General features: G+C 35.0%; 18 protein-coding genes, 1 long non-coding RNA gene and 1 pseudogene across 28 annotated transcripts in view; 13 read left to right on the forward strand and 7 right to left on the reverse strand.

The window, feature by feature from the left end:
* LOC18603968 (protein MODIFIER OF SNC1 1) overlaps window positions 1-7622 on the reverse strand; it is a 9790-nt gene extending 2168 nt beyond the window's left edge. Inside the window, exons 1-10 of the mRNA XM_018117867.1 lie at window positions 7355-7622; window positions 5296-5372; window positions 4453-4533; window positions 4301-4345; window positions 3785-4154; window positions 3185-3287; window positions 2592-2669; window positions 1168-2476; window positions 814-1081; window positions 1-740 (exon numbers count right to left, since the gene is read on the reverse strand). The exon at window positions 1-740 is cut by the window's left edge and continues 1882 nt beyond it. Coding sequence (XP_017973356.1) covers window positions 1-740; window positions 814-1081; window positions 1168-2476; window positions 2592-2669; window positions 3185-3287; window positions 3785-4154; window positions 4301-4345; window positions 4453-4533; window positions 5296-5327 — 3026 coding nt within the window. The 5' untranslated portion in view covers window positions 5328-5372; window positions 7355-7622. The remainder of the gene's footprint in view (window positions 741-813; window positions 1082-1167; window positions 2477-2591; window positions 2670-3184; window positions 3288-3784; window positions 4155-4300; window positions 4346-4452; window positions 4534-5295; window positions 5373-7354) is intronic.
* On the forward strand, window positions 10395-13726 carry LOC18603969 (probable apyrase 7). The gene is made up of 2 exons (XM_018116727.1): window positions 10395-11900; window positions 12892-13726. The coding sequence occupies exons 1-2, from the start codon at window positions 10754-10756 to the stop codon at window positions 13422-13424; spliced, it is 1680 nt and encodes a 559-aa protein (XP_017972216.1). The 5' UTR covers window positions 10395-10753; the 3' UTR covers window positions 13425-13726.
* On the reverse strand, window positions 13923-14942 carry LOC18603970 (heme-binding protein 2). Its single transcript, XM_007036245.2, has 2 exons — window positions 14646-14942; window positions 13923-14566 (listed from the first exon to the last, which is right to left on the reverse strand). Exons 1-2 carry the CDS (start codon window positions 14846-14848, stop codon window positions 14125-14127), a joined length of 645 nt encoding a protein of 214 aa, XP_007036307.2. The 5' UTR covers window positions 14849-14942; the 3' UTR covers window positions 13923-14124.
* LOC18603971 (motile sperm domain-containing protein 2) lies at window positions 15623-19266 on the reverse strand. 6 transcript variants are annotated; one of them, XR_001927260.1, is made up of 7 exons: window positions 18995-19266; window positions 18397-18549; window positions 17904-18050; window positions 17172-17324; window positions 16450-16572; window positions 16172-16313; window positions 15623-15889 (listed from the first exon to the last, which is right to left on the reverse strand). XR_001927260.1 is itself a non-coding variant. In XM_018118361.1 (7 exons), exons 1-6 carry the CDS (start codon window positions 19130-19132, stop codon window positions 16236-16238), a joined length of 792 nt encoding a protein of 263 aa, XP_017973850.1. In that variant the 5' UTR covers window positions 19133-19266; the 3' UTR covers window positions 15623-15889; window positions 16205-16235. The 6 variants fall into 6 exon arrangements, 4 of the variants coding, with proteins under 4 accessions (XP_017973850.1, XP_017973849.1, XP_007036310.2 ...); XR_001927259.1 differs by having other exon boundaries at window positions 15623-15932; XM_018118361.1 differs by having other exon boundaries at window positions 16205-16313.
* Window positions 21734-24574, reverse strand: LOC18603973 (plant UBX domain-containing protein 10). 2 transcript variants are annotated; one of them, XM_018116867.1, is made up of 4 exons: window positions 23283-24574; window positions 22745-22945; window positions 22446-22634; window positions 21734-22348 (listed from the first exon to the last, which is right to left on the reverse strand). In XM_018116867.1, exons 1-4 carry the CDS (start codon window positions 23820-23822, stop codon window positions 22121-22123), a joined length of 1158 nt encoding a protein of 385 aa, XP_017972356.1. In that variant the 5' UTR covers window positions 23823-24574; the 3' UTR covers window positions 21734-22120. The 2 variants fall into 2 exon arrangements, with proteins under 2 accessions (XP_017972356.1, XP_017972355.1); XM_018116866.1 differs by having other exon boundaries at window positions 22745-22951.
* Window positions 29035-32941, forward strand: LOC18603974. Its single transcript, XM_007036253.2, has 7 exons — window positions 29035-29726; window positions 29859-29945; window positions 30071-30277; window positions 30894-31058; window positions 31379-31432; window positions 31544-31690; window positions 32330-32941. Exons 1-7 carry the CDS (start codon window positions 29355-29357, stop codon window positions 32705-32707), a joined length of 1410 nt encoding a protein of 469 aa, XP_007036315.1. The 5' UTR covers window positions 29035-29354; the 3' UTR covers window positions 32708-32941.
* Window positions 35508-42038, reverse strand: LOC18603975 (annotated as a pseudogene).
* Window positions 41733-44211, forward strand: LOC18603978 (L-type lectin-domain containing receptor kinase S.1). Its single transcript, XM_007036258.2, has one exon. The coding sequence runs from the start codon at window positions 42037-42039 to the stop codon at window positions 44053-44055; it is 2019 nt and encodes a 672-aa protein (XP_007036320.2). The 5' UTR covers window positions 41733-42036; the 3' UTR covers window positions 44056-44211.
* On the reverse strand, window positions 45054-48315 carry LOC18603979 (ferric reduction oxidase 8, mitochondrial). Its single transcript, XM_007036259.2, has 8 exons — window positions 48106-48315; window positions 47837-47930; window positions 47568-47753; window positions 47244-47481; window positions 46789-47116; window positions 46450-46708; window positions 45613-46331; window positions 45054-45528 (listed from the first exon to the last, which is right to left on the reverse strand). The coding sequence occupies exons 1-8, from the start codon at window positions 48260-48262 to the stop codon at window positions 45347-45349; spliced, it is 2163 nt and encodes a 720-aa protein (XP_007036321.2). The 5' UTR covers window positions 48263-48315; the 3' UTR covers window positions 45054-45346.
* LOC18603980 (U-box domain-containing protein 33) lies at window positions 52087-53675 on the forward strand. Its single transcript, XM_018116893.1, has 4 exons — window positions 52087-52703; window positions 52859-52977; window positions 53062-53180; window positions 53255-53675. Exons 1-4 carry the CDS (start codon window positions 52445-52447, stop codon window positions 53469-53471), a joined length of 714 nt encoding a protein of 237 aa, XP_017972382.1. The 5' UTR covers window positions 52087-52444; the 3' UTR covers window positions 53472-53675.
* LOC18603982 (DEAD-box ATP-dependent RNA helicase 20) lies at window positions 55795-60666 on the forward strand. The gene is made up of 10 exons (XM_007036264.2): window positions 55795-56242; window positions 56350-56933; window positions 57014-57193; window positions 57289-57450; window positions 57537-57691; window positions 58244-58336; window positions 58435-58520; window positions 58597-58823; window positions 59857-60090; window positions 60194-60666. Exons 1-10 carry the CDS (start codon window positions 56187-56189, stop codon window positions 60295-60297), a joined length of 1881 nt encoding a protein of 626 aa, XP_007036326.2. The 5' UTR covers window positions 55795-56186; the 3' UTR covers window positions 60298-60666.
* Window positions 61233-61943, forward strand: LOC18603983 (60S ribosomal protein L27a-3). The gene has a single exon (XM_007036266.2). The coding sequence runs from the start codon at window positions 61314-61316 to the stop codon at window positions 61758-61760; it is 447 nt and encodes a 148-aa protein (XP_007036328.1). The 5' UTR covers window positions 61233-61313; the 3' UTR covers window positions 61761-61943.
* Window positions 73287-79271, forward strand: LOC18603984 (copper methylamine oxidase). Its single transcript, XM_007036267.2, has 12 exons — window positions 73287-73854; window positions 74507-74616; window positions 74755-75060; window positions 75210-75322; window positions 75429-75759; window positions 75848-76063; window positions 76172-76408; window positions 76714-76899; window positions 76989-77129; window positions 78111-78379; window positions 78696-78777; window positions 78870-79271. Exons 1-12 carry the CDS (start codon window positions 73587-73589, stop codon window positions 79002-79004), a joined length of 2394 nt encoding a protein of 797 aa, XP_007036329.2. The 5' UTR covers window positions 73287-73586; the 3' UTR covers window positions 79005-79271.
* LOC18603985 (zinc finger BED domain-containing protein RICESLEEPER 2) lies at window positions 80260-82521 on the forward strand. 3 transcript variants are annotated; one of them, XM_018116918.1, is made up of 3 exons: window positions 80260-80779; window positions 80869-82136; window positions 82228-82521. In XM_018116918.1, the coding sequence occupies exons 1-2, from the start codon at window positions 80370-80372 to the stop codon at window positions 81479-81481; spliced, it is 1023 nt and encodes a 340-aa protein (XP_017972407.1). In that variant the 5' UTR covers window positions 80260-80369; the 3' UTR covers window positions 81482-82136; window positions 82228-82521. The 3 variants fall into 3 exon arrangements, with proteins under 3 accessions (XP_017972407.1, XP_017972408.1, XP_017972406.1); XM_018116919.1 differs by having other exon boundaries at window positions 82243-82521; XM_018116917.1 differs by having other exon boundaries at window positions 82246-82521.
* Window positions 83448-85387, forward strand: LOC18603986 (probable ribosome biogenesis protein RLP24). 2 transcript variants are annotated; one of them, XM_018116731.1, is made up of 5 exons: window positions 83448-83598; window positions 84005-84118; window positions 84488-84601; window positions 84707-84843; window positions 84924-85387. In XM_018116731.1, exons 2-5 carry the CDS (start codon window positions 84038-84040, stop codon window positions 85096-85098), a joined length of 507 nt encoding a protein of 168 aa, XP_017972220.1. In that variant the 5' UTR covers window positions 83448-83598; window positions 84005-84037; the 3' UTR covers window positions 85099-85387. The 2 variants fall into 2 exon arrangements, with proteins under 2 accessions (XP_017972220.1, XP_007036332.1); XM_007036270.2 differs by having other exon boundaries at window positions 83448-83577.
* LOC18603987 (ARM REPEAT PROTEIN INTERACTING WITH ABF2) lies at window positions 87171-89468 on the forward strand. Its single transcript, XM_018118436.1, has one exon. It carries the CDS (start codon window positions 87357-87359, stop codon window positions 89193-89195), a length of 1839 nt encoding a protein of 612 aa, XP_017973925.1. The 5' UTR covers window positions 87171-87356; the 3' UTR covers window positions 89196-89468.
* LOC18603988 (transcription factor MYB86) lies at window positions 97719-99800 on the reverse strand. The gene is made up of 3 exons (XM_007036272.2): window positions 99292-99800; window positions 99051-99180; window positions 97719-98920 (listed from the first exon to the last, which is right to left on the reverse strand). Exons 1-3 carry the CDS (start codon window positions 99422-99424, stop codon window positions 98068-98070), a joined length of 1116 nt encoding a protein of 371 aa, XP_007036334.1. The 5' UTR covers window positions 99425-99800; the 3' UTR covers window positions 97719-98067.
* On the forward strand, window positions 114565-117092 carry LOC108661099. The gene is made up of 2 exons (XR_001926929.1): window positions 114565-115093; window positions 115167-117092. It is a non-coding gene; the product is annotated as an uncharacterized LOC108661099 (long non-coding RNA).
* LOC18603991 (histone deacetylase 6) lies at window positions 118842-122213 on the forward strand. The gene is made up of 6 exons (XM_018118481.1): window positions 118842-119482; window positions 120095-120535; window positions 120620-120762; window positions 120916-121006; window positions 121109-121251; window positions 121887-122213. Exons 1-6 carry the CDS (start codon window positions 118943-118945, stop codon window positions 121939-121941), a joined length of 1413 nt encoding a protein of 470 aa, XP_017973970.1. The 5' UTR covers window positions 118842-118942; the 3' UTR covers window positions 121942-122213.
* LOC18603994 lies at window positions 122330-128580 on the forward strand. The gene is given in 3 exon segments (XM_018118592.1): window positions 122330-122432; window positions 126122-127028; window positions 128076-128580. Coding segments are annotated over 2 exon segments (999 nt in total). The 5' UTR covers window positions 122330-122336; the 3' UTR covers window positions 127025-127028; window positions 128076-128580.

Raw genomic sequence — 129886 nt, forward strand, 5'->3', positions numbered from 1 at the left:
TCCATTTTGTGCTTATTCTTGCCACTCCTGTTATTTTTCCTTCTCTGGTGTACTGGCGGCTCATTCACAACATTTTGTGTGGAAATAGTCTCAGAGCCTGAGGTAAATTCATTTGCGACAGCCTCAGCAGATGGACCAACATCAACTGCTGCATCACTATGAACTTTTGGCAATTCAGTTGTACTTGTAGAAATAGATTTCTCACTGGAACTCTTATCCAATGAGCTATTATCCCTTTTTCTATAGCCCACACGCTTCTGCTTTGATGTGCTGCTATCACTAACCTGTGAGAGATTATGGAGAGCAGCATCAGCATTACTGACTCTCTGCTGCAAGGGCAAAGACTGGTTATGCATATCTGCAGTTGTCTTATGGACATTCTTTGTTGACACCGGAGGTTGTTGATTGGAAAAAACAGTGGGCTTTTCAACTCCACCAGTGTTACTTTGACTAACAAGTGCAACTACAGTTGGGTTAGAAACTGAAGCTAAGCTTGTTGCTTCAGATCTGCTAGCAAGGATAGTTTCTTCAGCGAGAGTTTGGGAATCTTCTTGCTTACTCTGGACAACACTATCAGGAACAGATTCCAACTTCTGAGTAAAACCTTCAGCTGTTTGTGTACGCCTGTTCAACTCTTCCAATTTAGCAAGAGCCTTAGCCTTCTGGTCTCTAGCCCTCTCTTCCTCTTCTTTTTGTCGTTGTTTAACACGCTGCTTCGCCAGTTCCCTCATCATGGCACGCTGAAAAATGTTCAAATACATATTACATTTTCAGGTGTAGAAAACAACCAGGCATATATTAAAAGAAAATTACCTGTGCTTGGCTATCACTTGGATCATATACAGGTGGCATGGACTCTCCCTCATCTCTTACTTGAGGATACAACCCAGACTTCTCTGAAGCCTCCAATGACATAGAGTCTTGAATATTCACATTAGAAGGATTTTCAGAATCTTTGGTAGGTTTTACATTTGATGAGTCTGTAAATAGAGGTTTCTTTCGCCATCCATCAGCATCTTGAGGATTGAATCTTCCCCTGCCTCGATGATCAGTTCTACCACGAATACTATGGGTAGATCTCCTGTAAATCTGTATGTAAGTATTTTCTTCAACGTAGAAAACAACAGAGACACAATTATCAAATAAAAGCAGCTAGAAAAGAGTAACCTGTTGATGCCTGCCCCACCAACTGCTGGCAGATCAAGGCTCTTATCTCCATCAGAAACAGCTACTTCATTACAGGTAGGTTCAGTCATTCCAGAAGCAGGCATTTTATCAGGAAATACAGCACAAGAACCACTTGCAACTTCATTTGCAAAGTGCTTAGCCTTTGCATTAACTACTTGTGATTTATTTTTCTGCTCCTCCCTATTGCTACCAGATATAGACTCATGGCGTCCATCAGAGGCCCGAGCCTTTGCATTTAAACCCTCTATTTTCTGAATCAAACTGGCATCTTTTGTGGCAGCCGGGACTTCTGGATGTGCCACTTCCTTTACTGAAATGTCATCATATGCCTTTGCATTTTCCATGCCTTCAGATGACTTTAATTTGCCCAAGATAGAATCTCCTCCATGGTGGTCAGTAATCTGAAAGGAAGCTTCTTCAACAACTGTCCTTATACTCACTTCCTCCTTTTTCTGATTTGCTTTCCCGTCATTTTCCCATGCTGCTGTTCTCCGTTGATCACTCTTCTCCAGACCTGCTGTTGCATTATCCTCCCACCTGTGCTCCTCATCTTTTCCTTCCCAACCATCATGCTGCTTCAGAAGAACCTTGTACGGTCCTCGTGTTTCATGAGGATGGCCAGATTCCGCATGCTCTGCAGCCAATGTTTTTCCTGGGGGACCATAGACGCTGGGTCTGGCATGGGAACCACCAGGATCAGGAGCATTTTGACTTGGATATCTGTTGTGGGCAGCAGGGCCGGCTGGTATTCCCATAAATGGTATATCTCGTTCATTTGAATTACAATACCCCATGGGAGGACCATAGTAGCCCTCATAGGCCACAGGACCAGGGTAAAAAGGAGGCCTAATTGGCATACCTGGGCGGACAAAAGCATCAGGCATAGGGCCTCTGTACATATCTCCATTTTTAGGGTGAGGTCCCATTGGTCCTGCTCCTGGAGGAGGAACTGGCTGTGGATTAGCAAGAGCAGCACCTGGAATCTGAGGTCGATAATAAGGAAATGGTTCCATAGGAAAGCCACCAGGAGCAACTGGTGGCCCATATGGAGGCCCTCCTGGAGGTCCTCTATACCAAACACCACCTGGATGATTGTTTATTGGTGGGCCACGCCAAGCATCATAATGCTGAGGCGGAATACCAGTATTAGGGTATGGATGGGATCCCTGAGGATCTGCATGCCACTTCTCCATGCTTGGCCGGACTCCATCTTCAGTGTATGGAGGATTATCTCTTCTCCAGGAATTTGTATTTCCAGTCTTTACATTTGCATTAACAGAAATGTCAACTGCAATAAAGAAAAGAAAAACATGCAAAAACATTCTAATCTTATCAGAGTGCTAAAATCAAGTATGACAAAAGTTGATGCCAAATAAGATGGGAATAGAAAGTTGCACACAAACCAACAATAGAAGTTCCAGGCCTCTCTTTCGGTGGTGCAACTCCAGAGGATGAGCCAGGACGACTTTGAGAACCATGCTCTGCAATCAAAGTTACTCAAGCTGTAAAGGAACTGTATAGAATAGCCCACTAAAGGACATAAATTAAATATCCTGTAATTTATCCTATCTTGACTCCACCAAAGTACAAAAGACATAACTAATAACTAACTTCACTACCAGCCTGGACAGGGGGGCAGGAAATGTCATCCAAAAAACTCCCCCAATTACAAATATAACAACCGTCTCAGCACACTTTCATATTACCTTGTTAGATCCAACATGAGATGAAATCAGTTCCATAATAAAAAGATGTCATAAAAAAATCTACTTTTCGATATATACTTCATGCCATACAAGAGATTAAGCTACAAATATTTGAACCTGGAAGTTCAAATTTGATGCAGCAAGTTTTCTCAAGAAGAAAAGCTCACTTCAGAACAGAACAAACACATATAATAACTGCTCAAGCACCATTTTGAAAGACAACCAAACTTTAAACCACAAGGATAAATTTACACTTAGGAAATTACTAACAAAATAAGAAAGCAAGAAACCTTGCAACTCAGCATTCTTTCCGGAGGTATCTTTCTCAGACCCAAGAGTAGGAAAGTCTCCAGAAGTGAGAGAAAAGCCATCATTCTTGGATGATGTCATTCCCTGCAAAGGACAATGGTAACTCGCACATTTAGACATAATAAAGCAAACAGCAAGAGCGACTAATAACATACAATTCCATAGATGGAAAACTTGGAAGCAGTAGAAACAATCTGGGTAATTCATGTCAGTCAAAGCCCTAAAATATTGAAACAATCTCAACCTTAGTCCATCTCAACCCTCATAATCTCATAAAACACCTTAAGCCATTCCAACAAACCATGTAGCAAGAACCTCTCAACATCATATAATGACAAAGTTATGTTGTATCAAGCTGGGAAAATCATAACCAAATATAAAAAGATGTGTTTGGACAGTGGAGTAGTTGTGTTCACATATCCAAATCAAAATTGATTAAATTGAACCTTTAGCCTATTATTAAAGAACTGATTATGAACTGAAGCAAATATATAATAGCAATAAGCCGAAATTTTCCTCATAAACAACTTCTGTTAATATATCATTATTGAACAATAAAGTCATTAACAACTTGACCATACCAACTTTTCTGCCGTCCCAGCTGCACCCCATGCCCCTGAATTCTCAGGCACAGGTTCAGCAAACCGGGATAATTGAGAGCTACCAGGTCTTGTTTCTGCACTGCGAGGACGCAAAGATGTAAGTGATGTCTGATTTGAAGCCAATGCCCCAGAAGCTGATGATGGTCTAGAATTTGAACCCCATGCATTAGCAGGTTCATGTGCTCTGTCACTACCTGCAGTTGAAGGTCGGGTGCCACTTCCACCAGAGGAAGGGCAGGCACTAAGATGGCCAGGTGAACTGCTACCACCATCAGCATTTGGAGACAATGTTGAGGAGCCCCATGCATTTGATGAAGAAGATGATTTACTGCCCCAACTAAGCGTGCCCCTATACATATAGAACAATCCAAGCTACTGGTAAGCATTCATAACATCCAAACAAATTGAACCTACAGAAAGATTTTTCTCAAATGCCTAGTAATCATACTAGGGGAGGAAAATAAAAACAGGAAATTTAGATATGATGCTACTCACTTGGGAACTATTTCCACATTAGGGTCCAGGCCATGATTTTCTAACCTTGAAACAACAGAAAGAAAGGCAGAAGGGTTTAAAGAAAAGAACACAAGGACCTCAATATCCTCAACCTTGACAAAAAAAAGTAAATGTGAAATGGAAATAAGTACCTTTGGCTGGGTAAGTTTATTGGTTTTGGAACAGCAACTTTTCCCAAAACAGTCATGCCACTTCGTCTTGCAGAAGCCCATCTGCAGAAACATTAGCATCTTTATATAGAAAGCAATTCACATTACAACACATAATCTCCAAACCATTCATTAGTATCAACTATAGTGACGCAGGAAATGCAGAAATTGATGCTGATTGCATCAACAATAAAGAATTCCCTTTCTTTGGGAAAAGGGAGGAGAGCCCAATATAGTTTACTTCAAACTACAAAAAGGTAAAAGGAGATACCTTCACAAAAATATTCTGCGTTCATTCTAAAAATCATTTCTAAAACATCACAAAGACTGTCCTCCAATCTCATGTGAAAGTATTAATACATTAAAAGCAACCCTCTCAAAACTTTAACTTATATTTGGCATTTAAAGTACTGAAAGATAAAAGATAAGAGGTGCCCAACTTCCTTTTTTTCTATCTTATGCAGCTAACAACACCAAAAGCAAAAGATGAAGGAAATTAAGATAGCTTTCCAACAAAGGTACAATAATCATAATTATTTCCTCAGCTTCTTTAATTAGTTGAACACAAATAAGATCACTTAATTAGACCCTCTACAATTAGATTAAAAACATTTTTAATTTGTTAGAACCGGATTGTGTCCCAGTTTGCCCATGAAAAAAAGCCTAGGGGACAAATTTTGCTTCAATTTTCCAATAGTCTCTATCAATATACCAACACTCTGATGCCAAGTAGGAGGGTATACATGATCAAGATTTAAAAGGGTAGCATCATTGTTGATTATAAAAATATCTGGGCAAAGAACAATGATTTAAGGGCCAAAGTACCTCCGTTCTCCAGAGAGCATACTTGATGTCATGATTCAGATTTTGTTGCAAGGTCATTCAATCAGATTGAACAAAATCTGTCAACAAAGAACAAGTAAAACTCCATCAATTGGACACTCTGAAATCAGTTAAAAAATTTTCAAAAAGAGAACCATATAATGTTGTAAACAAGCAGAATATGCAATAGTTAGATAATACTTGTATGCACATCTCCATAGTCCAAAATGCATAAGTGTTAATCTAGGAACCTAAAATATTTGCAAGCAGAAAGTCATCACCAATCCCTTGAAATCCAGTTATTCATAGTCAAGATCCCACAGAGCACTCATGCATAAATCAATGGCACATAAAAAACACATCAATCAACACTTAATGAGGTATTTCATGCATGGAAGTTGGAAAACATATACAACACAATAAACTGTAGGTAAATTGTTGTGTAAAATATGTTCACAGGTTTGAAATATCATGACAGTTATTATGGAATGTAGCATAAGAATTTCAGGTGTTAAAAAAGAACCAAAAAAGGAAAGAAAACATAGTTTGGAAACATTACAAACATGGAGGTAGTAATAAACGAAACAAACCAACTTATTACATAAAAACTCCTTCATTATCATTCTACTCCTTCATTATCATTCTAGCCTTCACAACTATCCATGCCAATAAACCATATTTTACAAAGGAAAACAAGTACCCAAGCTGGACCTCCTTTTTTTACTTATGCAGCATCAAATCAAATTAAAAGGTAACTGTATCACTTATCTCTAATTCTTCTCTCAAAAATACCACAGAGGTGTCATAAGTAGGACATTACCATGTATTCATGACTCAAATACAAACTTTTATAACCTATTTTCCAACATTCTTAATCCTATCAGCAGGAATGAAAGCAAATTACCAATTAAGCTACAAGCTCCACTAGTAGCACAACATACTCTTCACAAGAAACAAAATTAACAAAGTTAACAAACAGATTCTCAGAAATGTAAGGTTTATGGCCAAGCAAACACCTCAAACCTCAAGACCTGATGGTCGAAAATTAAACCTTACTCTTAAACTCCTTGTGCCGCTCACAAATATGTTATGCATCAAAAGTCTATCCAAGTTCTCTTCAATGGCCATTTCCAAAATTTTAACTCAGCATGTAAAGTAAAATATTTCAACTGAATCCACCAAAGTATATAATCTTTCACCCATCCAAAACTGAATATAATACCGATGATTTTGCTCCTATCTTTGCCCTAACCTCTCTGCTTTATTAGTAACACTCAAAAGAAACCTAATATCCAACATTTTCAAGCTCCTGTTGAGTAGGGAAAATGCTCTCCCACTTATACTGGATTAGTTATTGTTTCTCTTTCCTTGCAATATTCCATTTTCCAAGTGAGCCAGCATACACCTACACCCCCAAACACAGACTTAGGGTAAACCCATGTCCAGTAACTTTCCATTCTCTTCACTGCTAAAACATAACCATGTCGTCATATATCTCACCCCTCTCAACGTTCATAATTCAACTCCGTCCACCCTTTCATAGACATGGAAAAACCCCGATTTCTCAACACTCTACTTGTCTCATAAACTGCTTCTTCACTACTCGAAACCACAACCTTCTTCACCATCACTAGTAGCTACTCGCTGACACTCCCCTTACATCCGTTTCTACTCTACCTATTAGCAGAAAACTTCTTTACTTCTTTCCTATTATACCCCAAAAAATTAAAAGATATAAAAAAAGAAATGAAGAAAAAAAATACTACACGCAATCAAAGTATCTCCATTCAAAATAAAACGCAAAACAAATTATTTAAGACCTAAAAAGGAAAGTTCAAAAAAAGAAAAAGCCTTCCAGTTATTTTTGTTCCCCCCGAAGATCAAGTCATCCTCCCCGATTAAAAGAAACTTAAATCAGACACCGCACAAATATGGAAAACCATAGTTTCTCTCTTATTATCATTCTGGACTATTTTCATATCTATCCCATGATTATTTCTCGGGAAACAAACACAAACTCCAGAAATTATTAAATAGAATCTAAAACAAGGGAATAACTTGCCTGAGACAAGATGGAATAGTAAGGGAGTTGGTTCCTTAAGGAAACCCTAGAGAGAGGAAAAAAATCAGAAACAGCTGTGTCCTTAATTTATAAAAAAATTAAAAAAAAAAGGATAGAGAGAGAAAGAGAAAGAGATCGAAAGGTCACGGGTTTCGTGAGATCGCGAGAAGTGATTGGAGGAAAGATGGGAGATCGACGGGGCTGTGAAAGCAACGTATGGGGTTTTTCAGATCGGAGGAAAAGGGAAAAAGAGCTGAAGAAGAAAGAAGCGAGTTCGGGGTCTCCTGCTTTTAATATCAAAGCGAAAAAAAATTATTTATTTTTAGTTTTATTTTTAAGGAAAAAATTTAAAAGGAATAAAGAAAGTTAATTTTTCCTATTTTAAAATTTTTTTCATTTTTTAATTCATTAACATGACATCTGATTTACGACATAAAATAATAAGAAAATATCTATTTCCAAATTTGATTGAATAAATACGTTTGTTTATGAATACCAAAAATGAAAATAGAAATTAAGAGAACATTTTTTTTATTTTAAATTAAGAAAAAGTGACCAAATAAAAGGAATATGAGAGAATTTGAAAATGATTTCAACTTTAACGGATCTCGCATCAATAAAAAATAATATGAGCTTTTGAGTTAAACATATGAATTCGTGATTTATAACCTTATTTAAATTTTATTTTCATAATTTAAAGTCGCATAAGATTGTTCACGACATTTAGTATCAGAACATACTCTAATCTTTCTTTATGTGAATCTTATGACACATGGTATCAAAACAAATTCAGATCATGATATTTGATATCAGAATAAACACAAATGATCTTACGAGAGATACAAAAGTTAAGATAAATCCGAACTAATGTAAGAGTCTTTCTCCTTTATAGGTAAAGTGTCAGTGTAACGAGGACATTACATATTTAAATGTAATAAAATGTCATAAATCTCACGTCAATAAAACTCAAACTACTGTAAAAATTTCTCTCCTCTATGAATAAAGAGTTAATGCAACAAAGATGTTACACAATTGAATAAAATAAAATATAATGAATCCCACATCAGAAGGTGTGGGTGGATTTTCGTATAAAAATAAATGTCTTCCATCACTTATCAAGTATATTTTTTGGATTAGGTACGTAGGCTTGTGATTTATAAACTTACTTAAACTCTATTTTTAAAATAATTTATACGCTTACTTAAGCTCTATTTTTAAAATTTAAAGTTAAACTCAAGTTATTACCCATGACATCAACTGTTAAATTTTTAATCTATACATATATATCAGAAAAAGATTCAAAATTAGTTTACAAATTCACTCTTGACTAAATTTTTACCATTACTATTCATATTTTCCAAAAACTAATATATTTTAGAAAATTTACAAGATTTATTTTTTCCATTGGTTAACAGGGTAATCCCCTTCAATAATTAATTTTCAAAATAAAAGATTTCACGATAATAATATATTGTTTTAATGGTAAAATAAAATATTCTTGAAAATTTGAGGTATCGAGTTTAAGTCTATGAGTTTAATTTAATTTTATATTAGTTTGTTTAATTAATTGTATGAAATTTTTTTGATTGTAATTAATTTTTTTTGTAATTGTAATTACATAAAAAAAAAGTCTTTGGATATCTTCAAAATGCCATTGTGATCTAACTAAACATGTATTTGTCTTAGTTTATTTTATTTTCTTTCTGCATGTTAATTATTAATTTAATAATGAAAATTTTTAAAAAATAAGGACCAATTTGAACTGTTTTTTAGTTTTTGAGAAAGTTAAAAAGAAAAACCAAACTTCCAAAGAGGGCATAAAGCAAATGTTTAATTTGAATTGCAATGGGTTGGTATATATATTGCAATTAAAGCAACCTTCAAGGGAACCAACAAATTAATTTTTTATTATTTTTAAATTTATTGAGTAAAAGAATTTTCAAAAAAATTACGAGGGACTTCAATCTTCGACCCTTTGGTCCCCTTAGTGAACTTTTTAGCTCTCCAATCATGAAAGATTTAGAAGCAAAAATAATTAAAAAGAAAAAAAGGTTCACAGTGAAATCCCCATATGAGTTTCTGAAACTTTGTTGGAGTGCAGCTGAAGTCTGACACTGTCAAGCTGCAGTAGCAGTAGGACTACCGCATGTACTAATGCATTCAAGTTGGAGGGGGCCATGGTCTCCCAAAATTTGGTAACATTTTTTCATTGTTCCTTATATTTCAAGATATTATATTTTTAATTTTTAAAATTATTATAATTTAAAAATTATAAGAATTTTACCAAACATATTTTTTAAAAACAAAAGGTTTATTCATTTCTTAAATATTAATTTTAATCATTGGAAAATAAATTTAAACATAAATAAAATATAAAATAAACATGTCTTAAGAGAAAATACCCAAAAAAAAGTCCAAAAACCTTGGCCCGACAGTTTTGCCCATGAAACAGCCACCAGCAACCCAAAATAAAACTCAACTTCAAATTTAATATTAATTTTTAATAATTTAATTGTTAAAATTTTAAATTATAAATAATTTTAAAATTATGTATATTTCATTTTTGGTACTAATATTCTTTTTCTTTAAAGCAAATATTCTTACTTTTATTTAATATTAATATCTTATATTCATTATATATATATATATTACTTTTTATTATTATAAATTCAAATAATCAATCTATTTATTCTTTACGAAAATTTTTTATTATCAAATTTTGATATTTTTAACCAAATATATAAATGATATTAAATTTGTATCATTCGTATATTAATAAATCGTAAATTAATTTATTTTTTAAAGTAATGTGGTAGATTTAAATTTATAAAAAAAGCTTATAAAATATAATATAATAAAACCAATCATGTTTTGCTAGATTCTCTGCTAAGCAAACTATATAATGACCAAAATATTTCTTAAAAGTAAAATTAAATACTAGGATGAATCAGTTCATTCTCTGCGCCGACTTACCACAAACAGAAATGGAGTGATGGGTCGGGTTCTTTAGAAAATCCGACAATGATTAAGGTACATTTATTTTGGTCTTTCAGATTTTCTTTTCCTGATCCGTGATTCTTTGTATAAGATTCCATAGCTCTGATATTCTTCAATTAAATATGGAACTTCTGGTTGCTATTTTTTAAAGTGAAAATTCCTCCAAATCTGTTCAAAGTTTGAGATTTTTCCCATGTTTTGAGACAGAAAAGGGAATTAAAAGTTGTGGGATTTGGCAGTGAACTATGATTATGATCTGGGTAATTGACCAGCTGCTGTTGAGTTCCATTTATTCTGCAGATTTTGTAAGCTTGTATGTGTTTGTATTATGATTGGTGTATTTCAAAGGGGCAGTAGAGAAGATTGTTAGAATTTGGAAATTTTGATGATGATAGTTCACAAATGGAACCCAAATCGCCTTCAAAGGTTAAGCTCTCAGTCATGGGATTCAAACGATGGAAACGGGTCTTGAAAGTTTTCACTTTCGGCTTTCTCATTCTGTTATCCTGTATTGGTGTTTACTTAGCATTTAATTTTGTGAAGGCTTGGAATGTATTAGAGAGTTCATATTATACTGTTGTGGTGGACTGTGGAAGCACTGGAACACGAGTGAATGTATTTGAGTGGGAAAAAGGAGGTTTGGTTAATCAGGGCCTGCCTTATTTGGTGCATTCTTATCCAGATTATTCGACCAAGAGTCCACTTTGGAGAAATTCTTGCCACTACCATTGTATGCAGACTGAGCCTGGTTTAGATAAATTTGTTGGTAATGCTTCAGGAGTGAGGGCATCTTTAGAACCATTGATTGCATGGGCAGAACAGATGGTACCTCATGAAAGGCATGGAGATACTCCTATAATTGTTTTAGCTACTGCTGGGCTGAGGAGGTTGGCTGCCGAGGATGCTAGGCAGGTTTTGGATGATGTGGAGATTGTTGTAAGGGGACATTCTTTTGTGTATAGTAAGAACTGGATAAGGGTTTTGACTGGGAAAGAAGAGGCATACTATGGTTGGGTTGCTCTGAACTATAAACTGGGTAGCCTTGGAAATTCATTGAAAGCATCTACCTTTGGACTTCTTGATCTAGGAGGTTCATCATTGCAGGTTGTGGTTGAAGTAGCTGAAGAGAACGGCAATGAAAATGTCATGACATCAAATATTGGTTCAACAGATCATAACATTTTAGCATATTCATTACCAGCATTTGGTTTGACTGAGGCATTTGATCGGACAGTGGTCATGCTCAGTCAAAATCAAACAGACAGGGGAAATACCACTAACAGATTTGAACTCAGACACCCTTGTCTAAGTTCTGATTTTGTGCAAAATTATACTTGCTCTGGTTGCGCTATGCCAAATGTAACTGATCTTGAAAATTCTGAAAGTCTGATGTATAAATCTCAATTTTCTTTGACATATTTAGTTGGAGACCCAAATTGGGAGCAATGCAAGGAACTTGTGAGGGCGGCTGCAATGAACTACAGCGGTTCAGATTGGTCACATCAAATAGTTGGTAGAAACTGTGAAGCAAATTCATCTCCTTATGGTGGTAAGTTAGAAACAATCCTGCTCTTTTTCTGTATGAAATGTTGAAACATATACATACCGACATTTATCTTTTGTTTCTACTGCATTCATATAAAAACAGCTTTTAATTCAGTGATAACTGATAAAATATTAAGGGTTAGGCACTTCGGCTAAATATTTGTTTCCATTGGTCCAACTTAATGGTTATGCTTTTCAGTATAAAGCAGGACTATTGATTAAGGGTTTTTTTTTCTTTGAAGGATGATATGTTAATTTCATATAACATGTGAATTAAACTCGGAATCCATGTTCATCTTATGAAGTGAACTTGTTAGTTGGAAATACTTGGTGGTTATTCATCAGGTAATGCTCATTGAGTTTCTGGCATAGCGTACTTGAATCATTTCTTGCAATGGCCATTATCTAACAATGGCCATTTGATTAAACTGTTTCTCTGTGTGACATAGAGAAGGGCACTGATTTCTTGTAGATGTAGATAGACATATGCACTCCCCAACTTCTGAATCATGAGAATTGGACAGCAGCAGATATAATATTTGTCCTTTGCCCTATATCAAAAACAGTTAGTACTATGCAATGATAATATCATGTTCACAATTCAGTGCTCTGCTAATGAGATAGTAATTGCCACTGCATTTTAGGTAAACTCACTGGCATATAGATTGTTCACTGACCATTCTATTTATGCTTTGGGTTATTTTCATGTGAGTATACTATGACTTTATCTCACTGTTTATCTTTTGAAAGCTCTTTAACATACTCTCAGACGTTGTTCAGAAATCTAATAAAGATACGCCTTTTGAGGCTTTCATGCTTTAACCAGGCAATTCTTGTCTATTTACTTAAGTATGCTTATTAGATGTTTTCCTTGGTTCAGTTTCACTTTTTTCCACGTAATAGATTTTGATAAACTTTGCTCTTTCTTTGAGATATCTTGCCCTATTCTTGGATTGGACTTTATACACCTGTAACAATCTTTACATATTCTGCAGGTAGCAATATGCTAAATTTGACGGCTGTTGCCCATCACAGTGGACGCTTTCATGCTTTATCTGGGTTTTTTGTTGTTAACGACATGTTACACTTGAGCCCAAGGGCCAGTGTGACTGAGATTTGGGAGAAAGGTGAGCAGTTATGTTCAAGATCTTCGACTGAGTTGAGCAGCATTTCCCAAAGACAAACTTATGCTGGACAATCGTGTTTCCGGGTGCCTTATGTGGCATCACTTATTGAAGATTCTCTGTGCCTCGGCAATGGAGAGATAGTGTTTGGCCCAGGGGATGTTTCTTGGACATTGGGAGCTGCACTAATCCATGGGCTAGATAGTATTGAAACTCCTGCCAGCATTTCAACTACAAAAGACATGGATATCTTCTCATCCCCTGTTTTCCTTTTTGTTCTACTTCTCTTCCTTTTGTTTGTTGTTTATTGCAGCCAAATCACGCTACCTATGCTGGGCAGGAAAGTTGCAGATGTTGGTGTATCTTTGCCATCTTATGTTCATCCAAGACGCCGACAAACTTGATCTTTGGCACAGAAGTTAAGTAATTGGTCTAGTTAGTTTGGTTGTACAACCAAAATTCATTCATTCATTAGTTAGGTTAGAAAATTCTTTGAACAAACTGCTCTATAAGTTGGAAAAGATTCTGACATGATAAATCAAATTTGTTTAATAGGTTTGGGTTCCAAAAATGCCCATTATATTGCTATAATTTTGAGGTTCAGGTTCCTTTGCCCTCCTTTTCTTGCTTTAGCTATTTTTACCATCTTGAGTTGTAATCTTGTATTGAACTTTTTCTTGGCAAGCTTATTATTATGTTAAACTAATACCCTGTGTCTTAGACTTCTCCTAAACTTCACTTCCAACTAGGTAAAAGAATAGGGTATACTAGACACGTCATATTGTGTAACATTTTAATAAATATATCTATACGTGTGCTTAAGATCTTAACACATTTAATTAATCACATGTTTATCAATCTTGAACACGAATTGTCAAAGTCTAGTTAGTCAGAGCTGATCATGAGGATGAGAATGATTATTGTAAAATTTACTACTAAAACATATTGTTCTTGTATAATTCTATCATATATTTACATAGAACCTTTAGACATAAGAAAAACTAGAACACAACATGATTAAGCCTTATTTTACCTCCATATAGTATACAACCAGAAAATCTCCCCAAGTCCCAAGACCCAAACCTTGTGATTCTCCAATATCTTTCAAGCCGTAGCTTTTCCAGGGCCAACAAACACAGAAGCATCAACATCCACCCACAATTCGTTAACCCTACCAATAAACCTGAACGGTGGGTCATACTGGGCAATCGAATAACTGTACTCAGAATCAATAGTAGAGTTAGCCCATGGCGACAAGCTCAAACTTGTAGCAAGCCTGGCAGCCTCCTTGAGCACGCTATCATCCGTAGCAAACCCTGAAAACTTCCTGACAGCGACGTAATGGCTTTCCCAGGCGAAAGGTTCCAGGTTCAGTTCCGGGAGTGGCGTCGGTGGGCAGTCCTGGAACTTAGCAGGCAAGTAAAATCGGACCGCGTAGGCTGAGGAGTGAAGAGGCCCAGCTCCGGGGACTAGGCTTGTCACCACGGGTGATGTCATGGCTACCCGAGACCAATTTAGATTCGCACCTTCTATAAACTGGAACAATCTGTACCAATAATCAAAAAGAAAAACTAAGTAACAATTCTGGTTAAGTCGAATCGGGGAGGTGTTGCTGTTACTTATACCTGTGGAAGCCAAACAAGGTGGCCTTTTGGAAGGAAAGGTCGTTCACAGTTGCGGACATCCACGTGGCGTTTCGGTAGTGTCTGATTTCGAAGTCGGATTCCACGTGTAACACCTCGTACGGCGGGGATTCGGTTGAACGGCAGAGTACCAGCAACCACAGCAGGGTTACCACCGCGATGATCAACCTTGGTGCTCTCGCCATTTCTGTGTTCGCCGTTTTTACCGTTTTGCTTGCCCTGCTCGGTATTTGAAGAAAGGCATTGGGGATCGGGTTTTTACGGTTCTGTCCCTGATTGCTGATTTGACATTTTTACCAGCGCAATGAGTTAAATTTGGGATCAAATGTTATTAAGAAGTCCAAAATTTAATTTATTAATATTTTTATTTAAATTTAATTAAAAATTAAAATTTAATATTAAAATCTGATTATTAATATTTTAAAAAATATGAATTGGAGTGCAAGATAAAAATAAATTTAAAATTAATTTATATATTAATAAAAATTAAATTTAACTCATTAAAAAAATTAAAATGTAAAACCTTTATTTAAAATAATTAATAATTTTTTTTTATATATATCTCATTTTCTTACGCATACCTCTCGAGAACCTAAGTCTGTCTCTTGTGCTTCCCCTTATAAATTATAATAGTAATAGTTAAACTCTAAATCGCTCCAGTCAATGCCACAAATGAATAAACATACGGCTGGAACTTTGAATCATTAATGCTAATTAGGTTTTTCTTTATAGTTGAGCAATGGTAAATATAAGATTTTGAATAAAAAGTGATTAAAAAATAATTATAAAAATAATCATATTACATATATTAAATTTTATACATATAATAATAGAAAAATTAAAAACTGAGGAGTGACGGCCGCTGCCACCAGCCACCCTTTGGCTTCGCCCTTGCAGTTAAGGTCAAGCAATTTGACAAATTGAAATGAATTCGAAAGTAAGGTGTCTGATCCATGGTTAAGAACTCGATACTGTAGACATTCTCTTCCAACTCTGTAGAATGAGCTACCATTTATATGGTATAATGCAAATTGCATGTAGGTACAGTATACAGATTTGTAACTACAGGGAAAAGAAATGGTACCCCTATTTGTTTCAGTTTCTGCAACTTGTGGAGCAGTTTGTTCTTCTATAAGCTGGAGAACTCATCAATGTCCTTCCTAGAGAGCAGACTTGGACCATTTTCAAACCCCTTTTTGATCTTTGCAAGTTCTGGTATATCACAACTGCAAACACAGAACTCTACGCTGAGCTCAGCACTTGAAAATCCTGCAATTGTTGGCGTGAGTAAGAAAGGAATAGTTCTAGAATTTTCATTAAAAGCTTAACAATACTAAACTCTTTTCATGCTTTTATCGACTGCTGTGGAGAGCTACTATAGGTCAGTCAATTTTCTAATCTTAAGACAAACGAAATCCAGCTAATGGCAATAAATTAAATAGGGCAAAATGAGGTAAATCTTAATTGACAGAAATATTAAACTTGCGAAAAGTTAATTCCTATATTACATATTAATGCATTGCCAAAGTTTATAAACATATCCTTGTCTTAAGGATGCATATGGTAATTGCATTAGTCTCTGAAGTTGACCGGTATGGTTGCTTCTGTGAAATATTCCTTCCGGACAGTTTCCATGGAGCAAAATTTCACCTTCAAAACACATGAGACGATGTGAAATGTGTGTCGCATGAACCTGCTTTCTCAAAGTAAAGAATATTAACTTTAAACTTAAATTTAGATACAATTATATGCTTGCCAGAAAGAAGTTCATAGGTAGGGTGCATACCATAGAAGCGTATGATTTTAACAAGGGCTTTACTAGCTGCCAAATAGGCTTAAAGGCAAAAGGAGCTTCCACAAAGAGAACTTCACCCAACCGCTTTGGATAATAATAGTAAAATACATTAAACTGCCAAAGAAAGACGAATATAAATCAATTCTTTTTATCCTTAATAACATCATCTAGCAACTAGACTTATGAATTGAGCGTATGTGATGTCAGTTAATGTGACAACTGAACCTTGGTATCCAATAGAAGAAAAAGGTTAACAATGAGTTCTCTCTCTCTCTCTCTCTCTCTCTCTCTCTCTCTACACACACACACATATATCAAAACTTAGCATAAAATAACTCAATACCAATGAATAAGCCTCAAAAGAGGCTTTTAATTTATATATTTGAGAAACAGAAGAACCAATGACAGTATGAATTGCTTGGGGGACTAATGTTAAGGGTTAGAGGTACTCTTATGATTATATTCTATTAAGGGGGAAAAGACTATGCCTGCAAAACCCAAACCATAGACATACCTACACATGTATACACCAATTGTAAGATATCTATTTAATCATAGCAAGAAACTCAGATGTTAACATTGATAACATTTTATTTTCTTTATCTTTAACCAGCCAAACGCATATCTTTGAAAAGTTTAATGCCGATGTAGTGGTAACAAAACAAATAGTTATTGAAGTTCCACTAATATTCTGCAACTAATTTGTAAATTACCAAGAAAGTTAAAAAACTGAGATCTGCATTTTTGGTGTCGAAGCCCCGGAGATCAAAGATTCCTAGTATTTGTTCTTTCCCAGCTGGAAGCTTGCTCAATGCCTTCTCAATCAAAAATACACAGAGTTTCTCATCCTCATGCTGATCGTGCACCTGTGGCCATGAAAATTAATGACTTCTGTTGGAAGCTTAATCATCTCAGAAGCATATTTAAAGCATACTAAACTCTGTTTTGACTTATTCTATACAGAACATGAACCTTAAAACAACAAAATTTTGTCTGTCATATATCTAGAGGAGAGCAGGGCAATTTTTACTTGAGGACAGAAGAGCTGTGCCTGGACCCAAGAAGCTGCAAAAAAAATTAGAAAGTAGAAACTGGTTCATGAAGCAGAGATACGTGTCTCACTTCTCTTTTAGTCTCCAATTCCATGGTCTAATTAGGGGATCACTAATTTGAACAATGGTCCCATATGCAGTAATGCAAGGGAAATAGAGCACAGATGTCAAGAATCACCATAATCAGGGTCAAAGCATCCTAGTTCCTATATTTGATAATTATCCACATTCATGTAAGAAAACATTTTCCTTTCTTTTTTCTCCAGAAATACACCCACAAAACCTTTTGTAGCATGTGTATTAAAAGGTATCAAACAAGACAAAAGTATCCTTCTAGGCCAAAAAATCTGCACAAAGATACATTGCATATGGTCAGTGACTTTTGAAACTTACTGCAGGAAAGTGCTTGGATGCCACCACGATGAGCACTGGTCTGTCATTAACGTCAAGAAAGTCATGCACATAGGCTTTTCCAGTCTCAGCCATACTTTTCACCGCATCTTCAGATAAATCAGACACTCCAAACTCTTGACGCCATCTCTAGAAAAGAGTTTTTAAGGACAACTGGATAAGGGTTTCAGGTATAGAATAAAATTTCAGATGTAAACCAAGGAAGCCATTGTTTCTCCAAATATCTCTACTCTATTTCAACAAAACTTGCAACTGAAAAGCATCGTTTAACAGTTTGCTGCGAGTTATGAACCATTCTTGACCAAAAAAGGAATGGACTTTTGAAATTATACACAAGCAGTCTTGGTCCGCATTAGCTTCCATGAACTTTATATTTTCGTAAACTAAATTGAAGATTGTTATTAGGGCATGCCTTAAAATGTGCACAATTAAAGTTCTAGAGCCATAAGAGTATGAATGCATTGGTTAAGGATACAATAGCTTTTGTCAACTTAGCGACAGCTTCTTCAACAGAAAATCTCCGGTCCTTTAGATACCAGAGAATCATGTCTTCGTCGTCTCTTCCATTTTTTCCAACTGGCAGACTATAATGCTCCTTTTCAAGCTTCTCCTTCACTTTCAAAACTAACTGCAAGGTTCAAGCCAATAGCTTTAACCACTAATCAAAAGTTGATTATGCATTTCAACAATGCAGAAACAAGCTAATCTGATACTTATCAGTTGATTAGGTTTATCAATTTGAAAGTATTTCCTTAAGCACATTTCACTTTCAAAGCAGTAAAAATTGAAGTCAAGTCAGTAAACAATTTGAACAAAACAACTTCTCTCAAAATCAAGTAAAATTCATCAAAGTGATTGAAATTCCTCACTAAAAGCCTAAAACTAAATCACCCCAAACACATAGATGAACTCAAAGGAAAAAAAAACCATTAAAAATGGAAACTTTATACAATTCCAACATTTTCTTTCCCTTTCCTGAGTTTTCACAGAAACCAAACAAAACCCAGTTGCAATGGGACATATTGAGAAGAAAAATGGTAATAAGCCGAAGAAAAAGAAAAAAAAGGTAGTACCTTTCGTGAGTTATTTGGGTTTTTCAGACAATTTCGAACATAAAATTTGCAGTTTCGAATGCAATTAGGAGCCAACTTAATTGAGGTAAACAAGGGAGGACTACACGCACGAAGAGCTTCACATGTGTGGATCGCCATTCCTCCGAATTCACCCTCTCAGCTCAAAGTTTACCGTCCAGCAACGCCCGTTCCAACGTTCGGCTGTCCGTTTCCCGGGAAAATCGGTGGTGGAAAAGTGCGATTAAAACTGAAAAAACGTATTCTGCTCCAGCAAACTGAAAACTCCGCCGTTTTGGTTGGAAGTTAGTTGGCGGTTGTTACTGGGTGGGCCCGGCGTGGCCCAAAGAATTAGCCTTGGGCTCATTGAAGAGAAACAGTATTTTGGGCTTTTGGGCCTATCTCAACGTTTTCGGCCCTTTTATTCTAGACGGTATTTCTATTTCTATTAAAATGTTTTTTTTTTTTTTTTATATCTTGTTGGTTCAATATATCCATCAACTCATTAAGAGCCGACCGCAACTCTCTACGACCCCAACCCAGCCATGCTGGTTTCAACCTCCTCGAATTTGTACTTCATTCCCCCCACAGCTACCTCCGATGAATAAATTATGTTGTCATAGGAAATTACACTTTTAATTTCATCTTCTGAAATTATCAAAATATTATCGAAAATAAAAGGTTTACAACTAGAAAATGTCATACGAAAACAATTAAAAGTTCAAAAAATATAAACTGAATTTTACATGAGTCGTAATTTAATAGTATAGTATCAAAAAAAAAATTAATTATTTAAAAGAATTTAAATAAATTTTTATATTTTTATTTTGAGTTAAATAAATCATTATAACTACCATTGATTTAATTAAAATATTATTTATCATTTTATATCAAGTGATACTAATATAATATATTAATATATTATCATTGATGATGATATAATATAATAATATAATTATATAATATTTTTTGTATATTATATAAATATAAAATAATAAATAATATTTTTGTTACTGATAATGTAATCTTATATAAGTCACGAACAAAGTTTTAATCGCCGAATTCCTTCAAATCCAATGACTAGGGTTAACAGAGGCAAATGAAACAGAAAGAAAAGTTGTCGGAGTTTGTCGATCAATTTGGATGCATGAAACAATGGTGAAAGAGGCTGGGCATTGTGTCCCCACTGGGGGTATTGGCGACAAACATTTTCTAACCACCCAAACACCAATTGGAGATAGACAAAGCATTCTTTTCCAACCAGATAGATCCAATACATTGTTTTTTCCAAAGGAAATTAAGTTTCTTGGCCAAGAAAAGAACAAGATGGAAAAGTGCAGGTGACACCTTTCAGCTGATGGTAATGTCTCTTTCCCCACTGCTAGCCTGTCTTTGTACCTCCCCACTATCCTCTTTCTTTGGCCCACAAATATCAACCACCTACCTTTCTTCCACTTTCTTTCCTGGTAAGGGATGGGTGACAATTGAGGTCAGGACCACCATTTTTATTCATATAAGACTTAGTAGTGTAGGAATTTAGTCACAGTGTTTTTAGGAACTCTTCAAGTTCTTTAACTTAGGTACTAGTATTTACCTCCAAAATAATATTTCGGATAATTGTGTTTGAAAATGTTGAATTTGAAAGAATGAATTCGGGTTTAATTTGATTATATAAATTTCGAAGATTAAATACACATTATATAGGATTTAGTTTTAAAAGAATCGGGAGAATATATAGACAATTGATTAGTAGGAATTCTAATTCATTGAGACCACGTGTATTACCATAAATCGACTATTTATCATAATAGAATAGATGTATCTTTTGAGGATAGAATAGTTTAACCAAGTACAATTTTTTTCAGGATAAAGGTAGAATTGGTGGAGAAGAATTGATGCAGTTCTTAAAACCTAATGAGTCAAATGTGATGATTATGATTTAGATTTTTCAAAAGAACAAAAAGAAACTCTTTATTGTTTCTAGAGTCATACATTCCTATATAGAAAGTTTGGGGTGTGCAAGGAGATATGTTTATTTACATTATCTTACCTCACTTTGGATCCTTTCTTCTTTTAAGACAATATTCACTTTTTCTTATTGGAGTAAAGCAGAATTTCAACCCCTATTGTAATCATTTCCTTTGGGAATCATTTTTCTTAGAAAAGAGGGACATATGCAACCGTTGCTTTCAAGCAATGTGATGAGAAAATTGGAGAAGAAATCTGATTCTGTACCCCAAGAAAATGCTGCTGCTTCAAACTTCTTGTTGTCTGTTCAATGACCAAGCAAACAGAGGAGAGAAAAGAAAAAAGGATTTACCCCAAAGCTCCTGTTAGTGTAAACTGTTGCTTGGCATTCAAACAAGTTTTTCCGCAGTATAAGTGTTAAAGATCTTTATATAAAGGTTTAAGTTAATCACTACTAGTAACTTGAATTTACGTTTTTAGTGTCGATGTGATTTAGGTTTGAAAAATTGTTGAGAGATTAGTGTTTAGCTCTGTATCATTACATGAAGTCATGCTGTAACTTTGCAGATACTGTAATTAGATTCAAGTCTATCAATTAGGTTAAATGATGTGTATATAGATAGTGCTGTAAACTTGATGGATATATCAAAGGCTTGTGCGTTCTTGGATGTGAAGACCTTCACAGATATGGTGGTAATAGACATTTGATCAATAGAGGCCTCATTTTGGAATAAGGATATACCTTCTTCTCCTGAAACTCTAGCAGCAAAAATATGAGGAAAATCACTGAACTTTGGTAGCACAGTGTCTGCTTGATTATGCTTGTTAGTTCTGATGTCAAAGTGGACCTTGTTTGCACCTCGGTTTTGCTGATCCTTTTTGATGAGTATCAGTAAATTTCATGGTAGCTTATGTAGGTAAAGTTCTGCTCTGTATTTTGCTCTTTGTTTCTCCCCTAACCAAAGTCTAAGCATTGATGTAAACTACTGAGGAGATTAGATCATGGCGAAGAAACTATGATGTAAGACATATATATGGATGATGTGATAGGTATGGGATAGACGACATCTAATCATAGTTTTTGACATATTTGTAAGCTTGCGGGAATGCTGTGCATGTCATGGTGCATGGAGCTTTCCTGCACCATCATTAGTTTTGTTGTCAGAGAAGCTCCAAGAACAGGCTTGCTCTAGGATGCAGACCAGCATCTTTCAAAGTCATTCCCATTTGATCAACACCATAAACTCTTCTCGGGAAGCTTGATATTAATCTGTAGTTTCCAAGCCCAGGTAGTCCTAATGAATCAATGTATCTGTAAATTGAGAGGATCTTATCTGTGCAAGAAAAGCTATGCTCTCTTCTTTCACCACTCGGAAACCGAATCAATATCTGAAAAATTCATCAGGTATTTGAACTGTCAGAACCATGTTCTGAAACTGAAACAGGTTAGCCTAATTAAGACAGAATGATTGGTTGTAACAAGCACCTGAGTAGCCTGAGGAGTGTCCTTCCCTTGAGTAGCAGTTTCTTTGTACTGAGCTTCTCTAATGGATGAGGCCTGCCTTGTTTTACCTAGTTGTTTCTCTGTAGGCATCTGCCTAGGCTTCTCATAATTTGCTTTATTTGAAGCTTCTACTGGTTTTTGAGCTCTCGCATTCCTAAGCCTTTCCTTTTCCTAGAAAGTTCCAAAAAAAAAAAAAAACATTGGTCTTGTTAATTTGCAGCTTTAAGATTTTCCTTGACCAAAACCATAGGAATTACAAATCAAACAAAACAGGCACACACCTGGTCTATATTTAAAGCAGCAAAATATGCAGCTTCTTGTTCTTCTCTCAACTGACGATCGGCCCTTAACTTCTCTTCCTCCTCCTTAATCCTTGCTCTCATCTGTTCTTCCTCCCTTCCTCTTGTACTGCTGAAAGCCGACCCTTGCTCCTCCATTGTCCTCTGCAGAATCTCCACCAGCTCAGCTGGATCAACTGGGCCCTCCATCTAAGCATAAACAAGGTAGATAGAAGAAAAGTTCATAACAAGATTATTGTCATTGTTGTCAATATTGAGAGTACAAGGGGAACAAATACATGTTCAAGTTAAGTGCCACTACCACATTAAAATATTTTTGGTCTCATCATTAAGTTAAGAAAATGAATAAGAAATCATGGCCTACTGATAGATGCATGCCTGTTGTTAAACCCCAAAGAGAAGCACTGTTGTGACAACTTCTTTAAGACACTTGATGGTTGAAACTAAATGATAAGCATGCAAGAGTTCCAAAATCAAATTAAGAAACGAACCTAGAATTTAACCTGCAATGTTAACCAACCTGTTGCAGCACTGCTATGCTGTTACCAGCAGCTGGTGCAATCACTGCACAGAAGGGGAAGCTAGCAGGCTGCAGAGTTGCAGCCATTTGTAAACCCTCTCCTTTATTTGCAATTGCTCCCCAGCACACAAAGTTTGCATCAAGAAACTGTACTACCAGCTCTGAACACAAAGTCCCTGAACAAAACGAGGGAGTGAAGGGATGTTCCGGAGAGTGGAGATACATGAACATGAACTTGTGCTCATCCTCTGCTATCTTCAGAGCCTCCATAAAGCTACAGGCATAGAAAAATGGATGTGTGATTCCATATTGCTGTTCAAAACTAGCTAGAAAAGCCCACTCTTCTGGAACAACTAGGGGCTGCTGCGGTTGTGAATGTTGCAGCTGCAAGTTTGGTGGTTGGTATTGGTTTCTTCTACCCAGTACTCTTGAAAACCCCCCTATTATGTTTCTGGGAAGGTATACTATCCGACAAAAAATCCCATTGCAAGAGGGGGTCGTCCCTCTTGCTCTCACACTTCCTCTTATTGTCAATGACATTTCTCTATCTTTAGTAGCTCCAGAAGATTATTCAAAACCAAAGAGGAAAAAGCAAGAAAGAACTTGTATACTTGCTGTTTGCTTTCAAGAATGCTGTAGACTGATCAAATTGTAATTTATACAACTGCCTATCATGCAAGCTGGATATCTTAGAAGGAACTAGACGGCTAAGTTCTTGATATTCACTTGGGAAATTTCTCAATCCATAAAGATTGCCACTAACTAGTAATCTGTTATAATCATCTTTGTTATACCGTTCTTTAATGAACTTTATGTGAAGATGCCTCTTCTTTTTTCCATTTCTACAGAACTCAAAGAGGATGCTTTGCTTATGATAGAATCCACCGTTAATTTTGAAAAAAAGAAGATGCTTGTGACTATTTGCCATTTATGTAAAAAGGTAACCTGATTGACAGAGACCACAGTGAATGGAGGATAAGATTCCATCCCTGCAGCATTCTCAAGTTCAGGAATGCTCAGAGCACATATCCCAGTCTTCCTGTAGAAGGGTTGCAATGGACGATTCATAATCATTCTACCAAATGTAACTTTCTTACCTTCTGATATGTAGGTGAGGGCAACGTTCGAAGCACTTTCTAGCATCTGTACCAAGCTGTAACCGTAGCATCTGGTTTGATTAGCATTTGAATATATGGTCAAAAAAATGATATGTTATGCAACTTTCCTTGAAAGTTTGAGTGTTCAAAGTTCTCAAATTTCAAAGTGAAATTCTGTCCGATCAAAGAGCAAATTGCGCAAGTGATGTAAATCTTGTAAAACTGTCGGTTGGTCCACTCTAAAAAGCCATGTAAAGCAGATAAGAACCAAGATTAAAGAAAAGTCAACAGCAACTGGTTAATGTAAGGCTAAAGTTTGTACAAGGGGATCACTCATTGCTTTTAGCTAGTTAATTGTAAAGTAAGGGCATAATTAAATGAATTTTAGCATGTTAATCATGGTTTTCTAGAGACCACAACAGCACAAAAACGCCAGATTAACTGAATTTCATGGTTAATTGGTCTTGAAATTGGATATACTGAATACATCCTGACTACTAGAATGTAAGTTTAAAACTAGAGCTCCCTTGGCTGATTCTGATGGGGGATAAGTTGTTCAATCCTGGAGCCTTTTGGTAATGAGATAGAGCTTCCTAAAAGCCTACAATTAGTCATGACAAAGACTTGATTTTGGGCTCAAGAAAATCCAAGTTAGTCAAAAAAGTTCCAAATTTTCTCATAAGCATCATGCTGATTCCTTAAATGGTCAAATTTGTCGACAAAAGGTGCTGCTTGAGTGCTTGGAGTACTTGAGAAGGTTTGTCCATGCCCCCATTACGAAAGAGCTATGCCTGGACATCTCAACTTGGGGTTTCTTTAATCCATTTTGGGGGTAATCTTTACTTTCTAGCCTCCAAGAAAGCAACATCCCTGCTCTCAATGTTTGGGGCAAATGTTGACACCCATGTGACAGTCTAACTGTTAGCTTAAAACGATTTCATTTCCTAACCATTCTTTTAGAAAGTTTACAATGTTTTTACAGCTTTTTCTCCCATAAAGATAGTGAAAAGAATGGGTTATTTATATATCAAATAGTTTTCCACCACATGGTCTCCACATCTCTATCAGATGATCTATCACCATCTTCAGCCTTTAAAGTAGGCACTAACCTTTGTTGTGGTCTATCTTCATTTGCATTTTTCTTTTTCTTCTGCAGGCAAAACAATAACTGGTAGGACAATCCCATTGTGCTTGGCAAGCAAGCATCACCATCCAACACGCTTGGCGTGCTTGGACTTTATTGGATTGTCATTTGATGATAACGTCTTGTTGAGTCCATAAATTGTTTGTGTTCCCTTTCCATTATTTGTTCCTTTTTTTTATTTTAAAAACCCATTTTTCTAGCAATCATAATTCATCTTTTTTCACCCATTGATGATATCCACCATGTGAAAAATTGACTCTGAAAATTTCAATGGCTTCATATTGCTGTAACTTGAAGTGATAATGACTCCACTAGTTGATGTACATTTCAATTTATACATTTATGTTGTGCTCTTTTCTAAACGATTCAGTATCTTGTCACTTCTTTTCTCAACAAATACATGTTCTCTACATGTGAAATAGAGTTTTAATAAAGAAATTCAAAATCTGTTAAGTTGTAGGTATATTATTGAACATATAATTATAATAAGAAACAATCTGCAAGATAATTATGTCTTCATTATTGTTATCCTCATTCCTTTTCGTAGGATTTCTCCCACCAGAATTCAGACAGGGCTGTAACTCTAATAATATAAAGACACAAAGTGCAGGTGGGATACACAGTGTGAAATCAATAGTGGTCCAGCCATTAGGTTCACCCAGAACTATTATTACAGCAACAGTCTCAGTTAAAAAAAAGGTAAGAATGACCACCTTCTTTAAAATCTATGAGCATCATCTCCACTACTGTCTTTGCTACCACATTGCTTCCATTATAAATATGTATTTTCATGTTTACATATGTTGAATCCCTTCAGGGAAAGCATGGCCACGACAGCCTTTTGTCAGAGAAAGTGTAGTTTTTACATAATAACTAGTCATTAGATCACATTCCCTTTTATGCATAAAAGAAAAAAGTATTAGTATATATATCACAACACAAACACAAAGTGGCATTCAAAAAATTTTCAAATACCCAAGTGTATATACTTTCTAGGGGGGTGGGTTTGGAATCTATTCTCTCAAGCTAACTTTACAAAAGGGCACTGGAAATACCTTAATAATCCCCCCCTCAATGCCAGTTGTTTTAAATTTGAGAGTGACTTTCAGTGGCCCAATATTCCTCAACAGCTAGCTTTGCTTTAATTTGGTTGCAGAGGTGGGTGAGACTATAAGTGGGCATTTGTGAAAAGAAGAGAGAAAAATAAAGAATGTGTATCCTGACTAAAGGGGAGTTTTTGGAAGTGGCAAGCACCCTAACCCAGGACCCTAAAAGGTAACCAGGACAAGGGGCCCATATCTTTGTGCTCCCACACCCACGCCCACAGCCTAATCCCTGCCCCTAATCCAAAGGGTGTTTCAAAGATTATTAAAATCTAATAAAAGATCCCTTTCACTTTTTAGATTACTGTATAGGAATGATTCTTCTCCTCTGTTTGTCTTGGATTCATGACAGAAGTGTCTTTATTCTAACTTTACTAGGATGGCTATAGAAATTACCTAATGCCGCAGGCAATTTAGAATAGGGAACCTTCACACCACTAAGGGGCATAAGCATACCACCTTCCCTCCAATCCTCCACGATTAACATGACTAATTAAAGCAATGGCTCAGAGTATTTGGTGATCAAACTTGAGGATCACACATTGTCTGGCATTTCTGCTGCTTGTCCTGCTTAAAAAAGACATCAGCAACCAATGATTTTGACATCAGTTTTAATCAACCAGGCCAATGTGATCAATGTTGAAAGGAGCCTGTGGTCCCACTGCATTATTACTATTACCTTTGAGTAAATGTAGATTACGATAGTTTTCCACCACTGCTTTGGATGAAATTGGTTTGGATGTGGAGTGGTTTTTGGAGAAATTAGTTGCTAATGTTCTGGATGAAAAAGGCCCAGGGGGCTCTAATTTTTGGATGTGACAGCAGTGCTATAGTAAATCAGTTGAGGATGCTCCCTGTTAGTCTCTTTTCTTTTCAGTTATTTCATTTCTTTTTCAATGAGAAAAATCAAGGTAAGAAAGGGTTAACTAACTGTGCAATGTGATCATCAAAACTCAAAAATTTTGCTAATTGAAAAAAAATGACAAGATTGATTTAATATGAACAGTCTGAAGATAATGTGACCTTTTTTAAGTCCAATTCATGCCTGCAAAATTTAGTTGATGCAATGTGACATGTTATAAATTTGATAATATTGCAGTCTTAGTCTCCCTGTGGCCAGTACATTAGACATTGCCAAAAACCAGGTCAGGGTACCACCATGCATTTAGTGGCTCATCAAATCAGCCAACAACCAACTTAAAAACCATTAATCCAAGTCTCAGAGAGAGAGAGAGAGAAAGGGTCTGTATTTTTCACTGAAATGCATGTTTCTACCATCTGAAATTCCAAACTGACATAACATAACAGAACATAGAATTGGTATAATCAGATGAGCATTTCCATGCATGTAAATATGATAGTTTTCCTTCTCTTTTACTTGTTTCTTTTAACCCCCATCTACAGAACACTGTACATACCAGTTGGCAATTTCTATATCTGTTAAAGGCTGCTGCTGCTGCCGGTGCTAGAATTTCCTTTGGGATCATTACAATGACTCTTTAGGTATCTTTACATTTAATTATGTACTAATAATACTTAGTCAAAAGAAAGTTGCATTTGTTTGGAGAGCAAGAAAATTTTTCTTTCTTTCTCTCTTTTTTTTATTTTTTTTATTTTCCCTCTGTCATCATGATTTCTTTGACATGATCATTGTATATGCCCCACTAAATGTACAAATGTTCTCTACATATACTCCCACTTCATAGTGATTGGAGCACCATACTGCGGGACTGTGGTGTCATTCTTTTTTTTCCTTTCTTTTTCAGTACAATTGTGCTTATACATAAAAACAAGCATAAATAAATTCACATTAAATAGCCATTTGTAGAGAACAGAAAGAAACAAAAACCATATTCACAAAATGATTCATTGGAAAAGAATAGGAGAGGAATACTCAGTAAATGCCTGCAAAATGATTGAGATATGAAATTTAATATCACAAGATCACATTCTGTCAGTTTTTTTTTTTTTGGTGTTCTTCAGGGGTAGGGGGGGTGCCAGGAGGATAACAGAAGTACAGAAAAACATTGTAGTATAGAGCAGAGGAATTAGAAGCACAGAATTTGATTCTCTCTTTTGACAAAACTGGAAACCCTTTGCCTAACAACAACCCAGAAAGCAAAACAAGAGGCAAAAAAGAAATGAAAATGAACTAAAAGGAATGATATTATAACTGTATGAAATCTCTCTCTCTCTCTCTCTCTCTCTCTGTCTCACACACACACACACTCACACATAGTCTCTCACATTCCTCAAATTCAAAGCAAAGAATATCATAAAAATCAGTTCGCACTGGCCCAGTTCATTCCAACTCAGACCTCAACTCTCAGTCCTCGCTTTCCTTAAATTCGAAATCATCTTTCTCTTTCTGAGAGACAGGATTAATTCCCATTTTTTTTTTGAAAAAAAGAAAAGAGCATCAAAAAAGAAAACAGCCCATGTCTGTTTTGACCACAGTCCGTTATGGGTAAAACTTGGAAAAGTACAAGACCTCTTAGGAGGTCTATTTTAACATGCTCGTGCTTGAAGTTTCTTGTGTGTCAGACCTCAAAACCAAGGCACCTAGAATAATCTTGTCTTACAAAGAAAAGGGTCGAGACCCGAGAGTGTTTTGTTTATATGTTGAAAAATGGAGAGGCAGTGGAAGTAGAAGTCTAGAACTGATCAGGCCTGAGGGGGAAGGGGGGTGTGTGTTTTTTCTTTAATCGTTCATCTGTTTTGTAAGGACATGAAGGGAGATTCATTTCCAGGGACAAAAATTTGGAATAAACCATGTTGTGTTGCGAACACAACAAGACAGCTCCAATGTATACAAACACAACCCTTCCTATCAAAACAAACAACAACAACAGCACAAAAACATTCCACAAATATGGCTTCTTCTGTTTCCCACAACACTTTCTCAATGATTCCTATTTTTGTTGCTTTCCTTGTTGTTGCTTCCTCTCTTGGCCCTGTCCTGTCTTCACCATTGGTATCAGATTCCGGTCACCGGAAGTTGGCAAACCATACTTTAAGGCCTGCTAAGGAGATTCAGAAGCTAAGGAGAATCAATGCTTATCTCAAGAAGATCAGTAAGCCTGCTGTCAAGACAATTCAGGCATCTTCTTTTCCTTTATCTTTTCTTCTTCCAAATTTTCTGCTTGTCCTTTCCGGGAGGGTTAAGACTAGTTCTTCTTTTGTTAGCTTTCTGATTAAATAAGATATCTTGGTTCTTTGATTCTTGCTTCAGAGTCCAGATGGTGATGTCATAGATTGTGTTCTATCTCATCTTCAACCTGCTTTTGACCACCCTGAGCTTAGAGGGCAGAAGCCATTGGTAATTTTCTGCTTGTTTTACCAGCTCAGCTTTTCTTCTGAAATACATATAAATGCAACTGAAAATTTGCAAATTTGGAGCATTTCATCCTTATTTGTGAAACACATCGAACCTCATTTTGACAGGATCCACCGGAGAGGCCAAAAGGCCATAACTCCACAGAAGCAGTCTCTGAAAGCTTCCAGCTATGGACAGACTCAGGTGAATCATGCCCCCAAGGAACTGTTCCAATTAGAAGAACTACAGAGAAAGACATTCTGAGAGCAAGTTCTGTTAGAAGATATGGAAGAAGAAGACGGGTGCGGAGAGACTCAACAGGCAACGGCCATGAGGTCAGTGCCTTGAACCTTAAGTCACTTTCAGCAATAGAAACAGTACGGCAGAAAATTTGCATCCAAATCATACTCGTTATTCCCAAGACAGAAAATATGACGAAAACAGGGGGATAGGATTCCGGCAGTCTTAAGAAAAAACAGACTGAGAATTAAGAATCATTTTCTGTTACATTCTGTCAAAAACGTTTAATAACCCAGGATTGAGATCAGTAGAGCAGAAAATCTGTCTTATCGTTAGCTTCCATTCTTTTTCCTGGAAACCCCTTCCAGCAAAAGGCTAGTTTTCCATTAGAAAAGGCCAACTTGATTTTCCTCTGTTTTTTAACAGTAATCAAACAGTTCACCTTGAGTTGGTTGGTGAAAAAGAATGAAAGGCAGACAGTGAATAGACATTGGACTCTAAAGTTGATTTTCAATTATAGAGCACTACCATCAACCATCAACTTAATTGAAATTTTTTACATCTACTTTATAGTTCCTCATACCAACCAATTATTATCATCTGATTGCTGATGATAGCATCCTTTCAATGCTTCCCATCAAGGTGAAATATACCAAATGATGCAAAAGTTTTGACAAATTTTTCTGTTTCTTTTGTTTTTTCTCATCGCAGCATGCAGTTTTGTTTGTGAATGGAGATCAGTATTATGGAGCAAAGGCAAGCTTAAACGTGTGGGCGCCTCGGGTGACCAATGAATACGAGTTTAGCTTGTCACAGATATGGGTCATCTCTGGTTCTTTTGGCAATGATCTGAACACCATTGAAGCTGGTTGGCAGGCATGCCCCTCAATTTCTTAGTACATATTTCAGAATTTTCTGTATTGAGAAGCCCTTATCTGCTATTCATATCCTGAAAGGAAATCTCATTCGTACACCTGCTATGACATTTTTATCTTATTCGAGTTTCAAAACGTATCCTGGAAACATCAATTGGTGCATGTTGCACGAGATTTTTCTGTAAAATCCTTTTCTGAAGTTGCCTTCAATTATCAGCATGCAATTATTTTGTTTAATCTGTCACAAACATGAAATGATATTTGCTGTTGTGTACTTACCATTTGCATCTGATGAACAATTGCATTCATGTTTTTCTTCAGGTTAGCCCTGAATTATATGGAGATAATTACCCTCGATTCTTCACATACTGGACAGTGAGTATAACATCTAGCAACTTTTCTTGTCTTTCTTAAAGCTTGAAAAGAAGAGTTAGAAGGAAAAAAAAAAAACAAAGAACCATCTGCTAATTGGCTTTCAATTTACAGACCGATGCATACCAAGCCACGGGATGCTACAACTTGCTTTGCTCTGGCTTTGTCCAAACCAACAATAAGATTGCCATTGGAGCAGCAATCTCTCCAAGGTCTTCATACAATGGCAGACAGTTTGATATCGGAATAATGGTTTGGAAGGTGAGTGCTTGCCACCATTACTTCAAAATAAACAATCTGGCATAATTTCCAAGAACGGAAGATCTATTTGTTATTTTAAGCTTGAAGGCAGCTTGCACTGTTCTCACATCTGCAAACTTCAAGATTTGGCTCCTTTGACTAATGCCTGGAGAACACCACCAATAAATGCACTAAACATGCGGGCTTAAATTAATATAATCAATGAAATTGACTTAGGTGATTAATGACTAAAGACCCTTCTTGACATTTAACTTAATTCTTTTTTTTGTTCTTAATATTATAATGTAAGATTCTCTTCTCTTTATTGTCTCAAACAGTTTATTGATGTGTCAACTTTGTTTTCTTTATTATAATTTTTTTTTTTAAAAAACAGCTCTATTTTAGTTTGACTCCATTTTTAACTCTTATTGGTCAGCTTAAGAGGAAAATCAATAGGTTTATGCTACCAAAAAGTCTAAAATTTCTTTCTTTTCTGGTACTTTATGTTATATCTCACCATCCATTAGGTAACAAGACAATTCAACCAGACAAGGAAAATTTTTCAGAAAAATTGTCAAGCAGAGTTGTGACTGATGAAACATAAATGGACTGCAACAGTGTCCAACATTTAACTGAAAGCACCAAAAATGTTCTTTGTAGGATCCAAAACATGGACATTGGTGGCTAGAGTTTGGATCAGGATTACTGGTTGGGTACTGGCCTGCATTCCTGTTCAGCCATTTGAGAAACCATGCAAACATGATACAGTTTGGAGGAGAAATTGTGAACACTCGATCATCAGGGTTCCACACATCAACACAGATGGGCAGTGGCCATTTTGCTGAAGAAGGCTTTGGGAAAGCAGCTTATTTCCGGAACATGCAAACTGTTGATTGGGATAACAATTTGCTGCCTCTCACAAACCTTCGCCTCTTGGCTGATCATTCAAATTGTTATGATATCAGACAAGGTAGAAACAATGTTTGGGGAACTTACTTTTACTATGGAGGCCCTGGAAGGAATGTAAGGTGTCCTTGAGTCAAACAGCATAGGATACAGGGTGAACCCAACCCCCAGTTTTTCTTTCTGGGTATTTAGTTTTCCTCCTAAACCTTAACATGGTTGGGGTTATTTTTAGATTTTTTTTTTTTACTCTATTAATATATATTTTTCTTCCCCTGATAGGTTGATTTTCCCGCTTTGGGGACTATATGTAAATTCTGGGGCAAATACAAATTGTTAATAACACTGAGTTGCTGTCTGTTTCTTTCCTTTCTTTGCTTCCCAATCCTAGTAAACAACAGCACAAACTCGTTAGGTTACACAGTTACAGATGAGAAAAATGGTGATAAAACAACACAGGAAAGGGCCAAAGAACCCTAAAAATGCAGTCACAAAAACCCATAAATATGCACAAATCTTTCTGTGCTTAGGAATCCTCAATCAGAAGACAATATTGAGAATAAGAAAACATTTTTCTACATGGCTTTTGCATGTGAGAAGAAGCAAGAAAGCATGTAAAAATTGTAAAGAATTCTCCAGCAAACTTAACAAATGAAACTTCTTTACAACATTAAACTACAAAATGGAACTTCTTTATAGATATATTAAACTATCTTTGGCTTCAGCACCAGCTTCCCAAGAATAAATAAAATACACTGATGAATCTCAGTGGCCCCCCTGCAATGCCAATTTAAAAGTAAAAACAAGATAGAATGCAGCCAAACTGATACCAAATTCACTGCAACAACTAGTCTAACTAAACTTTTGGTGACTATAACATGGATTTGAGCAGAATACTAAATCAGGAAGTACTATATTTTACACTCTTGTATTGTCGTTCTCCTTTGTTAGAAAGAAACCCGGCCCTTCTCTTGGGCATCAGGGCAGATGTCCCTGTCTCTACAAAGTCAAATGTTTACACACCACCTAATATCAAAGCTAATGCCTAGTTCACTTCAAAGAAAGAGCTAGGTTTGAATTCGTAAAACTTGATCTATTTGGCACTACATTGGCCATCCAAACTAACTTTTGAGAACCCAATTTGCAATACCAAACTCACCCTAAGAGGGGCAGAATTGTTACTTATGTGGAAGTCCACAGGAAGATACAGAATAGTTCATAGATTTTGGTAGAAAGAATGAATGAATAAAATTAATAATGTTGTAGGTACAGACATGAACTAAAAGGCAATAAAAAGATCCTTTGACATGGAAAAAGCAATGAAGAAAACAAAGATATTGTGCAACTAATCAAGAATCACAAAAGCTGGTCTCTCACCTGAGACCGTTTGTGAGTGTAATCGTATTGATGTGAGAATCAATTGCAATACTTAATATCATATTTTTTTATAACCCAAATTTCACTTCATCTCAAAACATTGCATCAAGATTTCGACATTCATGGCTATTGTCCATAATTAATTGAACAGCCATGATATCACCCTAATTCCTTTACATATATACACTGTATTTCTATCCAATCCCTAAACCCTAACTCTCACATTGAATCTCTAGCAAATAATAGACCCTAGCTCTCATGTGATCGACTGATCAACTTTCTTCTTTTCTCAGCTTTTTTCTCCTCATGATCATTCTTTGTTAGTCCAGAAAGCATGTAACCATCATCATTCTTAGGCACCAAATTAGTATCCAAACTATACTCATGCATGATCCACTGACCTACATGTTGCGACATTCCAGCCTCATATCACAACCTTTTCTTGAATCCTAGGGGCTGTACTGCTGACAATCGAGAATATGTTATTGGCTTGCCTAAATCTTCACCCATCCACGTACCAGTGCCAACAGAGTGAGATCATCGCCAGATTGAAGATTACACCCACCAAACGAATCCCATATTTCCCAAAGTTCTTTCTCTCCGTACAAATCAAAATCCTTGATTAGGTCTTACTCAAGATGAAGCATGGACTTGCCAGTGACTTTGCTGACAAGATAGGACATTAGCACGACGTCAGAAGGCTCAAACTTGAGTCCTAGCAACATAGCAGCAGCATCAGCATTCTCCTCCATCAAGATTAGCTAAACTTTCTTGCTCAAAAAAAAAAAAACTCAGATCGGTTAGTGAGAGATTTAATTACTCAAATTACTTGGGTGAAGAAAGCATAGGTTGCTTGTCAAGCTATTTTAAAATAAAACCATTAACATTCTCATAAATTATTTAAGGAAATTGTATTGGAATATTTCCTAGGAAAGGAAAACATGCCAGCTTAAAACTTGGGCTTAAAGCTAGAGCTTTAGAAAAGCAGGACCCAACCCAGCCCAAGTGTGCCCTTCTTTTCTTCCAAACTCAGCCGACTCATATACCCTCTTTTCCTCTATAATTTCCAGATTTTCATATCAAAAATAACTACGCCATCACAATTGTATAGCTAAGATTTAACAGGACATAGAACTGACCAGATATGTAAGCTGGTGAGAACCAAAAATAGCCAGCTTATGCCCAAAGCAGTGTCACAACCAAAAACATCAAGAACGCCAGCCCAAAACAAAATCCTACAATCACCATGAAAGCCTTTTCCTGAGATTCAAACTTAAATTTGATAGTGAACCATGACAATGCTCTGTCTACAAATGGGGCAAGAGCAAGGGCCTAATTCAGCTCCACTTGGAAAGAACTAATAGTTAAGGTAAAACATTTGAATTCTATCAACTCACCCTCCAGCTCTAACAAGCTTAGTTACTTGGCTTCCAACCCAAACCATGGCCATAACGTTGAGAAATCTTTGGACTTCGTCATATGTACCAAAAGGAAAAGGACGAGATACTACCTCTCAACAGCAGCCATATAATACATTCTTCCAGCTGCAGATCTGTGAAGAATACACAATAACAGAATTGCATCTCTTTGTAACTTATAGAAGCAGCCGCTTACACCCACTGTTATATAGACGGGAAAAAAGTGCTAACTTTGCTGATGTGGCTGGGCATCATATAATACAGACAGCAAAGTATTTTGTTCAGAGCCATTGCAACTAAGTTTCGAAAGGGCATAGTCTATAAATTTAAAAAGATCTTCAGGAGTCAGGACTAAAAACTTTTGATCCATACTTCTCAAAATCAGCCATCAAAACTTTCTTCATAGTATAGCTCCAATTCTCTTGTTCATGGATCACTGCATATATTCTGCCTAAACCAGTGCAAAGTTTAAGAAACTTAGGATCACTCAGAAGTTTTCTCAAATCCAGGATGCCAAGATTTCCTTGCACACCACCTTCAGAAATCATCTTTAATGCTATTTTCCGTATAGATGCAAGGTTTAAAATGCTGCACCATAGCAGACCAAAGCCAGACTGAACTTTCGGACTTTGATTCACTATGTATATAAAATAGTTCCACCAAATTGGCTAATGAAAAGTGTGATATGAAGATGAAGAGGTCATAAAAATTCATGCCTGTGGAAAGAGGAACAACTTGCAAACAAGATATGATCAAGAGAATTGCAATTTTGGCATATCAATTATCATTGTCCAACTGAGCCAAAAAAAAAAATTATCATTGTCCAAGTAGAAATAGCATCCAGGTATATGTAATAGAAAGAGTTCTGGTAAGTTGCAGAATCAACTCAATGATGTTATCCACAAAAATATACACAGGGACTTTGAAATTCTTTAGTGGTGCAAACTATATGGACTTCAGGAAAATCACTTAATAACATGGCATTAGATCATGTAATTATCCTTTTTTGTGTCTAATCAATAAGACCCTCAACTTAAGTTTGGATACATCCATGAAAACCACCTAGAAGGAAAAAAGAGGGCACAATTGGCCTAAGAAAAATCTGACACTGAATTGTGGTAAATTAGCATTCCTATCAAGATTAATGATATACCTGTTTTTGCTGCAAGATTGCATTGACAGAGACCTTCAAAATTATCACAGATGTCTTCGATATCCTCTGTGTACTCCTCGTAGTCTCTTAACAGTAGATCCCACTAAAAGAATAAACAATTTATAAGACATATTTCATATTCCATAGAAGAAATGGGTTTCTCTTACATTTGTGAAATACTTGTCTGTAGTAACTGCACTTACCAACCAAGAAAGATTATAGGCATTGAACCGGTTGTGGTTTATTGATATTGTGTCCTCCGAAAAAGATTATGCTATGAGAACATGTTTAAGAAGATCTACCATTCATCACAGGGAATAAAGCTAACTATAAAGAAATCATTTAGGAAACAATGGCATCTCTATGAGGCTTGAGTTCAGACTATAGTTTTAGGCAAGAATATAGCAAACAGGAGCTTCAAAACCTATGATTTAATAGATTGCAAGACCATCTTCTACCCCTCTTTTTATGTTAGAACCACCCTGAAAGGATTGATTAGCCAATGTCCTTTGCTTCTTCTCTCCCTTTTATCTATCATTCTCTCTAGTCTATTCTCCTCAATGTCTGGGGACATTTTAAATTGCATGCCTTCAAAGTATTGATAACCTTCAAAAAGAGAAATTGGAAAGAACACAAAAAAGAAAAAGAATCAAGTTACCAGATTATGGACTTGATGATACCATCCGCTAGGCACAAAGATAATTTAATTCTGTTACTGTAAGCATTCCAGCCAGGTAGCCTACACATAATATGAACATAAGAACATATGACTAAGGTGTTCAGCAGAGACAAATTACATTTACAATTTGAAGCTCTAGAATGATGGGTTACCTTCTTAAAACCAGGGAATTAGTTTCTCTAAATGTCATCAAAATTATTATACACAGAGCTTTTCATGTTCCTGAAGTAAAATACAATGGCAGTCAAGAAACAATGAAGCTAAAGGCATGTAACATGTAGAAGGTCAGTCAGCTCCAATTGGCCATAATAGAAAGCGAGAATATGGACAATATCCTACACATTTGTCATCACAACTCCACAAAACAATTCAGGTAAAATTTCCTCTTGATGCCTTTCATCTTTTTCTTGCCTCATGCTAATAATTTTTGCCTTTAGATGACAAGGCATATGGATCAAGACCATAGAACTGAACCATAGGCCAAATCAATAGAGGAGAGCTGCATAACCACCTGGTCAATATAAGGCAAGACATACCTAGTCACAAGCTCAGGGCAGCATACTAGGCTAATTTATGGCCCACCATATGTACGAGACAGGTAGCACTCATGCATCACCCCTAATTCTTACTACATTCAGGCTCTTAGGTAAGGGATCTCACAAACACTCTTTACTTTTACTCTGCTCTATGGCACCATCACTAACTTCACATTTGGAGTGTCAAAAGCAGGACAAAATCCAGCACCTCCTAGGACTCTTCTGTTTTTTTTTTTTCAGATTTCTCCACTGCATCTTGCCCTTCTCTTGGATTCCAGTGATGACAACAATAATGCCAAAGAAACAGCTGTTACAGTTCTAATTAGTAGCCAAACATCCTTTTAGTAATTAAGTAAGTCCTTTCCCTAAGTCCAAGAAAGCTACAAAAGTTAAATGTCCGAAGATATGCCTGTCTAATAATATATTAGGCAAGAAGAAGTTCTGCATACCTGTCAAACAGAAGATGACATTGCAGATGAGCCAGAAAAAGCCACTTCTTCTTGCCAAACACATTTGCTGACCAAATACATGATCTAAAAACATCAGCATGAAGAGATGTCCTGGATCCTGTACAAGAGATTTAAATAGTTAGATAGTTGCCTTTACGCTAAATATTCATGGATATAGAATAAACACTAAGCATCTTTATTGACATGTATATATCTATAGTATATCCAATCACAGAGAAAAATAGAATTTTGCATCTATTCTCAAACCTTTGGCTCCCATATACACGGATGATAGTCAGGGCAACATATATCATTATTCTCTTGGTAAGTGTCTGGATTGTCAAGCATACAATAATTGTCAAGATAAAGATCGAGTCAATCATCAGTAAAAAACAGTGGAGTTCTGTATGCTAGATATTCTGGATACTCCTGACAAAGAGATTGAAAGGATATGAATGACTAAGACAACTAAGCTGCTAATGTCCTAACATATGTACCATAAAGCATAACAGAATATCCGAATGGCATCCAGGCATGTTTTGGGAAATAACTATTAGTTTTGTTAAGAACAAGATTTTGCAAAATAAAAGATGTAAAGTTGGAGCAAACAAAAAATGACCAACAAAAACAACAGCATTATTATAATCATCACCAACAACAACAAAGAGGGGAAAAAAAAAGAAAAGAGAGGGCAGGTAATTTGAGATGATGCCAGAAAAACAATGACCTCAATGACACATTAACATATTTCATAGATTGAGAAATCTAATCTCTTCAAATCTCACCTAAACAGTTTTAAAAGTCAACTTGTATGTCTCTTTTGCTTCCAATATAATTAGTGCAAAAAATCTAGATGTCTATGATTCTGTTCACCAAGAAATTCCAAGACTTAGCTTGTATGCTACTGTATCTTCAGAGCTAATAGTACATATTGATGGTTGACATAGATGTATCCATGTGCACTGATTTCTAATAATCCGATATAGTGCAGTGTGCGATTAGAATGAAACACTAGGAAACTCTCACATACCTAGAATATTTTCATTGCCACTAACAATTTCTAATAAAGAGGGTGAATATACACTCCAAAAAGCTTAGCATTTTAACAAATTGTAATGATATATGAGTTCTCGAAACAATACTGCTTGAGAATCGACAATTAGGAAGATTACAGGTAAACAAAGAGGGGAACCACCATGAAACAATCATCAAGTAACTAGTACTTATTAAAAGCTTAAATGGCACCTTCACAAAATGCCAGTCCTTGAAATAAAGCACCAAGTTGCCATTACCATTACCATCAAGGTCCTCCACAAAACCCTAAAGCCAGTGATTAATAAACTCCAAAACAGACATCTCTAACCTTCTCTGATCAGTGAATTCCCTTGTACCTCAATCTGCAACCTATAAAAACAATACCTAAATTTGAGAGAATTCAATCAAACAGCCAAAACCCCAAGTCTAAAAAGAATCCAAAACGAGTAAAACTGATACCAATCTGTCCGTAAAAACAATAAAAAAAAGATGCAAAAATTTAGAAAGAATAATTGCCAGATCTTTGGACGCAATGCAAAGAACAGTGAACTTTTAAATCTATTTTATTCTCTAGAAAACAAAGAAAATGAAGAAATTTAAAATATATATAGAAAAAAAAGTATAGGAACCTCTGTAATAGTTAAGGAGACATCACTTAAGACAAGAGAAGCCTTCTCAAAAGGAAAATCTGGAGTATTTCTTTCTCGATTTCCAAGTCAATCATATTAAGTACTCCATTATTGGTGACACCAAGTAATTGCGATTCATAGCCCACTTAGACACCACTTCACAATAAGCAGCAGGTTCATTTATACGATCTTCAAATACCTGGATAAACAACAATTTAGAAAAAGACGGGAAATTTAAAATCTGGTGTAATGTTTCAGTTAACCTTCATCACACTACCATGATTAAAATTATGGAACTATTGAAGTAAATGAGATTATAATTCCACTATAAGCCAAACCTCAATCTGTTCTTTAGGACTAGGATCTTCCCATTTCTTATCCATATTCCAAGGCAGGCTATCCAAATCATGATACATAGCAAGCAACTCCAGTTGCAAAGACTGAACATGAACTTCAAAAGCATTAGCACAATAATTTTGCTTGTCATTCAGAAACAAGAACCAGCAGTAGTAATTATGAAAAACCATTCACAAAGACCAAACCTAAAAGGGAAAGCAGCAAAAACTTAAAAGTTGAAAAGGAGAATGAACCCACCATCTTCTCTCATAGATAAAAATGTGGCAGACATTTGTTAAAGTCATTCTTCAGTTTTGGCATGCATGCGGAATTTTTTAGACTATGCCAGCCATTGTCACCTCCTAGTTTCACAATTAATCTCCAAATATGGTATGATATCCAAATAACAGATCATGTTTTGAATTGAGTTTCAAGAATTAAATGAAAAGAAAGAAAAGAAGGATAAATAATTTTTTGCCTAAGCCGATAATCAACTGATGAAATTCAGTTGCAATGAAGGCTATAAAGTGTTCAATTCAAAAAGCCTTGTACCATCCTCAATGGAAAACTATATTCTCTGATATTGAATAATCATAAAAATGCACTTAAACTCACAAATTCAAGGAGCCCACATCATGGATTAATTGACTCGTATAATTGATTCCAACCCCTCTGAATTCAAGGTAAAGTTCTTAGCAAATATATAACATAAAAGTTGAAATATCAGAAATGGCATTTTTTACCACCACATCTTGAAAAGCAGATTCCCATTTATGAAACTGGAAAATTTTTTTATTCACAGAAAAACATCACCTTTTCTTGAGAAATTCACAGAATAACTTTATTAGGTCTGAAACAAGGAGAAACAATACCACCAAACACAACAATCACACATCACTGTTCCACATGATTGAGCTACATCCTGATCCCACACTCTATTTGGATGCAATACCCTCTCTTTCAAGAAACAACCATAGTGTTTAACTATTAACTTGTTTTATGAAATAACTAATACCCTTCTCAACTACTTCTAAAGGACAGCAGCATAAGCTATATGGCAGGAAAAAGACAGAGCTGACTTTATGCAACTTATCCAGAGCACCACTAGTATCAAAGGTCTCATTTCCCTGCTCATCCATGGTAACAGCAGCAAGCTTAGCCAGGGTAACACCAGAAGAAATCGGATGGCCTGGATTACTACAAGATTAGAGTTTGTTAATAGCAAAGCAAGGTTACACAGCTTAAGAAAATTACAAAACCATAAATGAACAGAGAAGAGAAAACACCAAAAAAGGCACATGATCACCACCCGACACAATCCTCGTATCTGATATGTACATTGCTGATACATATCTTCAGGTTTCCAATTACTGTAGAAATCAGAGAACCATGCCACGAATTTCCAGGAGGCTGCAGAAACAACTCAAACAACGGGGGGAAACAAAAGAGCTACAGTGAGTCACTGTTATTTGCAAAAAGCACCACATTTTCTCCAAGATACATAAGCTGAGTGCAGAGAACACAAAGGATTATTAAATAAATCAAACTAACGCAAACCACGTAAAGGAATTGTTAAAGATAAACATGTAAAACAATTATTATCTGAAGAGTCATCCATTGACATTTTACTACGAACAGTACAAAAGTATATTAGAGAGAAGTGATATAAGTAATAGCCAGATAAAAGAACTGAATTCCAGAGTTGTGTTTAGCATCCAAAGACGTACACTTCCCAGCTTTGACCCCGATATTTCTTTATATAATTTTAAACCCGGAGTGTCGTTGGACCATTTTTTTTTCTCTTTTTCGATGGTGTCAAAGTTCCCAATCCGCCCACCTACCCCATGAAGCCATGTCCCACTCACCACCACCACCCTCCCAGCCTCTCCGCCTCGGCCGCCCATGGCGACATCTTCCCATGCCATCCCTCCTCGTCCCCTTCCTCCTCCTCCTCATGTTTCTCTGTCCCACTTTTGCCCTCGACTTCCTGTTCAATTCCTTCACCACCGCCACCAACCTCACCCTCATAAACGACGCCCGAATCGACACCTCCACCATCCGCCTCACCAACGACTCCAACCAGTTCTCGTTCGGCCGTGCCTTTCACCCCACCACCCTCTCCATGAAATCAACTTCAAATTCCTCATCTCTCTCTTCCTTCTCAACAGCCTTCGTTTTCTCAGTCTTGCCAGAACTTTCCAACAGCCCGGGGTTCGGCCTCTGCTTCGTCCTTTCCAACTCGACTTCCCCTCCAGGCGCTTTAGCTAGCCAATACTTCGGTATTTTCACAAACGCCACCGACTCTCCCGTGGCTCCCCTTCTAGCAATCGAGTTCGATACCGGTCTAAACCCGGAATTCAATGACCCCGATGAGAACCATATAGGGATCGATTTAAACAATGTTATATCTGCCCAAACAGCGCCTGCTCAGTATTTTAACTCTTCAACCGGAAGTTTTGTTCCTGTCAACATGCGGACAGGCCAAAATGTTCATGCTTGGATTGATTTTGATGGTGTGAATTTTGAGATCAACGTCACGGTTGCTCCTGTGGGAGTTCCGAAACCTTCCAGGCCAACGCTCAATTACAAAGGTCCAGTGATTGCTAATTATGTTTCTAGTGAAATGTTCGTTGGGTTTTCAGCGTCCAAGACTCAGTGGGTCGAGGCGCAGAGGATTTTAGCTTGGAGCTTCAGTGATACGGGAGTTCTTAGAGAGATTAACACCACGGGTTTGCCTATTTTCTTTATAGAATCATCGTCGTCTTCTTTGTCATCTGGGGCGATTGCTGGGATCGTTATTGGATGTGTTGCTTTTGTGATAATTTGTGGATCTGTGTGTTATTTGATTTGGAGGAAAAAGTTCAGGGAAGAAAGTGAAGATGAGATTGAAGATTGGGAGCTGGAGTACTGGCCTCACAGATTTTCTTATGAAGAGCTTAAACAAGCTACGGATGGATTTTCGAATGAAAATCTTTTAGGTTCAGGTGGGTTCGGTCGTGTTTTCAAAGCGACACTTCCAAACAACACGGAAGTTGCGGTAAAGTGCGTGAACCACGATTCCAAACAAGGATTGAGAGAGTTCATGGCTGAGATCGAAAGCATGGGAAGACTCCAACATAAGAATCTTGTCCAAATGCGAGGTTGGTGTCGGAAAGGTAATGAGCTCATGCTTATTTACGATTACATGCCCAATGGAAGCCTTAACCGTTGGATTTTCGACAAACCCCAGAAGCTCCTCGGTTGGAGGCAGCGGCTTTTGGTTCTAGCTGACGTCGCCGAGGGTTTGAACTATCTCCACCATGGTTGGGACCAAGTTGTTGTTCATAGAGACATAAAATCGAGCAACATTTTGTTGGATTCTGAAATGAGAGGCAGGCTTGGAGATTTTGGATTGGCTAAGTTGTACGAACACGGACAAGTTCCTAAGACGACCAGGGTGGTCGGAACATTGGGTTACTTAGCGCCTGAATTAGCCACAGTAGCAGTTCCAACAGCGGCTAGTGACGTGTACAGCTTTGGGGTGGTGGTTTTGGAAGTGGTTGGTGGGCGGCGACCATTAGAGATGGCTACGGAAAAGGAGGAGGAGCAAGTATTGATTGATTGGGTCAGATACTTGTACGCAGAAGGACGGCTAAGGGAAGCGGCGGATGCTAGAATTCGAGAGGAATACGAGGGCGAGGAAGTGGAGATGGTGTTGAAGCTTGGGTTGGCTTGTTGTCACCCTGATACTTCGAGGAGACCCACCATGAAGGAGGTGGCGGCGGTTTTACTCGGGGAGGAAGTGGCTGCTGCCCCGGCTGAGTTGTTGAACGACTTGACTCGCGGCGGGAGTACCGCTGCGGATGATGGTCACGGCGGCGGCGCCGCCTGAACCACCAGTGTGAATACGATTTATTTGGCAAGAATAGAATAGTGGTGGTGCAACATGCTCTTTGACTTATTTCACACGTTGATTTCATTAAATTATGTCCATAATAGAGATGGCCAAGTTATCCTTTGTCCAATATTGAATTTCGCTGTTCTCATCCTTCTTTATCCCATTTTTTTTTTGCTTATAATATGTTATTTATTAAAAAAATAAAACCCTGTTACATTTTATATATATATATATATATAAGTTTTATGATTAGGGAGGGAGATCTTCCATGCTCACACTTATGGGGCTTTTGTTCTTAGTGCTTCTCTAGGTTGTCCTTGAATCCGTCCTTCATATTTACTGCACGAACAAACCTTGGTCTAAAATGGTGGGCTAATTCTTGCACCTCCATCTGCTTCGAGAGAAGTCAGTGGCAGTACCGGTCCAGGCAAAGTAATGTACAAACAATCGTTGAATCTTCTTCGTTTTCTTCTTCTTGTAGTCTTCACAAAATGTACGGCCATGCCGACAAAAATTAATAAGTCAACATATAAAAATTCTACGAAATGAATGGTTAATACGATTAATTAAATGAGTATTAATATATTTAAGATGATGTTAACAGGGTCGTGCCCAACATGAGATGGAGATAAAATTGTCTTCCTTCCAATGGAGCCTAAGTCCTGTGCTTGATAATGATGAAGAGGGTGACCAGTTTCTTATCCAGTGTTGTTCATGGTTTCAAATTTAATGCCCAAGTTGGAAATATATGAGAAAAGGTTGAGCATTCAATTGCCAATTCCCCATCCCATTCCTGTCATGACAAAAGGTCGATCTTTAGTGCTTTTATTATGGGAGTCTTCTCCCCTTTTCCTGACTAATTGATTAAAAGATAACTATCTTTTAAAAGTGCCTAACGAAATTCATTATAGGGTTCTAACGGTTGTGACAAATCGATTGCCAAGTTGGCCAATGGCTGCCACTTGCTGGATAGAGTCAGTGTTCTCTGCATGTAGATGTAAGCATGACTTGATAAAGTGTTCCATGAAACATGGCAAAATGAAAGCAACCTGTGTTGCAAATTGTCATGGTTTCTGCCTAACTACACTACCCTTCTTGTCACTTGCTAAGTGCAAAAGAACCAGAAAGAAGAAAGGGCACATCTCTGCAACATGTCAACTTCATTTTTATATCCCCTTTTATTTTTATTTTTTTTTCAAGGGCTGCAACTGATTCAGATAGATGGGCGAAGTGTACAATAAAAGTAGGACTTTTTTGTTGCTCAATGACTGTATTTATGGTGTAACTAGAGTGTAAAGTTGAGGGCATGGAAACTCAAGTATGGTTTCTTTTTCTGGTCTCTGATGTTAAACCATTGAGACTTCTGCTGGCACAATGATGCAACTGCCCTTTTCAGTGATTCTGGTCCGCACACCAGGACTCCAATGTTAGAACCATCAGTTTCATTTAGGAACTTGGAGAATACATCTGATGAGAATCCAAATGTGTTAGAACAATTGCCGAGAAAAAGTTACAAAAGTATATCAGAATGAAGGGCAGATATGACCATACCTTCCAAATTAGGCCTTCCTCCAAAATGGACTTCATGTTCCTCAACAGCACCTTTTGTTTCGGTTGAACCAAGTTCCTTTACTTTTTCTTCCCTTTGGGAGACAAGTGGTATTTCTTTCTTCACCTTTCTCCATCTCAAAATAATTGCTACCAATGTGGTGCATGCTAGAGATATGATGAATGAGGATATGATGAGTATATCAGCAACCCAAGAGGGGCTCTTTTCTTTTGGGGCCTTGTTTTTGGAGGAAAGAGCCACTTTTAAAGAGTGAACACTTTTCTTCTCAGAGGGAACAAATATATTGTTGAAACAGATAACAAAAACAAAGAACACGATGGAAGCAATTCCAGCCAATGCAGTAATCCGAAGCAGACTTTCTGGTCCATGTATTGCATAAATTGGACCTTTTGTGCCTAAGTGAACTGTCTGCACTTGAGATGTCTCACTAAGTATTTCTCCTACTGTTGCACCAGACTGCTTTTCTTGGGTCACAAAAACTTCTAGTTTCAGATGCCATTTCTGTGAGGGTTGGTTCCGCAGTAGGGACGAAACTGAGTTTAACAAGCCAATGTCCTGGGACTTCTTCACAACATATATCAGGTGCATTCTGGAAGGGATTCTACCTCTACAGCTGCTTTGAGCTGCAGCAATTTCATGCAGTATGCTCAGGAATGGTGTTATTCCAATTCCACCAGCAACCAAAAGTAGACTGTCATATCTGCAAAGAATTTTTGGCTATGACGGTGATAATCTAATGAAATTTGTAACGAAGAATATATCAACAGATCAGTTTTTAGATATGAAATTTTTTCATGCTATATAATTCTTTTGCGCACCTGAGAAAGATCATGGAGGAAGGACCATAAGGGCCTTCTATTGCAACAGGTATGCACTTCATCTTATCAGCATTAGAATCTAGCCCAGCCTGTATCATGTCATAGAGAGAACTTGTCCACCGTCCATCACACTTAACTATGACAGACATTCTGTGATTATCGATAGTTGAACTCGACGTTATGCTGAAAGAATGCCACTGAAAATTGGATATACTTGGTATCTTCAGAAATATTACGCTTGTGGGGGTATACCTTAATCCTGAAATGAGTACAGAAACCACATTTCAAACGTTTCTTCACATGTAGTATTTCAGTACAAAGAGGTGACTAAGAATTTACCTGAGTCTTTTGGCAGAATAAGTTCAACAGCTTTACATGGGTATAATCTTGCTGAAAGAATGTAAGTTTCAGGCCTTGACTGTATGATGCGGAGTAGTTTGTCAATGCCAAAGAGAAAAATTCCAGGGAAGATCATATAGAAGTGTCGATCCCCAGCATGAAGCAAGAAAAATACTATGAAGATTATGTACAGGTGGTGTATGTAATAAAAGATTTCAAATCTTTTCCTCCTTATTTGAGGAAGCGATGTAATCCACATAATCAACCCTGTAACAAGAGTAATCTCTCCAGCAAGGTATATCCGGCCTGTTCTCTGCCATTTTGTGATCTGTTGTTGAAAGACAGCAAGGAGGAGGGATAGAATGTGCAAATTTAAAGAAGTGTCAGATGCTGGTAGAAGATAACGAGTACTAATGAGATTCATATTGAAAGGAGATTGAACAAACTGCAATAACCTCATCCAGGATGTTGTGGCTAATGCCCCAGATGAATAAGGTGCTTGCACCATGAAAAGTAGCAAAACATATCATTGCAGTCCCTAGCCATATATGATATCTCACTGAAGCTTCAAACCGGATGCCAAGTATTCGAAAAACAGCCAGTCCCCTTAAGATTGGCAGAAGAAGCAAAGTTAGGCAGGCTTCTGCTAGCAAACCAAATCGGGTTGCCACTCTTAGATACTTCAGTTGCCATCTAAAACACAGGTAACACGTAAGTAATGGTGATATTCTTGATTTCTCAGCATCTGTCATGTTTAGTAAGAGCTTTTAAGAACTCACAGATCCAACTTCAGTGATTCAACCGGTGTCAGCTTCTTAAAATCCTGAGATATGCGTTTATAAAATGTCCATGCTAGAAAGAGGGTGAAGAGAAATACTGCCAGTATCTCTACACTGGATAAAATGCCAATAAGTTTACTTATAACTAGTGGATTTGAGAAAGCAGCTGCTGAACTCCTTACTTGTCTGTCACAAAAAATTAAGCAGAAAGAGTGTTAAGCAAAAAAAAAAAATTTGCAGGTTGCAATTTAATGGCATGATCATATTACCTGCTTCTGTGCTCCCAAGGTTGCAAATTCAAGTAGACAAGTCCAATCATAGCCAGAGCAATTACAGGGAATGTATACACAGCAAAGTCAAGACCTATATGATATCCATTATTGGAAATTAATGTTTATAACATCTTTTACAGACAATTCTTGCTGGGGAAAGAGATGAATGATAGAATCATGTTAGAGAAAGAGAATCAAAAACAAATTGAAAAAAGGTGTTTTTCAGCATAAGCAAAGCCTATTTTGATAATATCTTAAGTATTTACCATAATAACCAAACACTGTATCCTGAGCACTGGCTTCTGCTCCTTTCCATTTTCTTGTCCAGAAGTTTGTTGGTTTCAGTAGCCAGAGAGATATCCAGCCTGTGCTTATTAAGACCATCAATACTTTGAGAACAGTGAGAATACTGGCTTTCCCCATCTCTTTCTTCTAAACTGGTTGCTGGAAGGAGGTTTGTGAGTTGCATATAGTATGAAAAAGGGTCTCTATATAAAGAGCTGTGGGGAAAGAGCTGGCACCACTAGGTGATAAAAAAGACTGTTCTAAGCCCCAACTAGCTTTAAGGAGTGCCCACCACTTGCAAAGTCATTTCCTTGTGGTTGGCAATTCAAATAAGGAATCTTCCGCTGTATCTAAGTAGTTTGGTATTCTAATACTTCATCATTCCTTACCTTCCATGATAAGAAGTTGACATTTTTTCTTGGAGGAAATGAAAGTGACTGCGGATCATCTCCTTACATATGACATAGTCTAGCAAATACATATTTCATTCTCATATTATTATTAGACATCATAATCTGGCGAGGTTTTGATTTGCTATCAGTTAAATGAATTGTCCCCAAATTACATAGTGGATATATGGTCCATCCACTTTCTTTTCTCCTCTTTCCTTCTTTTTCCTATCAAGTCGCTCCTTTCAAGAGGATTCAATTCCAACTCACCACAGCAACAATCTTAAAAGGAATGGTTTAAGTTTCTGTATTTTGTGAACCCCTTTTTCATTATATTGAATCATAATCATAAGATGCTTAACAGATCTGTTAATATGCATTTATCCAAAAAAGAAAAAATGAAAAAGGATCTCTTCATATGGCTGTAGGATTAACTTTGTGTTTGTCTTTTAGCATCTCTCCTAATCATAACTTGTAGCCAGTTTCCTCCACAAAGCAAATGATGGACTAATTGGACAAGCCATGTGGGGTAACTTGGAATTGAATCCACAAAAAGTGGCAGCTAGAGTTTTCACTACATGACTTGATGAGTTTGTGCACTGCAAGATGGATAAATCAAAACTAGCAAAGAAAATGAAGGTCTTATTGCTCCCCTAGAGAACAAAATCACCAATACCAGATGATTAGATGAAGTCTAGACCTAGCTTATCTTGTGAGTTGTGGCCTTCCAAAAATTAGAGGTGCTTGCCTTCCTTCTAACTCCAAATTTCATCATTTGCAAAGTAACTTGCTTCACTTTTTACTTGAACATCATATATATATGTCATCAGTTCCTACTTTCCACTTGAGTTCATAATTTTATATTATTCCCCATAACTCCAAATTTCCACTTGAGTTAATTGGTGGCATATCCAAATGATTATTCTCATTTGGAAATTTGTGAACCATTTGTTTCCTTTCGCTTCCTCAATCTTCTCATAATCTTCAACAGCTTTGTACCTTCCAATTTGTGATTCAAGCTTTCCAATGAAAGAGAACCCTCTATTCAAGCATAATTCTAGTAACTAATGGGCCTTACTAATACTTAGTGCAGGCATACAAGGAAAGCATTAGATAAGAACTGAAGAACATGATAGTCATTATCAAAAACCAAAAAATAAAACATGTGACAGCTCTATTATATAAAGTTGTCTTATACATCTTTGAAATTTAAAATTGAACTGAGTCCTTTAGTTTTAAGTAATCCATAGGTAATTTTATGCTTAGTAATAGTAATTTAATTTATGTCATGGCATTTATCATTTATGCACTTTCATTGAATTTCTTGTTAAAATCTTTCATTTCAGCCTCTAATTAATTGTTTTTTTTATATTGAAGGATGTGCAAGGACTTTGAACTCAAATGGCAAAAGATGGTGCAAGTAACATAAGAAAGGTTTTCGAACATGCTGTAATATTTTAAGCATAACTCAAGTTACAAAACTTCAATCTACATGATTCTTCGACCTACGAAAAGCTAAGAGGAAAAGCTACAACTTTGATATTTAGCACTTCACCCAATTCAAAAGGAATCTTGGTAAAAAAAATGGAGAAATTTGACTGATTGCAGCAGACTACAGTCAATGTTGACAGAAGCTTGGGTGCCTAGGCATCAATTGCACTGTCTAGCATGTTCAAAATAGCCACAAAACAAAACCTTGGGCGCCTAGGCACCAACAAGTCATTTTTGCACATTTTTGCCTATTCGATTTTACATCAAATGGCTATAAAAAGGGGTATAAATACAATCATTTTTAAGGCTGAAGAGGGGGCATCTTGAGGAGCAACTTCAGAGGTAAAAAGGAGTATAAGATAGTATAAGATCGTTGCAATTAGGAATTAGTTGAGTGGTTTGTTATAGAATAGACATACACCTATTAACCATATATAGTCAATTTATAGGACCTATACTTATAAACTTTAGCTTAATTAATTAATTAATTAATTATAGACATATAGAGAATTAAATTAAGTTAGGGCATTGTACGATAACTCGACAGAAAGCTTAATTAATTAGCTATAAACATATAGAGAATTAAATTAAGTTAGGACATTGTACGATAACTCGACAAAGAATTGTACATGCTTAAGGATCTTAGACTAGCATTAGTTTTCTATAAAAGTAGATAATTAGTCAATCTTAAGTCTAAATGAAGTATTAATTGAAACCATAATCCTAGGTACTACCCTACTATTTTCCAACTCAATTTACTTGTATTTTTTTTAGCTTAGTTCACTAATTTAGACTTGCTACTTTAATTTTTTCATTTTCAATTAATTTCCATTTTAGATTTCTTTGGATAAGATTAGATTGCCTAATTTTAGTAATTAACAAGAATTTAGATACAATTTTTGGAAATGATAACTCACTTACTACTATATTACTTATTGACCATGTATACTTGCATGATATTTTGCTGAATTGATTAAGTTTTAAAGCAATTTGCCTTGATAAATTAACAAGCAACATCCACCGGAAAATTGAATTTATCTACCTTTACTAACACATCCTCCACAATCCCTCGATGATAAGTGAGAAAGCAATTAGCTAGCTGTAGTGTCACCGTGATTAGCTTGATTTTTCCCAATCTTAACTTCTGATAAATTGACAAAGGATAAATCGAATTTATTTTGTCAACTGTTCTATCTTGAGCCACAACAAGATCAGTTTTAGTGTTGTGTTGGAACCAAATTTTGAGCACAGTTCAATTTATTTTCAACCCACACCTTATCATAAGCATGTTCCCGGCCCTAGGGAATCCATTAGGTAATTATTTTTTAAACTAAATTAATTACCTAACCTAACCTAAAGATGACAGGATAACATGGTGAGAGCTGGCAGCCCAAATCCGAAGCCCATTTCTTTGATTGTAGTTGCAACGCCGAGGTGAAGGGCCGATTCACTTCGTCTTTGTTGAAGAGTTGGAGACCCTGCAAAGCGGCTCAAGGTTGGGTGATTTAAGGCAGATTCCTGGCCCATTGCCCCATCATATATAACTTAGAAAAAGGACAAAACAGAGAAAAGTCTACCAGGAAACCCAGAAAGAGCCTGCCCCAGGGCCAGTTGTTTTCTAAAACTTACTGGCAGAACATGACGCATTATTCTAGATGGAAGAGATGTGTTGCACTCGTCCGACCCCAGATGTATCTGTAAAAGAGATCCCAAAGGAAACAGACAACACATCTTTTCCCCAAAAAATTCCAATATCCAACAGGACACATTGCATCATTACCTTCTCCTTTTACTGCAGCTTCATTCCATCTAAGTTTACCCAACAAAAATTGATTAATACACGGCAAAGACCCAACATGGCAATGCATGCAAATGCAACCAGGACTTGGACCACTCAGCTTGGAAAGCATAACAGCAATGCAATCATCTTTGATCATCCCCCTTTTTTCTGTGACTGAAAATTCTAAGGCCACACTTTGTTTTGTTGCAACAGTTGATTTAACATGTGCAACAAGGACATATAATTAAGACCCAGGCTTCAAATATGAGGATAATAGGCAAGATGCTACCTCCCCAAATACAAGGTCAAATTAAGACCTTAAAACTAGACAGATGGAGGAGAAGAAAAGGTAGAAAGGCCTTGTAGAGTAGAAGAAGAAAAAAATAAAAGGAGACGGGTCATTTTTTGTTGTGAGTTGTGACATATCATAAAACCAATTCGCCTGCAAACCTTGACGGAAGAGAATCCCTCTTTTTTTTCCCCTCTTTCTTTTGTGGCATTGAGAGCAACGACAAGTTCATCTCATAAAACCTCCAACCCACTAACACCAAAATCTCGTTTGGTTTCCCTATCTGTCTCTCTCTCCCTCTTTCACTCTTCTGTGCCTTTTTGTTCTTTATGTCTTTGTTTGTAAAAAACTAGAGAGAGAGAGAGAGAGAGATGGAAGAAGAAAACTATGTGCCGGTAGACTCCATGCAGTATTACACAGCTCGGATGATGTCTCCGGAAATCGTAGAGATCGGAGAAGAGAGTAAGAGCTTTGCAGGAAGCAAAGACGGAAGTGGCAGCGATGTTTATGTAGCTGTTGGCAGAGATGACTTAGATGTGTTGAAATGGGCACTTGACCATGCTGTTTCTCCTGGAGCTCGGGTTTTTCTTGTTCATGTTTTTGCTCCCATAACTTTCGTACGTACGCCAGGTATTAAACCCAAAGTTCCTTTCTTTCTTTTCTTTTTAGTTCTTGATTTCCTGATGAGCTTCTTCATGTTCTTGCTACTATTTCTCTGCAACCATCTGCCCTGGTAAGATTCTTTTTAAGTGTTTTATCTGCATGTTGGAAATGTTTGTTGATAGTTGGGAAGTTATCAAAGAACCAGTTGAACGAAGAACAGCTGAGAGTTTATGTTAATGAAGAGAATAACAGGAGAAAGAACCTCTTGGCAAAATACATTCGCTTGTGCATTGACTCCAAGGTTGGAGCATTCGACCATGCATTAAACTTGCCCCAAAAGACTTTTTAACAGTGAGAACTGATCATTTCTACTTCCCTGCTGCAGGTGACAGTGGATACGATGCTGATTGAGAGCAATTCCTTGTCCAAAGCAATCCTTGAGCTCATTCCTGTTCTCAACATCACCTGCCTTGTCATCGGATCCAAACATCCACCTAGCTCAAGGTATCATCGAATGTTTCACCAAGAAGCCTAACTGCTAAACCAATCGATCACTAACTTTTCATGATGTTCTTCAGGCAGAGGAGGAGAAAACAGAGGATAGGAGAATTGATCAAGAAGAATGCTCCGGACTATTGTGAGGTTACCGTTGTCCATGATGGCAAGAAGGTTCAAGATTGTCAACAGGAACCAGAGCAGGTCCATTCATCCCAAGAATCCAGTCCCCAAAGACCAGGGCTCATCCCCGAAAGGAATTTCTTCCAGTGTGTATGCTTTACAGGCAAGTTCAATTGAGCCTGTGCTGGGTTCCCCTGCGCATCAATGGGATGATCTACAAGGAAAAATCATAGTTTCGCATTTTATTCCTCCATTTTCTATAAACTCGAAAGATACCATTACTGCCTGATTGATCTACTCTTGATGCTGAATGTAAATTGGAACACTGATAATGATAAAGAGATTTAGTGAAAGTCATTGCAATACTGTGAAAGTGCTTCACTTGGAGATGTTAGCATCAAATAATAGCAATAGTTTCAACATGATCAAGATGTCCATCATCCCCCTGGGCCATAGTAAAAAAAAAAAAAAAACCTACAGGGCTTCAGGATTCATGACAAGCAAGCAGTTTGAATCATATTTTTCCATTGGCATTTAAGAACCATTAAGTTTAGATAAAATTTAGCCTTTTAGTGGTCGGCCCTATTCTCGTACCATAATTAGAGGTCCCTGCCTTCAGCTTTTTCTTTTGTTCCTGTATTGAAGCAGACATGGAAGTTTATAATGAACCATAAACTCTAAAAAAGTACAAAGAAAATTATTTCTTTTTTCTCCAGCTGCATGATATTGTGCCATATACAAAAAATGAACAGTTCTAAATTCTATAAAGTTAAATAAAAATTTGATTGATCATTTGATATAATTGCTATGCTTGGTTGGAGGATATGGATACAAGCCAAAAAATTATGGTTTCGGCCATCCTTGGGGCTTGACCATTTGGAGCGTTAGGGTAAGTTCCTTCTGTTGACAGCCTATCTAGTTCTGTTTAGGTTCTCAGCCATCCATGCTCTTTGAGTAGTCAATCTGGCTTTGAACCTACATGCCTATGACTTCGTTGAATATCCTAAATTTGAAACTTTCTACACATGAATCCCGTAAAAAGAAAAAAAGATCAGCCTAATTCAACTCAACTCAAATTGAATATAGAGCTCGTTTGGTTTGACTTTTTTCTAACTTAAAAGTTATTATGAAACTCTTATGAAAAATAATAACTTTTAAAATTAAGTTAAAGTTGTTTGATAAAATTCTTTTTATAAGTTATAATTTTTGTTAAAACTATCATAAAAAGTAATTTTTTTAGAAAGTAATATTGTAATTATTTTTGACAAATGAGGATATTTTTGGAACAAAAATAAAATTTCTCTTATATTTTTAAAAGAAGAGAAGAAATTTTTTTTAAAATTTTGTTCTTAAAAAAAAAACTATTTTTTAAGAGTTTTTTAAAAAATCATGTTTAACCTGATTTTTACTTTTAAGAGATAGATAAATTAAAAATAAATTAAGTCAAACATGCACTTAATATTAAGTTGCACGGATCTAAAAATGCCTTATTGTATCATATATATTTGTTAACACATCAGAGTTTGAAAAAGAAAAATCTTCTCATAAAAAGAATTCATAAACAAACATAATTCTATACAAAAATTTATGAATATATATATATATATATATTTTTTTTAAATGAATAAATATAGAGTATAATTTTCCTAAACGTTTCTCTCGTCTCCCAAATCCAGTGTGAAGAACTGAGTACTAGAGTCGGGGATTCTTAAGATTGCAGCATGTCACAGCTTCCATGTGAATGTTGAATCCCAACTGGCAATGAGAGGTTCACCAATTCCCCCAATGATGTATATGAAAGGGATGTAACCTGTGGGCAAAACAACGCTCTATTATCAATATTTACGTTTATAAACCTTTCAAGATTTTTTAGCTGTTCGATGTTTTGAATCGTTTGACGTGATTAACAAATTACATTTCATTTTTCAAGCCATGTTTAAGCAATTTGGCAATAACTTAAAACAGATTCAATTCTCATTCTTAAGTGGAAGATAAGCTAAAATTTTGTGCATAAGCAAATAATTAAATTAATGTAAAAAGTAGTTGTTCATCCATTCTTTGAGAGAAGAAAGAAAGAACGCAAACATCTAACTTTACTATGATTCCTCCACCAGCAATAATTGAGAGAAGAATCCTTCAATTCCCAATGTCACTCTCTAAGCAACCACTACGCTTTGTTCCCTTTCACCTTTTTGTTGCTAGCCAAGATATGTCCATTTGGTTTTGCTTGATTAAAACAATTCGAAAACCATGCAAAGGGCCGCACTGTCACAAGGTAAGAGACCTTCAGAGGTCATTGTCTGATACCTGTCCTGCCATGATGCATGGGAATTAACCCCTAGACCTCTGTATGGGCTATACGTGGGATTTATTTGATCTTTCCCTGTTTCTTTGGATAATAAAATACAAATTTATCTCCTAATAAGGTTTTTCTAATCTTAACCAAATCTGTATCTAGGCCTTGTCTTTCTTTTCTTGTGGTACAGAAAAGAAGAAAAAGAAATTATGGGCTTTGCCTGGAAGAGTTGGAAGTTGCTATTTGCAAGTATTAATCAGTTCTAGGCATTTCTGTCCAGAGCCCATGAAGGAAAAGGATGTGACCAAACCCAGAGTCCGAGACCCAGAGGAGACATTGTGCTTGGGAATTTGGACTATCCCTCCTAATTCCAAACTCAATGTATAAATTCTGACATTTTTCCCTCCCAAGGTCCCTACATGGATAATTTGGGTAATTAGTTTTGCTTTGTCGAAGATTTTCTTTCATACCCATCTCTCCAAACCAGCGAAACCAAGTATTGATATTAACAGATTCAGAAAAAAAGTTTTTTTCTCTTATTTAATTGGTTTTTAAAAAAAAAATCTCTTTTTTCGTAAAGCTTTGTTACCGCTTCGATGAATCCTTACGACCGTAGATACGGCGACCCCGAATCTTACCGTCAGCGAAGGAGGTACTTCCGGCTGTTCCCCAGATCTATACCTGCCCCACCCGGCAAGATTGATAAATTATTTATTTGTTCCTATGATTTGCTGAGTTTTTTTTCTTTTTTTTTTGCAGTGATTTCATGGGCCAACCGCCTCCGGTAGGTCTACCAGCTATGGGCCCGGAAATGGTTCCGCCAGCTGGTGCTACCTCTTATCCCCGGGGTGGAAACGTTCCTTACGGAGGCCCACCGACTGCGCAGCCGCCGACTTTTCAGGGAAGAGTATCCGGAGCCGTCCCAGGTACAGGAAATTTCGATACGTACCCGAGCTTCCAACCAGTCGCGGGAAGATTAGAGATGGGCCGCGGTGGGGGCATGGGTAATGGTCATGTTGGAGACAGGAGAAGCGACGGGGCGAGAGGTCGTGGTGGCGGCTTCAGAGGTGGTGGAGGTGGTCGTGATGGCCGTGGTGGTGGTGGGAGGGGTTATGGGGGAAGGCACGGAGGGTCGTCTAGAGGGGATTTAGACAATGTTTCGCTTCCAAGGCAAAATTTTGGAAATTTGGTTCCTTTTGAGAAAAACTTTTATGTTGAGAGTCCTGCAGTTAGAGGAATGACAGAGCAAGAAGCTATGGTTTATCGTAAAACACGGGACATTACAGTTCAAGGACATGATGTTCCAAAGCCAACAAGGATGTTCCATGAAGCCAATTTTCCTGGTACATCTACATTGGATTGTTTCCAATTTTTTTGATCTAAATTTGATTTTATCTTATTTTATGTAATTTTTATGTGTTAGATTATTGCCTTGAGGTTATTGCTAGATTGGGTTTTGTTGAACCAACGCCAATTCAGGCTCAAGGGTGGCCTATGGCTTTGAAGGGTAGGGATTTAATTGGCATTGCTGAGACTGGTTCTGGTAAAACGCTGGCATATTTGCTGCCGGCATTGGTGCATGTTAATGCGCAGCCACGATTGGGTTAGTACTCATCATCAGTTCATGTGTTTTTTTAGGTTGTTGTGGTGTTCATTTGAATGCAATTGCTCGTTTTTTTTGTTTCTATAACTGTGTAGCGCATGGTGAGGGTCCTATTGTATTAATATTAGCACCTACGAGAGAGTTGGCTGTTCAGATTCAAGAAGAAGCTGCCAAGTTTGCGACTCATGCTAATATCAGAAGTACTTGCATCTATGGTGGTGCTCCTAAAGGACCACAAATTCGGGATCTTAAAAGAGGTATTTCTAATTCTCTCTGTGAAATGTATTCACCTTTATGGCATTGAGGTTACTCCAGTATTCAATTTAAGGTTTTCCTATGCTAGGTGTTGAGATTGTAATTGCTACACCTGGTCGACTGATAGACATGCTAGAAGCTCAACACACAAACTTGCAAAGAGTGACTTACCTTGTTCTGGATGAGGCTGATCGAATGTTGGATATGGGGTTTGAGCCTCAAATAAGAAAAATTGTTGCTCAGGTAGCTCTATTTGTTGTCAAGTTGTCTTCTTTTAGATTATTGTCCGTTGTACATTTGTACATCAGTTCTGTAAGCTTGGTATAACTTTATTCTATATTAAGCAATGTAGTAGCAAAATGTTATTTATTGCATACATGGTACTTGCATATTGCAGAAGGCATACTTATTGGCATTGAATTCTGAAAATATGTTAGAAAATGCATAAGTCAATGATATAGTTGTCAAAAAGTAGTTTAAACTGGTGAAGCAGAGTAATTGCTCGTTTACACTGAATGATGGCAATGCTTTTAGCCACATTCAGATGTGCTAATGTTTCCATTATTCAATTTAGAACAAAGGTGTATGTTTTAAATTAATTGTGATTCTTGATGTCTGCTTTAGACCAAAGTGGCATCTTTTGTGCCAAGGCTGTTGCATTTTAGTTAATTTCATCCAGTTATCTTGTGTTGTTTAGACTGCTAGTCTTTTTGAGTAATATTTCTGCATCACAATCCTGTCAAAAGAAAATGCTTTGGATCTTTATGTGACCATTTTGGTTTTATCCATAATCAGATTCGGCCTGACAGGCAAACATTGTACTGGAGTGCAACATGGCCAAGGGAGGTTGAGTCTCTAGCAAGGCAGTTTTTACGCAATCCATATAAGGTTTTGAGATGAAGTTGTTAAGGCATCTATGTTTGGATACGTTGATATATTTTTTGAGGTGCTCATGCTTATTCAGTTCCAAAATTGTTGATGTTTAGGTTATAATTGGATCACCTGATCTTAAAGCAAACCAATCTATAAACCAAGTTGTTGAAGTCGTAACAGAGCTGGAAAAGTACAACAGGTTTGTCTCTGCAACTTGTTTTAGGGAAAGTTTTATTTTGTATTGTGATATTAATGGTTGATCTCTCTCTGTGCAGGCTAATCAAATTGCTCAAGGAAGTGATGGATGGGAATCGAATACTCATATTCATGGAGACAAAGAAGGGATGCGACCAAGTTACTAGGCAGCTGAGAATGGATGGATGGCCTGCTCTATCCATCCATGGTGATAAAAACCAGTCTGAAAGAGATTGGGTCCTGGCTGAATTTAAGAGTGGCAGAAGTCCCATAATGACTGCTACTGATGTGGCTGCACGGGGTCTTGGTAGGATCACTGTGTGTTCGGAGTCTTAGTATATTCATGTAGGTCTTGAAATGGTGAAGATAAGCGAGTCTGCCAGCTGCTCTCCAGTTTCCTGAGAAAATAATTTGTGGCTTAGGTGCAAAGGAGGTGCCATGATGTGCATAAAGAATCTGTGAACATATATATCTTTTAACTCATAAGCATGATCCTCCACTTAAAGGGAATTATGAGTTGGATTGAGGAACATAGTGGTTTCTCATATTCATTAGATGTACCCTAATATAATTGGCTACTACCTTATGCTTATAGCTCATGTTACATGGACACAGGGAGCACAGTTTGCCTATCTAGCTGAGCCAGTAATCTATAATTTGGGTGGTGTACTGTGAAAACACAGGCTGATCTGTTCCTTTGTTCAGAAAATTTGTATTTCCTGATTTTAAGTTTGGGGAAAAGAAAATTAGAAAGCTCTCTTATGTGAGGTTATGTATTTGCTTAAATTGTCTGAATTGGCATGGCTCCTATAATCAAGTGTCTAAGTAACATAGCTGAAGCTGAAGTTAGTGTCACCCACCCACGGTTATGGAGCTGGTTTGTTGTGGCAGCCTGGTTGACTCACATTTGCTTATATTCCCTGATTGGATACGAAAATGGTGGTGGTGAAGCTGCTCCTTATCCCTGCAAGGTTAAGGTGGGCACATTTATCTAATGAATGTGTTATCTTAATATTGATCATTTGGATCTTAGGGTGCAGGGATAAGGGAGGTTTTGAAACTTTCTAGGGTTCTTAATGTATTGAACCTGCTTAGTGAAAGAATATTGCATGTAATTTAAAGTTTAAGTGATCTTCACTGATCATTTGATCTAGCGTTAGAAACAATGTCAACCTGAGAAGCTGGCTGTTGTAATTGATTTCAAGCAGATCTCTTACATGGCCAGCCAGAGAGCTGTGCTTGAGTTACTTAGTTTTTCTTGGAGCCTTAAATTTCTCCCAGCTTTATCTTTGTCTTGACCCTGTAGATCTTTTGTTCTGATTTTCCTTTGTTTGCTGTAGATGTAAAGGACATAAAGTGTGTGATCAACTATGATTTTCCTTCCAGCCTGGAGGATTATGTACATAGGATTGGTCGAACTGGTCGAGCAGGGGCTAAGGGAACTGCTTTTACCTTCTTCACGCAGGCAAATGCAAAGTATGCTAGGGACCTTATCAAGCTCCTGCAAGATGCAGGGCAGGTTGTCTCTCCTGCATTATCTACATTGGCCCGCTCTGCTGCTTCAAGTTTTGGAGGTAATACTTTGTTTAGGAAACTGTTGGCAAAAGTAAATGAATGACTGAATAAGACTTTCTGGATTTAACCTTGGATAATCAACACTTTTCCTTTCGTTTTTAGGTTCCAGGGGAAACTTCCGCTCCAGAGGACGTGGAGGTTACGGTAATCGTTCTTCGATATCAGGATCAAATACAATACCTCTTGGTGCAAGGAGGCCTTGGTAGATTGCATCTATGTGTTTCTTGCAAGTACCTGTGTCTATGTCCAACATATATCCGACAGACATGGATACGGAGGTACAACCCTCCAAATATACGGAAAAACTTAAAACTTGAGCGTACCTGTCTCGGACACATATCCGAATCTGACACTCATCCCCAAATCCAAGTACCATAGGTTTGCATAGTGTTGCTGCTGCTATGAGCCCTGATATCCAGGAGATTGTTTTACAGTGTTCTGTGTAGGATAATGTTTTACAGATTCATATGAAAGTGAATGGAAATGTTAGTTTGGCATATCAGTTGTGCCTGTCTTACTTATTTTGTCCATATACCAAGATGATTAATAAGAGAAAAACTGCAAATTTATTCTTTTTTTAAAGTTTAAAATCTGGCCATTGCAGCCTAAGGTCTCCATCCCCAACCATTCTACAGACAGCACAAGCAATCAGAGCAAAGATTCTTTATATTTTCGGAGTTGGAAGAGTAAAGAATTAAGCTTCCTCTTATCAGACTTATCACAAGTTAATCTAAGAATAAATAAATATTACTCTTTCCATTTCGTTGTACGTCACACGAATTCAGTTTTGATCATTTTTTTAAAATAAAATTAAAGTTTTAATAAATATGGTTTGAAATCATAATTTACAAGTTTTATCTTCAAAAATTTTATAATTTATTTAAATTTTTAATAATCAAAATTAAATTTTACTTTAATTAAAAAATTAATGAAAGATAAATATAATGAGGCATAAATATAATAATTTTTTCAGATGGAAAATGAATTTACCAAAGGCCGAAGGAGCGGTAGAACTAGAGAAGATGAAGACCAGGCCCAGCCCAGAAACACACTGTTCTGAGCAGGAAAACTGGGAATATTGATTTGTAAGGACAAATAGGTAAATTCACACTGCCAGACTCCTCTATATATTCCACAAAAACCCTAATTCCAATCCCTTGCGCCACTCCTCCTTTCTTTCTGAAGCAGCTGCCTCAAAGCGAGACATACCCAGAACCAGGAAATGACGACCCGTTTCAAGAAGCACCGGAAGAAGAGAGGCCACGTGAGCGCGGGCCATGGTCGTATCGGCAAGCACAGGAAGCATCCCGGAGGTCGCGGTAACGCCGGAGGCATGCATCACCATCGGATCCTCTTCGACAAGTACCATCCGGGTTACTTTGGTAAGGTCGGTATGCGTTACTTCCACAAGCTTCGCAACAAGTTCTACTGCCCCATCGTCAACATCGACAAGCTTTGGTCTATGGTCCCTCAAGATGTTAAAGACAAGGCCAAGTGTTCCAAGGACTCTGCCCCTTTGATCGATGTTACCCAGTTCGGTTACTTTAAGGTTTTGGGTAAGGGTGTTTTGCCTGAGAATCAGCCTATTGTTGTCAAAGCCAAGCTTGTTTCTAAGACTGCTGAGAAGAAGATTAAGGAGGCTGGTGGGGCTGTTGTGCTTACTGCTTAGGCTTTTTGAATAATTTTTGAAGATGTTTTAGGGTGGACTCGTAGTTATTTTTTTCACTCTTAATGTTATTATTAGTACTTAAGTGTCATTTCGTTTTGAGTTTTGATTTGCAATGAACTTGTTTACTGATATATGGATCCATTTCCTTTTTTGTTATTCAGCATCATGATGCATTTTCATTTAGTTATTATTAGTACTTTATTTGGTTGGCTGATAGAATTATTTTTACTTGTATGACGCTGTGTGGGTAATTGTGATTTTAGTTGAAATGCTGACACCATCTGTTTAGTTATTTATTTCCGTGTCTTGATGGAGAATTATGTGGAATTGTTCTAGTAGTATTACAGGTGTTTATGGTTTTTGTTGATTTGGATGTCTGAAATCTTGTGCTTTGGAAGCTGTAGCAATATTTTGGGAATAGTTATGGTTCTTTTGTTTAAGGGCATTAGCTTATTTTCTCTGCAACATTGCTTGTTATGGGAGATATGGAATTGTATGCAATATTGATACCATTAGAACTTAGAAAACATTTGTTTGGTATCAAGTGCAGAGCTATTTCTTTAATAGAATGATAGAAAACATGAATGAAATTTCAATGACAACGATCACGGCTAATTATGTTGGAACCAGTTTGATAATTTTGTTAAGATTTGGTTTTAGTAGTCTAGAATTGCTTCTCATGGCTGTTTTGCGCTTTTGCTTTTCCTTGGGCCTTTAGAAAAGTCTTTTACTTTTAAAGCTAATTAGACCTTGATAATCTTTAGATGAATAAATGAGATTTGTAGTTTCAGTTGAGTTTGATGTCCCTTAACCATTCTGAGACAAAAATACTTCTAAGTTCATTTCTGTTATTGAGAAAGCATGGCTTTGTGTAAATGCCCCTTCTCCAATGGCTCAGTAATGATTAATGGATGATGCTATATTTTATTTGTGCCATATTTATGGAAGAACACACTACATGATGAGGGAAGAGAGGGTGAAAATGTTGTTGGCATGTATTTTTAGGCACAACAAAACTAGTCATGTAGATATTGGGAGGGTTGATGGGGGTCACTGACTCACTGGTCAGGGCAGCTCTTATAACCAATGAGTTAATACCTACAAATTTCAATAGCATTCCCCTTCTCTCAGTGTATATGTTTTACCATGAGAATGCCATGACAAAAGATCATGTAATAGGCAAAAAATTCCCAGAATGAAAGACCCCGGATGAATATATTTTAACACTACTCGAGCCTAGAAAGTGCCCATTCTGTTCTACTGCTAGTGTCCATGGATAGCATTAGGGTATCACTTTTTGAACAAGAGTAGGCTAAAGCATGAGCAAGGCCCTGGCCCATGGACAGCAAGCTGAATCTTTCGTTCGATTTGGGCACCCTTGACCCAAAACCAATGAGCACGTAATATGGAAAGCCGAAAAGCAAACCCTTATCTCTTCCCAGTTACAACCATGAAATACCAATTGATTTGGTCACTCTTTTTCAGAAACAGTCGTTATTACGTACACGAAGAGAAGTTCCAGCTAAGTGCCTTGGGACCCTGGTGGAATCCACCTTCAAGAATGGGTAGATGGGTGAGCTTTCCTTTGCCTGTTTGAGCAAAGTTGGGTGTGTATCGCAAATTGGAGGAGCCCAAGTCTTTTCCTTCTTCTTCTCCTTCTTCTTTCTTCTTCTTGCTTCTTAAATTATCACTAGGAAATGAGCCAATGACTAAGCTAAAAATTTACAGAGTGTTTGAAAAGCATGTATCATAATGGATTTCTAAGTAGACCATCATTATTAATCATTATTGGAAAAAGAAAATTTTTCATGAGATTAATCATAGGAATTTCATGACTAATAATGCTTTTCAATCCCTGTCTTTGTCCATAACCTAAACAATTTGTAACCTAGTCAAATAATTGACTTCCATTACCAAACAAATGATGAGATGAACAAATTTTCTTTCCCCCAAATCCTCTGGTAGGACCCTAAGTTCAGTCTCCTTTTCAACCTTTTTTTTCTCTTTTTTCTGCTGTAATTCCTTTTGTTTTCTAGTAGAGGAGAGTATTGCAAGCTACATTTCATGTACAAGATTTGGATTAATTACGTATTTGGTACCTAGATTATAGTGACATGATCGATTTTGTATTTCATAAAAAATTAACAAGTACTCAAATAAAATCTAAAACCAAAAAAAAAAAAGTTTGAGGGGAAGAAGGAAATAAGTTGAGACATGGGTTGTAATTTTCTTGGCCAGAATAGGGAAGATAGAAATGGGATGGCACAGAGGGATTTGACAAAACCACTCAAATCATGGTTTTAGGAATGGTTATGAGTCAACTACAACAGTTCTTTGAACCAGAAAAGGTTTTGTCAGGAAGGAGGAACAGAACAAGGAACAAGAACACCACTTCATGTTGTTTTTTGGATTCACAGTGTTAGCAATTTTGTTGTCACTTGCCAGCCCACTTTGGGGAATCATCTCTTCTTATCTACTTTGCTGGAAGCCTGTTGCCTTTGCCCTCTCTTCAGATGCTTTTCTAATGTTACTCAGACCCTACTTTCTTGTAAGTATATATGGCCTTGTACCATAGCAAATTTCTTAAGAAATAAAACCATTGGACTCTAATTTAATCATAAGTAAAGTTTAGGGGCTCAATTAAGCAAAGTGAAAAAATTTGAAGGGCTTATTTGATATTTTAACTACAAAAAAAATTAAAATTAAAAAGTACATGCTAAAGGCAAGTGACAAAATTATGACAAATAGAGCCTTAAGTGGTCAAAGTGATCAACAAAGTCACTAATGAATGTTTGTTCTGTCATGTCCAACTTAATTAACTTGAGCCAATTGTACTCTTTTGTAAGCACATTAGTCTTTACTTACAATTTTCATCAAAGAAAATATGTATATGCGCATGTCACGTCCGTCCGACGTCTCGAAAAAAATAATTAATGTCAAATTGGACAAAAATAGGAAAATTTTAAAAAAACATATAAACGTGGATGTTTCATATCTCATTAAGTCAATTTTTTAAAATAATGTGACATGTACACTTCAAATATTCCTCATTATGTAAGCTATGAACTTGGGCATGTTATACAATCTATGAAATTTCATCTCACGTTTATTCCATGTGTTATTTCTTTCAAAAATAATATCATCAATAACGCGGTGAAGAATAAAGTAATTAATTATTTTTCAATTCTCTTACCCCAATAAAAGAAAAAGATAAACTTCACGTACGTCTTTTATAATTTCGATTTTTTCCACATTATATCTTATAGTTTCTTTTTGTCTAATTAGCACCATGTCATCCTACAAATATTTTTTATTTTTAAAAGATTAAACTATTAATTTTATCTAATAAATTAATAATCTATATATATATATAGATGGAGTATGGCATTATATACAATTCTTTATTGGGCTTAGAATGCCAGCAAATGACAGGGTAGAATGATACATGATGCTGGCAACAAGCATGGAACATACCCAAGCGTTTGGTGGAGATGAATTCATTGATCCAAATATGGCTTTGGACACATAGATTTTCCAAGTGCAAAAAAGGGACTCACTTCAAAAGTATACAAAAAAACAAAACACAAATGCTTTAATTATTCAGATGAAAACAATGCTGCTGAACTGTAAAGTATATTGCCCCTTTTCTTATTTTTATATTAATAACATAATTATTCTCAGCCCTTGGTTGCAGCTGGATTTCCCTTTCCTTTCCCTCAGGAACCCTTTTTTTTGTTCTTTAGTACATTTCGTATCCTTGTGGGTTGGGGCTGCTGTCTGCTTTTTAGTCAGTTTTGTTAATCTTTTTTGTCACTTCTTTCCTAGTGGCTTCAAATCCATTTCTGATAAGTATTCCTTCTTTTTTTTCTACTCAAATAAAAGGATATTTATATGTATCGTGACAATAAATATCTTATAATCAGAGATCTTACATTATTCGATTTAGTTCAATAGAATTAAAGTATCTTATAATCAGATTCAAATAAGGTTTAGATAATAAAATTATTACCCCTCACAGAACCGGGTAGTGATTTTAGGATACTTAATACTCGGATTCAACTATAAATAGTATTTTTTTAATTTAAATTTTAGTTTTTTTTATATATATCTTCTTATTTGTAAATTTCTTATAATTAATATGATACTTACTAAAATTTATTTTTTATAAGAATTAATTTTATTTTTTAAATTTAATTATACATTAATAATATACATAAAAATCGATTTTCAAATTATTTTTTATTTCAAGTGTGGATTCGAGTTTTGATTTTTTTTCAAATATAAATAATTTGAGTTCAGGTATTAAGTATTTATTTTTAATCGAATTCAAGTAAAATATGAATAATTAAGTTTTAATAAAGTTTAAATTTAATTAACTCAAAATTAACGGATATTTTACTTGTTGTCAATCCATAAAGAAAAACAAGAGTAATGGTGGTATTAATACTAGTAAAGTATTAATAAATTTCTTATAGGGGAATAGATTGGAATTGACTGTTCTTGTTGGGGTGCTAATACTCGCAATGGTGGTGTAGTAGGGTCCATTGAGGATAATGGGATTTTGATGTTTTCAGATATATATATATATTTCATAGTGGTTATCACTCTGTGGACAGCGTGCACATTCAAATAATAATGGAAAGGTCACCCTCCTCTTAATAAATCCATTCCTTTACTTTGCATTTTCTTTTATTATTATTATTCTATTTTTAATTGGAAAATGGAAAGTATATTTGGAATTTTTTTTTTTATAAGACATAGCAAATAACAAATCTAGTTGTCACATCCACTATAAGAATTGCATACCAACCCAAAACTTCAATCCGTAGATTTCGATATTATATTCTCGACAATTATATTTTCGACAATCATTTCACAATAATTACCTTATATTATAAAGCAGTAAATGAGATTTATGAGATAATACGTAAAAGATTATTTTTCATTATGTAATTCAAAACATTTATAAAAAAAAATGGTTTATTATATTTAATTATGTGAGAGAGTTTTTATTTTTTTATAATTTGTAAAAAAAAATTAATTTGTATTAACTTTAACGAAAAATTAATTGTCATTAAATTCAATGTCAATTGATATTTTTTTCTCTACGTGACATGTGATGTAGTCACATTGCAGGTGACATGCTTTCATAATAATTGATATATGACAATGGACATGATTATGTGATCACATCAACTATCACAATGTCACGTTATTAAGTCATATCGAATGTATCGTGGATAGAAAATGTCAATTAAGATTAAGTCTTATTTTTCGAGTCATATTATATGTAACGTGGATAGAAAATACTAGTTGAAATTAGATCTTTATTTTCCATTACTGAGATTAGGTTTTATGTTTCGAGTCATATCACATCTCATATAGATAGAAAATACTAGTTGAGATCAGGTCTTATTTTCCATTATTGAGATTAGATTTTATTTCTCGAGTCATATTATATATCACATGAATAGAAAATGTCAATTGAAATTAAGTCTTATTTTCCGTTACTGAGATTAGGTCTTATTTTCCGTTAACATTAAAGGCCTGTATAGGTACAAATAAAGGATAAATTCAAAATTATTTAAAAAAAAAAGAAAAAAGAAAGAACAAGTTTTAAAATAATTTGCCTACTTTATTGGCATTCAAAATTATTTTCATTGAAGTATCTATTTTCAATTATTTCATGTGTGTCGTAGGCTTGTAGCCTATGAATTTTAATACAATACTATGGTTGTAATTGTAGAAATTATTTTAATTTTGACACGTCACAATAAGATGTAACATGCCAAAAACACTATTAAATTAATGTTATTTTTTTTTACATGCATGTGTCATGTAAAACATGGGCGACCGCATTTCATATTAGAAGATAATCAACATTTATATTATGAAAAGATTTTCAAATTATAATACAAAATACATACACTAAAATCGAAACTTTTACCTTAATCTCCGTAAAAGTAAAAATATAAACAAAATTTTACAGATGGAGGAAGTATATAAGATTTTTTTACGGAGGAAGTATATACACTACCATTTAACCACGTAGTGCCATCAGATAGACTTGAATAATTAATCACTTAATATTACAAAAAATTAGGGACGGGTAAGTATATAGTATTATTTTAAGGATGTATTTATTAACGAGATGATAATATTTACTTCATCGAGAGTGTGTAGAATCTGTTTACCGACAATTTATCAAATATAAACATTAACTTTAATTATTGGACTAATTTTCAAAGATTAGCATTGTGGAGGTAGGTGAGGTAGGTGACTCAGCTCTGATTAAAGCAAAACAATAATAAAACATCATTATCAAGTGGATGGCTAGATGCCCAATTGCCCTTCACCACAACCAAAAAAAAATTAATTATATATATTTAATTAATTAAAAATCATGTTTAAGACATTCTGCATCACTTTCATAATCTATATAGTATATATGGATGCATTGATATTGTCATTTCAACTTTGATAAGTGAGTTTATAATATTATTACTATTTTTTTAAAATTTAAGATTCTTCACATTGACAAGAACTTTGACCTGTTGATGCCGATTCCAACATTGGTAAAATTTTAATATTAATTTTAGATTCTACATACAGATAAAGATGAGTCCACTAAAAAGTGTAGGTTATAATTTTAATTGAATAGTTTTTTTTTTATATATAGAAGCATATGAAGAACAATGCAAGATCCTTCTCCAAAACAAATCCTTTTTTTAAATTTAAGAACAAATAGAATCATATCTAAATGATCTACCCATTACATCTTTATATATATAATATATATTATGATGATATGGAAAAAATATAAAAATCAAATATATTTGAAAAAATATATGCACAAATCAATTTAAAGATTTTTTTTTGTTAAAATTAAAATCTTATAATATTTGATGATTTTTAATTGAAATGTTGTGAAAATAATTTATAATATATGTTGGTGCAGATGGGATTTAGATGGAATTCAAGAAACTGGTAAAATTGACTTTAAGACGAGCCTTTCAGTAGATATTATCTTTAAAACTTATTTCGTTCCCATCACTCGGTATATAAAAAGGAAATAATGCGAATAGCCTTAGAGATATAATGAAGTGAACGTTTAACTTCGTCTTGCACTTTACGAGAGTAGATCGCTAGATACACTCCGATGGTTTAGAAAGTTGTTTGGCCTTAAAGCTTACTTTCTGCAGTAACTAGATTATAAGGAATTTGGACGTTTTTGTAATTGATGGGAATTTAAGTGTTTATGTTGATAGAACACAATACTTTCCTTGCTCTAGATTTTTTTGTTTTGTTTTTGATATGATGTCTCAAAATGGTTGGCAACAAACCCTTTATATAGACTTGCAAGTGTCTCTTCTTCAAGGACATAATCTTTTCATTAAGTAACTATTTTGTTTAAAAAGTATATTTACATTTTGCCAGACACAATTTTTTGATAAAGGTATTATTTCAATAATCATTTTATGAAAAGACAACTATTTATTCCACAAAATATAATTTTTGAGTTATAATTTGAAATAATAACTTTTCATATTTAACTTTTGAGCTATGTTATATTTTCAATTTGTCTCATAACTTTTAGATGTTATTTATCAAGAGACATAATCATTCACATGAAAACTTGCCTATAATTCAATAGACACACTATGTTACTTTATGTGACATAACTTTTAAACTAAAATAACTTTTCATTATGTAACATAATCTTTGATTTTGAAAATACACAAACAATATAAATATTAATTTTAAGAGTTTTTGGTGTCTTAGAAAACAAAATAAGTAGTATATAAAGCATATGGAGAATAATTCAAGATACTTCTCCAAAACAAAATCATTTTATGTTGAATAAAAATAGATCCATATAATTGTGGAAATATAACTTATTCCGATTACATTAGTAAAAGTTTTCTTTCTTGAACTCTCTCGAATTCCTAAAATTTAAGGTGTAAAAGTCGTGGATAAGTTCATGAATGACTCTAGTGAACGTCATCACATACGAGAAGATCAAAATATAAATCTTTAAAATTTCATTAAATAAGTATTGATAAGTCGACCTCTAAAACTCACACTAGAAGCAGGGTAGATAATTGTAAACCTATTAATTTGGCTTTAATTAATGATAAGAACATGTAATAGGCTTAGGAAGAAAGAAAGAAGAAAAGTGTACCCAACTAATTAATTACCCAAAAGAAAATTAAAAAAAAAAAAGTCAAAGATGAAAAAGAAAACGATATTTGAATCTCACAAATTTCTCCCTCGTGGAAAAGAGGGAGCTTGTCTTTTAATTACGAAAAGTCAATAATAATACAAAAAAAGGGGGAAAAGGACTTTGAATTATTTGATAATTGATATTTCATTGCCCCTAAAAAAATAAAAAATAAAAATAAAAAGAAGTTTGACTGCAAAATTTGGTCTCGTGATGAAATGATTATATTGTTATAACGGCAAGTACTCAACAAAGTCTCATTCATTGGGTTTTCGATTTTTACATTTTATCTCTTTGAGCACTCCAAGGTGAGCATTTAAATCGGTTGATTGGTTTTAAAATTTTTAAAAATTAAATTAATTAATTTTTTAAAAAGGATAATGGGTGAATTAGGTTGATTTAATTTTAAAAATTAAATTAATTGAACTCTTTTAAAAAATAATCAAATTATAATAAAAATAAAAAATAACCAAAATCAATTTCTATTGATTGATTTCATTAATTCAGTTTTTGAAATTTTAATTCTTTTCTTTTTCTTTTACTCGAAGTTTATAGTACAATTATATATTTTGTAAATTGTAGATCTACATTGAATTGGTAAACATATTTTTCTTGATTTTTTTAAAACAATATTCTTGGTCTTTCTCTAGTTAATAAACAACAATTCATACTTTTTTAATATTTATATTTTAATCCACCTCACAATTAACGTGCAATGACTTCATAAACACGTCTCCAAACAATTATAAATAAGAAAAATTAAATCTTGAATTACTATAAGTTAATAAGAAAAAATTATTACTTTATTGTAGAAGTTCTAAGCTAAAAAAAATCATAAATTATTTTTAAAAATAGAAAAGTAGACACGTATTTTTTTTATTTATTAAAGGACTAGACATATTAATGGAAAAAGACCCCCTTATAAAAAGTTGGTGGCCAATCAAATTCTCTTGTAATAATTCCCACATCAAAGGCCAATCTCATTGATAAATGGTAGCTTCTAGAAATGATAGTGGGTATTTAATTTCCTATTGTCAAGAGTTATCCGGCTCGATTGTATAGAGTTAAGGTATCTTATATTCAAATTTGAAACGAGTTTGACTAGAATGTTTGTTTTTCATCTCAAGTTCAGATAGGGTACAATATCACTTATTGGATAATCAATATTCGAAGTCAATTATTTTTTCCAGAATGATGTCAAGTACTTGTACCCTAAACCTATTGATGTATATACCTTATAAATGTTTGTAAGGATAATCAAACATCAACAACTCACCTTTACAAACTAATAACTTTGCCAATTTAACTAAAAAACTGAATATTTGATAAGTTCATTTAATGAGTAGATTTATCTAATCTGATTAACTAAAAAATCGAATATTTAATGAGTCCATCTAACAGTGGACTCATCTAATCTGATTAACTAAAATACTGAATATTTAATAAGTTCATTTCAAGAGTAGACTTATCTAATTCAGTCGATTAAGGTTAAAGTAATAACTTTTCAATATTATTAGATTGATTTTTTTTAGTTTAAAAGTTATTATGAAAAATAATAATTTTTAAAATTAATCTAAAACTGTATGGTAAATTTATTTTTATAAGTTTTTTTTAGTAAATAAGTTGTTTCTAATTTCAGTTAAAATTATCACAAAGAGTAATATTGAGATTATTTTTAATAGATGTGGACATTATTATCAAAAAGAAGAGAAAGCTCTTCTTTGAAGCTTTTTCTTAAATATTAATTCAATATTTATAAAGTTCGAATATATCTATTAAAAATAGAGTTTGGATATAAATACTTGAAAGCTATCGAGTAACTAATTGTTGTCATTCTTAATTGACTCCTACCTAATATTTGGCCAATGTAAAGAGGTATAAAATTTCTTATTCAGCTTACAAGGTAAAGGGAAAAAAAATAAATACAACCTTAGAGCCTGTTTGACTTGATTTTTTTTTTTAATTTAAAAGTTATTATGAAATTTTTATAAAAAATAATAGTTTTTAAAATTAAGTTAAAATTATTCGATAAATTTTTTTTTATAAGTTTTTTTTATAAATTATAATTTTAGTTAAAATTATCGTAAATGGTATTTTTTTTGAGAGGGTAATATTATAATTATATTTAACAGATGAAAATATTTTTGAAACAAAAATATTTTTTTTTTACATTTTTAAAAAAAGAGTAGAAAAAGCTCCTTACAGGATCTTTTTCAAAAGTTTTTTTTTTAATTTTATTCTTTAAAAAAGTTATTTTTTTTAAGAATTTTTTAAAATTTACGTTTGATCTGACTTTTACTTTTAAGAGGTAGATAAATAAAAAAAATCAAAACAAACAAGTACTTAATTAATTTTGTTTAATATCTTATCACCTGACGGTTTCAGGGTATCCTAAACAATGACAGCAAATTATTAATCAAATATTCCCGATTCTCAATCATCAGTTACAAGCCAAAAAAGAAAAAACCAAAAGAGAAGGAGAAGATGGGCCGTAATTGAATATGACAGAAAGTAAAAGTCCTTATAAAGAAATATGGAAAAGTTGTGTGGCCTTATCAGGCTAATATCAGAAAATATTTCCGGTCCATATAAAATGTACATTAACACAAGCAGATCGTCCTATCAGTGTATCACCCCCACTTATCTCCTTTTTTGGGTCCCCCTCATAACAAGCCCCCCAAATCTCAAACAATAAAAAAAAATAAGTAGACCCCCCATCCACCCATTTCCTTTTCTCTTTCTCTCTCCTAATTTTAACCTTATCCAGCCAAAAAAAATTCAATTTTTTTAAAAATTTATATTTAACTCGTTATTTATATATAAAATTTATATATTATCATTTAATTATAAAATGATGTATCATAAATAATCGGTGTGACCTCGAAGTGTCGAGACTTAAGTTCGAAGAGCATTTTTATATCAATTAGTGTGAATTATCTACTTTTTTAGTAAGCATCTTGTTTAAGAGTTATTGGGATGAGTATTAATCGATTTAAATTAAAATAATTAAATTTTTTCTCTTTTTCTTAATTTTACCTTTGAAAGAAAATTTGATTTTAAAAATTAAATTATATTTGATGCTTTGTCTATATATATAATATTTTTACATTATCATTTATCTCAAAATAAAAATTTATTTATAAAATTTTAAAATGAAATTAAGATATATACGGTTAAAAAGCCAAAAAGGACAGATAGATGGAGTGAGATCGATGCACGTGGTTGCGCGTACTTTCTCCTATATATACATAAAGCCCTTCGCTGCCCTTTTCTGTCCATCTCTCTCTCTCTCGCTCTCTGCAGTCTCCCCCCATCACTGTGTCTTTCTCTTTTGTTTTGTTTCACTCTCTAATATTTCTTTTGCGTTTTTTTGTCTTTATAATTACAGTTTATTTGCCGCTCAAACCAGCTCGTAACGAATCTGCGATCAAAAGCTTGTTATTCCTGTATCGTTTTTTGTTATATCGGAAGATTCTTGAAGGTTGTTTGAACTTCGGAGAGAGAAAAGAGAGAGAGAGAGAGGGAGAGCGAAAAATTTGCTGTATGTCAGTAGATTGTATTGAGACTTACTGCGGTGGATTTGGCGAGCTTGCGAACCCTTTACAATGGCCTCAGCTAAGAAAAAGGCGACGCTTTTTTCATCTGCCTCTTCCTCTCCCTCCTCCTCCTCCTCCCCTTCTTCGTGTTGCGCAGCCGACTCTGCTGTTTCCGCCGCGCCCGCCGCTGCCGCTGCTGCCAATGTGGTGCAGGAGTGGACCGTCGCGTCTAGGGATCGCCGCGACGATCAACGCGCCACCAAAGCTGCCATGGCGTCGTTGATTCACCCCGTTGATTCTCTTCCTGATACTTCCACCGCCGCTCCTTCCACCAAAGGCAACTCTCTCTTTTTCTGTCTCTCGTCTATATGGTTGTAAGAAATGTGTTAAGTCTTTCGGATGATCTTCATATTAGATCGTGTCGGTTTTTACATGTTACTGTTATGATTTTCTCTTTCGATTATTTCATTTTATTTTTCAGATTTTTTTTTGGATTTACTGCATGATCTCGGCCCCCGTGGATTAATCATTCGCGGATATCATTAATTAGAGTCTGGATAAAGATTGATCTTAGACTGTGATTTTTTAAAATTTAAATATGGTTTTCATTTGTGTCAAATGCGTGTGTATTTCTTTTTTTCATTGTTATTCTGAAAGAATTTGGAAGTGCAAGACTTCTTGGAAAGAGGACGATCAGTTAATGACTTCGTGCTTCACTTTGACCTTTCATTTTTATTTATTTTATATCTTTCTCTGCTGCTTGTTGACTAATTTCTTTTAACTTATGTATTTTCTTAAGAAAGAAAAGAAAAAAAATAAAATGAATAACCTGAACAAGGTTGTGTTTAATTCAACGTGTTTGAGAGTTATGCTGGATTGCTGGTATTTGAATATTTGGCACTTTAGGTCTTCAATTGCCGATGTGGACATAGATTTTTCTCTTTTTTCATTTTTTTGGGTTCAATAAAGTTGTGGCCTTGATTGTGCAGGGATCCAAATATTGCCGAGGGCTCAAACCAGCCATCCTTTGGACCCGTTATCTGCTGCTGAAATCTCTGTTGCAGTTGCTACTGTCAGGGCTGCTGGAGCCACTCCCGAGGTTGCTAATTTCTTTATAATGGCTCTCTTTTATGTCCTCCATGATGTCAAATTTAAATAATTGGTTCTAGGATTTGTTGATGTTTGTATATTGTTTGAAATATTGAGCTAAGTAATATTCCATCTTTTTTTCTTTCAGGTAAGAGATGGCATGCGCTTTGTTGAAGTGGTTCTTTTGGAGCCAGACAAGCATGTTGTTGCTTTGGCAGATGCGTATTTCTTCCCACCTTTCCAACCCTCTTTACTTCCCAGGACCAAAGGTGGTCCGGTGATCCCTACCAAGCTCCCTCCGAGGCGAGCTAGACTGATTGTCTATAACAAAAAGTCTAATGAGACAAGTGTATGGATTGTTGAGTTATCAGAAGTACATGCAGTAACTCGAGGAGGACATCACAGGGGAAAAGTAATATCATCAAAAGTAGTTCCAGATGTTCAGCCTCCTATGGTACATCTTTTTCTTGCCATTGACATTTTTGCTTTATATTTTAGAATTCTGGACTTATTGCAGTTTAGTGAAACTTCTTTTATAGAGAATTATACTGTGTGAAGGCATTACAATTTCACATTTGCTTCTCATTTTTGAACTCCTTCCAGGATGCTATGGAATATGCTGAATGTGAAGCCGTTGTAAAAGACTTTCCTCCATTCCGAGAGGCGATGAAGAAGAGGGGTATTGAGGACATGGAACTTGTGATGGTTGATCCTTGGTTGGTTAAATCTGCATCTCATTTGTACATGAAATAATTGCCTCAAACTTTTATTTGTCTTGTTCTCTTGTACTTATACTTATGGGTTTACATCCATTTGCGACAGGTGTGTTGGTTATCATAGTGATGCTGATGCTCCTAGCAGAAGACTTGCTAAACCACTTATATTCTGTAGAACAGAGAGTGACTGTCCCATGGAAAATGGCTATGCCCGCCCTGTTGAGGGAATCTATGTACTTGTTGATATGCAAAAGATGAAGGTGATTGAGTTTGAAGACTGTAAGTTTGTTCCCTTACCTCTGGCTGATCCTTTGAGGAATTATACTCCTGGAGAAACAAGAGGTGGTGTCGATCGAAGTGATGTAAAACCCTTACAGATTGTTCAGCCTGAAGGTCCAAGCTTTCGAGTTAATGGGTGCTTTGTAGAGTGGCAGAAGGTAGGTGTGGATTTGTTCAATTAGTTATATTTCTTGCTAAATTCAGAAACTCATCTAAATGGTCTCCTTATTTGTCTGTTGTTGGCAGTGGAATTTCCGTATTGGTTTCACCCCAAAGGAGGGTTTGGTTATATACTCTGTTGCATATGTTGATGGTAGTCGAGGACGAAGGCCTGTTGCTCATAGATTGAGTTTCGTGGAGATGGTTGTGCCTTATGGGGATCCAAATGATCCACATTACCGGAAAAATGCTTTTGATGCAGGGGAAGATGGCCTTGGAAAAAATGCACATTCATTGAAGAAGGTTTAACAATTATTCTGTGTGCTCTTTATATTTCAAAATTTTGGAATTTATATAGTGTTCTTTTTTTTAATAAAGTTTAAATTTGTACAAAAAAATTTGCTGTTATAGGGATGTGATTGTTTGGGCTATATCAAATACTTTGACGCTCACTTTACAAATTTCACTGGAGGTGTTGAAACCATTGAAAATTGTGTCTGTTTGCATGAAGAGGATCATGGGATTTTATGGAAGCATCAAGATTGGAGAACAGGTTTGGCAGAAGTTCGAAGGTCTAGGCGGCTAACAGTGTCTTTCATATGCACTGTTGCTAACTATGAGTATGGATTTTACTGGCACTTTTATCAGGCAAGTCTAGTGGCAGTTTCATGTATGCTTAATGCTCTTGCGAAGATGGAATGTCTACTATATCATTTTAAAACTGAAAAGGGTTTTCTGTTGGAAAAGTTAATAGAAGTCTTAAGGGGCATTTAGGGAATTTGACTAATGAATCTTAGCTGTGTTTCATTTAAGTAAGTTGTTTGCATCTTTTTCCTCTCTCAACCCTAGTGTAAAACTGCAATCAATATTCTTCTTGGGAAGTTTTTATGTTGGTTGAACTTTGTATGCTCCTTGAAGGTCTTGCTTGACTTGTTAGTCATTGGTCACTACAGGATGGAAAGATTGAAGCTGAAGTTAAGCTTACTGGAATTCTTAGCTTAGGAGCATTGCAGCCTGGAGAATTTCGAAAATATGGTACTATGATTGCCCCAGGTTTGTATGCACCAGTTCATCAACACTTCTTTGTTGCTCGTATGGACATGGCTGTTGATTGCAAACCTGGTGAAGCTTTCAATCAGGTATGTTGCCTTGAATTTTGCAGATTAGTATTTGCTGAGTTCCTAAAATCTTCACTATAATCTATAACATAATCTCTACTATTTCCTAGGTTGTTGAGGTTAATGCAAAAGTCGAGGAGCCTGGGGAAAATAATGTTCACAACAACGCATTCTATGCGGAAGAGACACTGCTTAAAACTGAACTGCAAGCAATGCGTGATTGTAACCCCTTCACAGCTCGCCATTGGATTGTAAGGACTACTTATCTTTGGTGTCGAATTGGTTGTATGTGTTGCTTGTTTGGGTTAACTGTTCTATTCCTAGTATGCCTTGGGAGTTCCTTATTATCAGTGGTGAATTTCGACTCTCTGATTTTATATATAATTGCTTTCATGTAATGCATAGAAATACTTATCTTTTATGTTCTCCACATATTTGTAGCGAGTGACTTTTGTTTTTCCTTCCACACAAAGTGAGTCTAGTATTCTTATTGTCACATGCTTTCTAGTAATCACAATGAACTCTCTCCTTCTCTCCCTCCATGTGTGTATTTCTGTTTCCATCAGTTATTGTGGAAAATATCTTCTGTCATCTGGTTTTCAAACTCTTGATTTAGTTTTCATCCATTAATTTGCAAACTTAAAAATATTCAATGAACTTGTTACTTTTCTGGAAAAAAATGTTGCTTTTATTTTCTTGTTGATTGTGAGTTCTTTTAGTCCTCAGCTCACCTTAAAACTCATGTATTTCTGGAAAACATTCTAGCTTATGGCTGTGAATTGTCTTTTTGACGTGTAAATTTTGGTTTTATTTGTATCACTATTTGCTTATAGCTTCATACTTACTGCATCCTGCATGTTGTTTTAGTGGTTGATTGCACTAAGAACGAACATATTTACTGTTGGACTAAGTATTTTATGGGTGTGCTTCAACATACAAATGAGATCTGCTTAGATTGGGGGTTTTGACTCTGGTTATCCTTTACCAGAAATAAAAGTAATAGTGATCTGTCTTAGAGTGCATGTTTTAAATTGTTTATCATTTGTGAGTTGTGTGTCTGAGTATGCTGATGAAAGCTAAAGATGTTTGGTATGTGACTTGTTCTCCTTTATATCTAAAATTGTAATGTCGCAAGCTCATTCATGCCTTCCCTTTTATGTTATAAATAAGAAATTTATGTTCACGTGCTCAATTTTAATTGTGAATGCATATGTTGCTGTAACATACTCCAGGTGAGGAATACTAGAACAGTAAACAGGACTGGTCAATTGACTGGCTACAAACTTGTACCTGGTTCGAACTGTCTACCTCTAGCTGGCTCTGAGGCTAAGTTTTTAAGAAGAGCTGCTTTCTTGAAGCATAACCTTTGGGTTACACGGTATGCTCCTGATGAGATGTTTCCTGGGGGAGAGTTTCCAAATCAAAATCCTCGTGCTGGTGAAGGATTGGCTACATGGGTTAAGCAGGATCGTCCTCTAGAGGAAACTGATATAGTTCTCTGGTTGGTTGAATTGTTCTTTCTTTTCCATTTATTATTTTGTTATAGAAGCATCAGTTTTACACCCTTTATGCCACACAATTGCTTGCATATAAACCATTGACGCGATCTCAGGCATTATCCATGTTGAGTTAATGATGATGAACATGGTTTGTACTTTTCTTTAAAATTCGGGGTTTTGAATGTTTTCAAAATCTTCCAACAAACAAATCAAAATATATTTTTCGCTAATCTGTTTTACTTTGACAGACCATTCTGAGTTTAGATTTATATGAATGTTATTATTTGATTGATGATTAAAGAAATGCATTCACTGCAGGTATGTTTTTGGAATTACCCATGTCCCTCGATTGGAAGACTGGCCTGTTATGCCAGTGGAGCACATTGGTTTCATGCTAATGGTAACCATTTCCGCTTTCACCACCAAAAACTTAAGCCCTGTCTATTAATAAAATTATGTTGATATATTGGTGATCGTTGTTTGTGATTGCAGCCGCATGGATTCTTTAACTGCTCTCCTGCTGTGGATGTCCCGCCCAATGCCTGCGAATTGGATACCAAAGACAACGAAATTAAAGAAAACGTGGTACCCAAGTCTACTCAGAATGGTCTGCTGGCAAAACTCTGAGGAGGGAGGTGTGCCACATCTCTAAACACATTCTCTCTTTTTTACTCTCGGAACATTCCATCCTTGAGTGTCTGTAGAATTTCCATCTATAAACCGTCTGCTAAATTTGTTCCTGTTTCTGAGTGTCTTCTCTCTCTGTGTACAAGGATATGTTTGAAATTACCGTTGTGAATGAAAGGTTTGCTATGAATATTTATTGTATTAGTCTACACATGGAGGAATGTTCCACCATGTGCTGTGAGAACATTTTCTTGGCCTTTTTTTTTTTTATTTATTTTTCAAAAAAGAAATCCGGTCATGTCTTTTTCTTTTTTAATTTTCTCGTGCTCCTTTTTTTGTGAAGTTGAAAGGCAAAGCACGCTTAGAGGAAGTGTCGCGAAGCCATAATGAAAAAGCTATCTCTCAAACTGATTTTGACTCCTTATCTCATCTTTTGCTTTTAGGAAAACAATACTTTTCAACTTTTCCTGCTTTATTAGCACTCGAACATTTTGATTCATCTCGATTTATCTTGTGTCTAAATAGTAGGGTTTAAATTTTTTTTTTCAATTAAAAAAATTTTCATATTTTGATAATTTTAAGTAAAATTAATTGTATAATTATTTATTTTAAAAAAAAGAACTTATAAATTATTGTATAAAAACAATTAAAATCACAAAAAACAATAATAGAATTTGTAATTAGAAAAAAAAAATGAAACTTTGATCATAAGAATCGAATAACATGATTTTCTTTAGGTGGATGTTTCATTTAATGCAAGGAATTTTAAATAGTTTTATTCGATTATCGAAATAAAAACTTGTGAGTTTATATTTATTGGACTGTGAATGTATAAATTCGATACATTATCAGTTGATACATCGATAATAGATTTAAAAATTATTAAAAATAAATATTTATAATTTTAAAAAATATTTATCTTAAATAATTTTTAAAGTTGTATTTATATTTATGCGATAACAGCCTGTGATTAAATAATAGTGTATGAGTACTCTATACTAACTTGAGACTTATTTATCTAATTATTATTATTATTATTATAATTTTTTTTTAAAATATAGTTGTAATTTAAACTCATCAGAATGTAATTTTGTTATCTTGCAAATACTTTTGTAAAATAAATAAAATGAATAGACTTCAAATTTGGGCTTCAAAGCAATTAAAAAATATTAATTTTATTAAATGGGCCAATACTTAATGACTTAAAGGCCCAGCCCAACCCAAGTTCTCTTCGTCTCCCTTTTCCCTCCGCGCCACTCCCGAATTCAGTATGGGACCAAAACGACGATGGTCTCGCGATAAAGGGGCTAGCCTTACTTGTCTCTACTGAAGAGGGAGGGGTTGTGATTAGGGTTAGGTACTAGAATGATGAGTGAAGATACAGGTGAGTCCTCAGAAAGTCAAGAGCAATTTTTTTGGGGTGGGAAGGTTCGGGTTGTGCATTTCACCTTTGATCAAGAAGCTTCAAGAAAGGAGTTGGCTCGTGCCATTATCATGCACGAGTATCCCTTATCCATTGTCGATGATGTTGGATTCAGGAAGTATTCAGCTAGGCTCCAACCTCTATTCGAGGTGGGCTCTCGCAAGACTCTTGAGGGCGATATCCTTAAAATTTATGATTTCGAGAAGGCAAAATTGAGAAATGTGATTGAAGGCTTGAATACCCGTTTTGCAATCACTACGGAAATGTGGACTTCAAAGGAAAAGAAAGGGTACATGTCTGTCATTGCTCATTACATTGACGACTCTTGGGTGTTGCAAAGTCGTATGTTGAGGTAATTGGTTTTGCTTCTTGTTTTTCATCCTAATATATGACTATTTATCAGTTCTGTGTGATTTAATTGTTTTGTTGGAACCTATTTAGGTTCATTTATGTGCCCATACCTCGCACTATGGATGTTATTGCACAAAATTTGATGGATGCTTTGATGGGATGGAACATAGAGACTAAACTTTCCACTATCACAGTTGAGAATTGCACTTCTGGTGATGGTATGCTTTCTATTATAGTGGATAAGTTGAGTAGTTCACTCTTACTTGATGGGAAAATTGTTCATGTGAGATGTTTTGCACATGTAGTGGATCTTGTTGTGAAAGATGGGTTGTCTTTAGTAGAAAATGCAATTGAGAGAATGCGTGATAGTGTAGCATTTTGGTCTGCCACTCCATCAAGAGTGGACAATTTTGAAGCTGTGGCTCGTCAAGCAAAGATTTCAAGTTTGAACAAGTTGGGTCTTGATTGTAAAACCTGTTGGAAGTCAACTTATTTGATGCTTAAAACAGCCATATGGTACAAAGACCTTTTCCCGAAATTAATACTGAGGGATGAACACTACACTTGTGTACCTACTGATGATGATTGGATGATGGCCAAGAATATTGCTGAAAAGTTGGAATGTTTTATAACGCAACTAAGTTGTTTTCTGAAACAAAGTTTCCTACAGCAAATTGTTACTTTAGGAACATTTGTCAACTAAGAATTGCATTGGTGAAATGGGCGAAAGATGATGATGTGGTTATTAGTTCAATGGCAATTAAAATGTTTGAAAAGTTTGAGAAGTATTGGAATGTTATTCATGTTGGTTTGGCTGTAGCAGTTGTGTTGGATCCTAGGTATAAATTGAAAGCGGTGGAGTTTTATTTTTGTCGAATATATGGTGATAATGCACTACTTGAAATTGAGAAAGTGAAGAGAACTTGTTATGAATTGCTTCATGAGTACCAACGTAAATCACATGTTTCTCCTACTTCTTCCCAAGTATCATTTCTTCAAGTTTCAAATGGTCCTACTTTTGACTCGGAGGACATACCTTCTGATTTGATTGCTTTTCTTAGTGAGTCTTCTACTAATGTGGATGTTGGTTGTGAGTTGGATCATTACTTGGATGAACCTATTTTGCCACGGACTTGATATTCTTAGTTGGTGGAAAACAATGGGGATAAGGTTTACTACTTTGCAAAAGATTGCTAAAGATTTTCTTGCTATCCCTGTTTCCACTGTTTCATCTGATTCAAACTTTGGTACTAGTGGGAGGAGGGTGGTTAGTCTTCATCGAAGTAGGCTACATCCCAACACTTTGGAGGCATTGATGTGCTCACATGATTGGTTGTGGAAGAGCAGTGAAGTAGAAGGTAATTAGATATCTAAGTTTACATCAATACTTTAATGAAATGAAAAATATCATCTCACATGAAACTTTTTCAGATCTTTTTTTATGTGTAGATTCTTGTTCATCAGCAGATTCCAATTGTTTGTGCATTGCTGATGAAGATGAGGAGGGCTGTGAAGTTTTTCCGAAATCGTACATGGAATGAAATTGAAGGTAAACAAATTCCAGTTGATGAGTAGGTTCAAATTGTTAGTGCTAGAATGAGATGAGAGCCTTGAGCCTTCTTTGGATAATTGAAATTGCAAATTGTAGGTAAACAAACTCCTATCATCATATTTGCAAACTTTGTCTACTTTTTATCTCCGCTTAGGATTTCAATTATATGCCTATCTTTTCATGGTTTTTTATTTACCTAAATCATTTCATGGTTGATATTTATTATTGATATTTTATTTCATATTCAATTTAATGGTTTTTTTTTTGGTAAAATTGGCGAGTTTACCAAAGTGAATTTTCAGCTTGGGTCAAGTCGGATCCGGGTTTTTAAACCGATATCCACTAAATAAACAATTTCAGATAATTAACAAATATCATTAAACAGTTTCGGTTAGGTTGCAAATACTTATGATAGTTTTAATCGGTTTCGATTAGGTTTTGGATGAATAATATGAAATAAGTGGGTACTTTATTTGCCCCCATTCTTGTTTAGGAACAATAACCTTTCAAATTTTCCTTCACTGCTCATGCAAAAAAAAAAAAAAAAAGCTTAATTTTCCTTTATTCTCCTTCAAATGGAAAAAGTTAAGGCAAACTGAGATGAAGCTAAACGACTGGAGTAGGTTTCTTGAATTTACTCTTTATTTTTTGTACCTGCAAACGGATGTAGGTCATCGAAAAATTGAATCACGTAAAAAAATTAAAAAAATTAAACTTTGTCATTTTGTTAATAAATTTAGAACATAAATATTCATAATTTTAAGAATATTTATCTTAAAAAATTTATGAATTTTTAGTTTTACATACATATTCATGAGAGGATTTATATTTGATGTAATCATCAAAATGTGTCATCTTATTCAATAGATAAAATTAAAAATTTTTATGAATTTAAAATTAAATATTATACAATTGACAGTATATCTAATATAAATTCAAAATTTATTTATTTAGTAATAAGCTCATCCGGTAATATATTTGTAATGACAAACGCTAAATGCCTTCAAATTTGGGCTTGAAAGCAAGTATTTAATCTTATAAAATGGGCCAATGATTATTGACCCAAAGGCCCAGCCCAAGTAATTGCCCTAAACTCGTTCTTATTCATTACGTCCATGCCGCAGCTCCTCTTTTACTTCTAAACTGCTAAACCCTGCCGACTTACCTTCCTTCTCCCTCCGCCTCGCTCCCAACATTTCTCGGAGTTCAGGCTCTGATCAAAACGACGGTAGCTTCACGATACAGCGGTTAGCCTTACTCTTCTCTCGGTGAATCCCTTTCTTTTTTCTTCTTTTTCTCTCTTTTTTTTTAACTCCTATGTTTTTGTTATTTTTTCTTCATTTTTTTTAGGGTTTAGGTACTGAAGAGAGAGGGGGTTGGAAATTAAAATTATTATTTTTACATATAATTAAGATTCGCTTGGATGATTATAAATAGCTTGAATTTCTTTTTTTTTTTTTACTAATCTGCAATGATAAACCCTAAACTTGGAAAACTAGAATTTGAGAAACGGAAGGGTCATTATGCTTGATTCTGTTCTCATGCTATTTGTCAGCTTAAGTATCCTTAAACTTGTTTAGCTTGCAATGCTATTTAGCTATTGGTAATTAGGTGATTGTTCTTCTCTTTTATGACATGATTTTCACAATGTTGCGATTGTCATTTTCTTTTCAGGGAATTGAATTTGTATCTTAATTTGGGAATAAGATGAGATTAGAGAAGTGCTGGTTTTGTTCCTCCACCGTATATCCAGGGCATGGTATTCAATTTGTTCGCAATGATGCCAAAGTAAGTGATTCTATTTTTATGTTCTATGAATTTATTTTTCCTCGTTTTGTTTCGTTTCCATTTGAATGTTATATTGCTTTATATCTTCTTTATTTGATTGTTCTTTTTATGCATGTTTATTGTCTTATAATGCTACATATTTAAGCTCGTTTGCTTTATATGCTTGTGCTATGTGTCAGCAGCCTGAGTTTATATGTGCTAGTATATGTTTAGCAGTGTCAAGATATACGCCAGTTTTAGCCAAAATTTGCAGTGTTAAGATCATGCCAGATTAGAGGCATCAATTAATCATTTAACCAATGTTCCCTACTTGATGTTGTTCTTGCTGTTTGGCATGTCTTTAGTTTCTGATGGTCCAACCTTTTGTAGATTTTCCGTTTCTGTAGATCCAAATGCCACAAGAACTTCAAGATGAAGAGGAATCCGCGCAAAGTGAAATGGACCAAGGCCTACAGGCGTTTGCACGGAAAGGACATGACTCAGGTAAAGATGGGCTTATCTAGTTTTATTGCACTTTTTGTTGCATTTCTGCTATGCTTAAACAAGAACAACTGTATAATATCTGTTTCTGTAATGTTCTTTTTCCAGGATTCAACATTTGAGTTTGAGAGGAAGCGTAATAGGCCAGAGAGATATGATAGAAGCATTGCAGAGAATACCCTTAAGGCCATTAAAAAGATTGCTAAAATCAGATCAGACAGGTCTTCTGACCACATCAAAAACAGGTTGGTTTCCTTTCATTGCATGTTAAAAGATATTGAAAGACGCTGTTTACTAAATGACCCATATTTTAATCTCTTTTCAGGCTTAAGACAGGCAAAATCCAAAGGCAGAAAGAAGCAAGAAAGCAATTGGAGCAGGACATCCACTTGGTCAAAGCCCCGCTTGCACTTGCACAAGACTCGTCTCTTCGCCTTCCAAAAATCAAAGTCAATGTCTCCCAAACACAAACGGAAGAGAATCAGCAAATGGAAGAGTGAATCCGGTTCTGTTCTACCCCCGCCTAGTTTTTATCCATCTTGTTATGCTTGCAACTCCTCATTTAAGTATCAAGCGTTTTGTGTTGTGTGGATACGAATGCTGTCCGAAATTTTCAATAGCATATCTACATATTATTGATCTCTCTCTTTCCATCTAGTTCAATCATAGTAACTCATCAAAAACTAATTGTTGTATCCATGTTTTGCTTATTACGTACTTCCAACGAAATATTCGACCCTGTGTAGTAGAACATCGATATCCTGATCTGGACTTTTCGTCTTTTTCCAATTTTGGTATATGTCTGTCCTTGTGGAGTGGGGGTGGTGGGGTTTTTCATTTTCTGTACTCCCACTATTCTTTTCCCTGCATTGATGCTGGCCTTAGGAGTTTAGGTCACAAAGTACAAGTAGGGTTGAGTGGGTGCATTGCTTGGACCTCCATGGGGCACTTGTATGAGGCGGAGAAGCTTGTGACCAGACAGCCAAAGAGCATTGCCCACAGAAATTTAGGTGCAATGCTACAACTTACCCCAATTAGTCGTTACGTCTCAAATTTTGAACTTTGTCCTTGTACTTGATTATATGATTGTGCTTTTTGGATTCAAAAGCCTATGATTGAGTGATTATTGACAGATGTCACTTCGATGGACCATTGGCCAGATGTTACTGGCCCGATCGACACAAGTAGTGACGAGTATGATTCAGTTTAAATTGAAATAAATTATTTTGGCTTCTTTTTTTAAAAAAATTTAGTATTAATAGGTTAAAAAATGTAATTTATTTTGTTATATTTGTTTATTTTTTGTGTTTAAAATTTATAATAAATCAATCGAAATATTAATCATTAAATGTTGAAATATATTATATATAAATATTATTAATAATTTTTAAATATATGTAAAGAATAGCTCAAATATATAATTGAAAATAGAGTTAAAAAGTACTTGTCATTCAGTTATTTTGGATAATTTTTTGTTATTGTTGGTGGGAGTTTACTTAAAAAATACTGGTCATTGACTAGGCTGCGCACTCAGCTCTAAGACTCCATAACCGGAGCATTTAATCGCTACCTTTATACCATGTATAAAAGAATATTTTATTTATTTAATTTATAATAATTTACGAGTACGTGTTGAGTATTTTAATAAAATATATTAGTTATATTTTTAGCTTTTTAGATTTTTATTGACTTCAACCCAAGAATGAGATGCCAGAGTTTGAACGGAATCTTGGTTTTTCATTTATTTATTGGCCAGTAAAGTTGAACAAATGCTGAGGCTTTAATTAAAAAATATTGCTTATTGTACGGCCTTTGTTTTAAATTTCAAACGCAAGCTTTGCTTTCCGTTTTTCTCCATAAAAAAAAGTATTAAAAGCTATATTCTAAGAATGACAATAGATACTTTATAAACTACATATATGGTAGGACTTGATTTGATTGTATATTAAAATAATTTATATGAGTTCAAATTGAATTTGAATTCTAAAACTATTCCTTGTCACGAGTTTGAATGTAGTTTAAATAATGGTCATCAATATCCAAAATTTATATATTATTTTTTAATTATAAATTTATTATAATTAATGAAATATTTTTTGAATTTGATTTTAAATTTTAAATTATTTTTATGAATTATTTTTTATTTATTAATTTAATTTTTAATAATATACATACAAATTAATTTTAAACTAAATTTTTTATTTTGAATTCTGGTTCAGAATTTTTCTTTGTAATTAGAGAAGAAAGATTCGAATTTTAATATTCAAATAGGTGTTTGCATGCGAGTTCAAAATTTTTTTAATTATTAATAATTGTGTTGAATATTAAATGAAAATTTTCAATCAAGTTCTTATATGAATAATTAAATAAATTGAATTTAATTTGAATTCAAATATTTCAAAATTAACTTTTTTTTTTTCTATATGGTCAGCACCAAATTCCGATTTGCTGTTTCTAGCTAATTTCCTTCCCTAGACTCCCACCTAAAAAATAATTTAAAAATAAAAAATAATACAAAATATGTACTAAAGAAAAAAATAATAAATTATATATATTATATATATAAAAACAACGAATGCGATAAACCGACCGGAACCTTCCGTTTTCAATCTCTGACCCGTGCTATACTCTAAATTCAGTTTCCAGTGCACAGTTGCAGTAGTACTGCTTGATTTGCTTTCTCTTCCGAGTTCCAGACGCAGTTCTTCACTACCCAAACTCACCCACAAATTTTTGAGAGTAAGATATAACCATAAATATGGCCGCCGCCGCCGCTGCTAAGGCAACTGCAGCTGCAGAGGAAGAGAAAACGAAAACCCTTCAACAAGAACTCTCTCTCCCAATCATGTTAGCGGACAGAGTCATCAAATCAGCTCAAGAAGCCGAGTCTTCCAAATTCGAATGCGCCGAACTGGCCAAACAAGTCGACCGTCTCTCCCAGATGCTCCGCTCCTTCGTTCGTCTCTCCGCCACAGCCAACGCCACCGTCTACGACCGTCCCGTCCGCCGTATCGCCTCCGACATCACTAAGACCCTCGAACGTGCCCTCTCCCTTACTCGCAAGTGTCGTCACAGTGGTCCCCTCCGCCACCTATTCTCCATCACGACAACCGCCGATTTCCGCAAAGTTTCGAATCTTCTGGAGTCTTCTATCGGCGACATGCGTTGGCTGCTTTCGCTTTTCGACTCGGACGGAACCAATCTTACCCTTCCTCCAGTTGCCAGTAACGACCCCATTCTTGCTTGGGTTTGGTCTTACATCTCAACGATCCACATGGGCCCATTAAAAGATCGAGTCGACGCCGCTAACGAACTTGCTTCGTTAGCCAAAGATAACGACCGCAATAAGAAAATGATCGTTGTAGAAGGCGGGGTCTCACCGTTACTGAAGTTGTTAAAAGAGGGAGCTTCCCCTGAAGCGCAAATCGCGGCGGCAAATGCGCTTTACAATCTCGCAACTGACGAAGAAAGAGTTAGGCTAATCGTGGATGTAATGGGAATTCCTATAATCGTTGGGGTTTTGGGAGAGGCTCAAATGAAAGTTCAAATAATGGTCGCGAGTTTGGTGGCAAGAATGGCGGAGATGGATTTGGTTGCTAGCGAAGAGTTTGTCAGAGAAAATGTGACGAGAAAGTTAGTTTCTTTGTTGTCTATGGATATGGTTTTGGAAGTTGTTAAGCCACAAACTGCGAAAGCTAGTATTCATTCCATCATTCAAATGAATAAAGAGATGACTGACAATTCCCTGAGGCATCCCAAATTGTTGTCGGTTCATACATCGTCATTTTCGGATGGGAGTAGCAGAAATAGGAAAGAGAGGGAAGCAGAGAGTCCTGAGGTGAAGCTTAAGTTGCAAGTTAGTTGTGCAGAGGCTTTGTGGAAGCTGTCCAAAGGGAGTTTATTGACGAGTAGGAAAATTACAGAGACGAGAGGGTTGCTTTGTTTGGCAAAAATTGTAGAGAAAGAGAAAGGGGATTTGCAGTTTAACTGCTTGATGACAATTATGGAGATTACAGCAGTTGCGGAGTTTAATGCTGATCTTAGACGTGCAGCTTTTAAGACTAATTCTCCAGCTGCAAAAGCGGTTTTGGATCAGCTCTTGAAAGTAATTCAGGAAGAAAGCAGTCCAACATTGCAGATTCCGGCTATTAGGTCAATTGGGTGTTTGGCTAGAACTTTTCCTGCAAGGGAAACGAGAATAATTGGTCCTTTGGTTGATAAGCTTAGTAATAGGAATGTGGAAGTAGCTATGGAAGCTGCTTGTGCGTTGGGGAAGTTTGCTTCTCCAGATAATTTCAATGGTTCAGAGCATTCCAAGGCAATTATTGAGTTTGGTGGGGTTCCATCGTTGATGAGGTTGCTACAGAGTAATGATCAAGCTCAAGTACATGGACTTGTCCTACTATGTTATTTGGCATTGAATGCCGGCAACAGCAAGGCCCTTGAGGAAGCCCGGGCATTGAATACTCTTGAAGGGGCTGCTCGTTCTGTCATAGCTCAGTATCCTGACTTGAAGGATTTGTTTGCTAAAGCTATACATCATCTGACACTCTACCAAGCTGGAGGCCATCCCCACAGGCAATCATTTGCACCTTAAATGCTTCTCCTTTAGCTGCTTAGATGATTCAAATGTATGAATATCTCTTTGATTATAGCATACAATGAACATATTGACACTTGAGAGGTTCAGGGATTCGAAATGAATGATGACTGGTCATTCATGATATTGATTGATCATCTTGATGATGGTGTTGATATGTCCTCAACAAAGTGAATGTATGTATGGAAAGTGTATCTGTATTGATTGCATAAAAGTTACCAAAATTTTGTCACCCAATGCAATTTAAAGAATCACAATCTCTTTCTCTGATGTTCCATGTTTTTCTGCTCTCTCTCTCCCCTCTTCAAAATGCTTGTGCACAGATGTGAAAAGATCTATTTCAGTTAGCACTGTTGTTGTCTTTTATCTGCAAACTTTTCAAGAGCCAGATGGTAAGTAATTTCGAACTAGAAATGAAGTTTCTATTTTCTGTTCTTTAATCAGTGATCTTAGCATGCTGTTAGTCAGTAGACTGTGACTATTTGATTCCTTGAAGCAAATTGAGTATGAGCTTGTTATCTTTACTACATCATCAAATCACACTGTTTTGAACCTTTTATTAAATTCTTTTGCTTTTTCTTTCTTATCATTTTATTTGATTTATAATTCAACCACATATTTTAACGTGTAGGTAGCTTTCTTTGCCCTGGTTTTTCTGTTATAAATTCAGAGTGTTTCTTGATTGCATTGATAATAGTCGTGCCTAAGGGCATATTAGATGAAGTAGTCTTCTTCCTGTTTTTCTCTTCCTTCAGTACGTGGACTTTTTGTGGTGGTTGCATTAGTTGCTTTATTTGTATCTTTCTTCTTTTCTTCCCCTACTCAATGGAATTGTTATCTTAGTTTTATGATGGTTGTGTTTTTTTGCTTGGTTATCGTCCTAGAAGGTTCTTCATTTTGTGATAGCATGAAAAAAATGTCATAGACGAGATAATGAAGGTTACTGGAATAGGATAAAAACATAATGCTCTTTTAGATCAAAAGAAGATTCCAGCATGGTCAATACTGCAATTTGAGACATGTTAAGGAATGAAGAGTATTCACTCACTTTTGCATGTTTCATTGAGAACTCATAAGTGACCTACCCTTTGTAATAATTTGTAGAAATTGTATAATACCTAAGTGTGTGATTTTTGACATTTTGTGTTTTTCTCCACCGTGCATATGATGGCTCCAAAATCCGAAACACTCATGAAGCATCAAAATTGGCTGACTCTTGCCAATCCAGTCTTTGTTCATCCGTGGACTATACAGAGGTTGCAACAGATGTTGCAACTAATATTGAAATTCTTGGTTTAGATTTTATCAAAATATTTCCTTTTTCTTATCTGCAGAAATGAAAGATTTTATTCATTGAGTGACACATATCGTTTTGAGCTTCAGTCTGTATTATTATTATTTTTTTTTTGGGAGGGGGGGGGGGGGAGGGGGGAGAGGAGGTGGGGGGTGTATTTAGTGAGCGATTTTAGTATCTTGATCCAAGAGGATGGGGAAATTGATGGAGAGGACATTTTGCAAGATGGATGAAATGGAGAAGTTCTTTGGTTTTCTTTGATTCCTTCTGGGCCGTAAGTGTGGAGTTTTCAGGGTCATTTCAAATCGTAGAGGTGTACATGAGCTAAATCATTGTTATAACTTGTTTGTCAGATTTATGAAGGACCATTCCTGATTTTCATGGTAAGCAGTGATGGAATTCAACTGTTAATAGTTTTTGACGTCATGTATGGTCTTTGCAAAAGCCAAGGCTTGCAGAGAATTGATCTACCTGAACTGCCTTTTCTATGAATGGTTTGAAGCAGGAAAAGTATGTCTTTTTTTATTGCTGTTGAAGCCACTCTGTCACTAGCTATTATTCGTGGCAGAGTGCTCGGACTCCGGGTGGCAATTCAGCTATGACATTCCAGACAGGTATGTAGCTTCACTGCACTTGTAGCAGTCAAAGCCAAATGCATAGTTGTGTTTGCCGCAATGGAGCTTTCGTCTTTTTTCCTTCTGTCATTTGTCGAAAGTTTTCCTGGCATTTTAATTGCTGAAAGACTAGTGCTGCTCAGTTTGCTTGTCCGTTGGCTTTTAAGTACAAAGACATGTATTGGGTTGTCTCTACTCAGCAGTTTAGATATTTGCTGTTACATAGAATCTCATCCTATATATACGAGTTTTATTGTTTCATTCGATAAATGCACGAGTAAACTAAGATGTTCCCCTCATAGACTATACCTAATTCTGTTTTGCCAAGTTCTATTTTTTGAGTATAATCTTTTCCTCGTTGAGGCCGAAGGCTTGAGGATATGTTTGTGTGAAACCCTGAATTGTGAAAACATTGATAGCAGTTAGCAGAAGATACTGCTGAAGGGTTTGTTTTATGGAAAACTTGTTTGTTGCTGTCCAGATCATCCAACAACGTTAGTCAAAGCTATATGGGCATTTTATGTCATATCTGCTTTTCTTTGTTACTGTGAGGCCAGGAGGAGATGCATTGCAACCACTCGTACTCACTGAGGTGATCATGTTAATGCTTCTTCCTTCCACTCAGCAATGGATATTTCTACCGAACCAAAAGTTGGCTGATTCTATTCACCATGGACATTGGCACATGCATGTTTATGGAGGCTTCTCCACAAACTGCATTTTCTGTCCTTTTGATCCCTATGGCAAAGCCACAAATTGATTGAAGATCTATAAAAGGTTGTGCTACCAAATAGTAACTGAATTGGTCAAGTGTCTTAGACACAATTTCCACCCAAATTATTAAATAAACCTTTAAATTATCCCAATTTTTTTCATAAAAAAAATCTATCAGTTTATTGTATCTAAATAAGTGTATAGTTTATAATTTTTATTTAGACAAATTCTTATGTTCGTTGAAAAGATTTCGAGACTTCAAAGATTGTTTAGTTCATAGTCAAGTGATATTTTTTGCACTCATGAGAGATGGTATGATCTTTTCATATGTGGCGAAATTGGTTAAGCATTCAAGTGTGTGTAGAATGTGTTATCTGCTCATGAATCCAATAGTCATTAAAATCACATGCTAAATGTGACATATTTTCATCAATATAAGAGTTTATATCTGAGTATAATAAAATTATAAACCAAAGACACTTATAGTTTAGCCCAAAATGTTCAACTTTGATCTTAAACACAGTGATGGTTGGACTTTAGAGACAGACCCTCAAAAGCCCCATTCTGGCAAGACCATGAAGGATTGGTCCCATCGTGCCAAACCCAACAAGCTGAAAGTAATTGAGTTGAGTCGACCCATGGATGCCTTAATGGGCTAAGGTTATGATTCCATGGCTGGCTGTGGCCTTAGCTTGCGTTCAACACTCACCATCTCTACCCAAATGTAAAGAAATCAGTCCCATCCATAAAAGGAAATGACACCCATTTCACCCTTCTGAATTGGAAATATGATGCCCTGGAGCTTCCATTACTCCATCTAATATGGGCAGATGCAACAGTGCCTGAATCACAATACAATATTTACACAGCTTGGGTTTCAAAACTATACAACTCTGCTTTGAGATCCATGTTGAGAGGCTGCCCCTTGTTTTACATAGGAAGAGTTATGCTCAGCCTACTCTGCTTGTAGCTGTTACCTGGTATCAGAGACAGAGACAGAGAGAGACAATGTTTTGATGAGGGAAATTTCAGTTACAAGCAAGGAAATGTGAGTTCCACCAACCTTCGTTAAAACTAACGGGGTTGGAAAGCGATTTGGAATTCATCTAAACAGACAATGATGAAACATGTTCTTGTAAGTCTCTTGGTTTTATATCACCAATGGGGCAACCGATGGAGACATGGAAAGCACCTTTTCTTTCTCATTTGTTCCATGCTTGTCATTAGGTAACTTATCTTTGATGAGAAGCTATATAACAAAACTTTAAACCTAAGAAAAGCACTTAAATGTTCTTTTTTCTATGCAATTTAAGGCTCCATCCTCCCTTTCATGTTTATGATTGCTTAAATCCCATGAAGAATCTTCTGGTTTATCATTACAATTTGCAGTCTCTCCATTACTTCCCAAGTTAACCATATTTCTGGTGGAAATAATGTAACACAAAGTCAATACTTGTCTTGAATGTCATTCTCGAGATCGCGTAATCTCTCCATTACCATTACTATCCAAGTCTTATACTAATAACTAAAAACTCTAAAACTTAACCTTGAATTCTAAACCGTAATACCAAATGGTAACAGTGGACGTCATGATAAGAAATTTACTAGACACAACCCAACGGGACATCAAATGAAGACAGAAGATTTTTGTTCAGCATTTTCTAGCTTTTACCTTCATTGAGTTTTTCTGTGTCCTTTCTGAAAGGCAAATCGGCTTTAATTGTGACGTTGAAATCAAATCAAATCCAGAGGAAAGTGAAGTACCAAGCAAGCTAATGTTTCTTGCGTCAATTTTTCTTTCCAATATTTGACATCGTTTATATCTTTTCTTTATGAGCTTTCCTATTGTTGGCAAAGCTCCCAGACCAATAGCACCACGAGGCTGATGAGAGGCAACTCTTTGGGTCTTTCAACATTGTTACTGTCATTGAAATGCTTGCACTTCACGGTTCTAATCGAATTGTGAGTGGATGATGTTTCCCCTCTTAGTTCCGCAGTCGTAGCCCCTTCAATCTTTCATTAAATTCCACCCACAGCTTAAGACCTATACCAATCTTGGGTCAGCCATGGCTATACGTATCTCTGGCCATGCAAATGTCCCAACTCATCTGCAATAAAGGCTTTCGTTTTCCCTACTTTTATACTCCTATCCTAGAAAGTCCCCTTCCATGCCGAGTTGCTTTCAGCAATGATAGTTGTTTTATTTCTCCAAGATCATTTTTCCAGGACTTTACGCATTGGAGAGATGGTATTATGTGACCTAAGGCTTATGTATTAAAAAGGTTCTAGAATTACAACATTTCCTGCAATCATCAAATCTTACTATTTCTGTTCACACGATATATGACATGAAAATTGTCGTGACGATGACATACATCTCATCAAATCACATCATATATCACATGAACAAGAATACTAGCCGGTATTGATTTGTTAAATTTATTGTTAATTTTTTGTTAAAGTTAAAGTTCGTCTGGGTACAAACCTAAAGATACAAAGTTTGTTCGGAAATGATGTGAATGCTCAAAGCTTATGAAGGAAAGTACAAAGGAGAAATGATATAATTAAATATGTGGAACTTCCTTTATAGTTACACTTTCTTCTTTAAATCTTATGTTAGATTGGATTAAAGTGAGGTTACCATAAGGACGTCCCCTCTTTTCCCTCTCGCTTTCGTTTCTGCCTCAACGTAAACAGCAAGACACGTTTCAGTGCCTGCCCGTAGGCCACAGGGGGTCCATTTCCATTTCCATTTACAGGAACAAATCTCATAAATATATTTTTATATATATACACATACACTTTTCTCCTTTATTTTATTTTATTTTTCTATCAGTTTTCCTCTAAGATTGATCTAAGCAATCATATCTGTAATATGTTGGGAGGCAAATGGGGTGTTCGTACATGGCTGTAAAAAAAAAAAAGAAAAGAAAAACAATTATTTTCTTTATGCCATTATTGTGTAAGTGGGTCAAGTAACAAAATTGAACACTTTCAATATTTGGAATGATTCTCTATCATGGCTTTTATTATTAGATTTCATGAATTTTTTTTTGGGTTATATACTCTTTTCCTCCTTTTTTTCTTTACCCATTTTTTGGGTTAGATATTATTTTTTTAAAAAAAAATTTGAATATATCTTAAAACTTTTCTTAATTTAATTGAAAGTGAAAAAAAAAACAAACGTTTAACCAGGGGTGTCAACTGTTGGGATACTTGTTAATTTTTAGATACTTTAACTCGAATCTTATTATTTGTTAGAATATTCAAATCTTATAAATACTTGATTAAATTTTTTAATTGTTGCTTAAATACATACTCGAATATTCTAGGCACTACTCATTAAATATCTGTATCCATTAAACATCGGTTTAAAAACCTTTAAAATCAATTTTCGTGTATATTATTAATGAAAATTAAATTAATGAATTAAAGTTCAAAATTTTAATTAGAATTATTAATGAGTTTTAATAAGTATTACATTAATTATAAAAAATTTTAAAACTAATATATATAATTAAAATTTAATATTAAAAACTATGATTTATAGTTGAGTTCGATCAAGTAGTGGTTATCTTAAAATTACTATCCGAACTTGACAATCGGATTAGTAATTTTACTATCTGAATCCGATTATAAAATATCATAATTTTATTTAATTGAGTCAAATAATGTAGATACTCTGACGTGTTGATATCTTAATTTATCTCGTAAATAGATTCAATTATTGAAATATATGAGTTTGACCTGCAATTTCTGTCGTCGGTGCAATTATATATACAACTGGGTATTTCAATACTTATCATTACTTAAAGCAGCCCAATAAGATTTGTCGGGCAAGATTTATTTTTTGACCAGTGAGCAAAGCACTTAGTACCCAGAAATCTTTTTTCCTTTTGCAACCCGATCATTTCTTTCTTTGTTGAATTCAAAAAGTAAAACAATCTCTTTTGGATGTCGGCATGTACACTTGGATTCTGAATCCACCAAAAAGGATTCAGGATTTCAGACTGTGTATATACGTGCAATCATCAAGTCATTTCCCTCAATATGTTTGTTCCATTGACATTTAGCCATGATACTGTTTATTGAAGTAGACGGCTGATTAACTCCATTTTTCCAGCTTTCAGCTTATGTATATGAAAGAAAGACAGTTCATATAATCAACATCTTACGTCCCAAAGGGGCTTTAGCCTGTGGAAAAACTTTTAGCAGACAGGCAACCTTGTGGCTCAGATTTGAGATAGAAACATTGATTAGTAATCAGGAAAAACATAAGGTCAAACGATGGATTGTGAACCAGAATGGAATGTGTCTAGCTAGGACCAATTTGTTTGAACCCAGGTTTCCACTAAAATAAGGTTTTTATGACACCAGCACTGAGGGAAGTGAGCCATCGTTGCTACAGGGTGGGGGTGTGAAGGGGTTCAAAGAAAAAGGAAAGCCAATGGTTGCAAATGCATCAGTACAACCCTGGACTGTGACCCTTTGTTGGTTGTCACTATCTTTTACATCCAAAATTTTGGGGTGCACGAACTTGTGATGGTGTGTGGGTCATCTGATCTTGATGAAACAACAGCTTCTGATGATTCAACAAAGCATTTTCTGTAGTTTCATGGCCATGCAAGAAATAAAAAAAAAAAAATTATATGCAGCAGATACCACAAACATCTTAGTAGATATTTGAACTGAAGTCATAATGACTTTGGCGTATGGTACAGAATTTTCGTTTTTCCTTTCTTTTTTCTCTCTTTTTTTTTTTGGGAGGGGGGGTGGGAGATAGAGTTTCCTGTTTCTCATTGCATTAATTGAAAGATTGCTTTCAAATTATAGAATTGGTGACCATGTCGGCCCTGATCAAGGTATATATTTTTCCGAGCTTGGAGCAGGAAAGCATGGAATTGACTGTATAATTTTTCACTATCTTAGCTACAAATCAAATCGGATTCTTGATTTTACATTGACCCACTACTTGTTATATCTTAGGTACCAACAACCTATGATGAAAAGGAAGAAATACCGTTAATTTGGATCATGGGTTATGAAAAATAAAATAAAATAAAAACCAGTAGATTCCTGTTCTTTTCTTTTTATTCCCCTTCAGGGTCTCTTTAGTTTCCACCTCAAGGAAGGTCGATTTGGTTTCACTGCAAGGTTGCCACTTCTTCATCACTACTGTATACTTACATATCTCTTCGAATCAAGCACAGAATTTATTTTCATAAGATGTTGTTAACGTTACTGCTACGTACATTAAGAAAAGTTACAGCAATCCTGGCAGCATGAACATTCCAAAAGCTTTGGAAAACCATAGATGATTGAAAATTTCTGGACCAATCTATAATTCCATAAGGTGTCCATGGGGGGGGGGGGCCGCTAGGTCCTAGTGTTTTCTCTCTCTCTCTCTCTCCAATAATAGAGAGGCTAGCGAGCCAATTGGTGCCTCTTGGAGGGACTCGGAGAATGCATGGGAGGGGGGGGCCTCTGGCGAGCCAGCAGCTGGATCATATTAATCTGCTGGCTAAGGAAATCAGCATCTGAGATATGGAAAACATCGGGCCAGGGATAATCCTGTTATATTATTTTCCGCCAGCGGTTTCAAGATATACATCACAATCTAAAACCTACCTTTCCTATCTAACTATATAGACATTTTTCTATAATCTCGGTGTTTGAAAACAATGACAATGAAACTCTAATTTGTTTCTGGTGTTGAATTGAGATGAGAAAAGACTACAGGATGTTTTTGGTATGGATTGTGGGTTCGGATCAAATTTGTCTACTACAAAGAAAAGGGGTTTAGCTTAAGCAAGAAAAAGACAAGCATGGTAATAGAGCCATAAATGCATCTAATAGTAATAATGGTAGTTAGTTAGACACCATGGAAAGCTTAGGACCACAAGAAAAAAGAATTAGTAGTTTTCACTCTTGGTGACTGTAAGTACATTATTTCAACTGTTCTCAAAACAAATACAGGAAGAAAACCAATAAAAAAAAAAAAAGAATGCACAATTGACGAAGAATACAGATTGAAAAACTCCCCAGAGAGAACAGCTAAATCACTCTACCAGGTTATTAGAAAAATAACCAAAGGAAAATTAAAAAAATAAAAATAAAGAGAGAGAAGGGTAAATTAAGACTCTCATCCCAAACCTTTTTTCAGTAGAAGTCGTCCTGTACTATCAACATCTGTGTGTATTGGTTTTTCAAAGAGGCGAAAGAAAAAAGAATGGATTTACAGTTCTGTTCATATCTGCTGGAAGACATCAAAATTTGCTCCTGTTAGATCTTCTGACAGCGATGTTAATGGATAGCTACTGAAATCTACCGAGTTGTGGTTGTGAAGCTGCCCCTGCCCTTCTTGCCATGAACCCGGTTTCAATTCCTCGGACTTGATCCCGTTGACCTGAAACTGAAACATGGTGTCCAACTTGTTCTCAGTATCCCACGAGAATGCTCCGTTTTCCACCATGTTGTTCATCTGGAACCCTGTGTAACTGCTGATATTTGAGCTGTTGCTAGAACTCTCCTTTGCCTCGTTCAGGAGGAAAGAAGTGCTTATTCTCGAAGCTGAATTATCAGAAAAGTCTGTTCCGGACATGTTTCCGTGATCAAAATTAGTTAGACTTGGCATTGAAGTGAATGTGAAGCTGGAATTTGTCTCAAAATGGTTCTGATCAAATTGCCTGACACTTGGGTGGTATTGTGGTACGAGATTGGAGTTATACCCACTTGGATCAATCCCCGCCTGCAATTCAATGTAAGCCAAAGGATCGTAGACTTGCTTGTTGATAAACTGATCTCTCGAAGCTTCTGTCAATCCACTACCGTAGAAACCTGAATCACTGACAAGAAATGTTGGCTCATGAGCAGCGAAGGATGATACAGCGCTAGCAGAGAGCCCACTAGACTGTGGGACTTGCAGCACTACCGAATCTGTACGGTTCTTTTCTTCTTTCACTTCAACTTTATTGCTTAGCGGCTTGTGGGTGGTAGGGTCAATGCCTTGCTTCATTAGTTTCTTCTTCAAACAGGAATTCCAGAAGTTCTTGATCTCATTATCTGTTCTTCCTGGTAACTGTGCTGCAATTTGAGCCCACCTGGAACCCCATACAAGGAAATCAGTCAAACCAACAAAAAATCAATCAGTCCCCATTAATTTCCACCTCTTTGGTTTATCAGATAACAAAAAGAATTTTGCATGTTCGCTGGTCCATAAATATTAGTTACCTGTTGCCTAGAACTTCATGAAGACTGATTATTAGATCCTCCTCTTGTTGTGAAAACATTCCTCTTTTAAGGTCAGGTCTCAAGTAGTTTATCCATCTCAATCTACAACTCTTTCCACACCTTTGCAAACCTGCAAAACAAATTCATTTTTGTCAAATTCCAGGCCAAGGAAACCCAACAAATGAATCCATCATATACAGATGTTAAAAATGTGCATGTGATAATGAAAACACACACACACCAGCAAGCTTAGGCACTGAACTCCAGCAACCAACCCCAAATCTCGTTATGTAATTAAACAGCTTCTCATCTTCCTCAGGAGACCATAAACCTTTCCTTAACTTCTGCTTGATACAACAAGAATGGCGCCCCATTTTCGATCAGAAGACAAAACACAGAATGGGTTTTTTCCTGTGAGGACGTACGACAGACAACGTTAACCCACAGGAAGAAAAAAAAAAGAAAAGGTTAAAGTAAGCCGCTAGCTAGCGTGATCCTCTGAATGATTCGGACATGGAAAGGTGAGAGAGAGAGAGAAGGGTGTGGGTTTATATGTCTTTAGATATGTTTCCCTGTGTAAATTGTATGATTGGGAAAAAAATCAAGAATAACATTTGATGATTTAAAAGGGATGAGGACTAAATAATACTTAGAATTCAAGTTATTGGGAGAAAGAAAGAGAGCTTGAGAGGAAGGTGAAGCAATCAAGTGGGTTTTACGCAAATCTGGTGCTGCTTTTGCATTGGGACTGGATTGATTTTTAAGAAATCTTTATTTTTTTCCTCTAGAATAAATATAAATATATATATAAAGTGGATTAAATGAGAACAACTCTTAAAACGTGTACTACTTATGAGTAAGAATAATGCAGTTAAATGCTTTGATGTTCCTCAACAGGAATACTATTCTTAACTTTTTAATTAATTATATAATAATATGACTTCCATGCCTTATGTTTCCAATAAACTCAACATCTCACCCATTGCAATTTAATTTATCTCTAAACCACTAAGCCAAAACATAATTGGCTTATTCCGACAAAAAAAAAAGAAAAAGATTTCATCAGAATATCTTGTGACGAGTTTTCGTGAGATTCTTGATGAAATTTATTTTTAAATATTTTGTCCAAATTTTTCTGATGAAATCATTGTAGTCGAAAATCGATCATAGAAATGTGACATCAAATAAATGTAATTGATGTCAAAATTTACGATGAAAATTTTCGTTGAAAATTGACTCCACCAATTAATATTTTTTAATAATCCTCATGAACGGTTAATTAAAAAAGTGTATATATCGTGTATATACCAATCATACATATAATACGATCATTTAGTGTTATGTTTATCATATGTAACATATAATTACATCAAAGTATTACTCAATTAATAATTCATCAAATAGGCTACGTATAAACTTTATAATATGTAGGAATATAATCTAAATGAAGCTATAAAACTCAAAATAATATAAATAAAATTTAGAGAGCTAATTAAAAAATATTAAATTAAGTGGAGTACCACTGCCTTCATAATTAAAAGCAAATTTGGGCTTTTGGGTTACTATTGCCATTGAGAAGGAAAAATTAAAGCACAACAAGGTCATTTTCCTAGAGAGGAAACTTCAACGAAAAAAAGAATCATAATTAGTTTAAAGCTAATTATTGTTTTCATATTAATTAATTAATTAATTTAACACCAAACAAAGTTGTCTAGAACCTTCGCAAAAGGTTTCAATAAAATAGTGTGTTTTTTTGCCTTGCTTGCCAGCTACTGTACCCCAGTGCAATGCATTTGGGATCATGTCAAATGTTGTACTATCTAGATTTTTCAATTAACTTTTTAAGAAAATTTTAAAAAATAAAATATAATAAAAAAGAAGAAAAAGAAGTCAGCCGACACTAATTCATCAAGAGCCCTGGGGTCCATGAAAAGATATAAATATATGGACCGTCAAAAATAAAAGATACCCTTAAAATTATTAAATAAAAATATAATATATATATATATAGTAATAATAACTTTTATTTATTTAATATATTAATTAAAAAGAAAAAAAACTTTTGTTTCTTTTGTTTTTTGACCTTTTGGACTGCATATATTTGGAAAGCATGACGATTGAAGACTAAAGAAGAAAGTCTTTAGCTAACAATTGACTAAAAATGTTTTTAAAAAGTTAATTTTATAATTATAATTAAAATTTTAATTAATCATTTAAACTCACATGGGGTAATTAAAAAAAGAAAAGCTTATGTGTGATTTTTTATTTAATGGTCTGCAAATTGGTACCATCTATATGATAATTTATTCAAAAAGATGATTAATTATGTTGAGTTAGGAGGGAACCTGGTCCTGGAAAGAAATTAATTACCCATGATTACCAATATTGAAAATCAACAAACAATACATTGCTACTTGCACAATTTCATTTGTCTCTAGTCATTAATCAATTTTACAATTTTATGGAAAAAAAAAAAACATAAGTTATAAACCAATACGATATATTGATAAATGGGAAAGGATGCTTCCTGTTGCCTACTTAGTACATATCGGAAAATGGACGACAATAGGGGTTGAAGGAGGTCAATGAATATTTTATAAGCAGATATTTTATATTATTTAATTAAATAAAATTAAAATATTTTACAATTTAATTCGGATATTTTACATTATTTGATTTGATTAAGTAAGGTTAGAATTTTTTACAAAAAAATTTGATTCGGGTAAGATTTAGATAGTAAAATTTCTATACATCACGTGTTCGGACATCGATTAAAGTAACCATATAAATCATCCTTAATCAATTATAAATAAACAATTTATAGAAAAATTTATATGATTTGTGAACAGAATTGCCTTGAAACTCCTGGAAATCAGGCTAATACTGTGGGAAAGGATGCTTACTGTTTGCTAGTTGGGACATGATGGAAACGGTGGAAGGCCTGGGGTAAGGCCTTGCTGGTTGAAGGAGGCTGTACGACTATTGTACTTAGAAGTAATAAACCGCGTTTAGCTATCAACTTCATAATTTTCTTTGTCTACATTACAAAATTTCTGTTAAGATTTTTCTTTTTCCATCTTACCATCATAAAAAATGTAAAATTAAATTAATAATAAGTATTGTTTTATCAGTAAACCAAGCTTGATTCGAGTGAATTAGAGCTGAAATCAGTTATAAACGACTATTATTATCTCGAATACTTTTTTCATCTCATTTTATTTATTGTTAAATTTATTTTTTTGGTTAAATAAATTCATCAATTTCGACCGTTATTATTTACAAATTTTGAATTTCAAAGCTTTTAAAATATGATTTTGTTATAAATAATGATTAAAGTTGAATTCCTTAGACAAAAAAATAAAAAAGACAAGAAAGTTTTTTGTATTTTTTTGAATAATTTAATTTGTAATCATTCATTTTAATCATTCTATATCACTTGCCACTAAAGTACAAAAGGGGTGTAAACTATATATGTCGTGACCATGACGGTAAAATTAATTTTAATATATAAAATAATCATCACTCGCATATATGAAATTTATAATTAATGTCTAAATTCCGATATCATATGAACAATTATAAATCAATAAATTAAAAATAATAATAAAAGGAGAAAAACATATAGAATTACTATATAAGAATGTAGTAAGTTAATTATATTAGTAAAGTATTAGTAACATGAAGGAAAAATCAGCTGAAATATATAGAGAGAAAATAAAATAAAGTCAAACTAATTTTTCGTGTAAGCAATAGTAAATTAAATCAAATGATAATATCCATTTAATGCCTCATTGAGTAAACTGAAGTTATAAGGAACATTTTACGATTACTATTTTAAGGACTAACTTTTGTAATTTAAACGTAATCCTATGTGCACAATCTTAATAAAATCATAAAACTACTTCAATGTCACATTCAATATATTCATATGTAAGATTTGAATTAAATGACAATATCGTATGTGCGGACGTTTTTTATTTTAACTTTTTACAAATTTTATGCTTACGGATATAACATGCTATTCTTCTCGAGCCAAATATTGTACGTATTTTTAATAAAATTTTGTTTTTACATTGATGAATAAGTTGAAAAAAATAATGGTTGTATCTTATTTTAGGGTTTATAGTGGTTCGAAAACCAATTTATACCGTTTTTCGAATTAATTACTTTGTTTTATTTTTTTGATATAAAATACATTAAAATTAAAATTTTAATTTTAATTTTCATAGAAAAAGGAACAAATATTTAGAAATGGAAGAAAATCTGCATTGTTAAAGATCATCAATAAATGATGGACTTTGATTCTTTATATAAATATTAATTAATATTTTATATAATACAAAAAGTTAATCAAACTGATCGAATCGAGTAAATATCAATCGGTTTTAAAATATAATTTGACTGATTCAATTATTTTTTTAACAAATTAATTAATTTAATTTTAAAAATTTTAATATGGAATTGATCGAACTCATAGAATGTTTTATGGCACAGTATAAAGAGCCTTTAACTTGAATGAAAGCTTCAATGATTGAAGGCCGTTCCCATGACCGACAGATACACGTAATACGAAATAAAAGCGAAAACGTTTTATATATCTTGGAAAATACGCAGCCAGGCAGCCAGCCAGCGCAGCGCACCCAATCACTTCCACATTAACCACCATTTCGCTACAAATTTCTTGGTCCCCTTTTGTTTTGTCTGTCTCTTTTCGTTTTTTAACGTAATTGCAAATTGATTCTCTACATCCCACCACTCCCTAACCCTTTTGCACACCATTCCAAGTCCCACTTTTTACCTAAAATTATACAAATCGATCGTTCGATTTTAAAAAATCATAACTTAAACAAATTAAATTTTACATTAAAACCGATCGAATCGATTAAAATTTAAATATTAACCAAACAAGTCAAAAATGAAATCTACATTAAAATTCATCAAGTCGATCGAAATTTAAGAAATAATCGAATAAATTGAAAAAATCGATGATTGAGATTCCCATATGATCTGATCAGGTAGTTGAGATTAATCTCCAATCCATGAGGGCAAAGCCCAAAATCGAAAATTAAATAAGTTGAATTCTACATTAAAATTGAAGGGATCGAAAACTGATGATTGAGATTCCTATATGATCTGATCAGATGGTTGAGAATAATCTCCAATCCATGAGGGCAAAACCCAATTGTATAATGAGGTTTATTGGATGGTAATATGGAGAAATAATTGAAGGAAAGGAATATTGGTGGAATGAGAAATAATTTTTGGGGCCATAGGGGGATTGGGAGGATCTTGACTCACACGTGAAAAATAACTTTGTCAGGATGTGAAATAGAATATATTATTACAACCATAAGGAATTAATGTTAAATTAATTAGTTTGCTTAGAAAATGAATAATAAAATAATGACATCATGTACCATTAAATAGTTTTCAATTAATAATTTTAATAATATATTTCTTATCAGAAGATATCATATGAAGGTTTGTTAAACTCTAAACTTAATTAATAATACTTAATTAAGTCTAATCTAAATGACAAATCATAATTTATTTTGTGGAGTAGATGGATATATAGAAGATTCCTAATGTCTTGTTTGTTATGATATAATTTTCTTTACATGTTGTAATTGAATCTCGATTAAAAAATTGAGAGCCAATAGATTACTCTCTAATTAATCACCCTTTTTCTTATTACAAATAGGCAATTGTTGTTTTCTTTGTGTTTATAGTCACTAAATAAGAATAGTTAAAATGTTATTTTACAAAAAAAAAAATTATTTGGTAACGAGAAATTAACTTATTGTCGAGAGAGGAGGGAAGACTGTGGGAAGAGGTCGAGGGAGGGGAGAGTGAAAGATCTGTTTTTGAAAAATTATCTTACGCTTTTAGAAAATGTAAGATAATTTTTTTTTTGATCAACTGGTTTAATTCCATTGACTTGGAAAATTTTTACAACCACTTTTGCATTTTTCGCCTTTGAAACATGGGAAAATAGTGAAAAGCATTTCCAAAAAGCATTATCATGCATCCATTAATATTGTCATATGATTAATGATGGACTCAGGAACCCATATAAGATATGATTACAAGGATAATCATACAAAGTTATGTATCTATATATTTAAAATTTTATACATATAATAATAAAAAATTAAAAATTAAAGGGTAACGACCGCCACCTCCCATCACCTCTCACCACCATCTTGATTTCATCAGTGTATATTGATCTTTTGTCTTTACACCAAAAAGAAAAGAAAGTTCATTCAAGATAAAAAGGAAGATGGCTTAATTCATAATATGGATACGTTTCTAATACTAGACATGCTTTCAAAGAGAAAGAGGTTAACATCATTGACAAAGAATAGAAAAAAAATAAGGAATTAATTCGTATCTAGAACATGAACAAAATTTCAATTGCTTAAACCATAGTTTGTAATCGATGCTCCTTTGTGCTAGCTAGCTAGCTAGCTTTAAAACCAAGATGCTACCAAGAATTTGTGCTTGCAAATCACGAATCACCTAAAAATATCATATAGATTTGAATATGCTATACATTGCCGACAATCCCTTCCCTTTTTTCTTCTTTCAACACAAAAATACCAAATCGATTCTTGTTCACTTAGTCAACAATTGCAAATTAGTAATTTTCAAGCAATCTAATAATAATAAAAAAAAATACATTCACAAAAAATCCCAAATAAAACATATGTAGTTTTTTTTTTTCGTCAGGTACAAATCAACAACAAGAATGACAATAATAGTAATTTTTATTTTATCTTAAATTAACATAAACACGAGAAAATGATCAAAGGTATATTACCACAGAATGTATGTACTACTTCTTTCAATTGTTTCGTATAAAGAAAGTAAGGAAATTTTGACCCGAACTTGATCGATTCGAAAGAAAAGCATAGTATATTACTATCAATTGCTTAAGAAAGGTAACGATTTTGAATATGTTTATATTTATTTCTTGTTTTAGATTAAGATTTTATTCAGATTGTTTATTTTATCGAAATTTATAAATTTTATGTTATTTAAAGTTATAATGATTGATTTTATTTAAATTTATATGATATAAAATTGTTTTGTATAGTTTCGATCGAATCCTATTATCATTTTTTATTTATTGAGTTTTTTATATTATTATTGAAAATAAAAACATTTTGTAATACTAAATATCTGATGCTGCCAAGTCAGCAATGGTAAAGTGGGACCCAGATGATGTGGCATAATACGAAGGCAATGCAGTGTATCATCAACAGCTCCTAGCTAGCTGTCGTCTAAGTGGACAGAAAAATACACAAGTGTCATTAAATAATGAGATGAAAAGAATGGGGCAGGCCAGGTTGGCAGTGGTCAACGCAGGGGCGTTGATAGCCAGGTGGAAGCGCTCGGCTGCTCGTGCGGGTGGGGGAATGGACCTGTCGTTGATTTATACTTTTCGACAAGACGTTCTTGCGGCGGCCCACAGCAGGCGTCCACACAGCGACGACGACGACGACGACGCGCCATGCGTACTAATCTTAGACTGGCTACGTCACCCTTATTACATCCAATCTCTGTCCCCTCCGACATCGTCCACCTCCCACTTGGGTCCACCTCTTGTCAGCAACAACCTTCTTTCGAATTTTCTTTCACTTCTTAAATCTTAATTAAATAAAAAAAGAAAATCAACTTTATTAATATCTAAACATTGAAATTGATTTTTATATTAAAAATGTTAGGTGTATGTAAATTTTTCTTCTCATCTTTCTACTCCAATTTTAATATTTTCATTAAAATTAATTAAAAGATAATTGATAACAATGTTAAGATTTTGTAATTAAATTCGATTGGGTGGTTTTTTTTTTTGTTCATGACAAGATATATCAATCTAAATAATTTGGCACGTGACATATGGTAGTAACAAAAAAAACCTTTATTTTCAATAAAATTAAAAATTATTTTTAAAAATTTAAAAGCATTTCTTATTATTTACTTAAAATAAATTATATATTTTAATTTAAATAATAAATAATATTATATATATATATTTATATATATATATATATATATATATATGTGTGTGTGTGTGTGTGTTGTGTTGTGTGTATGTGTGTGTTAAGAAATAAAAAATTAATCTATTTCAACATTTCAAGTCATTATCAAAATGTCATGTCATGCATGTTAAAAGATAAAATTTTGATAGTGTTCTTAATTATTTTTAAATTGATTTTTTAATAAAAATGTAAAAAAAAACTAAATTCATTAAAATCGAAATAAAGAGATTAAAATGGTTAAATTGAGATAGTATAAAATGGTTAAATTGAGATAGTATTATATCGAAATTCAAATTTTGATTTTTTTTTTCCTTAGTGTAATGGCCTAGTGCACAATGTTGAGAATGGGAATAGGAGGGAAGTTTTTCAAGTTTAAGAGGATGGTGTTGCTTCAAAATTAGGTCTTCTCATGATCAGACTATATATATTGAATTGTATATGTGCCAAAATTTTCTCTGTTGCTAATATTGAAAATAAATTTTAGAAAAAGAATAAAAATGAACTCAATAACATTACCCCCAAAAAAATTCTTTTCTTTTTTCTAATTTGTGGAACCTGGATTTTGTTATAAACAGTGATGAAAGAAAAGGAGAGAAGAAGAGACAGATAACATGTTGCCATTGTCAAGATTCACGAATCCTTCAAAATAAGACATTTGGGAACCATGTCATTGAATTTATGACCTTTATTCTAATCAAGATCATAGCTAGCAATGCTTATGTGGTACAAGGGGTAGGAAAAGCTCCATACAAGTCTTTACTTTTTCTTTTTTCTTTTCATTTTCAGCCATGAAATCATTGCAACATGAGCCAAATTCTACAAAGCAAATTAAAGCAGCCACCATATTTTTGTTGTTTGCTTTTATAAAACAGAAAGAAAAATTCCATTTCCATTGTTGAAAAAAATTCCCCTCCTGTAAAGCATGAGAGCTGATCATAATTGAAAGTTTCCAAATGACAAAGAAAGGGGCAATGCCACTTTCTACCTTGAATACTTTAGCCTATGCAAGTCATAACAAGCATCAAGGATTATGATGGCCAATATTTGTCCACGTTGAAAATTTAAGACCGAATCCGAACAATAAGTGAAGAAAAAATTACTATATTTATATGTCTAAGATATTTAAAAATAAATAAACGTGAAATTTGTTTATCATTATTCTAATACTGTAATAGACTTTTCACGTAATAATTTATCATGAAAGGAATAATAAAATCAAAAGTAACACTTGATACTATATTAAAAATTTTAAAAAATATTTAACTTAAAGTTAATTGATAATAAAAAAAATCTTTATTGTATTTATACGCACCGGATAGGTCATGTTGCTGTAAGTATAGGAGGGAATGATTTTGTGGTACAAATTAAATATTATATGGTACAAGTGGTAGTAGTACTACCAACGGAGTGAAGATATGGAAACTACTGGTATTTTCTAAAGGAATGGTCCTTTTTGAATACTGTCTCAATCAACCAACAATAAAGCTTCCTTTTCAAGAGATGATGATCACAAAATGATGGTGAAAGTAAAGCTTAGGGAACCCATTTCTTTCCCTTCATCCTTCCCCCCAAATGATTAGGTCCTTTGCCTGGCTCCTGAACTTTTGCTTGTCTCCATAGAAAAGATAAGAATATTTCTTGTCCCCAGCCAGTCCGAGCAGTGTAACTTCTGACTTCACCACAAGGGCATGGGAGTTTGGTGCGACTGGTCTCTCCAAATGACCCCTGTTAGCCTCAAGAAAATTGGGAATTGAAACTCAGGCAATTTTGCAATGCATGCAAAACTTCAACAAATTCATGATACCATGGTACTTTCCTCCTGGGGTCATTTCTAGTGGGATGTATCTCATCACATAATTGCCTTGGTTAACTTAAAACTTAGGTCATTAACTTTGTTTCAAACCCTTTAGGGTGTGAAATTTCAAGATTCCATGGTCCCTCTTGAGTCCCTCCATGCACCCAATCCACTAGGCTTTCAGGTCAAAAGTTGCAATTAGAGTGCCTTGAGAAGAAAAAACCCTTCCCTGTCAAATCACAAAGCTAAAGAAGATAACCCTGATTAAAGTTTCCTGTCCCCAATTGATAGCCAAATTTATGATTTGACACCAATAGAAGCTCTAATTAACCTCTCTTTAGTATGTGAGTTTGGTCCACATTGTTCTTACTTTTTAATCCAATTTACCCTTTGGTTGTACCAATTAGATGACTATGGTACAAGCCGACGCATCCACAAGATTATTAGGGTATGGAAAAATTCATGGTTTTGGGTTGAATTTGTGTAACAAATGACTTCGAAATGACTAAAACGGCTGACCTTGATTATGGCTTCCAAGGTAGATTTATTGTCTAATATGAATTAGATAACAAGAGATAATCATTTTAATTTCTTTTACCAACTTTTAGTACTTCAAAGGAGGGTCGTCGCATTTTTTAAAAGCAAAGACACACGTTATGCAGGTAAAAAGATATCAATTAATAGTAGATCCGACGGTATTAATTTTTTTTTGTGAGAGTAAACTTTTTTTTTTGAAATAAAAAAAATTAGAAATTTAATTTTATAAATGGACGTAATTCGGGTATTTTTGATTATTTAAATTATATTTATATTAATGAAATAATCAAAGGAAACATAAGTTTTCTAGTCAACTAGTCCATGTTGTATTCATCATTGATTATTTACATAATGCCAATCTCATAGTAAAGTTTATTAAATTGAATTACAGCATGGAGTTAGGTAAGGAAAGTATTCTTGTCAGAAAATATGTTTATGCATGGATGGAATTTGGGGTTTTTTTTTAATCTATTTTTGTTGTTAATCAGTCTATTTTTGTTTCAGTCAAAGGTTGCCGACTACAGACATCAGAATCTCAGTGTTGTTATCGTGTTTCTCTTGTGTAAGATTTGGCAGAAATTAACTTTCCTTCGCATGCAAAAGAAGAACAATATTCAAAGCCTACAAAATGAAGAACAATAATGATAATTTTCTGGCCACAATTCAGAGGAAATTGATTTGAAAAATAAGACATAAAATTTAGAATGAGAATCACATAAGAATTTAATCTCTAAATTATATTATAATTTAATTAAAAATAAATATAATGATCATCATAATTGAAATTCAGTTGGATGATTCATTAGTCTTTGAAAATTGACAGGTCGAACCACCACGTGTTTTAATTTTGATTGGTCAATTGGTTATTAAATAAAATTTAAAGAAAATTTTGAAGAACATGTGACACTTTGTAGGTGGTCGAAAATTTTTCTCCTTTTACTGTAACTACATATAATTAAACCAAATATTCGAGTGTTAAGTGCTCACATTATTTAATTCTTCTTTATATAATTAATATAGTATAATCTTATGATAAATGTAATTTTTTTGATACATGTGATCATGAACTATACAACATGAAGCAGTCTTCTCTCATACCGTAAATTCTATCCCACCAATATTTTAGAATTCGAATATAAAATTTTAAATTTTAACCGTCAAGCTGTGAAGATATGTTAAATGTAAATGTGATTGTAAATAAAAATCTTTTCATCTCATCTATTTCAAAAAGTATGAAATGAGTTGCCACGTAAGTAGAACTTCAAAGGGAAGTGAAACCTAGATTAAAATAGATTGGTTTTTAAAGTAGAACCCAAATCCAAGATTAAATTTGGGCCTGTACAGGAATTTATGGTCCCAATTAAAGAATCACACAAGGCTTAGGAGCTGATTTTGTCACATTATTGGTTATTGTTTGGGGCTTTAGGAGTTTATGTGAGTGGAAAGGAAGGCTTGACTTATCCATATGGCCATAATTAATGAACAAAATTGTGGTCCATTTATTTGTAATTTGGTACAAAAGAAAAAGGGTGAATATGGAGGTCCATTCTGATGAGTTAGTTAATGAGGGAAAATATGTGGGTGGTCCCAAACTCAAGCACCACATCAAAATCTCTTATTTAACCTCGATTTTAGTGTTTTTCTCTTTTTAGGTATAATATTCGAAAAATTTTTAAATGATTTAAAAAATTTAAATAAATCTTTATTCTTTTATTACATTTAATTAAGTTTTTATATTTTAATTTTGAATCAAATAAGCCATTTTGACTAATACTTGACTATTTATCATTAATCAAAGTACCATTTATTATTTTATACTCATGTAGAACTAATGTGGAGGGTGAAAATGTCACATGATTATGTCATCATACATAATCTATTATGACATATCAGTATGCCACTTGAGTATAAAATAACAAGTGACATTTTGATTAATAACAATTAGTCATCATTAATCATAAAGGTTTATTTGATTCAAAATAAAAATATAAAAACTTAATTGAATGCAATAAAAGAATAAAAAATTATTTAAATTTTCTTGAATACTTCATAAATTTTTTTAGATGTTATGTCTTCTTTTTACGCCAATAAAATTGTTGGTCCATGATCCAATTTTGGGCAATTCTAAAAAATAAATTGCTCTTAATATGTATCCAACAAGAGGAAATCAGTTTTCAACACTAAATAATTAGTTCATACTAACAATTGCTCTCTTGCAAAATGATTTATAAAATTTAATTATGTAATTTGTTCTTATAGTTTATTAATTGCATAATTGAATTAAATAAAGCCCACTTTGTTACTATTTTTATTATAATATTTACCATTATAAGTTTTACTTTCTCAAAAGATTGTAATATAAAGTCTGGGTTGAGAAAAAAAATATTATACAAGTAAAATAAATAGAAAAATAAAAATTAATTTTGGTTGAAAGTAAAATATTATTTAAATATAATAGAGTATAAATTAATATATAACTACATCATATTTAGATAATATATTTTATTATTTGAAATGAATTTTAATATTCATATTTTTATTATTTTACTTGCAAATATAAAAAGTAAGGTAAAATACACTTACACTCGTAACTTTTAACCATAATTATATGCAAGTTCATTAGTTTTCAAAATAAACATTCCATCCAAAATATATTTTCTTTGGGCACATAACTCTTGCCATTAGTCAACCGTCAATATTTTCGTTAGTTTAATGATGTAGTAATATTTTTAGGATAATTTTACTTTTTATTAGTTTTAAAAATTATTACTATATAAACTATAGTTTTCATTTAAAATTTTTACTCTCTTTTCACTAAAAAAGCTCTCAACTCGGCCACCCCACTGTCGGCGAGGCTCCTTTGGGGGAGCACAATTAGGGGAGCTCAAGATTTGGGGTGCGTGGCCAAATCCTCCCATCGAGACATTTGATTGGATCTGGCATTTCATGGTCCGATTTGATCGTAGGGTGATTGGTCAGTGTAAGGGAGGGTAGTCGATAGTCTTGACAGAAAGGAAAAAAGTGAAAAAAAAAACATTTTAGACATTTCACGTTTTGGCATATATCATTTATATGTTTGAGATGGACTGTTCATTTTAAAAATTAATAAACTCGTGTGTAATTATAATTAAAAATTAAATATATCAGTGTATTTTATCCTAAAAAGTAAGGTAAAATCCAAAGACCACTTTGAGGTTTGGTTGAAAATACATCTATTGTTGTTAGTTTGAGAAATACCATTTCAGTCCCTTAAGATTTGATTGAATCCTTGGAAAAAATGATGGTGTTACTTATGGCGTTAATTTTAAATGAAAACACAAACAAATATTCCTTTATAATTTATTTCTTATTTTATCCAAAGTATTTGTTTTTTTCTTTTTTGAAAAACCAAAATGTATGAATATATTCAACTAGAGAATTTACGAGGACTGCTGAGTCTTTAACAGTAAAATGAAGACAAAAACCAACAGTGACATCCATCACAACAACACAGAGTAGATTACGGAATGATCAAACATAAGCAACCTAACCAGAAAAAGCTATACAAGTTATAATCAGGCCAAAATCAAAGAGCAAAACAAGACAATATTCCACCTAAAACACGACCAGAACTCCTAGAAACAAAAAGGAAAGCTCAAACATCAAATCGTTGCAACAAGGTCAGCCAGGACATTCATGAACCACAAAGATATCCAAGAGACACACAGCAAAGAGCAAAGCACAGAGCATGTTGTAAGAAGAGGAGCAGAGAAGGAACACAGGTGAACCACAACAGGGAATCCTTAACATAGCCGGTCAAAACTCAAAGATATATCAGCCGAGCGCAACAAAAAATTCAAGCACAGAAGGAAACACATGAACAATCACCAGAAAGAAGAACAAGGCATTAGAAATCATCATTGGATAGAGACCAACAGTAGCAAACCAAAGAGCATTCATCCGTCCAACCAAGTCAATGAAATCACATTAGAGAAGGACAAAGTATCGAGAGAACCAATAATGAGGAAGATCAGCAAAATGAAACCAAAAGAGAGATATAACAAACGGAGAATCAGCAAATCACAAACACAAAAACAATCCAATCAAGACCCTTGGGAAGAGAACAAAATCAGCTCTTGAGATCTGCCAACGCTTTCTTTAACAAAGGAATCGGGGAATTACTGGCTCAAGAATTATGAATAATTCTCCATATTTCAATCTTAGATTTCAAATTTCCCATTTGAAGTATAATATTTCTCACCATGCAAAGGGCAGATTCAAGATTTGAGGTTTATTCCACAGCATTAGAACAGTCACTTTCGATGATAAGTTCATGAGTTCTGACCCAAATGGAAGCAACAAAGAGAAGCATGGCTTCTTTAATAGCAAGCAGTTCAGCCAAACCTGCATCACCCCGACCAGTTGTTTAGAAAATTGAAGAAGAATCGTACCATAGTTATCTCTTAAGACTCTTCCTTCCATCCGCCGAGGTGTTAATTAAACTGAGATATTACTTGTCAATTAACGTGAATTGTGGCGATCGTGGATGAGATAAAGTCACCTGAAAGTAGAGAAGTCGATATAAAATTACAATAATATTTTAATAATAAAATAATAAAATAATATAAATTTATTATTTGTGAGTGACTAACACCGAGTAGTAACATCGAATGTCAGTTTAAAGAGTTAGATTTGGTTGAAGTGGGGGCGAGTACAAAATAATGTGAAGGAGATGGGATATTGATGGGATTCATGTGTCGTTATTAAATAAAGTATTAAAGATAAATATATATTTAAATATTATGAGAGTATTTGGGTGGAATGTGAAAATTGATTTTTTTCTTGTATGTGTGTAAAGGAGGAATAATAGAAAAGAATTGAAGACAAAAGAAAAAATATAATAAGTTAGACTTGATTTAAGGTAGCCCACGGTTATCATAGAGAACTAGGTGATGGATAGGCAATGCCAAATTAGTGGAAGACAAAAAGAATAAAAGGAAAACATGCAGCTAAATAATAAATGGTGTGAAGAACCAAGTGCATAAACAAATGAAAAAATAAGCTTGCATGAAAAATTATTACTTGCAATGTGAGGCCACGGATAGGACTAATTGGAATCAACTATTGCCAATGAAAGAAATGGCAATCGAACAAATGGAGGTTAAATTGGATTGCATGAGATGAAAAGGTTAAAAAACAAGAGACCGATGCATGTAGGATGAGGTGGCCTAGGGGAAATAGGATGAAGTAGACATAAAAGCACCAAAGTTTGGAGAATCAGCCCGACGGGAGAAAGCTTCAAGCTGTCGGCCACTTTAGTCTTCCATCCACCCAAGAGCTACACTTTAAGTTTCAAATGCCCCCATCTTTCACCCATGCTGAGAAAGTTATAGAACCCCATTTACATTTTAACGAGGCTCTCCATTCCTTCGATTTTCCTTACAATCCGAGAGCCAAAGTTCTTGAGTGAGCCGTGAGTCTTCAAACAAACCATATAATTCACTTAAGTTTGAAGAAATAAGAGGAGAAACCCGGTTGAAAGAATTTGAAAGAAAAAAAATTGAAAGCTTCAGCCAAGGAAAGAAAACTCCTGTGTGATTCATCAAAGCCAAAGCGAGGCTGCCAATCCATTTTTGGAAGTGATTGACGCCCCACAAATGGAAGGTTGATGCTGGAAACTTAATGTGTAGGTAAGGAAATTTTGATCTAAGCATTGAACAATTGGTTCAAAGAACTTATGCTTTTATGATCTTGTGGTGGCAGATTTGAAGAAATAGCTTGAGGTTGTGTTTAAGTTGACCCTTAAGCAAATTATTTTAGAGAAAGAAGTTGTTGCCCGTGAGGTTTCTTGTGAACCTGTGCTGGTAGCCTGAGAAAGGTGAGGGTTTATGAGTTTGTTGAATGTATGTAATTAAAGAATTGGCTGAGAGACTAATTAATTGTGCAGAAATGAGAGGCTCTTGGCTGAATGAAGTTGAAAATGAGTTGGAATAATTGGATTTAAGGTTGAGGGATAAGAACGGTGAGTGAAAACAAGACTTAAGTTTGAACCTTTTTATTGAAATTATATACGGAGAAATGATGATGAAATTCATTAATGCTCTTGAACCATTTTATTGTTAGGAGGTTGACATAGAAATGAGATAGCAATTGGAACTTATTAAATGAGCTGTTTAATTAAGCACTTGGTGCTAAATACAAGTTGCTGGAAACTTTCTAATTGAAACCTTTCATTTAGTGTTAACAAAATATTGGTGAGAAGTCCCATCATTTGAGGTGAGTGGACAATTTTATTTTTTTAAAGTATTATTAAATGGTGACTATGATATATTAAATGTGCTAAATATGCCCATTGTTTAGATATTATTCAATTACATTGAGTTTCGATGTTTATATTTGGATTGCAATTGGGTTGCATGAGCTGTTAGTGACTAGGAATGATTATTACGCTTGTTTTATACGTGTTGTCTTTGTGGGCATATCATAACTATTAAGCTGTTTACAAAATGGGAAACAAGCCCTTGAAATATGATGAGTTTTTTTTTTTTATACTCTGTTTTGAAGCATTCAAAATTCTATGCGTTACACTCCCGTATAAAGTCTCTAGAGTGGTCTTTAATGAGTTTTTCTAATCTACTTTGGTGGCAATTTTCATGATGCTTAAGTGAAATATTTTAATTATGTCATGTTAATTGATTTTCATATGTGATCTTACTATTTTAATGTTCATTGATTTTATGATGAATTTGGTTAGATATTGCTCACGATTTTCATGATTTAAACATGCATACATGCTTTCTGAGCTTATCATTGAATTGACTGTACTCATTTGAAATTCCATTGGATTATTTTGTTGGGTAAACCTTATGGATATAGGTCTTGTTACCACGCAAGATTTGTGTGGTCTCTATGCACAAAGTGGTGATTATTGATGATTGATATTTAATAATAAAAAGAGCCCTAAAGTCCCGACTTATATTTGGTGGCGTGAGGAGTTCCCACGAGTAGAGAAAGGAAGACTTAAAATCTCGACTTATATTTGATGGTATGGGGAGTTTTCACGAGTAAGTGTTGATGTTATTAATAGAAAAAAAAGAGCTTACGAGTTATATTAGACCTACTTGAGGATGCCCTAGTTGATATGTTTTTATTAATTGAGCATGACATTGCTATTATACTTGCTTTAAGAAAACTATAGCTGTGATTTATTTGTTTACATGACGTACCAAAAATTACTATCTTCGAAATTGTCATGGTTAATCATTTTGTCATGAGCATGAAATTTACACAATACCTTTGTGATTTGATTTTGAGTTTTAAACTTAAGCATCTTATATTGATTTGCACACGATTTATTATCTCTATACACAATTTCTCTCATCATACGTATTTATTATTGTTACGTTTTATCAAAAGCTCTAACCTAATGCTTGTTTCCTTTTCTGTCCATTCATTGAGTATGAAAGGCTCACCTCAACAAATTGATATGGCAGATAAGTAAACTTTGAGAGTAGTCGTTGTCTAGATGTCGAGTTATTTACGAGTTTAAAGAAGTAATGTAAAACTATTTTAGACCAAAGCCCTTGGATATTGTTAACTAAATTTGGAGCCGTATTATCCGAAATGTGTGGTATAAATAATTGATATTTTTTATTATGAATTTGATGTATGGTGAAGAATTAAAGTTGTAATTCTGGTGCATATTATTTTTATTCTAATGATTGTCATGTTTAAAGGAATTAATTGTAAGGTATACTTAGATAAAAGGCTTGCTAAGTTGTGTGGGCTTGCTCACAGGACTTGTGCACCGGTAACGACCGTTGGAGTGGGTCGTTACACCTCCTATATTAATTTCTCTTGGAGTCTCTCTAACAGTCCGGTCAACATTAAATTTCAATTGCCAAAGATGTGGATGTTTCCATTCCACTATCGATTTTCTTTTGTTGATGGAACTAACAGCAGCAACACCAAGCTTTGGATCATGGATCATATCTAAAATCATAACGTTTAGGTCAAATCATTTTGATTTAGCCCACCAGGCAATTCTTGTTTTGATGATTTCCATAACTTGCAACTTGTTCCATTAGTTACCATCGAAGATAATGTCATTTCAAAACAATCATAAGGACCATAAAATCCCAAAACAAAAAATGGCATTCTCCATATTCTTACAGACTTAGAGTTAGGACTGTCCTCATTCCAAGCACAGGAAATTTGTTTAGCATCCCCGATAGTTGACCAATGCAGCCCCTAGTCTCGACACCAAGATGACCAGATCTTCCTGCTTTCAAAACATGTAAAAAACAGGTGATTAACGGTCTCAGCTTCATTATGACTAAGGAAACAGACAACTGCATTATCACTACTAATTCCCCATTTAGCGAGCTCAACTTTAATTGGAGGTTGCCATTAATAACAAGCCAACATATGAACTCAACCTTGGGAGGAGCAAGCCCACTTCACACAGCTTTCCACAAATCCTTATTAACAATATCAGAACCATCAACACATCTAAAAAAATTCTTTTGCTGGGTAATTTCCACTAGAATCAAATTTCCAAATCAATTTATCTTGCAAACCAGAGCAAAGATATTTATCTTCAAGGAGTTGATTAAACTGAATCCACTGGCAATGTTCCCAACTGAATGTTCTCCTCCTTGGTCTCACTTCCCATTTCCAAACATTATCAACAGAGTAGCCTAAACTTGTAAGAGTAATACCATAATGAGGGTTAGTGGGGAAAAGGGAATCTATGATGTTTTTCCATAAAATCGAAACCTTCCAATTTCTAAAACTTGACACAAGAGTAGAGGGGTTCCCTCCATTTTTCTCGACCACCACTTTCTTTTATAAATTTTCAGATTCCGATCTATATCTCTGCATCTACTTATTAAGAAGGGTTTTATTTTTGAATCTAAAAGCAGTGATACCTTACTCGCCACTTACTCTTTTTTGTTTTTAATTATAAAACTGTAAGAGATATTTAGTTATATACACGATTGAAAATTTTAATTATTTTAAAAATTTATTTTTTTTAATTACGATCAAATTAAATGACTAGGTGAAATTATAATTCAATTATGTATTAAATACATTAAGTTATATATTTAATTAAAAAATAATTATTTTCTATGATGTTTTATTGGAGATAAACTTACCTCGTTAAATTTTAAAAATACTATTTATTTCTCGTAAAAATTACTAGTTGAACCAGGTTTACTTTTAACACTATCGATACCCTCATTTTGTTTTTTTTTCCCTTTTTTTTTGTTTTAATCAATTTCTTTAACACTAATTTTTTTTCAAATTGATAAAAAATAATTATTTTGACTAAATATAATTTAATACAATTATAATCAAGTAAAAAATAAATTAAAATATTTTAGTTTATAATTGAATTAGAATATAACTTAATTATTTCTTCTCAGTTCTCTCTTAACTCGCGAGTCTCTGCTCTATTTGCCCTTTTGGCTCTTCCCTCTTTCCACAAAGAGATATACCCAAAAAGCAAAAACAGTGCCTGGTTTGTGTCCGTACGAATGGAAGACTCCGCCGGGGGTGCGTCACTACCTTCGGGACCCGACGCGAAGAAGCGGCGGGTGACATACTTCTACGAGCCAACGATCGGCGACTACTACTACGGTCAGGGTCACCCGATGAAGCCCCACCGGATCCGTATGGCACACAACCTCATCGTACACTACTCTCTTCACCGTCGGATGGAGATTAACCGTCCTTTCCCCGCCGGCCCCGCCGACATCCGCCGCTTCCATACCGACGAGTACGTCGATTTCCTCAACTCCGTCAGCCCCGAGTCCATCTCCGACCCCACTTATTCTCGCCATTTGAAGCGTTTCAATGTCGGAGAAGATTGCCCCGTGTTCGATGGGCTTTTTGGGTTCTGCCAGGCCTCCGCCGGTGGCTCCATTGGGGCCGCCGTTAAGCTGAATAGAGGGGATGCCGACATCGCCATCAATTGGGCTGGTGGGTTGCACCATGCTAAGAAAAGTGAGGCTTCTGGGTTTTGCTATGTTAATGATATCGTGCTTGGGATTCTTGAGCTCCTTAAGGTTCACAGGGTAATATGATTTTTCTTTTTAGTTTAAGTTCCTTTTATTTATTTATTTTGATTAGTAACTATTGTTCCTATAGGAAATTAGGGTTAGTGAGCTTCAGTTTTTCTTTCTTCTTAGTATGCTCTTCACGGTTAGATAAATTTATGATTCTTTGCATTTTTCAGTGTTTAGAAGTGACCGCGGTTTTTACTGTGATTCCTGTTTAGGGCTTTATTTGCGAGTTGTAGCTTGAACTTTTTACTTCTAAAGGAGATATGGTAATTCTCTTGTGATGTTGTGTTTTGCAACTGTGGGAGGATGTGCCATATGATTTCTTTCACTGTCATTTAAATATTTGTTGAATTCCGTGGTGGAATTGCAAAACAGTGAAAGTCACGCTTAGATTTCTTTACCAAATGCAAATTCTTAATACTATTATATATGTAGTGTTTTATTGCGTGATTTTACTACTGTTCTTATGGTATTGCGCAAAGTTTTTAAAGACGTTATTCAGCAGTCGCTAGAATTCTTGTAACTTCTTACCCTTTTTTTTTTTCAAGAATGCAATATGTAATTATATTCATGATTTGTTGTTCTTAATAAACTTGTTTTTGAAACTTCAATGTCCTTGTGCAGCGTGTGCTGTATGTAGATATTGATGTTCATCATGGAGATGGTGTTGAAGAGGCATTTTACACCACTGACAGAGTTATGACTGTGTCTTTCCATAAATTTGGGGATTTCTTCCCAGGGACTGGGCACATCAGGGATGTTGGGGTGGGCAATGGGAAGCACTATGCTTTGAATGTTCCATTGAATGATGGGATGGATGACGAGAGTTTCCGGGGTCTGTTTCAGCCTATCATCCAAAAGGTCATGGAAGTGTATCAGCCAGATGCAGTTGTTCTCCAATGTGGAGCAGATTCATTGTCCGGTGACAGGTTGGGTTGCTTCAACTTGTCTGTGAAGGGACATGCAGATTGTCTTCGCTTCCTTAGATCTTTTAATGTTCCTCTAATGGTCTTGGGTGGGGGAGGCTATACTATCCGGAATGTTGCCCGATGTTGGTGCTATGAGGTCTCTCTCTCACTCACACACAATTTTTAGCAAAATATAGATGAAATATTGTTCCTCTAAATTGCCTCTTTTACTTCATCTCAGACAGCCGTTGCAGTTGGGGTGGAGCCTGATAATAAGTTGCCTTATAATGAATATTATGAGTATTTTGGTCCAGATTATACACTTCATGTTGCGCCTGGTAACATGGAGAACCTGAATGCACCGAGAGATATGGAGAAGATTAGGTCAGCTCAGACATCACATTTATCATTTTTGTTGTTTAGAGTAATATTTCATATGTTAAGAAGGGTTCTTTATCATCACTTTTAATATGATCATATTTACCTTCATGTAACCTTATGCTGATAGAATTTAAATTTGGTGTTCTTCTTTTTCAGGAACACACTATTAGAGCAGCTTTCTAAACTATCTCATGCACCGAGTGTACCTTTTCAAACAACACCATCCACCATCCAAGCCCCTGAGGAGGTTTCTAGCCTACAGCAAATTTCTTCATTTGTTTTTCTGTTTATTATCAGTGAAGATTTCTCTTTCTATTTTTATCTTACATGGAATATTGGTTGGATATAGGCAGAAGAGGATATGGATAAACGGCCAAAACCTCGCATATGGAATGGTGACGATTATGAGTCAGATCCTGAAGATGATGAGAAAACTCTATGCAGATTCTCAAGTTCTGATGCAAAACAGACTACAACAGATGCTGAAATGAGGTAAGGCGTTGTCTTTTAACTGTTTATCTTGGAAATGTTAGTGTTTCTTGTCCAAGATTGCATTGGGTAACCATAGTTGAAGATAATTTATTTTGTATAGAACAATCTTTTATTATCAATGAGGTCTAAGTCCTTATTCAGAGGCATCTAAGCATCTTGCATGCAGGTCTCTTCAGTTGGCTTTGATTTTTAATTCCTTTTTTGGTTTCAGTTGGTCTCTTTAATGTGTTTTAGCTTTTAGGATGTCACAGACTTGGTTAAGAAAAGGAAATTTCTGGGTTTGGCAAATGTAATTCATGTTACTGTATTAGTAGTTCCTTGGCCCAACACTTGCTTCTTCCATTGTCTCGTTAAGAAAGTCATCTTGCTTCACATGCGAGCATCCATCTTTCCTATTCTTTTTCCCACTCTTGGAGCATATTCGGCTTTGGGGCTTGTGTGGCTTGGGCTAAAGGCCCAGGCTTTTGATATATTGGTGGCAATGTGGGTGAGGGGCTCTAGATTTTGCGCAGATGTCTTAAATGTGGAAACTGCTAGTCTTTACTTGTGTGGGAGTGATAAACACATTTTGAGTGCCTTGTTAACTTTGTTGCTTTTGTGAGTTGTCTGAGTTAAAGTTTTTGCTGTGTCTTCAGGGATGTACCGGAAGACTTGAAAGAAGTGCAAGCAGAAGGGCAGCCAACATCCTGACGCTGAGGGAACTTCTGAGCTTCTAGATTTCATTGTACTTCATCTTTGTATAATTTGAACTTGAGATCTTCATTCAAATCAGGGCGTTTTTTTGACATTACTAGCAAGCATTCTTTGATCTTTTTGAATTAGGCATTAGAGTAGGAATTTTTAGTCACTGATGTCCCACCCTAATGTTTGGCAGCATGAAGTGTTAGAATCAAAGATACAATGAATACACAGACACAAGAGTATTAATATAAGATGAATTATCAAATACATGACTTTTCTCCCTTGATGGTACAATTGGCATCCCCTTTTATCTCCTTGTATATTGTCTCTGGTGATCAGAAACTGATCAAGATCGATATTCTTTCGGCTAATTGTTAGGGAGGTGAGAGATGTTGAACAAAGCGATGTTCCAATGCTCAATTTCCTACCAAATTCGACCGTTTATCCCTTATCCAAATCAAATTGCCCGCCACCCTCTCAAACCAGGCCTATTAACCCACCATTTCTTCCCTGCCTCCAAAACCGATCCATCTCCCTTTACCACCAACGAAATCAGGCCAAACCCATCAACCTAAACCCCAAACAAAGACCCAAGACGACGGCATCCCGATCGAGGACGTCAAAATCATTGCCAAATTCAAAACCAGGCACAACTATATCCGCGTTCTGGAAGTTTTTCGGCGAGCCGACCACTTTCAATTTCGTGAAGACTGCGTTCTGGAAGTAAGGATATCAATTTCGTGATAAAGATACTAAAGAAATTTCAAAGAAAATATCTAAAACGAAAATATTTATCTCATAATTTTTAAAGTCAAGAAATTTTTGAAGAAAATATCTGAAAGGAAAATATTTATCTCATAATTTTTAAAGTCAAGAAATTTTCGACGAGAAATTTGTGTGTACAGAGGAATAGTTCAAGTAAAGCTGCCTACCGATATTTCATTCCAGTTTCTTTGAAGGCTATAGACGTAAGGACTCAACCATAACCTCAGAGTCAAGAGTCAAACTTAGAAAATTTAGCCCAAGGTTACCTGTTTCCTTTATCCACCTTACACAATGTAGAAAGGATTGGGCAAGTTAGCTTATAAAAAGAATCCTTGTGCTCTAAATGTCCCAGAGTTCTATCAAAATATGAACCAGCAGTCTTCAAATTCTGTGATGAGTGGTTCTCTGGTGAAGTTGGCAACGGCACTAGTGCTGTTACTTCTCCTCGTGGGTGAACTTGCAGCGACTTCTGCTTTAGCTCCTTCAGATATTATTATTTTTCATTTTGATTTATGCCAAAGCTTGTTCGACTACTTTACCAGCTGTATTGATCCTTATTCTTCTTCTTGCGCTTGATTTCCTTCACATTTTATGATGCATTTACTGATGTTATTGACGTTATGAGGTAGAGATATATTTATTTATCGTGTCTCACTTGGTATTAGCACTTTATATGTTCTGAAAGGTCGAGAGAAGAGTCCATCTGACGTCCTTTTTGGTGGAAGTAGCTTGAGGATGTTTCCGGGCAAAGATGGCTACTCTAGGCGTGAAAGTCTGGTCATTTCTAGCTACAGAAAGTTTCGGAAATTAGGCAAGGTACAGCCCTCTCCATCATCACCCACCGGAAATAAACCAACATTTATGACAGCACCACCCACTCCGATACCATATTGACGATCTACATAGCCAGGGAAAGGAAGAACCAGAAGATGAACAAGAAAGAAAAATTCCATGTTTAGTGCTCTGTTTTCTGGATGTTATTCCATACTTAAAAGTTCAAGGTGAAGCTACACTCATTGTTCAAATCTTTTAGGATTGGATTTAGCACATTTTCTGCTTGTATTCGAAGTTTAAACTAATGACAGCAATCAATCTTGACCCATCCATCTCTGATCTTTGTTGTCAATGAGATTGAAGTACCATTTCTTTTTGGCAAAATACCTTTATCCTTAAGTTTTGATTTAAATTACACGAAGATTTATTAGTTTTGAAATGAACACTCCGTTTTAAAAGTGCAAAGATTATGAAAAAATTAAAATATATTTTTTAATTAATTTAAAAAATTATTATTATATTTTTTAAAAATATAAAAAAATAAAGAGCGCTGGTGTTCCTGTCACGGCTTAGAACTTTAGCCAAGTTTTGTGCGGCGTTGTTCGTGTTCGTAAGACTAGGCAAGACTAAATGAGGTTTATTGACGATTGGCTTGGAAATATAAAGTAAGTGAATATGAAGAAGAAAGAGATTGGAAAGAATAAATAAGTATTATTACTCTAATGAGAGAAAAACAAGGTACCTAAAATCTAAGTACAAAGTAAATTGCTTGATTCGACAAATTTGATTTGATTGCTTTACAATGACTCATAAAAATACTATTTATAATAACCTACTTTACTTAAACTTGGTGTGCAAGTAAAAGTAAATATGAAAGTATTTAACTTAGATTTCTTTGAAGTGCAAAAAAAGTAAAGTCCTAAAACTATATCTCCTTGATGAGCAAGTAATCAACAAGAAAAACTTTATTTTTAAAAAGTATTTTAGCTATTTTAGAATACTTTACTTGACTGCCAAGGCGACAGTTAATGAACCCCTGCATGTGGACCGGCTCAACAATCCATACGGACTCTAGTCACGAATCTGCAGACCATGACAACTCCCCTCCCTCTAAGGGAGCATCCCAAAGGACCTTCGGTGCTCCCATGGGGAGTCTTTTTTAATTTTTAATTAATAATAAAATAATAATAAAATTATATAAGATTAATTTAAAAAAAAAATAATTTTAAGACGATGATAAAACTCTATGCAGATTCGCAAGTTCTGATGCAAAACAGACTACAACAGATGCTGAAATGAGGTAAGGCTTTGTCTTTTAACTGGTTATCTTGGAAATGTTACTGTTTCTTGTCCAAGATTGCGTTGGGTAACCATAGTTGAAGATAATTGATTTTGTATAGAACAATCTTTTATCATCAGTAAAGTCTAAGTCCTTATTCAGAGGCATCTAAGCATCATGCATGCTGGTCTCTTCAGTTGGCTTTGATTTTTAATTCTTTTTATGGTTTCAGTTGGTCTCTTTAATGTGTTTTAGCTTGTAGGATGTCACGGACTTGGTTAAGAAAAGGAAATTTCTGGGTTTGGAAAATGTAATTCATGTTACTGTATTAGTAGTTCCTGGGCCCGACACTTGCTTCTTCCATTGTCTTGTTAAGAAAGTCATCTTGCTGCACATGCAAGCATCCATCTTTCCTATTCTTTTTCCCACTCTTGGAGCATATTCGGCTTTGGGGCTTGTGTGGCATGGGCTAAAGGCCTAAGGCTTTTGACATATTGGGGGGAATGTGGGTGAGGGGCTCTAGATTTTGTGCAGAGGTCTTAAATATGGAAACTGCTAGTCTTTACTTGCATGGGATTGATAAACATATTTTGAGTGCCTTGTTAACTTTGTTGCTTTTGTGAGTTGTCTGAGTTAAAGTTTTTGCTCTGTCTTCAGGGATGTACCGGAAGACTTGAAAGAAGTGCAAGCAGAAGGGCAGCCAACATCCTGACGCTGAGGGAACTTCTGAGCTTCTAGATTTCATTGTACTTCATCTCTGTATAATTTAAACTTGAGATCTTAATTCAAATCAGGGCGTTTTTTTTTAAATTACTAGCAAGCATTCTTTAATCTTTTCTAATCAGGCATTAGAGTAGGAATTTTTAGTCACTGATGTCCCACCCTAATGTTTGGCAGCATGAAGTGTTAGAATCAAAGATACAATGAATACACAGACACAAGAGTGTTAATATAAGATTAATTATCAAATACATGACTTTTCTCCCTTGATGGTACAATTGGCATCCCCTTTTTTCTCCTTGTATGTTGTCTCTGGCGAACAGAAACTGATCAAGATCGATATTCTTTCGGCTGATGGCAATGGACATAGCAAAGAAGTGTTCTTGTATCAGCTCCATTTTAAGGATGGCACAGCGCAGTGCGGAACGCAGTCTAGAAATTTGTCTGTCTAAGCGTTTTTCTGGATTTTCGCCTTATAAATTCTATATGCTGCTTGCACCTGGACCAAAAATGCACTGGCTATTGTTGGAGAGGTGAGAGATGTTGAACAAAGCCATGTTCCAATGCTCAATTTCCTACCAAATTCGACCGTTTTTCCCTTATCCAAATCAAATTACCCGCCACCCTCTCAAACCAGGCCTATTAACCCACCATTTCTTCCCCGAAGTGCCTCCAAAACCAATCCATCTCCGTCTACCACCACCGAAATCCGGCCAAACCCATCAACCTAAACCCCAAACAAAGACCCAAGACGACGGCATCCCGATCGAGGACGTCAAAATCATTGCCAAATTCAAAACTAGGCACAACTATATCCGCGTTCTGGAAGTTTCTCGAAGAGCCGACCACCCTTTCGCCGGCTCTAGACTCCTCCTCCTTGATTCCCCTGGAAACATCCACAGCATTTCGTTTCTCTTCAAATGACTCACCAACACTTACTTCGACGTTTTCGCCACTTTGCCTCCCGTTTTACCCCCCGGACCCGTTGGCATTCTCGGGTTCGGGGCGGGCTCCACGGCCCGTTTGATGCTTGAATTATACCCAGAGTTGATAATCCATGGATGGGAACTTGACCCATCTGTGGTTGCAGTTGGAAGAGAATATTTTGGCCTTGGAAAGCTTGAAAAACAATACCCAGATAGGCTTTACATTTACATCGGAAATGCATTGAAGGCTAGCATTAAAAACGGGTTTTCAGGCGTTTTAGTCGATTTATTCAGTAAAGGTAGTTTGATACCGGAGCTTCAGGATCCGAACACGTGGCAGAAGTTGAGGAAGAGTTTGAGAAAAGGCGGGAGAATCATGGTGAATGTCGGGGGTAGTTGCGTGGAGGCTGAGGATTCACGGAGACACGGGAAGGTTGTGATGGAAGAGACTTTGAAGGCGATGCACAGGGTTTTCGGTGACAAGCTTTTCGTATTGAATCTTGGGAATAGAAAAGATGATAGTTCCCTTGCTTTAACCGGCGAATTGCCGGATCTTGATGAGTGGAAGAAGGCGCTTCCGCGTTCTTTGAAGTGTTATGCCGATATGTGGACTCCATTTCATGGTTGATGTGGTATGTTCTGCTACTCAGTTCAGTTGTTTTTAACATGGTGGAAAAATCCTTTTAACACTGAATCTCCGCCCATCTACTGTTTGTGTTTATGCCTACCTCACCTGTTTTCTCTCATTTACATGGTTGATGTGGTGCCAACTGCATCATTGAATTTTGCTACCTACTGCATGAATTGAAATATTTAGGTTTATGAATTAGATTATTATTTCTTTAGCTCAAACATGCTTATCACGAGCTAAACAAGTATTGGAATAGTTACTGTTGAATTTGCTGCTAACAGTGTGAATCTGCCTAATTGGTTTGGGAAGCCCAGTGCACAAGGCTTCTGCAACATGGAGCCTGTTTTATCAATTGGCTCAACTTGTCATCTGCATACTTCCCCTTTCCTCTATAAGGATCTGTAAACCTCGATACTTGACATCAATCTGACGCAGAAACATTTTCTTATGGGTGTTCTATCTGTGCTCATTCACAAACTCTTCTCCTTGCATTAGACACTAGAGGAATAGTTCAAGCAAAGCTACCTACCGAAATTTCATTGCACTTTCTTTGAAGGCTATAGAAGTAAAGGCTCAACCATAACCTCAAAGTCAAAAGTCAAACTTAGAAAAATTTAGCCCAAGGTTACCTGTTTCCTTTATCCACCTTACACAATGTATAAAAAATTGGGCAAGTTAGCTTATAAAAAGAATCCTTGTGCTCTAAATGTCCCAGAGTTCTATCAAAATATGAACCAGCAGTCTTCAAATTCTGTGATGAGTGGTTCTCTGGTGAAGTTGGCAACAGCACTAGTTCTGTTACTTCTTCTCATGGGCGAACTAGCAGCAACTTCTGCTTTAGTTCCTTCTGGTATTATTATTTTTCTTTTTGATTTATGCCAAAGCTTGTTCGACTACTTGACTAGCTGTATTGATCCTTGTTCTTCTTCTTGCGCATGACTTCCTTCACATTTTACGGTGCATTTACTGATTTTGTTGACATTATGAGGTAGAGATATATTTATTTATCTTGTCTCACTTGGTATTATCACTTTATATGTTCTGAAAGGTCGAGAGAAGAGCCCATCTAATGTTCTTTTTGGTGGAAGTAGCTTGAGGAAGATGTTTCCGGGCAAAGATGGCTACTCTAGACGTGAAAATCTGGTCATTTCTCGCAACAGAAAGCTTCAGAAAGTAGGCAAGGTACAGCCCTCTCCACCATCACCCACCAGAAATCAACAAAAAATTATGGGCGTACCACCCGCACCACCCCCTCCGATACCATATTGACTATCTACATAGACAGGAAAAGGAAGAACCAGAGGATGAACAAGGAAGAAAAATTCCATGTTTAGTGCTCTGTTTTCTGGATGTTACTCCATACTTAAAAGTTCAAGGTGACGCTATACTCACTCTTCAAATATTTTAGGATTGGATTTTGCACATTTTCTTCTTGTATTCGAAGTTTAAACTTATAACAGCAGTCAATCTTGACTTATCCATCTGTGATCTTTGTTGTCAATGAGATTGAAGTACCATTCTAGCAGAAGAGAATCTCCTCTGCTGAGATCAAATACCCATGAAAGAACATAGTAACGATGTTGTCTGCTTCACAAGGGAATATAACAATAGAAATTCCATTGCAAGCAAATTCTAATCCCTACAAAGAGCAAGCATTAACATTGTTAATGAATAATCAATTAAAGCCAAGATATTCTCTCTAATAATTAAATTTTTCAAAGCTACATTGTAAGTGCTTGTGCAATTACCCAACAAATCGTCCATTTGACCTTAATTACCTGGCACATGCAACAGGTGACTATTTTTAGAAAGTGAAAAATAAGTTAAAAATGGTTAAGTTGTCAGTGTTTAGACTTTGGATAATCTTGGAAGCAATCCTTGGTAAGTTGGTATTTACAAGTTCTTATATTGCACGCACTTGAAAATCTTAAGTAGTATCGTATTCAATATCGAAATTAAAACAAAAATAAATTATGTTCACTTACAAAAAATATAAAATATAAAAAAATTAACACTAAACTCGACCTTCAAAATAAATTCAATTTTCAATAATCTCTGTAATAATTCTAAAAACTAAAAATACTCTTCATTGCTTTCCTTTTATGGACTTTGAAGGCCTCTGATTCAATCAAAGATGCCCTTCCTACATTGGGTTGATTTGTTTGATAAATCCTAACGACACAGAGAGGAGGTTTGAAGCAGATAGAACTTAGGGTGTGGTTTGGACTAGCAAATAATATGCTACAAGCATGGGGATTCCACGTCTCTAACCATATGGGTGAAGCAGGAAGCTTTCCTTTGCCGAAATTGTTTCGCCCTTGGTGTGAAAAGTGCTAGGCTATTGATTTAGCTAAATGGGGATTATTCCCTCTACCCCGCACACATGGTTTGAACTTTGCAACTCAGGTCCAACAGCTTCTCTCCCAAGTTGATTTTATTGGGCTCCTTGGCAACTTGCAGGAAAAGAGGCCATTATCATGGCTTCTTAATGGTGACAACTGACCAGGGTCCAGCTGTATCAATGAATTTTATATGCAGATTGACGCAGCCAAGTTGAAATGTATTTAGATTCTCTAGTAGGTATATTTAATTTAATATATGTGAGATTTTTACTATTATTATATATTAGTTTAATCTTTTTTATCATGAGCAAAGATCATGAATTTATCACCTAATATAAATCAATATGAGAAATTCATTAAGAAGTTAAAAATAGAGGGATTTTTGCTCTAATTTCATGTTGAATCTTTTAAGATGGATATCCTGTTTAAAATCAATCCATAATGCATAGAGAAAATTTTCTTATATATTTAAGATACAATTAATTAATAAAGATTTTTTTCATGACTGTTGTCTGTC

This window comes from Theobroma cacao, chromosome 3 (assembly GCF_000208745.1).
Source record: "Theobroma cacao cultivar B97-61/B2 chromosome 3, Criollo_cocoa_genome_V2, whole genome shotgun sequence".
In the NCBI taxonomy this organism is placed as follows: Eukaryota; Viridiplantae; Streptophyta; class Magnoliopsida; order Malvales; family Malvaceae; genus Theobroma; species Theobroma cacao.

Bases quoted from the DNA above. Each gene is read 5' to 3' on its own strand.
- LOC18603980 (XM_018116893.1), top strand. From the start codon at position 52,445: ATGGAAGAAGAAAACTATGTGCCGGTAGACTCCATGCAGTATTACACA. The intron at 52,978-53,061 runs GTTGGAGCATTC...TCCCTGCTGCAG, and splicing joins GCTTGTGCATTGACTCCAAG to GTGACAGTGGATACGATGCT. The intron at 53,181-53,254 runs GTATCATCGAAT...GATGTTCTTCAG, and splicing joins AAACATCCACCTAGCTCAAG to GCAGAGGAGGAGAAAACAGA.
- LOC18603969 (XM_018116727.1), top strand. From the start codon at position 10,754: ATGGAACCCAAATCGCCTTCAAAGGTTAAGCTCTCAGTCATGGGATTC. The intron at 11,901-12,891 runs GTAAGTTAGAAA...CATATTCTGCAG, and splicing joins AAATTCATCTCCTTATGGTG to GTAGCAATATGCTAAATTTG.
- LOC18603986 (XM_018116731.1), top strand. From the start codon at position 84,038: ATGAGATTAGAGAAGTGCTGGTTTTGTTCCTCCACCGTATATCCAGGG. The intron at 84,119-84,487 runs GTAAGTGATTCT...AACCTTTTGTAG, and splicing joins TTGTTCGCAATGATGCCAAA to ATTTTCCGTTTCTGTAGATC. The intron at 84,602-84,706 runs GTAAAGATGGGC...TTCTTTTTCCAG, and splicing joins ACGGAAAGGACATGACTCAG to GATTCAACATTTGAGTTTGA.
- LOC18603982 (XM_007036264.2), top strand. From the start codon at position 56,187: ATGAATCCTTACGACCGTAGATACGGCGACCCCGAATCTTACCGTCAG. The intron at 56,934-57,013 runs GTACATCTACAT...TTTATGTGTTAG, and splicing joins CCATGAAGCCAATTTTCCTG to ATTATTGCCTTGAGGTTATT. The intron at 57,194-57,288 runs GTTAGTACTCAT...ATAACTGTGTAG, and splicing joins TAATGCGCAGCCACGATTGG to CGCATGGTGAGGGTCCTATT.
- LOC18603991 (XM_018118481.1), top strand. From the start codon at position 118,943: ATGGAAGACTCCGCCGGGGGTGCGTCACTACCTTCGGGACCCGACGCG. The intron at 120,536-120,619 runs GTCTCTCTCTCA...ACTTCATCTCAG, and splicing joins CCCGATGTTGGTGCTATGAG to ACAGCCGTTGCAGTTGGGGT. The intron at 120,763-120,915 runs GTCAGCTCAGAC...CTTCTTTTTCAG, and splicing joins AGAGATATGGAGAAGATTAG to GAACACACTATTAGAGCAGC.
- LOC18603984 (XM_007036267.2), top strand. From the start codon at position 73,587: ATGGCCTCAGCTAAGAAAAAGGCGACGCTTTTTTCATCTGCCTCTTCC. The intron at 75,061-75,209 runs GTACATCTTTTT...AACTCCTTCCAG, and splicing joins CAGATGTTCAGCCTCCTATG to GATGCTATGGAATATGCTGA. The intron at 76,409-76,713 runs GCAAGTCTAGTG...TGGTCACTACAG, and splicing joins TTTACTGGCACTTTTATCAG to GATGGAAAGATTGAAGCTGA.
- LOC18603987 (XM_018118436.1), top strand. From the start codon at position 87,357: ATGGCCGCCGCCGCCGCTGCTAAGGCAACTGCAGCTGCAGAGGAAGAG.
- LOC18603988 (XM_007036272.2), bottom strand. From the start codon at position 99,424: ATGGGGCGCCATTCTTGTTGTATCAAGCAGAAGTTAAGGAAAGGTTTA. The intron at 99,181-99,291 runs GTGTGTGTGTGT...TTTGTTTTGCAG, and splicing joins TTCAGTGCCTAAGCTTGCTG to GTTTGCAAAGGTGTGGAAAG. The intron at 98,921-99,050 runs GTAACTAATATT...ATGGGGTTCCAG, and splicing joins CATGAAGTTCTAGGCAACAG to GTGGGCTCAAATTGCAGCAC.
- LOC18603974 (XM_007036253.2), top strand. From the start codon at position 29,355: ATGAAGGGAGATTCATTTCCAGGGACAAAAATTTGGAATAAACCATGT. The intron at 29,727-29,858 runs GCATCTTCTTTT...TTCTTGCTTCAG, and splicing joins CTGCTGTCAAGACAATTCAG to AGTCCAGATGGTGATGTCAT. The intron at 31,691-32,329 runs GTGAGTGCTTGC...TGTTCTTTGTAG, and splicing joins TCGGAATAATGGTTTGGAAG to GATCCAAAACATGGACATTG.
- LOC18603979 (XM_007036259.2), bottom strand. From the start codon at position 48,262: ATGGGGAAAGCCAGTATTCTCACTGTTCTCAAAGTATTGATGGTCTTA. The intron at 47,117-47,243 runs GTTATTGCAGTT...TTTCAACAACAG, and splicing joins GCCACAACATCCTGGATGAG to ATCACAAAATGGCAGAGAAC. The intron at 45,529-45,612 runs GTATGGTCATAT...GATTCTCATCAG, and splicing joins AGGAAGGCCTAATTTGGAAG to ATGTATTCTCCAAGTTCCTA.
- LOC18603983 (XM_007036266.2), top strand. From the start codon at position 61,314: ATGACGACCCGTTTCAAGAAGCACCGGAAGAAGAGAGGCCACGTGAGC.
- LOC18603971 (XM_018118361.1), bottom strand. From the start codon at position 19,132: ATGGCGATCCACACATGTGAAGCTCTTCGTGCGTGTAGTCCTCCCTTG. The intron at 18,550-18,994 runs GTACTACCTTTT...TGAACCTTGCAG, and splicing joins ACCCAAATAACTCACGAAAG to TTAGTTTTGAAAGTGAAGGA. The intron at 18,051-18,396 runs GTATCCTTAACC...ACTCTTTTCTAG, and splicing joins CTAAGTTGACAAAAGCTATT to AGATGGCGTCAAGAGTTTGG.
- LOC18603973 (XM_018116866.1), bottom strand. From the start codon at position 23,822: ATGTCATTGACAATAAGAGGAAGTGTGAGAGCAAGAGGGACGACCCCC. The intron at 22,635-22,744 runs GTGTGTGCCTGT...GGAACTTTCTAG, and splicing joins CTGCTTTAAATATAGACCAG to GAAAAGGAAAGGCTTAGGAA. The intron at 22,349-22,445 runs GTGCTTGTTACA...TGAATTTTTCAG, and splicing joins ACACTCCTCAGGCTACTCAG to ATATTGATTCGGTTTCCGAG.
- LOC18603978 (XM_007036258.2), top strand. From the start codon at position 42,037: ATGTCCCACTCACCACCACCACCCTCCCAGCCTCTCCGCCTCGGCCGC.
- LOC18603985 (XM_018116918.1), top strand. From the start codon at position 80,370: ATGATGAGTGAAGATACAGGTGAGTCCTCAGAAAGTCAAGAGCAATTT. The intron at 80,780-80,868 runs GTAATTGGTTTT...GAACCTATTTAG, and splicing joins TTGCAAAGTCGTATGTTGAG to GTTCATTTATGTGCCCATAC.
- LOC18603970 (XM_007036245.2), bottom strand. From the start codon at position 14,848: ATGGCGAGAGCACCAAGGTTGATCATCGCGGTGGTAACCCTGCTGTGG. The intron at 14,567-14,645 runs GTATAAGTAACA...TTATTGGTACAG, and splicing joins ACCTTGTTTGGCTTCCACAG to ATTGTTCCAGTTTATAGAAG.